The sequence below is a fragment of the Chiroxiphia lanceolata genome, chromosome 5 (assembly GCF_009829145.1).
Source record: "Chiroxiphia lanceolata isolate bChiLan1 chromosome 5, bChiLan1.pri, whole genome shotgun sequence".
NCBI classification, from domain to species: Eukaryota; Metazoa; Chordata; class Aves; order Passeriformes; family Pipridae; genus Chiroxiphia; species Chiroxiphia lanceolata.
Genome location: NC_045641.1, coordinates 20458227 through 20602405, shown reverse-complemented (window position 1 = coordinate 20602405; position 144179 = coordinate 20458227). Strand labels below are relative to the sequence as shown.

Below are 144179 nucleotides of genomic sequence, written 5' to 3'. Positions count from 1 at the left end.
ATACCTCCCATACTGTCCTGCTTAGCATAACTGGGTTGGCTCAGGACAAGGAGCTCTAGGTAAGCCTCTGCCCTCCATCTAATCCTACATGCTGGAACAATCCAAGGTGGTTTGTAAATGCCCTGGAAAGCATGCCAGTGCTTTCAGACTCCAGGATTAGGGGAACTGCTTGAAAACTTACAGCTACGTCTTATATGCAAATTTACTGCATTCAATTGTGCACAGTCTCAGTATTTGAGTTGCTTCTTCACAACATCTGAAGAGAAGGAAACTGGCCACGTATCACTTCTACAGCAGAATGCTCAAGTTAGAAGTTCAGATTGGGTTCAGCAAAGCTGGCATATCCATTTAAATCAGAAAAAGGAAAAAATGGATTTTTTAGGTCCACTCAAGAAATTAATATGTGATCATAGGTCTTATAACATAGTGTTCATTTAGTTTGGTCAGCTATAGTATTATATATTTATACAAATTCACCACTTTGCCTGAAAGTTCTGCCTGAGCTAGATAATACTAATTTAAAAAAAACATCCAATCTCTTTTTTTCTTTTAAGGCCTTTAGGTGATGGCAAATTTACTGCATGCAAATCTGAAAGTCTTCAGTGACTTAATTGCATTCATTTCTAACACTTCCCCCTCGTTTTTAGCCTGATTTTTTTCCTTAGAGTTCTGTTTTTTGACTCTCTGTCCTGTTACACCCTTTATTAAACATCTCTCACTAATGTAAGTATTTATGGACTGTGATCAAGCCATTATGAACTTTCTCTTTGTGAAAATAAATAGACTGAATTACTTCTGGTTCTTGCTTTAGGACATCGTTTCCTGACTCTGAATCCTTCTTTCAGCTCCACCCTAAATCCTTTCCAATTTGTCATCATATTTTGTGCAGTGTGGATGCCAGACACGGCCATGTATGCCTGCAATAATTTCAATCATAGGCATCTCAGCAGTGTAAGGGAAACTGAATTTTTTTACCTCTCCAGGAGTGAGGGTAGAATGAGTTCACCCCAAAGATCTGGGTTGTTAACCTAGCTGTTGAAGAGGGAAAGGAGAGAGAGCATGGCCAAGACTGGAAGGAGCTGGTTCCTCATTTCCTCCCATTGACACTTCTGCCAAAAGTAACAAGAGGACGTTCGGGTATGACATAGGCAAAGCAGGCAGCAGTCCATGACTATCACTTAGCATTGTTTTGCTTACTACCCTGTTAACCTGGATAACCTCAACTTCGTCTGTTCCTGGTAATGCTCCTCTGAAATGCTATAATGATGTTTTCTGCTTTCTGACTTCCCCTGGTTCATGTATTGAAAGATCTTATTCATTTCCTTAGCCACTGCATCCCTACCAGAGTTTTAGTTGTGGCTCACTGTGGTCCTGAAGTCATTCTTCAAGTCTCTGCTTTCTAGATTAGTTCACCACCTTACAAGTTTAACCTGTATTTGAAGAAGCATGACCTTGCATTCTGTGACTACGATAAGTAATATCATTCAAAGAGCTACATGGAGCATATTTTTCAGCTCATTTTGAACTGACCAACCCTTAGTCTGGCTGCTATACCATTAGTTACATCACCTTCACCTTGACTGCCATAGTACTATTTTCTTCCACATCACTTAAGATTATAGATTAGAGAAGGACCAAGATCTATCTATACACAAATCAACCAAATCATTTGGTTCTGGGAGACCCATTTTCTGAAGTCTCTCCTATTTAATTGCAACATTTCTATTTTGTGGAATGCATGACACTGTTTTATACTCCTCTTTGAGAGGAAGAACACAAGTAGTTCTTGTGTTCTGTGTGGGGTTCTACTACTGCAATGCAGTTGAAGATACTGCAGAGGGATATTTAAATTTAAGCCAAAAAAATCCCCTAATTAAAGTGAAGAAAAAATTATGAATGCATTTCTATTTTTAGTATTCATGAAAGTTGCCTTTGCAGAACCTTTGGGCTTAAATTAATAGACATTCCATTTTTAATTGGAGCATTTTGTGGCATGCAATGGTTTATAATAAAGAGTGAGTTAGTTAGGCATTTATTTGAAAACTAAAACATTCAGGGAAGCCAATGTGGGGTTTTGGATATAATATCGACTTCATAGATAAAAGGGACAGGGGAGGGAGGCAGATGAGCCACAGACAAATGACACTATTGGACATCTTAGTTAGCTGTGCCTTCTGGATGCTATCCTTAAGCAACCAGGGCAAGATAAAGATATCACAAAACATGCCAAAAAATGAATTCAAAATAATAATTTTTCAACCTGCAAGCTGTATGTTCATATGTGAGTCAGGAGTTACAGAATCTCTCAAGAGTTTTGCTTTCCTTACACCCACTCCCATAGATGAGCTTCAAGGTTGTTCTATTTGTGCTCTTTGCTGCTACTCACATTAGGCATGGGCTAAAATAAATAGGGATTTGCTGCCCAGGGAATAACGTCAGCTAGATGAGGGGGCTTTTTGTGGCATCCAGCAAAAATAACGAGGGAAAAGGGAAAGCCGTGGAACATGCTGTGGTAGCCAGTGCTTGATGGGCAGCCTCCTGCTGCTCGGCAGGAACACAGCTTCCTTGGGCAGTGCTGGCAGACCAAGTCCTCTTCTGAATCCAGGAGATTTCGATTCCAGAAAGCGAGTCATTTTCCCATTATGCCAGATTACCATGCTAGATTCTGTTTAAAGGAAGAGGAAAGGAACATTTGAGTTTGCAAGACTCGTCATGTGTTTTCAAGTCACTGCTGCACAGCAACCACTGTCCTTACTGCTGCTTAATCATACCACCCTAAAAACTGCTAAATCAGTTAAAAAATTCAAATATCAGGAGATTGGACTTGTGTTTTCTGTGTGAGAGTGTCTGCTTAGAAAAACTGGATTGTACATTTTTCAGAAAGCAAATGACTTGTCACAAAGCAGTGCTTTGTTCCTATGCTGGATGTTATCTTGAGCCATGAGAGCAGGGCTGTTGCTTCACATTTCATGTGCTGCATAACTTCCCTCCCAAATGCCAGAGCCATCAGAGAACTATTATTGCCTCCTGTACATGGTGGCAATCGTAATTACTGCATCAGCCTTAGAATAAATACACAGCTAATCAAATATGATGATGATAAGTAGAATAATAGGCAGACTAGTAGAACTATGGTAAAAATGTTTGCTGGGTAAAGCTTTCCTGGCATGTTGCTTGAAGCCAAAGTGAAGTCCACCTCTTCCAAACACTGTATTCAGGTCAGGTTCAGCCTTGTTTTGTTAGAGAGCATCTCCATCAGTCTGAATTACATTTTTCCTCAAATGATTCGCTGCAGATTAAATTATCCTTTCAGTTGGGATGGGGCAATAGAAGGAAATATTCCCATATTTCCCCCCCAGAGCAGGTGGTTAAAGCACACTTCTGACACTGCAGCAATGCAGAGTGATGTTGTCTTTACCAAGCACAAGCATAGATTTGAATTGGATAACTGCAAAAATTGCTTATCAAGGTTGGAGATTACAGTTACCTCAGAAAGGATAAGATGTTTTACCAAACATTGAACGTTAGCATTAAAACAGTGAATACCTGGATCGTGGCATTGTAGAGTATGAAGAAGAATGCTTTATCTTTAATCTAGTCTAAACAGAGCCTACTTCCAAGTTTTACTAACTTTCATATTTTCTTAAAAATAGACTTTTGATATAACATCAGTAGTGCTAGAGTAGCTTATGTCTGCTGACACAGACAACACTGTCCCAGCTGTTTCCAGTCTTACAAAAACGTAATTAGACCGTGTTGAGTTTGTCCGTGAAGTGGCAACAGAAACAGTTATACCACATCAGGAGCCACTTTGTTTCATTGTCCTTAATGCCAGTATTTGAAATCCAAGCAGAAGTATCCTGATGGTCCAATATGGAGAGTAATGAGGAATGAATATCTCAGGCCTAATGAGCTAATCTTCTAAATAAAAATGCTGAAGTGTTAGTTTTCATAGAGATGTAGTCCCCTACAATAGCACCAGCTTCCCTAGTTTGAGGGAGGCTCCTTGTTATGGTCAAAGATTACTTAAGTTTCCTTTTCAAAAATTTTTTTCTTCCTTTTTCATAGCCGTCCTTGTTAGTGGTATATTATAAGCATATTTTGAAAGGAGAGAATAATCTCCTTTTCCCCTTTCCTTTTTTAAAAGTTTTTTTCTTTATTTTGAACTACATGATTATTTTAGAGATACCATCAGAATGACCTTTCCTTTCCTAACAACTCTGCCAGAAGGACATCAAATTGAATGTTTCATTATTAGCCTCCTACCATTCAGACAATCGAGTGACTTTTTTTTTTTTTTTAATAATTCCAAGTTCAAGAGTTAAAACTTGGAAAATTATTAAAATCAGTCATGTTTAAAGAATGAGATAAATTTTAAATGCAAATCGATATGATAATGCTGAAACTTAGAGGTATAATTTATTCCAGAAATATACAAAAAATGAATTCTAAGTATATATTATTGAAAAGTTGAAGTAGTTCTTGCAAACTTGAAATATATTTTCTTTGTGGCATGCTCATATATATATCTCTAAAAAAAAATTATGTTGACTAAATGGTAACAAATGAGCCAGTGTTTACCATGGTAAGGAGTACATTGGGGACATAACCATTAGACAAGGGTAATTTACTTTTAGCATTATCAGTTAGAAATACTACAGCTGAGTGGAATATTTTATTACATGAAAACATCTGTAACCAATACATCCCTTGGGAGGCTTACGTGACCTGTGATCTGCTTTGAAAAAAATGTTTTGTTTTTATGAGGCTGCTCAAAAGAAGTATATGCAGCAGACTGTGTCCCAACAAATCTGGAAGGGGCTCCCTCCTCTGTGCACCTCCTGGAAATTCCTGGGAGCTGCAACAATGTGTCTGCATTCCAGACTGTAGTCTTCAAACTCACTCCATAACCTGTGACACTGGGAAATGTGTGCAGTCATGCACTCTACCTTTAGTACTGCTAAACTTATTAGCATATTATATATATATATATATATATATATAAAATATTCGATACTATTCTGTGCCACATAGTGTTTCCACACAGTAATCCTTGCTAAGAGGTATCCTAAAACTATAGCTGTCATAGTAAGGTTCGATCAAAAAACATGATGCAGACATCTGAAAGTATATTTATGTTCTATTAAAGTATACCAGTGATACAGGACAAACAGCATCCTTAGTATATTTCTCAGGACTTGCTATGTACCTTTTCATGGCTGCTTTTTTCCCCTCTCTCCTTCAGTGAAGCCAGAATATGTCATCCCAACTTAAATTTGCAAAGCGGTCGCCTGTGCTCCAGCCTTCATAATGCTTTGGCAGGAAAACAAAGTACCCAGCTGCAGAGGACTGTCAGTCAAGGCCTGGGAACTTGGGGAGCCAGGAAGATGGAGGGCTAGACAGTCTGAACTTGACAGCCCATTAGGTACCTGACCTTCTGCTTAAATGACTATTGAATTCTTGAAGATGTGGATTAATACTTTCTTTTGTTCTGGGAGTTCAGAGGTGAGATGGGCAGATAGGCGTGCCAATTAGAGAGGGCTTTGCCATGCAGTGCTGTGTGTCCTACAGTGCAAGGCTGTACTGCTAGTGGTGTTTTAGCATGCTATTTCTACAGAAAACTATGGAGGAAAAACTGCAACTTCTTTACAGAGGGGGAAAGCCATCACACCCACCTAGGATCTTATTGTACTATAACACTGTAAGTGGAGGCAAAATTACTTGTTTCTAGTTACTTGGCGACTGCCTACACCCAGAAATCAAAACTGTCCAGTTTATGGCCATAGGCATAACACAGGCATGTTCCAGACCATAATATGTTGAGAGGTTTTTTGGCATAGGGTACTAAAGTAATAGGTTTCATGCCAGTAAGACCACTGCATTGCCCTTCTGTCATCACTTTCAGTTCACGCATCCTCCATGCAGCTCTGCAGACACAGGGGCCCAAACACAGCAGAATAGAGGGAATTTCTCAGCCAAAAAAATCGTTTATCCCTTGAAATACAGTGAGCTAGTGCTGCTTTTTAAAAAGTCTGCCTTGTCTGGAGAATATTTAAGACTCAGTCTTGCCCATTGAGTACTTTACCAGTGCAAAGGTAGGAAAAAACCTTTATAGGCATGTGAAACAGATCTCTTTTGTCTGTGGTGATAATACTGTGCCTGGGATTGGGCTGACTGTGAAACAAAGTGTAATTCATCCCCAAATTTCTATCTGTTTGAAAGAATGAAAAGTATGTGCTAACAGGTTGGTGGCAGTGCGTGTTGATTGCAGGCATAGAATTGGGAAGAGTGCAAAAGTTTTGACTCAGCAAGGAGAGGTGCTGCAAGGTCTTTCCCAGAATGGAAGATCTTTCACTTTCTGTGCCCCAAGAGGTAGATGAAAATGAGTCTTATGGTATTTTTTCCATGTATGAGACAGTCCCAGGCAAGGCAAGGCAGGCTTTGTGTGACACAGTTGGGTGAGCTTTGTTTGGAGGAAGTTGCATCGTTTATCATGGAGGAAGCCACATAATTTCTCATTCGTGACCAGAAAAGTTTTAGATATTCTGAAATCAATGCACAGACAATATCTAGAAATGGGACAGCTTGTTTTGTCTAGTTTTTTGAGTCCAGTAATGTCAGAAGGTGGAAAGTTCAAGTCTAATGTTACTGGCTGCACTCTCATTTTCTGCTGATGGGATATAGAGAAGGCTATGGGGAAAAGCACAAAAAAAGGGCAACAAACCTAATGTAATGAGGAAGGAAAATGTATATTTTGTTTTGAGAGAGGCAGGTGAACCTCCTAGTTGGAGCAGAACTGTGTTGCAAAGTTAGTGTTTACACAATGTGAAAATATCCCCATTGTTGCCTCACACCAAGGAGCTGATAACATAGCACGTGGGAAGCTCTTTGATCAAACACCTAGGTAATTTCTTAGCTCTCTGCTATAATTCAACATTTAAAAGACAGTGAATGTTCTCCCCCCACAGATACTTTTTTAATCTCTGACATTTCTTTGGAGAGATACTCTGAGTAATTTTGAAAATAAAAACAAATATGTACAAATCCAGCTTTTTCCTTGAAGTGGTGTAAAGGTTTCACTGGAGAGAAATCGTTAAGTAGAACGAAAGCAGAGTAGTGTCAGACCAGTGTCATGACAGCGACTGCTTGCTGATTCCCACCCACTCCATCCCAAATAATCGAGTTAAGGAATGTTATTAAATAGCTCATGCTAAATTTTTAGTTTTGCAGCAGTTAATGATTTATGCTGTTCTTCCCTTGACATCATCTCATGTCACTGGAGTACATTTTAACAAGAGGTATGTAGTTCTGGTAATCCCCAGGAAATCTGCACACTGTTTACCAAAACCCACTGTTTTTTAAAGAAGAGTTGTGCTTTGCCAAGAGACTTGGAGCATGTCAGACTAGAAAAATGCTTCATGTGATGCCTGAGAGGAAACAGTGTGTGTGTGGACATAAAATCTTATGCCTTCATGGTAAAAACATAGAGGTAATTGGCTAAGCCATGGTGTTTTGCTTCCAGAAACAGGAGGGCAGTCAGGCCAGCTGCTTTCTTACTGAATCTTACTAGCAGGTCTGCAGACAGAGGTTTCAAAAAAGCACCTAACTTCACACAGCTGATGACAGATCTTGCTGCTTACCGACAGCAAACAAGCTGAAGAGCCAGCTTTTCTTTTCTTTTCTCTGTTTTTTCATCCAGACAGTCAAAACTGTATTTTAGTTTGTTCTGAACCTGATATTGCAGGGGTATTTTTTTGTCCTGTAGGCTTTCCACTTAAAGAGTTTAGTGACTATAAACGTGCAATGCTCTTTTTTACCTCTGCAATCCACTTGCATTAATCCACTTTTGTGCTACTTGGCACACAAGGTGAAACAAATGAAAAACTGTATTAATTATTCATCAGCTAAAGTATCTCTTTCAGTGTTTCAGGTTTATAGATACCTTTGCGTAAACTAATTGATTTTAATCATAATATTCCAAGTAATTTTAATTAATAATTTAAATATAATTGTTTTGGTAAATTCTTAACCTTATTCTGAGCAGCTGGCACTGGAAAACAGAATTTGGCAGCAATTTAACTTCAGAAATATGGAGCTAGTTTTCTGCAGCTGTTATCAAATGAAATTAGTAACTTGAAGGTGTGGAATTTTTTTTGGATGAAAGGCTAATCAAGTCCAAATTCAATTGTGTCCAAATCTAAGATAAAACATGAAAAAAAAAAAAAAGTGCGGAGTAGGGACAGAGAGTTTCCTAAGGCATTCACACCTTAATGTGGCTGAGCAGGGGAGTGAAGGAGGAGGAAGACGTTAGTGCCAAAGCAATCACATCTTTTATCTCAAGAACTATTTTCAGCAAGGTATGCTGATCTTATTTTCCATCCTCCCACGCTTTGGATAAGAGTTTCGGGAAACTTTATTCTTCCTTTGCTGGGTGTGGATCTAATAGAGATTTCAATACCAGGGCACTACCAACCTTTCAGGCAAACTAGTTGTTTGAGTCACTGCAGAAGAAATTAAGGTATGTCAGTTCAGATAGGAAGCTGATTTACTGTGATTTTTCAGAAAAATATCTACTTCCTATGCCACACTGTTTGTGTGGACAGAAATATTGTTTGCCAAATATAGTTTTCCCATGGATGAGAGAGGCTTTTAACACTGTAGCACTACGAACAAGTGGGCTTGTGGTGGCAGAGCTTTATAACCCTAAGGAGCAGAGCATGGGATGGAAAGTGGGTGAGAGCAAATGCTTCCAGATGGGTGCAGCATCCTCCCACAGAGGTCCTGCATTGGTGTGCTCAGTTTGCTGGCAGCACAGGCAGCTGCCAGCCCTGGCTGCAGCAAGCTCCTGTTTCTCTGTCCGTCTCCTGCTGCACATCTCTGTTCCTTATAATCCCTGCTGCCCTCCCAGCAAGTGGGGTCCATCCTGTCAGTAGCAACACAGCATGCCATGTTGAGGATGAAGACAAGGACAAGTATGAGGCCGAGGCGTCCTGATGTCACCACTACCCTGCCAGCCTGTACTACAGCAACTGCCCCAAGATAGGGCATGGGGCGCTTCCCAGCCTTACGTGGAGCCAGTTTCAGTGGCATTAATTACAGCTGTGGTTTGGATCACTTTGCTTGGCCATTAAAATCCATTCCACAACGAGTAGTATTGAAGCGAGCAAGGAATGTTTGTGGTGGCTGTGGATTTCCTCCAGCCCTACAGAAGGAGTAAATTAGTTACTGAAAACTTGACAGTTTGTCCTGAGTGCTTAACTCCTTCCTCTCTGGAAGCTGGCTTTTCAGAGGCAAGTGACTTTAAAAGGAAGTAATGTGCCTGATGCCTTTTTATTCCCCCACCCCCTCTTAACGGTAGGGCTGTAATTGCAAAACCAGCCAGAAGTGATTTGTTTGAAGAGGAAGTGTGGGAACTTCCTTTATAAATATTGCCTTTCCCTTCGTGTGGATCCAAACGTGGTTTCCTCTGCTGGCGGAAAAAAAAGTGCTTGAACTGAACAACAAGCACTTTTCCCCCGTAGCTCATGGCCCATGTAAGCATGAAAGAAAGCAGTTTTATTAAAAAAAAAAAAAAAAACCCAACCAAAGGAAAAAAGCAGGTTGCTGCTGCTCAGGGAAGAACTGAAGTTGGCTGAACCATCGGGTCATCTGATTTTTTGCCCAGCCGTTCCCTGTCAATGCCTGCAGACGGACGTCCACTGCTCAGGAGTGTGGGGCAAGTTACGGTGCGGTGGAGGGGGCTGGGGGGGAATCAGTGTTTACAGAGCCTGTGATTACAGAACCCGCTGTGACTTGCTCTGCAAGATACGGCAATATCAGCCCAAACCCAGCTCCTATCACCGTTTGGAATGGTTTCTTTTTTAAAAAAGCCTCAACATATGTATCTTTCCTAGTGAAATAGAAACAATAGCCTATACCCTTCCCCAGCCTAGAAATACCTTTGAATTCTTTGCAGAAGAGGGGTTCACCTGCCAGAAGAGCAGCTACATCCAGGGAATTCTCTGTGCTCAGCAGTAGCAGGTAGATTAAGCTCACAGGGAGGGAGCAAGTTTTAACCTGACAGGCTTAACCCTGCCATATTGTTACACTTTTTGAGGGTTGATTTTGTGGGGTTTTTTTGTGGGTTTTTTTGTTGGTAGAGTTTTTTTTGGGTTTTTTTAAGTACACAGTATCAGAGTGTATGGGCTCCTTGGATGTGCAGGCAGCCAACTGGCCTGGCTTGCTAACACAAATAGGTGCAGATGATGGGAGTCAAGGCAGGGGGTCCATTTCCCAGCTCTGAAGAATTCCAAATTGGGAAGACAGGTTACTGAGAAAGCAAGGGAGAGTGTGGAGGGAATCAGGCTGATTCTCTGAGAGGCACTGAAGATGAGAAGAGCCCTTCTGCCTGATTTGAAGGAGAGAAGTGTTCTTATATTGCTTATAATAAGACAGAGAGTTGTCTTGTTCATTGGATTTGATGGGCAAATGAGAGATTCCTGGTATTATAACACTGGATTGATGCAATGCTTTCTGATCTGGCCAGCGAGAGGCACAATCAGGCCACCGTTTTACTAGTGAGAGGTTTCTGATTTTTATACATTTTTCAGTGGGGAAGAAGAAATTTCACTCAAGCTTCAAACCAGGCTTTTTAGTGGTTCGTTTTTGCACTTTTAGAAACAAACAAAAGAATAAAATTTGCAAAGCAATGGGCTATCCTGGGAAAAATCAGTCACAATCAATGGACACACATGAAACTTCACTGATCTTTCTGCTTGGGCGTGGGTGAGGCTTGCCTGGCTCACCATGCTAGTAGTTCTCACAGCCTCTCATACCTTGCTTCAGAGGAATGGACATCCCAGTGCAGGATGACAAAGGAGTGGGAAGTGAACTTTGGGTGATTTTTATTTTTTAAATAAAATCAAAAATAAAGCTCTCATCTTTTCACGTCCTCCTACACTTTCTTCTCTATTCGATGTCATGCAAATGCATTTAAAGCCCTACAGCTCTCAGGATAAGCTCTCAATCCTTTTATGCCTTTCTCCTTGTTTTCTACACCATCTTTTGCTGCTATCTCCTTATGTCACTTATTCTCTCTCATTCATGCTGCATTCCCCATTTAATGATCTTTATTCCTTTTTACCTTCTTACAGTTAACATTTTTTTCCTCTCCTTTTTCACACTCCCACTGTCATGCCTGCTCCTTTTTCCAATAAAGCAGGCTGAATTCTGTAATTCAGGGAGTAAACCTTCAAATTCTTGTGCAAGTACTCCCACTGAAATGAAGAGAATGCAGGACTGGGTCGTAGCTTGGCAGATGTATGGGGAAAGGCAGTGGAGCCAATTTTAAAACAGTCTTAATTACTTTGATGGTTTGTATTGCTTTGGTTGACTATTAAGATGCGTATTTCTAAGCTGAGGTGTGCAGCAGTGGCACTGCATAAATAAAGAATTTCAAGAACTTGGTATAAAAAACTTTATAGAGGTAATATATTACTTTCAGTCAGGTGAAATGGAGGGACACCTTAAAATCAGTTTTACTAGCACCTTGTGTTTAAAAAAGCCCCTTCTTTTTCTTTTTGTTTAACTTCCTGTGCAAGCCTGGGCATGTTTGAGGCTCCTAGGATCCAATTTCATGTAGTATCCTATTTCAAATCCAGGCCAGAGCAGATCGATCGAAAATCAGTGCTGTCAGAAATAAAACTGCCTGTGGAAAGCCTTCAATGACATGAAGATGAAAGGGGGAATGTAATGTAGCAGATACTGATTTTCTTTTTTGAGGTGTGAGGCTCTGAAGCAGTGTGCCCTTGAATTTTGCACCATTTACCTTGATTGAACAGTAACGGTTGTAGGACAATTTTGGTGAATTTTTGTGTTCTTCAGTTAGTAGTTAACAGCTGTGTTTTGTGAAGGGGGAGTGGTTGGTGTTCCTGGGGCTGTTTTAAGCCAAAGCAGAAGCCGTAGAATATCTTACAGCGAGCATACAGCTACCTGTAAGTCTGCACAACACCAGAATAGCACAAGATTCCTATTAATTCTTGTCAGTGAAATGCTTACTGGTATTTTGAAATGATTGAGCAACTTCAGTACTTTGAAAACTGCTGGTGAATGCGAACTAGTCGAACTGATCTGTGTTTATACTGGTTTTTAAGGTTTTTAAGATCAAACATAGATGGCGGTCTTCTTCATTTTCCTTTATAATTCTATGACTTCTCTTCCTTGGCCCACAGAAGCCAAAGGTTCAAAGTAAAAGAGGATTATCTTAGAATTGAGAACAGAGAGAAACAGTAATATTGTTTTAGGACTTTGAAGGAGCAGGAAAGTGAAGGAAAAACTAAACATGTGAGCTTTGGTTAATTTTGAATTCTGGGTAATTTAAAAATTTGACTATACCAGTATTGTGTTGAATTCCTGGAAAACTATGAGTAAACTTTGTTCTGCTGTGTAGTGCTGGTCTGTCTCCTGTCACCTGCACTAGGTGATGCCTGTGACATGGTGAGCATCTTGCACTGGTGAGAGACCACTAGGTTGCACAAATAGGTCCCTTGCATGGAGGCAGTGTGTCATGGAGGTAGTGTGTCATGGTGGCTGGCCTTGGCCCCATTTGCTCTCAGAATAAGGGAGGAGGCTTCAGAAAAAAAAGGTGGTGTCCTCACATTCTAAAAAAGTGCTGCTTAAAACCAACCAAGAGAATAGCAGTAAGCCAAGCAGAGGAGAAAGGAAGTCAGTAAAAAAGCTCTGGAGTTCATGTGCTAGAAGTGGACTCTAGTGCCTGTGGACAAGAAGGTGGAGAGGGCAGAATGGAGATGACCAAGAACCACTTAAGCTAGAGAGTCACAGGTGAGGGAAGATACTGCGTTGATGATATTTCGGTATGTAATAGCGTGACACTGAGTTAATTAGAGATGTAAATACACTGCAGTGTTTAATGTATTAGGCTAGTATTTGGTATCACCCTAAAGTTTTTAATAGTAAATTCTACATCCTGTTTCCATATGGACATGGTCTGCATGATGTAAAATCACCTTCCCAGCACTGAAATATAAGGATCCATTCCAAAATTAAGCTCAAAACCAGTATGTAGTTTTATCTTATGTGCTCCATCCTATCAAGGGCACTGTGCTTGTTAGCTCAACAGCCGGATGAAAGTTCCTTGGGCATATAAAAGTCTATATGAAAAGTGTCTGCTCCATATGTTACATATAGCTGAAGGCTCAGGGGAATAAGGTCTGTGTCTGGGAACCGGATAGTACAACTTTCTATCCCTGACCCAGTGCCTGACCTTTCTAACAAACAAATAAAAGACTCCCTCAAAGAAATATGGTTCATGATCTGTTTTTAGCTCTAGAAACAAACATTAAAAAAAAAGCACTCAGTGTGCTCCTACTCATACTTACAGCAGCATCAGCTTTAGGTACCACAGAACAAGTGCCACACTTCGTAGTTTGCTGCTTTTAAAAGCCACTATTTCCCTGGCAGTCACAGTGCCAGGGTGACACGTTATCCACTTGCAAAATTTTGCACTTGGACACAACTGATCAGCCTGAGTTTATAATCTTTTTGAAATTGTGATATCTGAGACCTTGACCCTGAGAACAGAAGTGCAGCTACCTGATAAAGAGAGAGGGCACTTGCAGGGTGGGGAGGTTGTTCATAGTTGTCCTGTTTCTACTGGGTTATTGACCTCTTGTGATGGTCTTAACTGCATACAAAGTGGTCTTCATCCTTTCCTCCTAAAGGTGTATTTTGATCTGAAAGTCAGAAATTGTGTCATGTGGAAGGTGGGAGCAGTTAAGTGTGTTCACATTGCGACAGGGTAAGAACTAAAAGTAGTCTATTGTCAGTAATGCCCTGCTGTCCTCTGTGGGTTATGGAAGGGAGACGGAGTCCCTTCTGAAAACCAGCTTAGGGAAGATTGATTCCTTATTCAGGAGGCAATCCATGGCAGAAGTCTCTCTGTCAAGCCAATAAAGAGAGAAGAAACAGGAAGATTAGCCTTGTTAGACTGAAGGTAGCTTGTGTGAGCACCCCCCTACCCACTTGCTCTGTTTGTGCTCATGGTTTCTGTCAGCTTTATAGAACAACTCCCCTACGTCATCCAAGTACTTTTAGTTTCAGGTCAGTCTGCAACTGCCTCCAGCTGTCAGAGGACCTGTGACAGAGTTCCTTCAGTTCACACAGTCCATTTTGACTGACTGGCTGGCCAAACCCATACCATGGAAGACCAATTCCTCATGGTGTTCCAGTGTAAGATACTGAAAAAGTCATGCTATGAGCAGGAGGGAGAAGAAAAAAAAAAAAAAAGAAGCCTTGTGGCAGATGGTACCACCTATGTCCATCTAAACTCATCCAAAGCAGTGTGCCATTTGAGTGGAGAAACCTGGAAAATCTGATGATTCAGTCTGAATACATAGGAAGACAATGAGAGAGATTTCTGGCTTACATCCCAAGCCTCTTATGAAAAAGGCTTCCTATTTTATAACACAGAAAATTGAATACAGTTTGGTAGCATCGTTTTCTGGAAGAGCTGATTACCAACTACAGACTAAACTGCCCAGTGTACTCAGGTGAGAACTGGCACATAAGTAGTCCACTGACTCTCTATCAGTTCCTGGGTTATCATTGAGCCTCTTTTTCCAATAAATAAATTTCTGATGTTTTTAGCAAAGGATGCACCTTTATTATTGGGGGCATAGCTGGCTGAATACAACAGTCAGGGCTGACAACATTCAATACATTTTCCAGGCTCAGCCAAATACTAACTTCCATGCACTTCAGTTCTTGCATCTGCAAAGCTGGGAGGTGAACAAACTGTGCAAGACATGCCTAAATCAGTGTTCAGCAATGCTTGCAAAAATGCTACTAAGGAAAGAGGCAACATGGATATAAAAAGCGAACTTCTCATCGTGATCCATTGTTTCCTTGCTGACTACTTCCACCTCCTTCCTTCTTGGTTGTTGTTGACACTATTATAATGGTTCACATCCCTTTGCCACTTCCTTTTACTTCTGAATTTTCTTTTCCTTTACATGCTTAATTTACACCAGATCTGTTTTTCCTGTTGTCAGTAAGATGTCAAAAGAAATCTGCCCTTTCCCTTGGTCCTAAAGTCCAATTTTTTTGTCTGTTTGTCTCTTGGGTTGGCTGCTTTACTTACACTTCCCTCCTATGACCTTCCTCAGTTCCAGTCCAAGCCTGCACTCTTCAATTATGCTGTATCATGCAGCTGTGGTCTAAATATCTCACCCAGCTCTTCTCCCATATCCCTCATTTCACAATTTTGCTGACATCCATGTACATCCGCTACCCGGTGAGTGCTCAGGTTCTCTCAAACAGATTTTCCCTGGGAAGAGATAAATATGCGTAGTCTTAAGGAACATCTTCCCACAGAGATATAGGGTATGATCACAGGAAATGAAATCCCATGGAACATTGTCAAAATAAACTTGGTTTAGTACTGTGCAGCCTCAAGGAATGTGAAGGGAAAATAATGCTCCTGATGTTTGCGTCTTACTTCCAGGAGAAGCCAATGTTGTGCAAGTCTCAAAGTCACGTTCAGCTGAGATGACATGGCTTTGGAGAACAGGTGGTGGATTTTACCAGGTGTTTGGGTCTCTCTCCCCTGGGAACTGCCATGCAGTGATCCTTTAGTGCGTGTGTTGGCTTTTGCTGCAAACTATTTGATTGTGCATTGGATGCTTTGCTGAAAAGCAGCTGGAAAATAACTGTGTAAGGAACAGGTTGAGCCATTCAGCACTCCCTGTGTCTATTGCCTGGGATATTTTTTTTGAGGACAGTTGTCATCTTCCCATTCATGTTGGACAATCTACATGAACCTTTATTATCACTTTTTTGCATATACAATGATGTTAAAGAATGGTATTTTATTCTTCCCTAGAGGGACAGACACTGTTTCTCTTCCATTCTTAAATGTTAGATTGTGGGAGGTGCAGAGTACTCCACTGATAAGAGTATGTTCAAGCTCTATCTAAAAGAGTACCAAATCATGTAATAATCAATCTGTAATGCCAGGCATTCTTTCTGGTAATATTCTTTCTGGTAATATAGCAGTTGACTTCTCAGTTCTTCAGTAATTAGTTGTACATCTGTGAGCAACTGTCCATCTGATTTATTATCCAAGCAGCTATTGAAATGCGGAATATTGCTCCATTTAGCTTCAGGATTGAAAGTTACGGTGTGCTAAAGTTGTGTTTAAAATGTAATAAAACTGACTGTATATAAACAAATTCCAAGTTTATGGGACACTATAGATGATCTTAAATCTATATGTTAAAGCTCATAAATTTAATGTGATTGAGCATAGCTTAATGCATATGAATATATTTGTAAGTGTTGCCTTCTTTTATTTAGAAAGAAGATTAAACACTGTCCTGGAAAATAACTTGATTGTAGTGAAGAACAGTTAGTGGAAAAGCGAATGTAAGTATTTCACAGCATGTGCCTATTATTTATGTTTGTAAACCATTGACATTGGTGATATTATAAATCATTCTAAATTGGCAGCACAATTTACCAAAAAGACCACTTTTAGTATGGCAAGAATGCAGAATGTGATCACTGTGCATATGTGTGTGAAGTATAGAATATCTATTACATAGTTTTCAGTATGGGGCTGTAGGCTTATACGTACCTAAATGCTTTTAAGGGGGCCACATGATGTTAGTCACTTGCATGCTTATGAACTGTTCACAGGAAAAATGGCAACATGAAGTTGTCACTAAGTGCCCTTAAAAAGGAAAAAAAAAACATTACCCCTGTATAAATACCCACAGGGATTCTTAAATTCAGTAAGGTGGACATATTTTCCATTTCCAGAGGAATTTAGTCTAACTTGGAATAATGCAGCCAGTATATGGTATTTTTCAGTATACTTGCTCCAAAGATTTGAGATTACAGTAGAAAAAGATTGCACTGTGGATTGGCAATTCAATTTACAGTGAAATACAGCAGCTGCAAGTTCCAGGCTAAGTGCATCATTGCTCACTTGAGGTCACTTTTTCAAACCTGGAGTCAATAGTTCTCTAACAATAAGAGCTTTGGTTCATTTTCTAGAACCTTTTGAAACTGTTACTTTGCTGGTGAATACCTCATTATTTTTCTCAAAGTAATTCCTTTCCCTAGCTGTATTTCATAATAAGGTGAACTCACTAACTGTGTTCCTGCATGTGTATATGTACATACGTATTTGTGCATGAAGCAAAGCCATATCTCTGCAAGCATATCCCAGGAGGCTTTGAGTGGCTCTGGTGAGCAGGGCAGTGATAGTCATGAATTTCTAGCTGCCACAGACTCATTCCAGTGTTTTTTCATATTACATTTTTCCCACGATCTCACCTTCCTTTTCCCAGAGCCTGACTGAGGAGTTTGGAAGCAGTCAACTAAGCCTTTCCAAATGCCAAATAAAGTATAGAATTAATGACTTAGATGTCAAAATAGGACATCAATCCTGTCTTAAATATCTAAAGCTGGGGTAGTTTTAATTTTAGCCTTTCAGCTCTTATAAACTTGTCTTTAGTTATTACTGGCTGACCAATAGTACTGAAACAGTGAGATACTGCAGGAACTGCATACTGTATTGCAAAATTTTGTCTGGTTTATGCAGAGTTGTCTACTGATATAGGGTTGTATGAAATGACGATCCTCAAATTTGACAACACTGTACCTAAGTTAAAGATTTCCAGACTAGGCTGTGCGTTGATTCTTTACATTACTGTTATCTGGCCTAGTTTGAAATGTATGTAGGCTTGCAAGTTATAAAATCAAGTCCTTAAAACCTTCTGATGTGTATTGAACAAAATAATACAGAGTTTGAAGTAATTTACTGGGACCAGTCACTCTAGTTGTTTCAGGGTCCTGAAAGTACCTCTCAAATGACCTTGTTCACACCAGTGAACAAAAATTTTTTGTCAGTTCCTTTCACATTTTTCTCATCAACTTGATCTTCAACTTTTCTCCTGGGAAACTAGAGAAACTTGGGAAAGGTTATCTTCAGTTCCCATTTTTGCGAAATAAGCAGAATATTGGGAGTTTCTTGTTTGTAGTTTTTACGTGACTGTTTAGCAGGAGAGCACCATTTGAGTATGGGTTCAACTCTAGAAAAACATCTGCCCAGTTAAAATGTCATTTCTTGTATGTATGTTAAAACAAATAAAAGACATGAAGCAAAGCTACCTTTTAGGAAGCTGAGTAGTATAATATTGACAACGTAATTATCAGCTGATCTTGAAAGTGGCAGAGGAATAAACACATCATGCTGCAGAGATGGATCCTAGCACTTTGTCCTTGATGTAAAAATAAATGTGATCTCCTGTATATGTTATTTTTCTGAGATTTTAACTTTGTGCATGTGTAGATTGAGCTCCAGAATGTAACCTTCTTCTTGATCTAGCTCTTGCAGCTATCTGACATTAAAATTAGAGATTTACCCTTCTATAACTTCAATAATTTTCAAAAATTAATTGGCCTCATGTTGGCTGGAATTTTTGCAGTAATACAAAATTAGCAAGTTTATATGGACAGGAAAAAATACTTTTCCCTGTCTACTTTTAGTTTTATATCACAAAAGTGGCTATGGAGATATGCTCATATACAAAGTCAGCAGAGCCAAAGAGAGGAAACAAAGCACCTGATGGGAACCGAGAGGAGCAGTGGCTTTATCTGCAGCCGCTCACAAACTGGAGGTAGAGCCCTGAAACTGTGAAATCCAGCACCTCCTCTGACAATCATCCATTTTGATGTAGCACATCCAGAATTATTTATTAAAATTTTTTAAGTAGAAATTGAAAATTAATTTTGAAACTTGAGTTTGAATACATTATAATGGTTTGTTAGGATAGCTGGTAGGATTTTGGCTTTAGTTACCCATAAAGCCAGAAAGTGGAATAAACTTGCTCTTCCTCATTCTAACCCAATGAACTTCTGGATTGACCTTTCAAAAAGATGAAAGACAAAGCTGGGATGCTGGAGGAATCCAGTGAAATGTTGGTTTACTGTGTTTCTTTAACCTGATGAAGAGGAGAAAGGAAATGGAGAAAGTGAGGGGGTTTTCCCACTTAAAAAATAAGGAAAGGCTAGGAAACATGTAAAATGGACTGGAGGGGATGATAAACAGCCAATTGTGTTTGATTATAGTGATGATAAATCAAAACAATCTTGAGGCAGTGACTGCAAGGAGTAGAAAGGGAGTGTGTACCTTAGGGAATCGGGAGCAGACACCATCAAGTAGAGCACAGGCAGGAAAGTGCACAGGATGAGGGGAAGAACACTCAGCCCTGATTAGATACCAAAATTAGGTTCTCGCTGCACGTCTTGTAATCTGCGATCCCAGGAACAAGTTCTTAATGTACTGCTGAGTGTTTTGTTCACTGTTCTCAACAGTATTTCTTATGTAAAATGTGTGCACTGGCACCATAAATAGCCTGGCTCAGACACCCTTGTGAAGGGTGAGGACCATGTCATGTCATGTGCTGTCACTAAACTTTGCTGCCTGGTAGGCAGATTCCTTCTGGAAGGTCTAAGGAGATGCTTTTTATATTTCTAGGATTATAAAATATTTTCTATAAAACAGTGCCCATCTCAAAAATATCCACCTTATTTTCAGGTTCTAGCCAGCTATTGTAAAAATAATTGCTGTTTATAAGAATTTGGCTCCTCTATTGTGAATGCTATAAATAATTCTCAGCAGCATTTGGACAACATGGTAAATAAGGCATAGAGCCACACTTGATAATGAGGAGAAAAATAAATATTGAGAAGTTAGTAGTTCATTAAGTAATGTCTATGCTGTGCATGAAATGAGGCAGGGGAACAGGGGAAAAAATCTCCCATGACAGAGACTATCATGAAGGATTCATATAAGGAACTTTAATTCTAGATACAACAATCAATCAGACTTTAGTCCTCAGAATCACCTCTAAGACACATCTTTAGATCCACAGGACTTAAGTCACCAAAACATTGGGTAGCATTTGTTCAGTATCTTTTGCATGCCTTGGGCAGCGGGCAAGAATGTGACATTGCAGAATGTCCCCATAGAATTTCTGCTGCTGATACTCTGAGACCCTAAAGGGCATTCAAAGGCAGTACACATGGCTTGCATCTGTTTTCCTGTATGTGCTTCCTGGCATCTCTTCCAGTATCTGTGTCCCGTCTTTTTTCTTTCCCTTCGGTTCTGTCTTCCCTGTGTTTCCTGGCTAACATTAAGGAGAATACTGCAGCTCCAGAAGAGATGACATCTCTGCACTACCAGCTTGAGTAGCCTGTGACATCAGGTCAGGCTGTAACCAGCAGCAGTAGTAACCACAGGAAAGCCCTGCATAATGATCTCTGCAGGGTGTGTAGAGCAGCTTGTTTGGAGCCTTATTTATGTTGCTGTTTACTTATATGCTATCAAATACAATCTTTTATTTCCCTCTAATTTAAGTTTATATTCACTGGGTCATGTAAAGGCCAAATGTCATGCCTTTGCTGCTATATCTTCACAGTGAGAGTGCCCATGGTGAAAGTCTTGCCCTTGTCCTGCCCTTAGTATCAAGTGCAGAGTGATTGCGAGAGAACTGGCTGCACAGACAAGCCTTGGCTCTCCATCTTCCTCTGGCAGAAGCCTACATGGGTGGCAATCTAACAAAAACATTGCACAGCTTTATATGTATTTCATATCACTAGCTGCAGAAGAACTATAATAGAGTTTTGCCCATATGTTGGCACCTTTCCCTCTGTGGAGAAATGAGGCCACGTTTTATCAGTAGCTGCAGTACTTGAATACCTGCAGCATGTTATATACCTCTCATACTTCACTTTTAGACCTGCCTTGTAAAAAATACTTGTAGCTTAGTTATAAAAATGTGATCTATTGGAGGGTATGGATGTCCTTTCTCCCTAATTCAGTAACACTTGACCAAGTCTACGGGTTTGGTTACAAGACCCCCAGGAGAGAAGATTCTTGCAACAAAACTCAGATTTTTATTTAGAGGTATTCATTAATCTTTCTTGAAACACAGATCCATGTGTCAGTCTGTCTTTCTCAGGTTTCTCTGAAATTATCTCCTGGGAAATATGTAGAAAAACAAATGGTAGATTCTTTACCATTTTGGGAGAGGCATGGAGACAAATTTAACTTCAAAATACTAGCTATTTTAAATGCAAAATGATCCTTCCTTAATTAATACTTGGCAAAGCATTTTAAAGATCAAAGTGTCAATATTAGCTAATTCTCATGACACACCTGTCAGGTAAGTAAAAATTATATCCATTTATAGCCTAGGAAGCTGAAATACTGTCTAACATCAGCATTTTCACAGTTACTACCTAGTTAATTTACTGAAATAAGTAGTCTAATTCTCAAAGGTTCTTCATATTCTTAGTTGTCCAAAACTATACTTAGAACTCAAGAGTATTTACACTTTTGAAACCAAGTGCAAGTATTTTGGTATAGAAACATGAGTATTTGTGGCAGCTGAATATGAGAGATCCATACTTAAAAGACTTTTTCCAAACTTAAGCAGATCTGAAAAGCCTAGAGCTGGAACCTATATGCTGTTAATTCGCAGGCTGGACTCAGACCCCTGCACTGCCCAGCTCTCCTAGCTTAAGGCAAAGGGTTGATTCTCAGGGGAGCTGCAAAAGGTAAGAGGTATAGATAAGCTTGAGAGGATCCAGTCTTCAGAGAGTTTTTCTTGCAGGAAGGTGTGTATAGAAGGAGTGTTTAGAGGGGAAGAGAGTGCTTGAAGTTGAAAGGAAAATGATGTGTGATAGAAATTAATTTTTCTACTCCTGCTGTTGCTTCCATTAGAGATGCAGGTTACCTTGTTATTTCTGTCATGGCTCTTTCTCCTTTTGTTACAGCATCAGCAGAGTGGTATAATTGGGCTGGAGGACAAATTTTTTGCTGCTCTATTGAGCAATGACTGAAAAGGAGAGGGGATTTTGAACAAGTGCTGTCTCTCCTTCAGTATGCGGTGCAACTTGTTTCCAAATGGTGTTTTAGTTGGAGCGGTGGTGGTTGTCAAGTGCCTTGCTTTGTCTGTGCAAACAGTTTTTGTAACCTGTTTGCTCTGTTCAGTGTGGCAATACCCAGTCCTGAATGCAGCACAAAACTTAAGGATGGCGTCACTCCATCCCGGTCTGTTCTCCCTCTCACAGGAGCAGGTGGGAATGGACAAAACCCTAGCCAACGGCCGTCTATGAGTTGGCACTTAAAGGAGAGAAAAGGTTAGGCTACAAAAAGTGGTCTCAAGGGATTGAACAGCCTGGAGCAGGCGTGCATGGCTGAATTAGGAGTTGGAATTGTTTGGCTTTCAAATTCAGAGGACTTGTTTGCTGTCTTGGCCCTGCTCAAAGTGAATAAGCGCTACTGCTAACAACAAAGCCCAACAGAAGAGGAGTGAAGGATTAAAAACAAAAAATTATGACTCACCCTCCCCTCTCCCTCCTCTCCCCAGTTTCAGTCCCTACTAAACCACTTTACCTCACCAAAGCCCTGGTGGCTTTTTGCTTATAAATAATCATGTGTTTGAAATGTTAAAATGTGTCGGCAGGAATTAAAAGGATATGTGATGCTACAGCATTAAAACAGTGCAGACCTCTGCAAGGGAATTGTGAAGGAAAATTAAAACATAGTTATTTTGGCAAGAGCTGCTGCATTCTGGGGAGATCAAGAGAAAGCAAAAAGCAGTTTACCCAAGTCTAGCAAAACTGAGTAGGAAACCTGGGTGCAGTAAAGTAGGGCTTCACATCAATTCTTTGTCATACTAAAGCCAAATTTGAAGTTTTGGCCAAGTTTTGGCGTTATCTCAATTTTGTGGGGATGCAAAGAGGAGTTTCAGAAAAAAATTTCTGTTGAAGGTACTTGCCTAAACTGTCATCCTGTAAAGGTTGATGAATACAGCTGCTTGGTTATCACCCACATCATAATAGCTTTCTTCCTTCTCCTAATCCACAGTGGGAGATAACACCTGTAACACTCTCATATCAACGTGTCAGCCCACGGTATTTTACAGAATAAGCAGGTTGGGTTGTCCATTTGGGGTATTACTCTATACTCTCAAAGAAGTGAGAATATTGGCACCAAGTTTCTTATTGTTTCTGGCAACAAACATTGAGAATTGTCCCTGCTTAGAAAAGGAAATGCTTTACAGACTTAGAGGGAACTGTTGCAAATCAGTTGTCAGCAGCATTGACTCTAGAATTGATTTTGCAGTTTGAATATCATTTTTAGTGTAATTTCCAAATGCTACATTAGCTTTGTCTCCATAAACCTTTGATTCCTGATCAAAGTGAGCCCTTTCATGGAACTGCGGTTGTCGGAGTCAGTGAAATCAGCTTTCTCACCCCACTTCGTAATTTTAGGCAAGTGAACAATACCAGTATGAACAATACCAGTGTGAACAGGCACAGAAAAGGGCACTGGTCTGCTGCTTTTCTTGCTGATGATCTTGCTGCTGTTTGCTTCTCAGTACGGGGGAAGCCTCTGAATGCTATACCTGTAGCAACTGTGCAATTACTAAGAAACAAACAGTTTTAGGAGGCCCCATTTATTTCAAGTCTAACTAATTTTTGAGACACACTCCAAGCCTCCAAAACCCAGGGAGCAGGGCTTTGAGGGGTTCTCTCCATATAAGGCCTTGGTGCTGCTGATCCCCTTGGGTTTGGTGCTGGGGTAGCCTGACTGCACGTGTGTTATCGGTCTCTTCATAGCAAAGGACTTCTGCTCTGTGCTTGCTATGCATCCTCTTGCTTTGTGATAGTAATGATGTTGTTTAAGCGGTGGTCTTAGGTGAACTGGTCTCTCACTTTGCTAAATGGAAACTGTTTGATTAATGCACTGTTTTGTATGGACTACACCACCTCCACTGCTCTTAACCTTTGCTGTTACTTTTGTGCTAGTAAACATGAAAAAATGCCCCATGCATTCAGGGTGTTACTTTTAATGGTAAATTTTTAATTTATGTGAATCTATATGAATCTATTTACTAAGCCCAGCTTGTGTTCTTGTTTTGTTTTTCTCCCTGTTATAATGCATTTAAATGTACTAGTTGAGAAAAATCTTCATAATAATCTTTAGCTCAATTGATGTTATATTTAATTAAAGAATTTAACAAGGATTAAAGTAACAATTAAATACTTCTCTGCTTAATAATTTTTAGGGCTAAATTCAAGGCAAGCCTCAACCATATTTGATTCAATTAATGTAGTACAAAAGACATTGTATTTAAAAATAGCCGTTCCTCTGGACAGCTAGACAATTTTCTTGTGTACTGTTACTGCAACACTCAATTTGATCAAGCACAATGTCATGAAGTAATGTCAAAACATAAAAATTTCTAGATTTAGGTAATAAATTTCTCACTGTCAGTAACTAAACCAATGACCTTGTAAACAGAAGTCTTCCAGCGATATGTAAAATACAATCTTGTTTATCCTTGCTGATTTTCCTTAATATTGCACCACTTTAATTTGTAACTAGTTAACTGACAGACCTCAATGATCGAAGCCTAGCCATGATGAGTTAACTGAATCATATCAAGTTACAGTTGCTGGGAACTTACAAGTTTGTGAAACATTGCAACTCTTGTTTATACATAGATAGTGTTTTCTTTAAAATGTGTCTGGAAATTTCCAGGTGACTGAATGGACCTGCCATAGTTTTCAAGAAGCATGTTTTTTAGAACTTGAGGTTTGGGTTGGTTTTTTTTGCTGTTTTGTTGTTGGTGGTTGGTTGGTTGGGGTTTGGGTGGGGTTTTTTGATGTGGTTTTTTCTGTTTGTTTTTCTTTTTTGCTTTTTTTTTTTGTTTGTTTGGTTGGGTTTTTTTTAATCTTGAGGTTGCTGAATCGCAGTTTTGACCTTGGCATTCTCTGCTTAGTTTACATCCAAAAGTCTTCACCACACACTACTGGCCACTTGACTCTTCAGGGTATTCAGAGAGGAAAAAGGGTCACAATACCGTTTCCATTCTAACAATCAGAAACATACAGTACATCTCTCATCAGGAGTGGTGGAGCAGATTCCTCAAGTCCTCCTGCACTTCTCACAGTCAGCATCTTTAGCAAGTGTGAGCTGTATCATTTTGTGCAGAAAACACCGGAAGAGTTTGGTCTTTGATTTGCAGTGACATTGGTTGCCAGTGCATCATCAGAAGTATCCAGGAACTGAATGACTGTAGAGAGCTCTTCCTGGTCACAAAGCCAAGGAGATCCTGTTCAAAGGCTGGGATGGTTCTAGGAAGGGAAGGTACATGTGGTCAATAGAGCTGATTCATTGCACTGCCAGGTTTTTCATACATTTAAGCGAACTCAAATCAGGCCATCCATCTATTTTTGAATTATTCAGTTGTTTGCCTTGAAAGATAAATTGGATAGTATTTGTTTATAGTGGTCCAGTCTGCAGGATATAGATTTTATCTGGGGTGTAAATAATTGAGGTGCTACCCTGGGTTTTCTTTGCAGGAAGCGTATGCTTCCTTCTTGAGCTGCACCACATGGGAACGTTCTACCTGTTTGCATGATTACAAATTTTGCCTAAAGGAGCATTATGAAAAGAAGTTATCTTTCCTAAGGGAGGTATATGTGAGCAAAGCTTTTACAGCTGGGGGACAAGCTATGCTGAGAGAACTTGTTCTTTGAAAATATGTCTTTGAAGTATATATAGGACCAGAAGGAAAAGAACACGTAAATGATGTAGAGAGGGAATGGAAACAGAAAAAAAAACTAAATAAAGGAAAATGTTCCAAATACATCTATTTTGCACAACTTGAGCAAAATTGAATGTGCTAACCTTATTGTAAGTAAATGTAGCACCCCGAAAATAGTACTGTTATGCAAAAGCAGATGTTTATTCTCATAAAAGAAGAATGAACAATGATAACATCTCCCAGCAAGCTGTCTTTGGCAAGGTGACAGGCAGTGCTTCTTTCTCCAGTTGCAGGAAACCTACTGAAGGTTTTTACTTAAGTTGTGTCAGGACATGTTTATGCAGTCACTTTCATGGATACCAGTCTATGCTGGTCCAAGGTAGATTGGTTCTCCCATCTCCCCTGGCTGCTGGTTTCTGCCACTTCCATGGGTGCCATAAGTATGGCTGCAACCAAAACTCACACCTAAGCAAGAGCTGAAATCAAAGCTGACCAAGAGCTGAAAAATGAGTAGTTTCTGCTGGAGCAGTTCTAGGAGTGTCTTCTCATCACCTCTTGCATGCCAATACCAGAACAAAGCAGAGATTTACCTTTCAGAGCAAGGGACTACTGCACTTAGAGACAACATAGATTCTCTCTAGTGATAAACCAGCTATCAACTGTTTTGCTCAGATGTTAGGCAAAGTATAACATTTACCCAAGATCTTCCTTTGAAATGAATGGCAGGACAACTTGAGGAGAGAGGGGCAAGCCTCTTACTGTCAGATTCAGTAGATAAAACTGAAACTGTGACCTTGTGGGACAGTAGAGGCAAAAGGAGGTTTCCTGAGTGGGTTGTTCAACTTATGATCTTCCTTATGCCTCTGTCAAGCAGCTGACAGAAGCCTTGCCTGTGACTCCAATTGCTGACTAGCAGGGGAGAGGAAAGGCGAGGGGTGAAGAAGAGAACATCTGATGTTTTACAACACATGATTTTGAGGCGAGCATCTCTGCAGTGATGCTTGTCCTGCTCTGCCAACTCCTTTACTGAAGTTGGACTACATTTATCGGTTTGGCATTAATCTAATCCATCTAACGTTCTTGGGCAAGGTAAATATTTGACAGCCTCTGTGTGCTTAACTCATCTGCATGTTTTAAAGATTTGCCATATCCTTGTAAGATATTGTCATACAAGTAGTGGGTGGTATAGTGCATGCTGTTACAGTAAGTAAAGTAGAGCTTTTCAAGTAAATTCCCTAAGCGGATGCATATTACAGCATGTTTTCTGGAAGTGGTTGGAATTACACTAGGGTCTCAATTTTCCATTCACCAGCCCTGGTAAAGGGATAAGCATCTGTGAGATGGAAGTTAGTATAAATTGATCTCATAAGTGCAAATTTTATTAAAATTCTTGTCTGTCAGCGTGCGAGCAATCTTGATGATTTTGTTCACAACAAGTTTGCTTTCATTATGGGTAAAATATGCAAAATGATATCTAAATAAAGAGTATGTTAAGCTGTTAAATGCTAGTTCCATGAGTAATCAGACATTTTCTGGCTTCTGCTTTAATTTGAAGGCTGTCTGTCAATCTTCGTCTTTATTCACAGTAAATAAAACCACTTTCCTGAAGGGATCAAGGTACAAGCATGTAAGAACCATAGTATTAAGCCTACTGCAATCAGTGATTTTGCAGGGATCTTTTTAAAGTTCAAGCTCTTTCCCTGCAATTGAGTAGAAATACCTGTGCGTGGTGGAAATAAATCAGTCACTGTTAAAAGGGATCAAGAAAGCTTAAAATACAGGAAAACTGCTCAAGGTGAGTGTCAGCACCCTTTGGAAGAGGAGCTAAAGAAAAAATGATAAACACCGAAGATTGTAGCCCTTCCTGCAGCCAACAGTTGTTGATCCTGTGCTAGTTTGAAAATCAGGGATGTTATAGCCTGGGAAAGCACAGAGACTTCACTCAATGAGTGGATAGCAAAGAGAGACTAACCAAGGGACCTGAGTGAGGAGAGACACGTATTGAATAAACACTAGTGCATCATACAAATGGATACTTGGCCAATTAACGCTGCACAACCCTTTTTATGTCCATTGTTATTTGGACTGTGAGAATGTGAATATGGTGAAGAAACCAATTGCACAAATGTAATTGCCTTTTGTTGAGAGTGCAGTAAGAGAGTATAACTGCTGGAAGGACCAACAGATGATGTAAAGTAGCTGGTAAAAAATTAAATTGCTCAAATACTGAAGAAGTTTTTATTAACTCTTTTCGTGGAATAGGGAAATGTAGCATTCTAAACAATAAATGTCAGATTCTGGTTATATAGAGATCTGTTGCTGGTCTACAGTGCTACATTATTAAGGACATCTCTCTCTTTTTATCTGCTTTAGTTATCCCTTATCCTCTGTCCTTACTGTACAAATCTGGATTTTTGCAGTACAGAGATTGGAGACTTACCCTGTGCCAAATAGTGATCCATGAACAGAGATGGGGTTAGAAATTCTTGGGTTTATTCCATAGACCACCTCGGTTTAGACTTGGGACTATGAAAACTGTGCTTTTTTCCTATAGACTCCTCAGTTCTAAGAATAACTCTTTTCTGAAATCTTCCCTATGAAAGTGTGTTTCTGTGCTCATTACACATAATTTCTCTGTTGCTTTTGCTTGGGTGTCATTTCTTTGTCCTGCTTTGGTTCCCTCTGAATTTTGAGCTGAGCTCTCAGGGGATAAGCATGCTGGAGATCACCATGGCAACACCAAAAAGTGCACACTGCAGGCGCCAGACTTTGCTGCTGTTATTCCTGTGAGAGCTCTGATGATCTGTGGACTTGTGGACTTACTTAGGAGCTGTGAGAGGGAAGGAGTCAACATCTGAGAACTGGTTGTACTGTGCCTATTAGAAATGTTTCTTATGTAAATTGAGGAACTCTCGATATTTTTTGCTAATGTACAGCACTAGCATCGAGCATTTTCATGGCCTGCTGCCAGTCCCTTGGTAGACTGTAAAACCCTCTTTTTTTATTCCACACAATTCTCATATTAGTCCCTTACATCTTAGCTCTCCCCATTTTCAGTCAGGACTAATGCGGGAACCATTGCAAAGACTTTGCAAAGCCATTGCAAAGTTGTTATCCTGGTAAAAGCTTAAACATGGTTGATGATAAACATGTCATAAAGATTATAATGCAGAGTTTGGAAGAGGTGAGTGCTTATATTCCTACTATTCCCAAATCCTTTTTCAGGAGAGAAAGCAAACATTCAAGGAAGAGTTATTTTATAGATGAGTATTTCACAGCGGTGCTTAGCAGAGAGTGGGTTCTCTCCAGCCAAAGGAAATAACTGGGTAAAAGTGTATTGCCTTCCAAGACAAGACTGTAGGTTGTGTTCTGACAGGGTAAGTGTGACACTGCAGTTTTGTTTTGTATTACTGAAATAAGAAGTACAGCATATCTGAGGATATGGAAAAGGCATCTGGCAGCAAAGCATCGAGGGTTGGGTGCAGATGCGCTTAACATCCCAAACCAAGGTTTCCCAACTCCTAAAACAAATGTTCTCACTACAGAGCTACAGCGCAAACACCTCAGCATTATGCACATGCTCGTGTCCTCCACTCCTGCCAGTCAAGGGCATGTGTTTCATTTTGAATTCAGGTGGCTCTGGCATCTAAGTGCAGAGACACTGATGTGTTCAAGTGCTTGAAATCTGGATAGAGTTTCTACTGGAGATAAGTATAATAAAGTTTAGTCTGAGCATCCCAGACAGACTTGAGCATGAGAAAAAGAGCAGAGCCACTGAGTGCTGACAAGGTGAAAGTAGTTCAACTTCTGTGGAACCCACATTTTTGGGGAATTTGGGAGGGAAAAAAGAGGAACTAATGATATACAGTCAGAAGTTATGAGAATGGCATTCTGCTATGACAAATAAACCTTAGGAATGCTACTTTCATTTTTTGTCATTATAGGGCCAAGAATGACCTTTTTCAATATGTAAGTGCTAACATTAAATTGACCAATTTCTTTCTAAGGCAAATTAATTAAATAAACTCTGAAAGAAGTCGTATTTTAAGTGATGACACATATTTTAACCCATTTATAGAAAACAGAGCTTCAGCAGATCAAGAGGTGTTGAAACATTCCTGTAAATGCTAGCAAAGACTCCAGCACTCTTTAAGACTGACTAAAGAGAAAGTTCATGAGTTATTTTAATTTCCTGTTTGCCTAGTTAACATTTTAAAAACAGGACTGAAAAGCACATCTGTGCATTTTGGAAGAATCTCATGCACAAGATTTCATCAAGATAAGACTTTTTTAAACTTAATGTTAAAACATTACTTATTGGTGGTGATGTGGTTCTAGGCAGCCCCTGACCATCAAATGCAGTTGACAGGATGCTGTAAGTCAAAAAGTGTTGTACCTGAGCCCTATTTTTTAACTATAACTCTAAGAGAAGAATGTGGAGGTTATTTGGGTCACCACTGTGCCAGAATGTCTAACGTAAACAGGATAAAACAACTGGGAGCTCATGGAATCTCGGCATGAACAAAGTTTTAAGAAGTGCTGACTTACTCCTACAACTTCTAGCATCAGCATTAATTGAATCCAGTGTATTTATCTTCCTTTACCATTCTCACTAAAATTAGATTGTTTACATTTTTGAGCAAGTTAATGGCACAGTTATTTACTGTTTAATTCTGATAAGCAGGAAAAAAAGTTAGTAGAAAACCAGGCTGCTCCTTTCATGTCTGAAACACAGTTCTTAGAATAATGGTGAGACTACTGATACTTTAAAGTTTCTCCTAGATGAGAAAGTGAGAGGTTTAACTCAAAGAAACTTCTGATTCTTTTTCTACACTGAGATGTATAGCTCTCTTGACGTGTGCAATACTTGATTCTGCTAGTTTCTGAGGGCAAAAAGATGTTCAGAAACTTTCCCAGAAAACCATGTTTTCATGCTTACCAGGATTAATACTCAGTATTGCTTGTTACAAGTCTGTTTGTTCCTAGAAATGTAAATACCTTATCCTTGAGGCTCTTGCACTAATTCATGATTTGAATGTGTCTTGACTTTGATGTGGAAAAGCAATTTCTGCCATGTATAAAACATTATTGGGAAAAATATGTTTTACTACTCATATTGTGAAAGAATTCTTCAATTCAGCTCTATTTCCCTACATCAGCCCTGTTGTTTCTAATGATGCTTTCACCTAGCAAATCCAAGCCTTGAGGAGAATAATGCAGTAGATAACACTTCTAATCAGTATAGGAAATATGAAACAGCAGGGAATTAATTTCCAACTGTGCAACCAAGGAAAAAAAAAAAAGAAAAATGAAGGCTGGGGGTTTTCTTTATTTCTTTCTCCTTAGACTGGTCTTATGCATGGGGCTTTTATGGTGCCACAATTTCATACTTATCAATAGTTGTTTCCTAATTCTGCTCCGTTTCTGCAGTAGTATAAAATGTTGAGCTCCACACAGGCAGGCAGTTTTCAAGATCCCGTGTGGACAACAGAAGCCAGTGTGCTTTTAGTAACCTGCTAAAAGGATAATTTTCCTCTTGTATCAATTGAATGGAATCTCAGATCTTAATAGTGGCTTAAAACACTGTCCATATTGAGGTGTGGCAATGGATGTGGAAAGACTGCTCCTTTGAGCAGGAAGCTTCTCTGTAATTAGTCCCAACCATACCTGAGTGGGGGAAAAAGAAGTTTACCAAAATCATTTCAGAAGTCAGAACTGGATACTTTCTTGTGATAGCTGTTCATTTGTACTGGGGTGTTATTAAATAATATGTAAACTGAATCTGTGTTTGGGGAAGGTTTGTGCCGAGGGGTGTTTCAGAAGGGACAAGGGATATGGCATTTGCTTGTCAGTCATGAGCAAACTGGGTTTGCCTCCACACCTTGGGCTGTGTCTGTCTGTGTTCTGGATTGCACTGGGGCACCTGGGTCTTATCACGATATAAAAGTAGTGATTTTCTGAAGGTGCAAAGGCCAGGACTCAGCTGAAGCCGGAGCTGCAGGGAAGGCATGGCATGCTTGCAGCAGCTTCCAGCTTTTCTTTGCCTTTTTTTTTTTCTACAGCATGGGGTACAAAAATTAAAAATCTTACATATTTGTGTTCAGTGTACAAGGAGGAAGACTTTTAGAGGGGACGGGGAGAGTTAAACCCTTGGGGGCAACTGGGAGACCGAAAGCCTGGGGTCCGTGAGTGTTTTTTTGAATGGCCAGGGGCGGGAAAGGCAGATGGAGCATCTGCACTCTGGGTCAGGGAGGCTATTGGAAATGAGGAAGCATCATTCAAAATGCAGCTTACCTGGAGTTCTGTGTCTAGCTCAGTGGTCTCCAGTACAGACATGGACCCCTTAGAGCGGGTCCAGAGGAGGACCACAGAAATGGTCAGAGGACTGGAACACCTCTGCTGGAAAGATGGCTGATAGAGTTGGGATTGTTCAGCCTGAAGGAGAGAAGGCTTTGGGTAGACCTTATTTTATAGCAGCCTTCCAGTATATAAAGGGGGGTTATAAGAAAGAGAGCTAAAGATGTTTTACCAAGGCCTGTAGTGACAGGACAAGGGGAAACAATTTTAAAGTGAAAGAGGGTAGCTTTAGATTGTATATGTGAAAAAAAAATTTTCTGAGAGTGGTGAGACTGGAAGAGGTTGCCCAGAGAAGTTCTGGATGCTCCAGCCCTGGAAGTGTCCTAGGTCAGGTTGAATGGGGCTTTGAGCAGTGTAATCTATTAGTAGATGTCCCTGCCCATGGCAGGGGGGCTGAACTAGGTGGTCTTTGAAGGTCCCTTCCAACCCAGACCATTCTATGATTCTGTAAAGCTGGCATCCTGTCCAAAGAAAGAACATTAGAGATTTTTAACATTGGCTGGTTTAGTATAAAGATTTCAATGCAATTAAGCAGGCTAAAAAAGGCTTTTGAAGAACGACTTACCAGAGTAGGCTAAACTAATGCTCAGACCTCTTTCAGACGTGCTAGGAACAAAAAGCTCAGTGTAGGGCCAACTGGTGGCTGGGATTTGAAAGGACACTCAGATAGGATGAGGCCTTTACAAACATTTCATTCATTCTTGCTCCATCCTGTTCCCTCTGAAAGAAGTCAGGGATTTTTCACGGTGACATCCTTTGGATGGGTGTGATGGGGGAGCACTGGCACAGGCTCACTTGGGAACCTCAGTGGGAAATGACCATGTGATAGATCTCATATTTATATGGAAAAAAATATTAGTTTAAATACACAAAAAGAAATGTCTCTAACTGTCCAGCTTCACACAGAAGAGACAAGACCTTTTTCTTCCCTCTGCTGTCACTGGGCCCTGTCATCAAGGCTTTACCATACAGGAACATAGTTTTTCTAGTAATTGTAATGGAGCAATTAAGAAGTGACTTATTTCTAAGTTATTGCACTATTATTCGCTATCCTCTTTCTTCCCAGTCTATCTTCCATTAAAAACAGGAAGCCCTGGCAAATAAGTTAGAGGTAGTGAAAAACAGTTGAAATCCTTCCATAAGAAATGGGATTTGACAATTGCCCAGAATAAAAAAAAAAAAAAAAAAAAAAAAAAAAAAAGATGTGAAAGTAGCACAGTCCTGATTCTTATTCTTCATCCAAATAAAAAGAGGCCAACTAAGATATAGACAAATAGGGCTAGAAAGGAGCAGGTTAGAAAGCCGTTCATTTCCAGACATCTTTTTGAAAGAAGCAGTCTTGCCCAAGACCTCACAACTGTCACCCACTGTGGTATGGAGTGCCATACACTTGGATGTTTCTTAGCTGGATGTAGTAAAGTCCAAAGCTCTTGAAAGCTTCCAGTCATTAAATTTGCTAAACAACATAAAGCTTTTTTTCGAAGAATGGTACTCCTGCTTCACTGAACTGGCCAGCATCCAGTCCTTATAATTACCTTCTGCCTATCTAAATTGCTCTGTTTATTTAATTAGACAAGGTCATATGTCAAAAGATGTTTTTGGGTAGGGTTGGTGATGATAGGACAGTAAGTACTATGTCACCCAAATCATTAAACACAGACCATAGTGATTTTGTGCAAATCACTGAAGCTTCCAAAGGACTTCATAAATCAAATAGCATTTCCAGTAAGTTTAAATAAAGCATTATTAATAAAAGTGCTGATCCCTGTCAGGCTACCTACATCACTGTGGGAATTTTATATGAATATTTTTACAGTATTCCAGAATGTATGAAAGAGAGTGCCCTGGCTTTCATAGAAATTAAGTTTCTCCATATGCATCTACAACAGGTTGATGGCCATCCCATACTGATGCAGTGATGGAGCAGGTAAGGAACATTGATTCTTCTAGACAAAGGTGGTTTCCTCTCCCAAGCAGATTTTATTTTCCTGTCCCGCTTTTGCTTAAAGGCTAATATAAACCTTAATGAAATATTACATTGGTGTCATCTGTAAGATACCCAGTGCACTTCCTCAAGCTCTATGAGCTGTGCTTGCTGTGTGACAGGGACCAGGACTGCAGATGTTGCATTGAGACCTCGGTGTTTCTGGTGCCTGGTAGGGTGAAATCAACCATCTAACAAAGTATGGTAGATTGCTTTGTCAGTGGTTCTTGGACTTCCTAGACTGAAAGGAAATGAAAAAGACATTACAAGGTAAGGAACCTTTTCAAATAAGCAAACAGCAGTCCTGCTGATCAGAGCTGGTTTTGAGAGGGTAGATGTTTGTTTAATGACGTAATGGAGCCTGGTGGGTTTTTTTCCAGATGTACTCAGATGGAGCAGTGGCATCTGAAATCAGTAGTGTAGCTGTCTTGTTGATTTTTTTTTTCTTTTGTCTATGGAGGTAGGGGTCCATCCCCCTCCCCTAGCTCTTCCTTTGGCAGTGAGCATGCTGTACGTACTGGTGAGGCTGAGAACGGTGAGCTTCCTTTGCTGTTTGAATTACAACCTCCTCAGTCTGAATACTGGCAGACCTTCAATATTAAACCCCTGCTTCTCTTGCTGAAGGCACTGTGAAGTGGAAGTAGGGACAGTGTAAATCCTTTGCCAGAAAGTGAGAGGGATTTCATTAATGTCTAGAGTATTTGAATCCCACCAGTATTACTGTCTTCAGCATCAGGGATCAATTTTTTCAACATGATGCTGAAAAGTAAAAGCACCCAACACATGCAATTCTAATCCCCATTCCACTTTGTAGGCAGTTTCCCTATAGCTCTGTCTTCTGGATGGTTGTACTGGGGGGAGAGATGTCCCAGAGGTTGGCCAGCTTCTGAAGAGAGAAAAAAAAATTATACTCACCATGTTCTCATTTCATTCTTTTCTGTAAACCTTTGTGCACTGTTAATGCTTTTACTTTTCAAAGGCTTGTCTGAATTCCCAAGTTGGTTTAATGTTACTGAATGATTATATCAATTTAGCTGAATACTCTTGTTTGACACAAGCCTAACTCTGTCTAAATAAATATTTATATTCAGTCTAAACAAATCTAAATGTTAAATATTGGCTTTAAAGTATTTAAGTGCCTTATTTCAAAACCTTATTTAAAAACCAAATGAGTCAAATAAGTATATGTAAAATTGAAACTTCAGTAAGCATGCTCATCTAACTGTGTACTTTTACAGACTGCTACATATCAGATCATGGGATAAACAGTGCAAATCTATGAATGTTGAAGCAAAAAATGTGTTGTCTTTTTTTCTCAAAAGGTAATTCAGTGCTTTCTCTAAAATCAGTGGGTGAGACTATATGAGAATTTCTTGCTGTTTTGGTGACAGAGGGTGCTTTCCAACATCAAGTTAGCAGGGAGAGTAGGGTGGCTGACCATATACTGGGCAATGTGTACTAGTTTGGACAACAGTTTTCCTACTGCACAATCATAGTTCTTTCTGGAATGCATGGAAATAGTGCTCTTGCACACCATTTTTAATGGCCATGTAGGGTTAGACCTGAAGCCAAGAGGCGACTGTTATAAACCCTTTTGGTGATGGAGACCAAAACAAGAGGCAGAGTCCTGGCTCCGTCTTCCTCCCTGTAAGGTAGCAGAGCTGGAAGTGGTGATGGACTTTGGGCCTTCCTCTAGTTGCTGTGAGCAGGGACGAGCCAAAGGGGAGTGGTTGTCCTTTATAGGCACTGCAGTTTGAAAGCTAAGTGGAAAGACATATTTTTTGTCTGAAATGCTTGTGATTTTTCTGCCTGAAGATGTTTACCCCAAACTTTAAGGAAAGTGTAGTACTATGGCTGATTTAAGCAATGTACCAGAGTTCTCTGGGTGCTCGTTTTGTTTTTTTGGATCTTACCATGAGATAAGTTCTCATTTTATGTAATGTTTTTCACCTCCATGTCTCACATAGTTTGCAAACGAATAAAAACACTGGTACTGCTGCCAGGAGACTTTGAGGCTTGTAATGTCTTTGAGGCTTCAAGCCTCAAGACATCGAGGCTTCAATTTGCTCAGCTTCATAGTGCAGTAACCTCCTTGCTCGAGTCTCTTGTTGAGCATGGTTTCACCTTTTGGCACCAAGCTTTTTCTGTGCAATCTTTCTTTGAATCAATAATAGGAGATCACTTGCCAGTCATGTTAACTGTATCAAATTGCAGTGTACTCAGCATGAATGAACTCTAGTTTTTTACAGATGCTGATATAGAACCAGTCGAGACAAAGCCATGGTGGTTACTATTGACTTCTCAGAGCAAGCAAACATGGATTTCAGAGATAATCAAAGAATTATCTTCAAAATCTCAGATATCTTACATTTCAGTACTTTAGTAACTCATTTATGAATCTCTCTGTCAGTTACAGTTCATGCCTGCCCTTCTCCCATCAAACAAATGGAGAATAGTAGAGTATGAGTTTCCTACTTGCTTTTCTTTACGTCATCATTCAAGTACTACAGAAAGCTTGTGAGAGAAATCTGTGCTCAAATACCAATGTGCAACTTCTGTTGTTTCCTGTGGATGTTGCATAGTTATTTGATGGTAGTTTGTATTAAAAAATGACCTGCAAAGCATCATAGGGCATACAATTCATTTATGCCTTGGAGTAAAGATTCCTCTGATGTGACTCTACAGGTGATGTACAGATACAGCAAAAACTTGTTGGAAATTCATCTCTTGTTGAAGACTCAGTCATACTGCAATTTCCAGGTGTTGAAATGGGATTTCTGTCCTCTTGGACTGGTTTCTAGCTTTGTTTGGAAGGGCAAAGTATTCAACAGGCGAGTTTCCTGTGCTTCAAAGCTTTCCTGTGCCCAGCAGGTTCTAGCCTTGCATGTTTAATGAGCCTCCATGGTTATCCTACTGTCATGAGCTCGATTTAAAGCTTGAAGTTACAATGTTTCTAATGTCTATCATAAATGCACAAAATATTAGCTTTTGAATGTCTTTAGAAATTCACATTGAGAAGACCAGGCCAAGGGGTAGGAATTTATTCTTGTGCTAGCACTCTGTCACAGCTGCAGATTGCTGGTATATCACATCCAGGGCATGCAGCATGAACAGGCAAATATCTCTGCTGCACTGTGACTGATACTACTTTACATTATACATTTTCATTAATTGGATGCTATTACTACCTGATCCATAGGTCATTGCTGCTAGTTAAGTAAGGACCAGGAAGGTACTTCAAACTTTACAAGATGCAGATGAAGATAGATGTCCACTCGGGAAATTAAAATATACCGGTTTGAGGGTTTTATATAAGACCAGATCAACTATAAAAACCTGATATCTAGACAGATCCTAATAAACCTGATGAAAATTAGAGAAATTAGATCAGCTTAAAGCTAATAAAATGTGATAGAAATATTCTAAGTTGTCTGCAAAAATGCTTTCAGGCAGAAAGATTAGCATGAAGTATATTTTCACAAGGATTAGGGAGAATATTTTACAGGGTAAACTAGCCCGTAAAATCATTCCTTTTTACTTGAGTCCGTAGACGGACTTCTCTCATGAAATACACAGCCTGAACAAAAACTTGCAGTTTTCAGCTATTGCAATAATAGTTTGTTCTTTCCTTATGCACCATACATAAATTTAGAAGTACTCCTGGAACAATGGAGCTATGCATTCTGTTACTTGGAAATAAGACTAGACAAATAAATGCTTCAGAACATTTATTAAACACTGGAATTCTGACTGTCCTTCAGTTGTTTGGGGGGGAATGCAGGTTCTGTTTTCAATGGCGTTACACTTGGAAGCATATTTCCTATTATCCCTACACATCGGTGCAATAAATTTTATGTCTTAATGTACCCATATAAATTTTCAGCTTATTTGCTTTTAAACAGTTAAAAGTGTTTATATATGGTGATCGTGTTTGAAGACTTTCCTAGATATATATTCTCCTATAGAAAGTGTAGGCTGTGTTTGAATTTATCTACTGTACAAAATTTCTAAATACATGGACCAGCTACTGTAAATTCAGATTTTAAATATAGATATACTGAAGTATCTCATGTACAAGGCAAACATTGTAAAATATACTTGCTTAGACCTTTTAACCACATCATTGGGTGCCATAAAAGAAACATTTAGCCTAAGAGCTCAGAAGATACATATTGAAAGCTGCTCAGCAGAAGTCTTTGGAGGCTGTCTGAAGAATTAGGCCTGTGGGATGAAACTGGTCATGCAAGGAGGAGGATTTTACACTACTCTCTGTTCCCCTTCTATAGTGTAGCTGGCTCTTATTGGCTCTGCTAACTCGTATATCTAAACGTGCTTACCAGTGAGAAGAAAAATGTTCCCACCAGCTGCCAAGCAGCCTTGCAGTGACCTCTCCACCCTGGTACAAACACACAGAAGAAACTCATCTTGTTACAACCAGAATAACACTGTGCTCTGCAGCAGCAGTTTTGGTGGAGACCTATCTTCTGTTTGTTAGCGTTGGCTGTTTTGCAGGGCATACTTCTGTGTTTATTAAAACATCAGAACACAATGAGATCAGGAAGTGGGATCACCATAGCCTGGACTGTGTGTGAGGCAAGTGCTGTACCCAACTTGTCCTGCAATTCCTCTGGTAAGAAAGTAGTAACAGTTCGAATGGCTTTACTCATGGGTTTGCATCTTTTGTCATGTGTTTTTTCCTAGGGATGCCTTGGCAGCACCTATTTAAGCAATAGGTTAAAGATGCATTGTGCTGCCAGATGTGTGAGAAATGTCGCTCCTTTATTTGGAGGTGGTTAGCCCAGCTCATCAGTCAAGGGCAGAGGGTTTAGAGTTACCAGTTCTTGGGAAGAGTCAACTCTGACTGTTAGGAAACCAAAACCAGATGCTCTATTTACAGCACAAATGATGCTGTTGGTTTGGTTTGGTTTTTTTTAAAGATAGGTTTCTGAGTCTTGCAGTTGTTCTAGGTTAACATACTATTTGAGAATGGTTTGATCACAATATCGACAAGCAGATAAATAAGTCCCCCAACCAGTGGCTTGTCATTGGTAGGAGTACGCTCTACTGGGGGGTCTGCTTTCTGTTGCTATTTATTTCCATGCATCTCAAATTTCATCCTCTGATCTTTAGGAGCATGACTTGTGGTTCTTGAAAGCCTTTAAGAAGACAGGAGAAAATTGTAAAGCTGTGACCAGTAATTATAGGGACAAATTCTGGGACTTAGACCTATGGTTTTTTTGAGGGCAGAGAGGAAAGCATCATGCATGTATGTATACATACTGGACAGCAGCATTTCCAAGTAAAAATTGCACTCTGCACGGGTGGGGAGGCCTTAAAGGTTCGGTGCTTAAAGGAGACTCTAAAGAAAAATGAAGAGAGACTTTTTACCAGAGCCTGTTGTGACAGAAGGGGCAATGTTTTTAAACTGAGGGTAGGTTTAGATTGGGCATAAGAATGAAATTCTTTGTGATGAGAGCAGTGAGACACTGGAATAGGTTGCCCAGAGAAGTTGTGGATGCCCCATCTGTGGAAGTGTTCAAGGACAGGTTGAATGGGGCTTTGAGCAGCCTGCTCTAGTGGAAGTTGTCCAGGGGTGTTAGAACAAGATGATCTTTGAGGTTCCTTCCAACCCAGGATATTCTATGATTCTATGAGCAGCCTGGTCTATTGGAAGGTGTCCCTGACCACTGCAAGGGGGTTGGACTAGATGATCTTTAAGACCCCTTCTGTCTCAAACCATTCTATGATTCTTTGTAAGTTTATGCATTACCTAAATCCTCCTAGACCCCTCAAAGCAGGCCACGAACAGCTCCTGGCCCAGGTGACAAGTTCAACTGGAGCAGGTTCTGAGCCCACCTGTCACAATTGAGTGATTTTATTAATTATTATCATGTGTCTGTTAGAGCTGCTCTGTGGAGATTGTAGTGTTTGTGTTCAGCATGAATGCCTGAATGAGGGCTTGCAACTTTAAAGGAAGGACCTCTGTTTTGGAGGGATTAGGCAGCGATTGGTGAAATATCCAGCAATAGATTTTCATCACTCATTGTATCATGCTCCTTTTTTAAAATAAAGTGTTCCTGTGTTGGCCAGTTCTAAAATGAGGAAAACATATTTTATGCATCCATAGAAAGATGATTTTACAGTGCTTTTGCTGACAGGCCCTTACATAGACAGGCACAGGTAGGTGCTCCTGTCAGGTTTGTGCAAATTACTGATTAACTGGCCATATAAATTTGGAGTGAAATACAATGAATAGAAGTGCACACAGAGTCTGTCAGGCAATTTGGATCAGCGCAAGCCAACACTGTTCTGTTAGAGCCAGGGACACTCTATTCGTTCAGATGAGCATCATGTGTTTATTAAAACAAAACAGAAACCACCAGGAAAAGCTAAACACAAGTCAAAATGCTGCAATTCTTTTTTTTGCCAGCAGCAGCCAAAAGCTACAATACATAAATGAATAAGTGCAATCAAATGCAACTTGGTAACACACAGTCTGTTCTCTATTTGTTTGCATCTCCGTCCTTAACCCTTTATAGTGTGTTTTAGCACGCTCAATTTCCTGCAAGCACTCTTTCTTGTGGATTCTATTTCACTCATGTTCCCTTAAAAATACCTTACCAAATATTTACCATGTGCCCTTTCTTGCTATGCTTCTCTTCTGCTTCTCCAAGCTGTTTCTGTCCTGTTGTCATGTATATCCCCGTCTTCTCCCACCTCCATTTCCCAGCTGCAGGAGTTATCTGTCTATGAGCAGAAGCAGTCCCCCCAGTTTGTTGTTTCTTCTGGGCTACTTCACCTGCACCATATACCACTATCTCTTCTTGGCTTCCTGAGGCAGAACACCAATTCAGCCAGCACCATCTCTTCTGCACATACGTTCCCTCCTCCTCCCCAAGCTGGAGTGAAAATTGAGTGTGTAGTATCAGCAGGTGCCATAAAGTTAAACATGTTTTCCTTGTTTCTGAAAAAGCAGGAGGAAACAAAAGAGAAGGAAAAAGCAGACAAGAAACAAAAGAGGTGCTTACAGGTAAGGTTTGAAAAGAGATAGGACATCAGTGAGGTAGTGAATATGTCTGAGCTCCCCATTGAAGTCTGAAAATCACCCAAGGTTCCTGTTCCTTTTTTTCCTCCCACCTCCTGCTTTGTCATCAGAGACTTTCCACAAGAGTATTCAAGCTGTTGTAGCAGCAGCTGTAGGAGAGGAAAACTTGGAAGCTGTGCCTAAGGAAAGAAAGGGGGATGGGGGTGGGGAGGAGCTGTAAGAAGATGAGAAAAGATGTGAAAGGCAAGAAAAATAAAAGAGCTTTTTAAAAACTGTCATGAACATCAATTTGAAGGGCAGAGACAAAAAAACTTCACTTTAATCTCAGAGCAATCAAAATGAGCAACACCATCATGGACATACAAATGGTCCAAATGAAAGTTTAAAGAATTCCAAGAAAGACAAACCAGACAAACCCCAGTGATTTATCTTCAGTAGCAGAAGCCAGAAAAATTCTCTGTTTCTCATCTATGTGTTTCTTGGCTCCCGACAATCAATAAACTTTCCATTTCAAGAATTTTCCCCATCCTCCTCTGCCTCTCTCTCTTTGTGGCTTGCATTATCAGCTGCCTAAGTACAATATATATTGTAGTACTCCATTGAGTGCATTTGACAGCTTCCCATTTTCATACAGCTTCTGTCCCACCTCTCAGAAGTCTTGGATAAATCTCTGGCTCAGACAGAAAAATACATGAAAATTAAGAATGCAGGAATCTGTTAAACCCATATACAAAAACAAAATCAGGAGAAACAGAAGAATAAGAAGACAGCATGATGACGAGACAGGGAATCACACAGCAACCACTAAGTGAGAGGTAGAATTGGAAGGAAAGGATTTTGTTGCATAAGACTTTATTAATTTCTTGCCATATTTGCATTTCATTGATTTATGGGTTAAAATTGATTTACCCCACAGATTTATGGGCTAAATTTCATACAGCTTTATCACTGCAGTTTATACATGATTCTTCTATTAAGCCCTGTAACATTATAATATAACAGGAAGACAAAAATGTTGGCTCTTCCTTGTGCCAAAATTCCATTCAGCTTTAAAACTCTATGTGCTGTCCTACATGGTCGTACTATAGCAAGGAAATCCCTGGCTGTTTCCAGTTCTCTACTCGCTGTGCTCAAGTCAGCAAGGGGTACATACAGGTTCAAGCTGCTGACACAGTGGGGCTGGAGCTGCTGCAAAAGGCTGCAGCTGCACTGGACATCCAGTGTGTGGATTGGTGCTCCTGCTTTGAGGAGGAGAGTGAGACAGATTGCCTGCCTGTGACCTCCCAAGGCCTTTTTTTGCAGTTTGTAGGGAAAGTAAATCTTCACATGAGCTGAAAGTGTCCTTTTGATTTGAATATTTTTTGTACTTGTGATAAATGGTTAATTACAAGGAAGAACTGGTTCTGGCAAGGGAGGAGCTGGAATACTTTGTGTTTGTTTCTACATGGTCATGCTCAGATTCCCCCATACTGGAAGAAAATTCGCCTCCTTTCTTGCTTCTTCCAGGGGAAGTCTGAAACCAGTCCTTGAAGATGACAGCGCTGAAAACAAGTAATTCGTTGTTGTAGCATGGAGCTGGTGACACAGAGTCTCCTTTTACTATCAGTATAAATGCATTTTTTTCCTTGTGCTGTAATACCCTTATTAGTGCAAGGAAAGCCAAAGAATTAAAGCTATCCTAACTCCCTGGTTTTTTCTTCCCATGCTCCAGACTCTCATTTTCTGCAGATCTCTCAGCTAAAAGAAAATAATTTTTTTCCTGGGTTGCAGAAAGCATAAAATAACCCATGACTTGCATGGAGCTGGTTGGTGTGCATGGGCTATCCCTGCTTTCTGCTGGGCTTCTATGGCCACCTTGTACAGCAGTTGCTGCAGGAAGTCATCCCCCTTCAAAACTCAGACAGCTGTGGCAGGTGTTTACACTTGGGGCCAAATTGTATTTGGCCATTTGCAGGATCAGGTAGCATAAAAGTGTCTGTAAGTGACTTCAGGAGTGTTTAGGGTAGCCTGTGGTCCTGTCCTGACTGCAGACTGATTCAGCTGGCTGTTTGTCCATACGACATCATTGAGCTTAGTGCTCAATGAGATTGAAAATAAAATTAAAACCTAAATTTTTGTTAGTTAGGAGACCTCATGGTTTTAACAAAACCACAAAACAGGTCAAAGAGGAGATTCTGTGGGTTCAGATTCCTGACAAGTCAGCTGCTTGCTATTAAACGCGTCACTCAGCTGCTTTTCTTGCAGATCAACTACATCTTTGTAACACTGAGAAAGCAAGTCCTCATTAAAATGAGTGCTTCATTTCTACTGAGAGAATGCAAAAAGATGGAGGAATGAACGTAGAAGCCCAAACTGAAAGGGAGATGTGGTCCAGGAAGGCATAAATGCAGGTCTGCTTCTGCAGTGTTTCTCTTCCCTGTGTGTACTCCTGCTTGTATTAGTGGGACTGGATTGCAACCCCCTTATTTGGGATGATAATATGAACACCTGTCTTCATAATAAAAATTAGGATTCAAAGAGACCTTTCTTGCATGAGTTACCCTTGTCTCAGAGTGGTTTGTAATCTGTAATTGTTGATAGTGAATGCTGTCGAATGAAGTCTCTCCACAGAAGCTATCTTTATTGACTTTTTTATTTAAGCTGCTTGACACTGTGAACTCTTGAAAATATTTTCACTTTAAAGGATTTTTGTTTCAATTTCTAAGAGCAGCAAAAAAACCCTATCCTTGGACTACGGCAGAATCCGTGGTGTAAAAGATTTTCGAAACCAAAATACTGCTCGGTCTAGCTGGTATAAACCAGGGAATTCATTAGAGTTCAGCTTCGTGTAGCATGTCTCTGCTTTGAAGAGTGCATATAAACCTGCAAAGTGCTACTCTTCTTTTTTTGTTTACCTGCTGATGTTGCAGAGACAGCACATTATTGAAAGTTCTGGAGTGCAATTGCAAAATCTGTAAGTATGCATTTTCTAAGTCTCATTACCTGTTGTTAATGCTCTTTTGAGCAACTCCTAGTTGAAAAATTAAGACTCACGTGGTTCCATCTTGCTCTAAATTTGGATCTAGATCAGAATATTAAATACTTTGGAGTTCAGGTGTGCATGGATGAAAGGTTTTTATTCAGACTACTAATAGTGCTATTAATTTAGCTTGAAGCTAATAACTTAATTATTAATATGAACTCTGGATTTGATAGCTGTTTGCCTCTCTTAAACTTTTGACACAACCCTGCTGGTTTTGCACCAAGTTCATGAGAGTCCTTGGCATGGTCATGCTGGGATGCTGGTGGATACAGGACCTACTGTAAAAGGCAATTGTGCTCCTCAGCTGTTGATTCAATTCCAATGCCTGGAAAAACCTTTTCCATGTTGAGACAGGAAAACATCTCTGTTTGGGTGGGTGGCCAGTTTGTGTGTGGCAATACTGTTTTACTGTAATTGCCAGGGATACTAGAGTGTGGATGAGATACCTTGTTTAATCTCCTCCCTAACCCTTTGAAGACCGTGAGACATGACAGGTGTTGGTGATCTTTGGTAAATGATTGGTGTTACAGGTTGTCAAAACTCATCTTTTTTCTTTGTATGAAGGGATGACTTTTAAGCAAAAGTCAAAAGAAGTCGTTAAAATTCTGTTTGGCTCATGCCTTATCCTTTCAAATACATCCCCCTGCCCTTTGCCAGCTAACCTGGCTGTAGGATGCCTCGGTGTCCACTTGGGTTAATGGGCTATCTCAGTGAGTGGTTATCTGAGCTTTTTTGCTGATGATACCTCAGAACTTATGAAAGATGAAAGTCTCCAGAGTGATGAAGACATCTTGTTGCCCATGCTCGTATCCCAAGGAAGTAATCCAGGGCATGCTCTCCTCTCCCAGACTCTGCTGGCCTCTGCTGATGCTGCAGGTACAAGAGATAGGTTTATTCATCTTTGGACCAGAGTATGGTTCTTTCTTGCTAGTTGAAACCATGGTATAGGTGTATTGGGTTTGCATAACAAGGTGTTGGAAGTGGGGCACTACAGGGGTGGCATCTGTGAGAAGCTGCTAGATGCTTCCCCGATGTCCAATAAGGCCAATGCCAGCTGGCTCCAGGACAGACCTGTGACTGGCCATGGCCAAGCCCACCAGCAATGATGGTAGTGCCTCTGGGATAACAGATTTAAGAAGGGGAAAAAAACTGCTGTGCAACAGAAGCCAGGAGAGAGGAGTAAAAATATGAAGGAAACAACCCTGCAGACACCAAGGTCAGTGAAGGTGGGGGAAGAGCGCTCGAGCACTGGAGCAGAGATTCCCCTGCAGCTCATGGTGCAGACCATGATGAGGCAGCTGTGCCCCTGTAGCTCATGGAGGTCCACAGTGGAGCATAGATCCATCTGCATCCCATGGAGGAGCCCCACACCAGAGCATGTGGACACCCAGAGGAGGCTGTGACTCTGTGGGAAGCTCACACCGGAGCAGGCTCCCGGTAGGACCTGTGGGCCTGTGAAGAAAGGAGTCCACGCTGGAAGAGGTTTGCTGGCAGTACTTTTTACCCCACAGGGGACCCATGCTGGAGCAGTTCATAAAGAACTGCAGCCTGTGGGAAGGACTCACATTGGAGAAGTCCACGGAGGACAGTCTCCTGAGGGAGGGACCCCATGCTGGAGCAGGGGAAGAGTATGATGAGGAAAGAGTGGCAGAGAAAACATGTGATGAACTGACCATGCCTCCCATTCTCCATCTCCCTGCACTGCTTGTGGAGAGAAGGTAGAGAACTCAGGAGTAAAGTTGAGCCCAGGAAAAAGGGAGTGTGTGGGGAAAATATTTTTTGAAGTTGGTTTTGTTTCTCTTTATCATACTCTGATTTGACTGGCAATAAATTAAAATAATTTCCTCATGTTGCAGCTGTTTGGCCTGTCACAGTAACTGATGAGTAATCTCAGCCCTGAGCCTTTCATCATATTTTTCTCATCCTGTTTAGCCGAGGAGGGGAGTGACAGAATGGTTTGGTGGGCACTGTGGCTCATTCTTGCCAGATGAAACCATGGTATAGGAAACCCTGGTTTTCAGTAACCTAAATTGTGGTTCCGTATGTCTTCCATTTGTTTTTCCCAGGGATTGCAGAAAAACACTAACGGAATGCACAGGATCTGAGGCATAACATTCATTATTTCCTTGGCAATCCGTGATTTTCAACTAGTCCTTGTAAAAGAAGATCCATGTCAATATGACTATTACACATTTTAAAAAAAGAAATCTACATTATTAAAAATTACTCAAAAAAAAATTAAAAAACAATTGAGAATTTATCTTTTGAAAGCAAGCAAACCTTTTCTTCCACATCAGGAAAAGAGTCAGTATTAAAAGTATTTGTCCGTTTTTTTGCCACTTTACCGGCAGTTTGACCAGATGGGATTGTTTGTCCTGTGCAAAGATATCCTATATATCTTAGTAAACTGTGTTTTGAGGAGAAGTGAAAGAGAAGGAAAATGACTCCTTTTGAGCAGTACAGGCTACCACAACATCTAATGAAGTGGATATTGGTTTCTCATTCCCCACAGCCATGACCTCCTGCAGTTTACTGACGCACAGGTCCCATTTGCTACAGCAAACTGTCACAAGTAAAGAGATGGACACCATCACAGTGATCACTATTCTCAGGGTTCTACTAAACCAATTTTGGATGTATGGCATAGTGTATACCAAAGAAAGTTGGTCAAAACCTTTCTAGCATGTTGCCATGCTCTTAGAAAATGGGTTTGAATCCTGCAGAGTGTTGTTTCAGGTATTTCATTCTCTAAACTAGCAAGCTCCATTGTTCATTTGTTTTAGGAAATAGTAATAAAAGTTGGGACTGGGGAAAAGAGTGCTCACATTTACCTGCAGTTCTCACAGAAGTAGAAGCTTTGAAATCCAGACTGAAAATCTGCTCATCCACTGCTTCTCACATGTTCTCCAGTTTCTGTTCTGAATTCCTTTGAGCTTAAAAACAAAAGCTGAATTCTTTTCAACCTGTGGAAAACCTATTGGAAGCTAAAAAGTTACTCAAAATGAGAGGAAAGAGAAATTTAATTCATCTTTCCCAAAATATCTATGCCATTTGGGTGCATTCTTTGGATTTTACCTCTTTTGTGTTGCAATTTCTGAGTCTTTTGCCAATTTTTTTTCAGTTGAATTGTCTTTGGATCTTTTGGAAGATCACTGTCTCCCTGATTAGGGGAAAAGTTTCAAGGAAAACACAGTTCTCTGCATTGCTTGCTGTTAAAACATATTGTTATCTGCCTTGTTAGGCAGAAGCACTTGTCTCTAGACCAGAATTTATGGGTTAGTGAAGAAATATTCTGCGGAAAACACCACAGAAGCTAAACTGGTGAGATTATTCCTTCATTGAAAATTTTCTTGTCCATTGTTTTGAGGAATAACTCTTGTTTTAGTTCTCACTTATTCCAGTTTCAGGCAAAATTTGGTATTATTTCACTTCAGCTGAAACAAATATAAGAAATTAATTAACATGAAGCTAAAGATATATTGAAAGCTAAAGTGACTGAGGATGGCTGAAAATTGAAGGTTCCTGTATACAGATCCAACAGATGATTGTGCAGTGAAGGAGGAAAAACACGTGCCACATTCATGTCAGCACACTGCCAGGGCTAATTTTTAGGGGTGTATATAATAAAGTGAAGTCATTTTGAAGCTCACTTTGTGCTTGTAGATTGTAGATGCTCCTTTTTTCTGCATGTCTTTTGAAGAATTGGCTGTTACTTACGGTTATTGGTCTTGCTTGAGTAGAAAGATATAAAGTTATGGGTACTAATATTAAAATTGATCTAGTTGTGGGGCAGAGCTCTGGTAGCTGTGTCATTGCAACACAGTGTCACTTAATGGCAGCTCCCTGTATGAAGAGTTCTCCTGGGTGCCCTGTGTTTCCTGCACATAGCTTCTAAAATTTCATATTTCTTGTAAGCAGCAGCGTGGGGGACAAGAGACAGGATGGAGACAAGACTTTGGAGAGAGGAAAAAATTATATGGTCAAATGCTCTGTTGGTCTCTTTTATCCTGAGTCTGCCAAGGCCTTAAAACTAAGTGCAAATTGAGGGTGGAGAGTGTATGTCAGCTCTCAGGACCAAGAGTTGACTTTGAGTAATCCACCCAGACCTGTGTGTAAATACAGTATGTGATTAAGCCATTGAAAATATATTTCCTGTGCAGAACATCATGGACTCCATACTGCAGCTCACGCTTCTTACTCCTTTCTCTTGTGTTTCTGTGACTTGTTCATTAAAACAAAAGTTTTTCACAGCAGGAAACTGTTGTATGATACATCCCCATAGCACCTATTCAGTAGGGCAATCTGTGTAATGGCAGCACTGTCATTCCTACCACATCAGCTGGTCATAGCAGGATTCTTCCAGCAGCTGTTTCCCAGTTCAGTAAGATGAGGTGAAAATGGGATGTGGTTGTAGTGCATCTCATTTCATTCTGTTTGCTTTTTTCTTTCTTAAGCCTGCTATTTGAGAAGTGAATGAGAATTTAATTCTGAATCTTTCAGAGCATATTAATTTTTGTTTACTGTTGCTTTGAAGGGAGGTGGAAGTGAAACTAATAAGTACAGAGAATGAGGAACTGTTACCTTGCATAGAGATCTGAGATAACCTGATGGTTTGGCATGAGACAGGGTGGCATGGAGTAAATAACTAAAACAAACAGACAACAAAAAAGATAAGGCACAGTTAATGGAGAGTGCATGTAGTTCTGAATAATTTAAGTCCAAAATTTTAAAAGTAACAAGACAGAAATAGTCGGGAAGAAACGTTCCCCGTTTTTATGCAGAGAGATTAATTACTCTTCTAAGAGTCTAGTTTAGAGGTGTGAAACATAACTTATCCTTAAATTCTGGCTCTGACATGAACCAGCAAGACGCTTTGTCTTCACCTGTAGGACAAAGGCAGATGTATTGCAAGTTTCAGTCTTTGTGTCCTGGGTGCCAACAATGGACAAAATGGGTTTTTTCAATCCACTGAAATAAGTTAACATGGAGGTGAACTGAATATAGAAGTTTAGGGTACAATAAAATACTTCCATTGATTTGAGGGATATTGTGTAAGTAGAGCTATTTATGGGGGTTTTTGTACTGAGAGCAGAGATTATAATAATCTAAAAATAATTACTTTGTGGGAAAAACATGAACAAATTAATCTCAATTCTTCTACATTTGTTCCTTGGCAATAGATAATAGAATTATAAAACTGTTATGAACAACACTGCAGTAGTATGTCAAACTGTTTTTTATTTCATTGCAGATAACAGTAAAGATAATATTTGAAACTAGATTACGTGCATTATCACGTATCATTAGCCATGGAGATGTAAGCTGGGATCAAAGCTGTTTGGAAAATTGAAGTCCTTGGGACCATTAAGAAAAGGAGAGGAATTCTGAAGAATTCTAGGTTCCTTAGAGCAGGTCTCCTGTTGTTGTAAAGAGATACAACACTTCATTACATTGCAAAGCATCTACTGAAGTCTACACACCTGAAGAAGGGATGATAACTCTTAGCTTTTTCTGGGGTCACTGTCATAGGAGGTCAATCTATCATTACAAAGTCAGGCTTCAGCTGTTGGGGATGAACTGTCTTGTCTTTGGCGTTATTTTAGTTACCTACCCATTTTGTGACATGATAGGAGCTTCAGCAAAACAAGATTGAAGTTAGCCTTCTATTTAGTCTTCATTATTATCCTGAATTACATTTAGTAGGGTTTTGGGGTTTTCAAATCACTCTGCTTTTAGGGAAGTTGTTCTCACCATTGCACAGGAATTTCTCCATAGAGAAGCAAAACACAGTCAATGCTGGAGGTCAGGAATTGTCTTTCCACATTGCTGGCAATGCAAAGTTGGTTGGGGAGCTGACAGATGGCTTTGTGCTCAAAAGAGTCCTTCCCTCCTGTTTCGAACTTTTGCATCCAGGTTGTTGATGTTAATCTTAGTTATCCAGTATAAATGATGTTTCAAGCATTGTCTTTCATATCCCCCAGAATCTATTACTCCTGCCAAAACAGAAGTAATAGCTGACACAGGAGCGTGGTTCCTTCTTTATTAATTTTTGAAGTTTATTTATTTTTCAGTTTCTCATTTGGTATTTATGCTCTTTTCCTCTCCTACAAGACTTTTGCCTGTTAGATTGTTTGTTAAATGTTTCTCCTGTCTTTTTCTGTGTTTTTATTGTTTTCTTTCTATTCAGACTTTCAGATATTTTCAGATTTAACTTGAGATTTCATATAAATTTATAGGTTCTTCACTCATCAGATCAAGAATTCCATGGCTAGCTTGAAAATGAAAGTGCAGTGGATTGTATTTATTTTCAGTTCTTTCTCCCAAATGCTATTCATCCTTTCCCCCTAACATCAGTGTGTCCAAGCAATACCGCTTTTCATTTTCTGCTCTCAGAACTAAACACTTGGAGAAAATACTGACAAATGTTCTGTGCTTAGGAGGCCAGCTGGGACTTGCTTCCTCATGTAAATTTCAGATTAAAATTAGACCCCTGCTTACAAGTTTCAGAAGGCTTTGTCTAATTCCAAACAGCCAGGTCATCTGCTTGGGAAGTAAAATAAGGAACAAAAAAAAAAAAGGTCGCAGAATTTTAATCCTAAAAAGTTCTTAAGTGATTTTCTGAAGACAGATTTGAAACATGAAGTGGCAGTGCTCTAGTGAATGGAAGTGTTGGACTGTAGTGCATACCAGCAGTCAAAGGCAATGTTGCATGTTAAGGACTCTACCCTCTTTCTGATCTTCATTGATGAAGATCAAAGAGCATAAGCAGCCAGATCCAGATTTCTTGTTCATCAGTGGAAGGTTTTTTTTCCTTTCCTGGGGAAAGTCCTGCAACACCAAATGTTTCAAACACTTTTATGTAAATCCCCCCCACGCCTTAAGGAGGAGCTACCCGAAACACTGAGATTCTCCAGCTTATTTTTAAAATTTCGGCAGTAAGTATTGGCACAGTATGATGCTATCTGGAGAAGCACTACTACGTCTTGGCACTCTATGTTGTTTCAAATTGGCTGTTGTTCTCATTGTGCTTTAGCACAGGATTGATTATCTAATGGGTTATATGATAATCATTTAGACATATGACCTTGTTAAATGCTTCCTAACAGATTAAATTGTTAGGCAATTAAACAGGATTTGAAGCTACACCTGCACCAGGATAAGTGTATTTGTGTCTGAAGTCATGAAGGAAAAACTTCCACATTCTCAATTTTGTGTAAGTTGTATTTTCAATATGTTTCATGGTATTGCTTTTTTCCCTTTTTAGGTATTACACAGAAATGCTTTATGGATCTGGACACTGACCATCCTGAGCTGGTTTTGCATTACCTTATCCAGAAATGAGGAACTGAAATTTTTTCAGAGTGCTACAGAGCTAAATCATCTAACAGTGGATAATGACACTGGGATAATCTATTTGGGGTGGTAAATGCTTGTATCAGCTTACAGAAACCTGGAAGTAATAAGATCTGTAGAAACAGGTCCAAGAAAGGACAACAAAAAGTGCACACCTCCCATTGATGAAAATCAATGTAAAGAGGCCGTACTGACTGACAATTATAACAAACTTACTGTTGCTGAACAAGGCGGATAATACAACTGTGGTATGTGGAAGCCTTTTTAAGGGAATCTGTGCCATCAGAGATCTACAAAACATTAGCAATGAGAAGTATTATGTAGACACCAGTGGAGAAAAGTCCTTTGTAGCAGCAACGATGAGAATGTATCAACTGTGGGACTGATCACTTCCTTGAATAACGACCAAGTGCTATTTGTTGGGAAAGGGAATGGACCTAATGATAATGGGATTATATCAGCACTCGGCAGCTTTATGAAAGGAGATGGGAAAGACATTTTTGAAATGTATACAGACTCAGCAGCTGTTAAGTCAGCTTTCACTCATCAAGCACACAAACATTTGTGGCAGTCTTGAGGATAAAAATTATGTTTATTTTATTTCAATCAGAAAGAGAAACAACCTGTCAATAACCGCACACTGATTGCACGTCTGTGCAAAGATGATGCCCACTATTATTCCTACTTTGAAATGGATTTGGGTTGCAAAGATGATGATGGTGCCTATGACCACTGTCATTCTGCTTTCATCACTACCCCAGGAAAAGAGCTGGCTGAGAGCATGGCTCAACAGAGACAACCTGCGGATACTCCTCAGATGACAAAGTTCTTCTTGCACTCTTCAGCAAAGTAAACAAAGATGACGGCTCTCTGAAGTCCGCCCTGTGTGTGTTTTCCTTGCGGCAAATCAATGAAAAGATTGAAAAAAACCGAAATGATTGCTACACTAAAAGAATACCAGCTCATTTACAAACTTTTTGCAGCAGAAAACCCGTGTGCATTATCATGGACTGGTAATATGAGTAATATCAATATTAGTTTTAGAATCTGTGTTAGAGTTACTGAAAAATATACAACTACATGTTTTGGTGTGACTTTGAGCTAAGATCAGATGACTGAAAACTCAATAGCTGGACTTACTATAGGAATGGAATGTGGCTGGGGGGCTGTGGAACAGGTCAAGCAAGAAGTGGCAATACAGTCTAAATTTTGAGTCTTTTAAAAAGGATTTGATGTTTTCTGAAGATGAATGTGGCTTCCTAAATGCACTTCTTTAAAGGTTTCCTTCTGGTATGGAAGTTACTGAGTCAAGTGCAAGGATTTGTTACACCCATGGTCAGCTTCTGGATGATCACTATAGACAATTCTGGTTTCAGTTAATGTATTTATAGTACTTTTAAATGGTATTAAGAATATTTTAGATTATACTGTAATTGAATGTTGGTTTTCACTTGTATTTTTATTTTCAAATTACTGAAATACCCAGATTTCTTATATTCAGGTGTGTTCATATTTTGCTGTGGCTCAAAATACTTCCATAACACGATAGCCATCTTCTTTTTACGGCCTGTCATTATCTTGGCTATAAAGGTTTTGGAGGGTACTGTTACACCCCTCCAGATACTGTTCTTCAATTTTGACTATCAGTTTTGAGCATCTCTGTTGGCTTTATGATGGTTTTGCCCACATCACTCTATTCCCAAGCCCCACTTGTGCATGCCATTCATTACTGCAGCCAGCCCTAAATTAGGTTGAGAAATTAAGTCATTTTAAAAATAACTCAGCAAGCTTTAAGGAGGATATCTTAATTCCCCAGCTTGACCAAGGTACACACTTTCATAAGCAGCTGTTTGAGCACAACTTGAGAAGTGGTGTGCTGTAGTCCAGAGGGAGGAGTGAACAGCTGAAGAGATGGGGCATGGGAATACCTTTTGTTGGTATCGACCCGTAATCCTTCATCTTGTGAGACTACAGCCATCTCCCACACAATAGGTCACTACTGCTAATAGAAGCTAAAAGAACACTTTTTGCTTCAAACCACCAGTGTTACTCTCTGCAGTACCCTGCATATGGGGTGAGCATCAAACATACAAATCCTGAATGTGACAAGGGGAGTGGCCATGGCTTCTCACAAAAGGTGTGGATTTCAGATCAGAAAGACAGTTTTGTTACCAAATATAGCTGGAAAGGCAAAGTGTGAATGAACTTCCTTCTGGTGGCACTCTCTGCAGCTCAGTATTAAAGCATAGTGAAGAGGGAATGTGTTGAAGTTCATGAGAAGGTTACTAGGGGTTGCTTATCTATGGACAGCAGCAAATTAAGAAGCAAAATAGCAATCTTTAACACAAAACTGGTTAACCTGATCTCCATGACATGTTCATTTTAACTGAACAAACTGGTTATTTTTTAAACTGTGCTGCTATAATGAGATAGAAACAAAAAGTTTTCTCTCCCCGTACCTCTTGGAAAGTGAAAGCATTGAAGCAGTTTGCAATTAGCAGGCTGCTCTCTGATTGCTGCCTGTTGTCTGGGGGAAAATGGCCAGACAATCCGTTTCTCTCTTTGTACTCTTCAATGTCTGAAGTGTATTATACTTTCTGGTAATAGGCTGCACTTCATTCTGAGGTAGGAATTAGTGATCTGAATGTTTAACATCACTCTGTGTTGCTATTCTCTATTAGAATGCAAGCAAAAATTTCCCCTGTGGCTCCGAACACTTGCCATACCTTCTTGGGAAGTTGGAATGGTGTTATAGAGAAGCCAGTACTACAAAAAGAAGGGATGAATCTCACGGCTGTCACTGTGGCTGGGAGAACGGGCATACCGTGGCCTTTCTGGGAACTTCAGATGGTAAAATTCTTAAGGTAACGAACTGGACTTAAAAGACTGGAGGTATTTAAAAGGTTGTGAACTGTAGTGATAGCATATGGTTGCTCTAGAAGTAAACGGGATTTATAGATCACCTACCAAGAATAAATTCTCTTGGAGCTTGGTATTTTTAATCTCAGAGAAAAAACATATTATTGCTGATGTATCTCAGCTATCCAATACACAGACTGAATTAGCATTGCTTGAATGACACTTTTCCCGAAGGATTACATACATACTGAGAACTTTATACAAACAGCCTTAGGTAATCTAACAGCTGCTCTAGCCTTATCTCTATTCAAGCCCATACTAGTTTAAGAGCAACTTTTCATTTTGTCATTCTGGCCTTTCAGTGAATAGAGGTGGCAATACAAAGCCCAGGCTGAAGCTCTGATAAATTCTGATTGTGTGGTCTCAAGATTTGACATGTTTGTAGTGTTAAAATGTCAAGACTGCAACACCAAACACCTTCTTTTGCTTGAAGGAGAGTGATGGCCATGTCCAACCAAAAACCTAGCACTGCCGAGTCCCACCAATGTCAGAAGTATTCAGAAGGCATGTGGGTGTGGTGCTTAGAGACATGGTTTAGTGGTGAACATGGTGGTGCTAGGTTAGTGATTGGACTCAACGATCTTGGAGGTCTTTGCCAACCTTAGTGATTCTATGATTCTATGTCCCTAAGTGCCACATCTATAAATCTTTTAAATATCTCCAGGGATGGTGACTTTACCAGTTCCCCGGGCAACCTGTTTCAATGCTTGACAAACCTTTCTATGAAGAAATATTTCATAATATCCAATCTGAACCTCCTCTAGCATAACTCAAGGCCATTTCCTCCTTCCCTATTGCTTGCTAATTGTGAGAAGAGACCAACCCCCACCTCACTACAACCTCCTTTCAGGTAGTTGAAGAGAGCAATAAGGTCTCCCTCAGCCTGTTTTTCTCCAGACTGAAAACCTCAGCTCCCTCAGCTGCCCCTCATAAGACTTGTACTCTTTACCCTTAACCAGCTTCCTTGCCCTTCTCTGGACATGCTGCAGCACCTCAATGTCTGTCTTGTAGTGAGGGGCCCAAAACGTGACACGGTACTCAAGGTGCAGCCTCACCAGTGCTGAGTACAGGGGTACAATCACTTCCTTAGTCCTGCTGACCACACTATTTCTGATACAAACCAGGATGCCATTGGCCTTCCTGGCCACCTGGGCACACTGCTGGTTCATGGTCAACCGTTTACCAGCACCCCAGCTTCTTTTCTGCTAGGCAGTTTTTCAGACACTCTATCCAAGCTTGCAGCTTTCCATGGGGTTGTTGTGACCCATGTGCAGGATCCAGCACTTCACCTTGTTGTATCTCCTACAACTGGCCTTGGCCCATCAATCCAGTCTGTCCAAATCCCTCTGTAGAGCCTTCCTACCCTACTGCAGATCAACATTCCAACTCAGCTTGGTGTCACCTGCAAACTGACTGAAGGTGCACTCAATTCCCTCAGCCAGATCATTAATAAAAACATATAACAGGACTGGCCCAATACTGAGTCCTGGGGAACATCACTAGTGACCAACTGCCAGCTGGATTTACTCCATTCACCACCATCTCTGGATAGCCCAGCCATCCAGACAGTTTTTTACCCAGCGAACAGTGCATCTGTACAAACCATGAGCAGCCAGTTTCTCCAGGAGAATGCTGTGGGAAACAGTGTCAAAGGCTTTAGTGAAGTGTACGTAGACAACATCCACAGCCCTTTACTCATCCACTAAGTGAGTCACATGAGGAGATCAGGTTGTTGAAGCTAGACCTGCCTTTCATAAACTCATTATGGCTGGGCCTGATCCCCTTGTAGCCTTGCATATGCCACATGATGGCACTCAAAATGACCTGCTCCGTGATCTTCCCTGGTACTGAGATCAAGCTGACAGGCCTGTAGTTCCCTGGATCCTCTTTCTGACCCTTCTTGTGGATGGGTGTCACATTTCCCAACCTCCAGTCAAATGGGACCTCCCCAGTTAGCTGGGACTGCTGGTAGATGATGGAAAATGGCTCAGGGAGCTCTTCTGCCAGCTCCCTCAGTACACAGAGGCTTCTTGTGTGTAAAAGTGGTGCAGCAGGTCACTGATCAATTCCCCTTGAATTTTCGGTGCTTCATTCTGCTCCCCATCCTTGTCTTTCAGCTCAGGGAGCTGGGTACCCTTAGAACAACTGGTCTTAAAGACTGAGGCAAAGAAGGCATTAAGTACCTCTGCCATCTTGTCATTTTTTTTCCACTGTGTTGCCCCCCACAACTGACAATGTATGGAAATTCTGCTTAGTCCTGCTTTTGTTGTTAGTGTGGTTTCAGAAATATTTTATTGTCTTTTACTGCAGTAGCCAGATAAATAATTTGGGTGAAAAGAAGCAACATTAACCACCTTTCTTTCTTCCATGAAATAGGTGTTCCTGTCATCCACTGCAACTGAGTACAGCTCTCTTGCTATTGAACTAAATAAACCCATAAAGAAGGACCTGGTCCTTGACCAAACCCAAGAAAATCTGTACGTGATGACCACAGACAAGGTAACGTGTCCTGCTTGCATTAAGGACCAGGCCTACTTTCACTTTCTCTGTAGCTTGACCTGAGACTTATACATTTCTGTGTTGTTCCTGGAAGTCACCCTATTTAGTGGGACTCCTACTCTGTGTGTATAAAGACCCTTCTCAACTCTAAGCTGATGGACTTGTTTATTGTGACTTGGAGAACTGTCATATCTGTGATGCTTAGTGATTGGAAATGGGAAGTGAGTTCACCTCTGAAGCTCTCATACAGGATCTGTGAGAAGGATGAAGTGGACATGTTTGGCACCAGAAAGCCTCAGGGCCAGGCAGCCCTAGAGCTCAGTGTGGTGTGTGTGGAGCACTGGTGGATGCTCTAGCTGCCATCAGTTCTTTCAAAGAGTACTTCAGGATTCTGGTGGCTCACCTACTAGCACTGACACGAGGAGTTTTTGGGGTCTTACTGTCAAAAACTAAGAAGCAATGGAGATAATTACGTATTTGGGAAACATTTTGTTTAAGCTTCTGCTTGAGTGTAGGAAAAGTCCAATTTTTTAGGAAAGGCACAGGCAATCTCTTTTAGGTTCCCCTTCTTTGTGCTGTCAGGTGAGGGCACAGTGGAGATTTGTAAAGAAAGGGAGAAAAAAAGCAAGTTGGAGATGAGAGGGATGCCAGATTTTTCCTTCACCTCCAGCTGTAACCCTCTTCTGACACTTTTCTTTGTGGAGGCTGGAGCTGCTGGTGTCAAACGCTTGGTTCAGCAGCTCTATGGTACAAGGTGGGTAACAGGCTGTGACCATCTGCAGCCCTGACAGTGACATGGAATGCAACATGGGAGGTGCTCCGCAGCAGTAACACACAGAGAATGGGGGGGGGCGGAGGGGGGCTATGAAAGGAGAGTATTTGGAAAAACAATAAAAGAAGAATATTTTCTGACTGTTTTATAAAAGGATCAATATAAATTCGTGCTGCAAGAATGTTATAGTCTAGCTGAAGGTTTTCAGGCTAGAAACCACGTTGGAAAAAATGCCAGATAAACGACTGATAAAGCATTTAATAATATGGCAGTGTGAGACAGGTTTTCCTTTCTTTTCTTTCTTTCTTTCTTTCTTTCTTTTCTTTCTTTTCTTTTCTTTCTTTCTTCTTTTCTTTTCTTTCTTTTCTTTCTTTTTTTCTTTTCTTTTTTCTTTTCTTTCTTTTCTTTCTTTCTTTTCCTCTCCACTCTCTCTCCTTCTTCTCCCTCTTCTCCTCTCTTCTCCTCTCTTCTCCTCCAACCCTCTCCTCTCCAACCCTATCCAACCCTCTCCTCCCCGACCTTCTCTCTCTCCCTCTCCTTCCCCCTCCTTCTCCTCTCCTTTTCCAGTAGTCGATACTCATTGGATTCTGTTCAGATTTGGAACAGAACTCCAAACTTCAACATTGTCCACAAAACTCTGGGTGGCCTGGCACCACATATGACAAGCTGGCATGTTATGTAAAACCCTGAGGCCCTTATGAGGCTGCAGAATGTCCTGCTGAGTAGCGTAAGGGATAACAGCAATCTTGAAGGAAGATAAGTTTTCTGGTGGCAGTCACCTTGAAATAGTAGAATTTAAAAGGCCAAGACAATTTTTTTCAGAGGAAACCTGCAAAAAAATAATTCCACCTCTACAAAACATTTAAATTTAGAAAGCAGCAAATTTATGCCAAAGAAAGGATTTCATTTTAATCTTTTCCAAGCAGCTCTCATAGACACTGCTGTTTCTGAATAATATGAATAATAGTTTTCTTTTACAAAACCTGTTTAGCTTAAATATGAATAGCTAAAGTTGGGAGCTCTGTAATGGCATTACATTACTGTCATCTCCAGGAGTTAATTATGATGAGCAGTCCCACCCACTTTTAGTAGCAGATAGACAGGAGGAGAATAGAGGCCTTCAGAGCTGGGAGAAACGAGGCGACGTAAGCAAGGGGAGAAGAATAAATGCTGAAATATGCACTTCTGGGTTAAGTATGGCTGTGAGTTCTAGGAACAGAGATATCAGAACTCTGCTTTGTAAGTTTAAATGGTTTAGAGTTATTTAAAATAAGGTAAACAATAAAGAGCAGCTAGCTGCACTGATAGGTGTGCACGCTGCTGAGCTACCTGGCAGATGCCTGCCTCAGTGTACCATACTGTGAGAGAAAGCAGAAGACTGTGCCAGTCATTTGCCATGATCACTAGCTTGTCACTTGTTTTAGTTTTTAACACTCTTGATTTAGAGTGCCAACTAGAAAATCTCTAAAATTAGTTTATTTGCATTTTGAAACTATCTGTAAACGGAGCTGCTTTTTTGGTTTGAGTTTTGTTTTTTTTTAATCATTAAGGTCACATAAAACTTGCAGAGACAGCAATCTAGGGCTTGTTTATGCCTGCCAGAATTATGAAATAAATACTTTGTCATAAAAAAACCTCCGCTCACTGGATATTCAATTACTCATGGGTACCAGTTAGTGAAACAGAGTGCCAGTAACTCAGCTCCAGTTAGCTAAAAAGAACAGAATGCTGAAAAAGTAAACACCTGTATTAATAAATGCAAGCAAAGTGCACAATATTGGCATTTTCCCTAAGTGAGTCATTTCCTTAACTCTCCAAATGTGAGGAAAAGGCCAAACTCAAGCTAGTAAAGTAGCTTTTAATTGCCAGTTGTTTAAATGAGATGATAAGAAAGCCTACATCTCAGAGTTACTGTTGCTAGACTTTTTGAGCTCTTTAGAAGTAAAACATAGCCATCAACAGGAAGTATGTCCCATTCTTCTCTTGCATCATTTCAGCAGCATAGCGAAAAGGAATGGTGTTTGCTGGCTCCTCTTTCTGTGACAAAGTGTTTATTTCAGCACCAAAGGAAATCAAAACCAGAAGCTAAATACTTATTGGGGGAATGAGACATGAGAATTGATGATATTCTTTCCCTGCTGCTTCCTGTCATAATTAGTTCCATTTTATTTGTGAATGTATTCCATGGTGGAGTGTATGCATGGAGAAGTGCAGTAACCCAAAACGCCCTGGTTCTCTCATGCTTGCAGACTTTCTGAAATGCCTTCTGGCTAAAAGTGCATTTCCAAACAATTCATCTCTGTGCTAGTGATATGGAGGGGAGAATATTGTGTTAAAAAAATTATCTAGTCAGTTCCAAGTTAGCCTTTGAAAGGCTAACTTGCAGTAGCTGTTTCTTGAATTCAGAGCATTGTTGATGCAGTTTCTGTCCTGAGATGACTGCTGTAATGCAGATTTCCAGAAGTAACATAACTGGAGGAACTGAAAAGCTCAGTTTTTGTAAGATTTGCTCATGATTCTAACAATGTCCTACATCACTTTGAAGATCGATTAAATAAACTGGAGTGAGAAAAAATCAAGAAAAAGTGTGGGAGTTTGGACTTTGTTACGGGGGAAAAAAACAGACTCTGGTTTTATACATATTTGTTAACAACAGGCTGAGCTCTGATGATAATAATACAGGGTCAAGCCTTCTGCTGCCAGGCAATGGCGCTGTACAGCTCTGTACACAAACATTTCTGTCGTGTTGTGCCTTCTTCAGATGTTATGATTTGCCTTGCTTTTGGTTCTCCAGGTGTACCGGTTACCTGTGCAGGACTGCCACAAACATTCGGACTGTGAGAAGTGTGCCCAAGCGAGGGATCCATACTGTGGCTGGTGTGTGAGAGAGGGCAGGTGAGTGCTGCCGGTGTTTGCTCAGTGCAGGCGGTGGAATAGCTCAAGTTTCGACATGTGCTATGGGTTACTGCTCGACATAGTGATCTCAGCATTTTGTACTCAGCCTAACACTCCAAGTAGTGATTTAATTTATTCACAAAGACATTAATATCAGTATTCTATGCACAAAAAAACTCCCTGTTTACTTATGCAGATTTGATTAGTTTGGGAAAATATATACTTTTCTGCTGATGCTGAGAATGATTATACGTTTTCTAACTGTATATTTTATCTCTCTTTGAACTGTACAGTCAAATGTTCTTCCAGAAAATAAAAAAATGCTCCCTATTTCAAACTCAGAAAATATAACATGTATTTTAAGTAGAGCAGTAAAGTGTAAAAAAGAACACAAATGGAAAAAACTGTTCCATGTCTAAAATAAAGTGTGTAGCTGAAATGCTGGTTTTAGATAAACTTCATCTATCAAGACATGAGGCTACAGGGGAGCCTCACCTACCTGTAGGAGAGCAGAAAGTGGTATTTGGCTGACTATCTGCAGAGGTTCACTGAATGAATATTCAAACACATGTAAACTAGGACAGCACTGAACTGCTCTGTAATGTCTTTTTTTGCAGTCTGCATTGATTGGAATGCCGAGAGGGAAGAGCAGCGGTCCTGCAGTTCTCTTTTGACTAAGTTAATAACCCCTTGGCATGAGTGGTTGGGAATTCGTGATTCTAACTTCTTGCTGTTGGAACAAAGGGGATGTTTAATTATAATATGCAGATGAATTTCAGGCTTCTACTTTCCTGTCTGAAAATGTGAACTACTGCGTTAGGTTACCTATCAACCTGATGTAGCATATATGGAGCACTGCAGAGAAACTTATGCAGTGTGTGCAAGTTTATGTAATATACTGTAACTCCTCCAGCCTGGGTTTCAGTTGCTGTGGATAAAACCCGAGGATCTGGAATATAACCTCAAACTCCTCCTGGGCTGCTGGGAGTTGAAGGTTGTGTCATATATCATAAAAAAAGGCAATTTTCCCTATATTTCCCTTCAGATTTCTGATATGACCACTGACCTCAATATTCAAAATATTAATGGTTTCTGAGAAGAGGCAAACATGAATTTTCACATTTACTAGTATATTTTCTGTGGGGAGAAAAAAATGTTTCATTTCTAAGTTTAAAGTCTGTCTCATGCTCATACACAGCACTTAGTAGTGTGTTTAGGGATATATTGTGTAAATGTAGACTCTGTATGTAAATTATTTGTTTAAAGGAGGTTTGACAGAGCTGTGCAACAACTGCACTGTGTTAAAGCCCCTGATGATTTAGTATTACTGCAGCAACCAGAGGTTCCACAGCATTTGCTCCTAAACTTTGCACAGAATGGAAAGAATATGCATGAGACTGTCCCACACACACTTCAACAAGCTTTTGTAGCCACATATGCAGCCTATATACTGCAGCATCTTCTTCCTGTACTTGAGCTGGGAAAATCTCCCAGTGTTTTTGGTGAGGCTGCACGGCCACTCTTGTCTTCCTGTAATTCTAACAGTGCCTTGGCAGGGAGAGGCCTTAAATAGTGGCAGGAGGTAATGAAAAACACACACTGTGAAAGTAACATTTCTAGAGCTGTTTCACAACTCTCCACAAGCTTGAGTATCTCCAGCAATACTCCTCTGTTTCATCTTATGCTCGAGTGTTGTGTCTTATCACTGACAACATATAGATGTCTGCCTTTTGACTTGCAGAAAAAACAGGCTGTGCCCGCTCCTTCAGGATATTTTTATATATTACAATGAAGGTTATTCAGCTTGATTCAGATGATCAGGCAATGGTTCCTGTGCTAAATATTACTTCTCTTTATGGATTTGGTTGTCTAATTCCAGGTGGTGTCCAAAATAGTACAGGCACTGCTTTTGACACCTCAAACCATCAATAGTTATTACACCACTTAGTTAAAATTCTTAATAGCAACCCACTAGTCAATGCTAAAGAAAATTTTTGTCAGAGTCCAGCTGTAATATTACTTTGTTTTGGTTTTATTTCTTTTTTCAGGTGCACAAAGAAGGCAGACTGTGGAACAGCTGATAAGGAGAATCACTGGTGTGGAGTCCAAGTGGCACATGTGTGACTATCATTAGTGCAGACCCTCGAATATGAGTCGCAGAGCCCCTGCTAAGGTATAACAGGAAAATGCTTTCCTTAAATGTTCTTAAAGCACATTGATGGACTACCAGGAAGATGAATATCTGCATTTCTTATGCACAGTGAAGACCAGGAATAGGATAGTGTTTTCGATATCTCAGTCTCGGCATTCTCACAGTGCTCTTTCCTGCCTGCTGTTCTTGCAGGTTGCAGTTTACATTTTCTTCTAAGAAATTTTGTGAATTTGACCTTCTGTAAACCGAAGTGATGCACTAGTGGTGATGAAAGCACTTACATTTGTCTGAATATTATGGAAGTGTTGCACAGTGTTGTATAACCCATAAAAAATAATTGGTAGGGTAGATTTCATGCTACCCTTTCAGCTTACTGAGCATAAACTTAAGTAAGCAATGAAGCCATAAGCTGTTGCTTTAAAATCAGCAGTGGATTTACCTATGCAGTGGAGTCTGACTGGGTACATGGAGAAGGTAAATTCAGCATGCAAAGCAACTCATGCAACAAAACTGAGTTTTGGAGTGTGACCAGGGTGTTAAAACTTTCTCTAATTCAAATGGAGCATGCCAGTGCAGACTGAGGCCTTCCCAGGGATGCTCAGCAAGTAAAATCAGTAAATGGCTTTTAATTCCTCTTAATCAGAAATAAAGAAGCTGTCTGCCAAGTCACTTTAATTCCATTTCTAAATGATGTAAATAGCATTGTGTTAAGGCCATTCTATGTTGAATAAAGACGTTAGTAGAGTGTAACTGGTTTCAATGAGAAAGGCATGATTGTCTTTTCTACTGGCAATAAGAAATGGAAAAAGTTAAACTGTATAATGAACACATCTGAAACATTAAGTCAAGGACAGCATCCAGAATTTCATTTCAGTTGTTTCCTTTTCCTTGTTAAGTTTTCCTATCTTATTTTGCTTTTAGTTCCTCAGATACACTCTCCTGGAGGAGGTTAACATCTCACCATCACTCAGAAATCCTTTTCATCAGTAGTGATAGATCTCAACAGATTTTTTGCAGTTACATTGAGTGTGAGGAAGCCATGTTCTGTTCATCCCTTTCAACTCCATTATTTCTGGTCTATCCAGCTTTGTTCCAATTCTCTAGTAACACAGAAGGTTAATGTAATTTTAAAAGTTTGTCAGGATTTAAGAGTTAACCACTCTGTTTAGTGTTGCTAAACTGGATACTGAGGACAAGAATAAAAGGCTTTAGGCATGTCTGTACAGACATTTTGTTCTGATCTAATGGATTGAGAGGACAAGAGATTTTTGTATCAGTATAATTCAGCAGAGACCAAGCTGGAAAAACTGGTAGAGATACAAGAAGAAAAGATTACCAGATGGGAAGAAATAAAAATTGAAAAGGAGAGCCATCTTCTGTGATGCTAGCTAAAATATCACCACTGAACAAAACAAAAAAAAACAAAACAAACCAAAACAACAACAACAACAACAACAACAAAAGCAGTTGAAATACTGTGATTATAAACCTTACCAGCTCTGGATCATTTTTCCAAACATTTTACCCTTTTAAATTGTTTCCAGGTGGAACTGACTGTAAGTCCATTGCCAATTTTGACTGCAAGTGACAATGTTTGCTGTACATTTGGGGGGACAACACGTTTGCTCAGTTGAAAGAAGGGGTTATTGTCTGTGATCCACCTGATATAATTCCTCCAACACCAAAACATCAAGGTAAAGAAATACTGCTATCCCATAGATAATAAGAGAAAAGAACATAGACTGCTGTTTCTAATGTGATGCTCTTATGAGATGCATACAAGCTGGGTTTTTTTCCTCTTCCAGTCCCTTTCCCCAAAGTCTGTTGCTGAACTGTCCATTGCTCAAACTTTTTGCATTGATGTATTCATAAGCTATAGCATTCCCAGGTTTCTGCTAGGAACCTGAAACTGTAGCTTGGTAGACACATAGACATGGAGCCTGAGAGGTGCTATTGTGTGTCCCAAACAAACAAAACCCAGTTACTCTAATCAGAATTGCAGCGTCAGAAGAGATGCGTATGTGCTTCAACTGTGAGCTGTTCATGCCTGATGTGTTAGTTTTGCTCTAGTCAATAGTACTCAGTAGCTTGTTTTCTAGTCACAAGGCTGTCCTTCTATCATAAAGCCTTCTACCTTTCTACTGTGTGTCCTCCAACTTCTGCAAGAGTAAGCCCAGTGGAAAAATACTTGATCATATAATTAAAGACTGCATCGTTGTTCTGAACCACTGTACAGGCTTAAGATCTGTTGCCAGCTATAATTTATTTCCTAGATAGTGCTTGTTGGTGCTTTAATTCATTACATCTTGATGTATAAACACATGGACTGAAACTGGTTACACAGCACTGTTATTATGTATCAAGTTTTAAAAACTGAAAAGAAATAACAAACAAAAACAGGTGCTCTTACAGCTGCAGACACCCCTGAGGATAAATCTTTATATCTATCAAAGCAGTCATGAACTATCAGAGTGGTACTTGAAAGCACTTTTTAAGATAAGTTTCAATTTCTTAAGGCTGAAAGAGGTCAAAATCCAGTTGCAGTTGCAGGGAAAATAATTATATTAAAATTATTGTTGAGTTTACACTAGCTGGAGCATGTCACAGTGCTCTGTTATTTAGGGCCAACTCACATTCCCTAAATATTTTGTAAAGCGGGACATAAAGTAATAGGGTGATAAACATGACATCTCGGAGTTGTCCAGCATAAAATATGAGACTAGAAGCCTGTCAGAGAAGGCATTAGAGTAAGCAAGTCACCTAGAAATATGTCCCTCTAAGTTGGTTGCACAGGGATCCATCTGAAAGGATATTCAAAAGTAAATAAGGATGCTCAGAGGCTCAGCAGACACCAGCAGAAGGTAGGTAGCTACAAACACAGGCAGTGGTTCGCAGAACCACAGAATAGTTAGGACTGGAAGAGACCTATGGAGATCACCTAGTCCATCCCTTCTGATAAAACAAGTTCACCTAGAGCAGGTTACACTGGCTCATGTCCAAGAAGGTTTTGAATATCTCCAGAGAAGGAGACTTCACAACCTCTCTGGGCAGGTTCCAGTACTCTGTCACCCTCAAAGTAAAGATTTTTCCTTATATCCAGAGGGACTCCTGTGTCTCAGTTTTTGGCCATTACTCCTTTTCTGTCTGAACAGAGTCTGCCACCATCCTCTTGATACCTACCTTAAGATTTGTATGCATGATATTTGTATGTTCCTTGCAGCATGTGACAAAAAGTCCAGAGCCATCCAGTACTCTTAGAAACCCTACTGATATTGGAAAAGTCTGGGCTGCTTTAGTTGTGGTTGGTTCCAAAAGGAATAGGACGTTTCTAGGAAGGATGCTTTTTCACCATCCTATGTTAGGAAATCCCCTGGCATTCCTTTGAGTCTGAAATATTCAAGGGGACCCAGTGCAGGCAAAAGTAACTTCCAGCCAAGCAGTTGATGATCTTCCAAGAACCTGTTCAAGAAAGCAGAGTTTGAAATTGCTCAACAGCTTGTGAAATAACTGTCATAAGGGCTTAATGATTCTGAAAAAGGTATTTCAAAAAGTTTCATGAGGAAAGCACAACACTTAAGTTGGTTTTAATAATCCAGATGAGAAGTACATTTGCGGAGAAATCATGTACGGCAAACTGAAGCTCACAAGTACCTGTGCTAACTTAGGGTTGCAAGCACTTTTGGGCATTAATCACAAAGGTCACTTGCTTTAATTCACATGACAACAGTTTTAATTCAAAAATGAAAGAATAATTTACACACAGACATATTCATATTTAAGAAAATGTTTTATTAAAATGACTGTTCCTGTGCCAGCTTTCATCTGTGTTCTATTATCTCCTTACTCAGTTTTCCATGTTCTTCTAGGCTCTTTAAAATTCTAGCACGATAATAGCACTACTGAGAAACACTTCCATAAAACAAAGCTATTCTTTAATTTTGCTTCTTCCCTTTTTTCTACCTCTGCTTTCTTCTGAGAACATATGCTGAAAATTTTGTTAAAGCTTAAAAAGACAAAACAGAGCTTATAGTTGTGAGATCCAGAGAGTCAACAGGATAGTTAAATTTGCTTATGTCCTGTAAAATGATAAAAGTGTTATCATTGTATCATTCAGCTCAAGAGCTGAAGAATTCAACAACCACTTGGATAATTTTTTTTTCTTTTGTGATAGATCATGTTTCAGTTCCACTTCAGTTAACCTTTGAAGAGAACAAGATATTTTTGCATCACATACTTACCTTTTTATGACTGTGAAGAAGCAATGAATCTTATTGAAAATCAGCCGTAAGTATTTTTTGCATCACATACTTACCCTTTTTATGACTGTGAAGAAGCAATGAATCTTATTGAAAATCAGCCGTAAGTATTTCAGCTTTTAAGTGTTTACATTCTGTAGCTTTGTGTGTGAGGTAACTGACAGCTGAGTTACTCAATCATTTCATAATTAAGCCTTTGGCACTCTCAAAGATTGCCAATGTCCCAATCCTTTTTCTTACCTTTAAAGGCAGTTTAAAAATGGTTGAATGGCACCAGATGAGCCAGCGACACAAGGGTGTGGAATAGAAATATTCATGGCACATATAATTAAAGACCAGTTCATTGGATTACCATTTCTGTAGCTGCTGATGTATCTGCAGGTGGATATCTGGATATGTGGATATCTGCTTGCGTACTGGTTCCCTGAAATGATAGATTGGTGCTTTAGGTTGTGGTGCTTTCAAGTAGGACAGTCAGTGCTGACTCTGCCCTCAGCATCTGCCCTGCTTGAGATGTTACTGCCCCATGGCAGGCACAGCCAGCCCAAAATCTTTGTTCAGCTTTATGTATGAAGATTGATCAAAATAATTTCCAGTCCTCTCAGGCTTGATCTCAATGTCTGCGCAAGATACTATAGTTTTCTGATCCTTGCTCAAATATTTAATGGCTAAAATAGCTTTTTGGATTTCTTGAACTGTTCTTATTATAAAGTTTTCAGCTTAACATAGTAAGGATGTTATAACAGACTGATCTACTATCCATGAATAAATATGGAATTTCATTTACTTTTTCTGTCAGTGGGGGGAAAAGCCTGACAGTTTGTCATGACTACCGTGTTATATTTGTAGATGCTATTCCTGTGCAAGCAATAGATGGAATTGCCAGTGGGACTGGAAAAGACATATCTGTGAAGAGTCCTCTTCAATACAGGATGTGATTAAACAAAATATGGTAATGTTTAAAAAAAGGTTATTAGGTTTTTATTAGAACACTTCAGTGTTTTGTTTGCTTTATATCTCGTATCAGTTGGTTGAATTAGGGATTTAAAAATGATCCTAAAGTTAACTCCAGAAGTGTAAGGTGGTGGGTTTTTTTTAGTGACATTGCGGGGGTGGGAATTCAGGGTGTGATTGAGGAGGGGCAGTGAGACTGAATAACTCCTGAAAGGATATTTCTGTTCCTTTTACTATTTTACTTCAATGGGAGGAACATGATTTCAAGGCAGGGAAAGATAATCACCCACAGCTTTGACATATGCTGCAGTCATTTTTAGCATGTCTAATTTGAAAGGGTGTAATCAAATCTGTCACTGTATTTTAAGCATGAAGTTCTTCAGAACAAGCATTCTATTGTCCGAAGGCCGTTGGAGCTTATTGTGATAAGATTTTTTGTTTGCAATAATATATAAAATGTTTCTCTCCCCAGGAAGAAGAATGCCCACAGTTTCTAAACCCTGACCCTCCAATAATACCTATGGAGTACCAAACAACTGTGTATTTTGAGGGAAAGCATCTAGATTATTATCAGGTAAGCAGATTAATTCAAAGCTAGCTGTCATTTGAATGCAAGTTAAACTGCATCCACACCCCTAAACTAAAGCATTAATGTGCCTTGGAGATCCTGCTCGTACTTGTTTTTAAAGAAAGAAAAGAGCTACACATTCAAGTTCAATGCAGTGTTGGTTACTGTAGTAGAGTCATCACCAAGAGAGAATCATAGCTGGAGAAAAATATTTTAACTACTAAAATTGGAGGGGGCACTTTAAGACCTAATGAAACATCGGACAATTTTTTTTCATCTAATGAAATGAGAGGTGATGTAGAAATTGTGAATGTTTCATATCTTTTTTCTAATTAAATATTTGCTGGGTTTTGTTGTTGTTGTGCTTAATTCAGTTTTCACCTTTCAAACACAAAAATGCACTCAGAAATTAAATTTTTCTTAGCTTGGATAAAATAATCTTTTGTTTTTGTGTGTGTTTGACCATCAAACCAGAAGATCAGGCATTTTTTCAACCATAGTAAAGGCTTCTCTTTCTCTATACTTGCTTCCAGAAAATAAATTACAAATCTTCTGAGAAGTCAGAGTTTGACCTCAAGCTTTTAATTGTTTTGTAACCTAGACAATGCATAAAATGTTATTGTTAGTTGGACAAAAACGAAGCCTAAAAATCATTTCTAGGTAATAGCTCAAGTATTTTATTATTTCTATTCTTTGTTTCTGTGTTGTCTTTGTGTAAATTGATGATAGATACACTGGGGAGGAGTGCATCGATTTCTTTAGCTAGTGGCCATCTATCAAGGGAAAGAAGGCTCTTTTTTTTTGAGGGGTTTTTTTTCCTTTTCCAAATTGAAGTACTCTATAGCTTATAAATCCCTTCTATCACCTCTGCTATGTCTGCCAAGGGATGGAAAAGGGTCAACAGGTCTGAAGAGCAGCGATGTAAGAAGGGTATTCAGAGAAGGGTAAAAAGCAACCCGTAAGCACTGTAATCATAAGAGGACCCTGCTGAGTGTCACTACGATAGACATATATGAAGACCTTGCTATATAAACATATGTTCAAAGCTTTTGTTTGAAGACCTTAAAATATATACAGACGATTAAAAGAAATTGGGTGAATTTGGTCTGTTCTCCAAGGTGCTAGGACTGGTTCCTGCTAGGATGTCTGACTGTGTGCAACATGTGGCACACAACACTTCTCTTAGAGGCCACAGCTCTCTCTGCTAAAAATTGAAGAGTATTCCAGAGTTTAAACTCATATTTCTTTTGTTTAACATTGCGAAGAACTGTTTCTCTGCACAAGAGGAAAATCTTTTCCTGCTTCCTGGAAATAAGTAGAAAAGCCACTCTCAAGAATAAATTCAGGGTAGATGCATAATTTAGATGTACTGAATTTGGCTTCTAGTGGACCCTCTTCCTCCAAGGAGGAGAAGCAGCAGCAGGAATCCAAAAAGTCCTTTATCTAGTTAATCATTCTGTAATTAAGCACTTTAATCTTTCTGAACTACTAGTAGCAAAAAACCAATGGAAAAAACCTGTTGAGTTTTTTTTTTTTGTTCAGTGAGATATCAATTACATTTAACAAAGGCAGAGACACATCCTATGGATTGAGTGCTTTATCATGGGTAGCAATGTTTAACAATTTGCCTACAGAACAGACCTAGTATGTATTTATCAACTTGGAACTGGGAAGGCTTACAGGGATTTCAAGTCTCTCTAAGTCAAGGTGAATACATAGGCCCAAAGCTGGAAAGATTTTGGAGAGCAATGAGTGTCAAATGATGTCAGAGTAATTTTTCTTGGGTAAGAGCCATATGGGAATGTCATGTCTGTCATGGGATCAGCTCCATATATCCTGGTACAGATGTGCATTTTTAAGCCAAAACAATATAATTCCCTTAGTGCCAGGGCTGGAATAGGCACACGCAGTTACTACAGCTGTATACACAGACCTCTATGTGATAGCAGACAAATAAGGCATAAAATAGTTGTAATCATACAGGCACTCATGCCTGTGGGGTCATGCTATCTGAAGCAGTAACTTTGATGACTGAAAATTCATTTGAGTAAGGGCATAACTTACACTCAGCCTTTGGTAAACATCTCATGGAAATTGAGGTGGCTCAGGAGAAGCCATGGATGGATATTTTGTAGGGGTTGGCCTGCAGCCCAAATGCAATATAGCATTTGGCTTCTCATGTGGAACAATTTTTCTACAGGATATGCTGGGCATTACAGTGCGTTTAGAGCTAGCAGTCATGCAGCTATGAGCACATTTAAGGTCTTTATTGATTAGAACATTGGTATATCCACTTTCCTTGCCTAAATTCTTGCTTAGAAAAAGCAAAAATTAATGTTCTGTTGTCACTTTGAACTAATAGTTCTATTATCTCGGTTTAATCTGTGCTTTACTTAAAAGGCACAACCAGCCTCATCATGGGTGACTAAGTACACTAGCCAACATTGTGTATATAAGCATCTTCATTTCTAGGTGGAGATGAGCAATAAAGACCTACTTAGTGAGTAGGAGAGGTGAATGGCTTAAAAAACTACTATTGCAGAACTGATGGAGGAAGTATAAGCCTGCACGTTTTGTATGCACCTCCTAACTTGTGAATGCTTAAAGTACAATGAATAAGTCTCCTCGTGAGGACTTCCATTGGAGGGAAATAGATTAAAACAGAAGAGGCTTGGCTGTTTTTCTGCCACTCTTTCCTCTGAAAGAATTTCAGTAGGAAGGAGAGGTAAATGCAAGCTGTTGTCATTCATTTGGGAATACCCTCATCCAGGATAGGCAGTTGAGAGGAAAGTTTAGTACTGATCAATCATATTGCATGCAATTTCTGAGAGACACTCTCCAGCTGAGTCCTTCAAAGATTGGCAGAATAGGAGAGACAGATGTACCAGCATCAAGATAACCTTATTAGCCCACCGAAGATTCTCGTTAAAAGTAATTTCCCATTTGGATTTGTCTTTGTCATGTGTGTCTGATGTGTAACCCACTTCCTAGTGTTTGCTGCATGTATCTTGAACCCAGACTGCCAGCTGTGAGCTCTGTGGCCTTCTGCTCAAGAGCCTGGTATAGCAACTCCTGATTTCAATGCACTGCAGGTATCAGCTGTCACACACACGGAAGCCCCTCCTCTCCCAGAGCCTTCTGTTAAGCATGTGGGAAAGCCTTACACAGCAACAGAATTTGAATACTTTTGAAAAACAGATGTTATATTAAAATATGTGGAGTAGGGAAAACAAGGCAGCATTCCTCAAAAAAAAAAAAAAGGATTTGTAAGTAGGTGCTTTAAGCTTGGAGTATGTAGATGTTTTCTGTAAAGCAAGAATGAGCTGTAAAAGTTTCAAATAAATCTCAGTCAGTAGCTTTTTTCTATATGTAGCTTCTGAGAAGGAAGAAGTATAAGGTATGTTCCCCTCTATAACATAAACCTACAAAAGTCTTGAGTCAGGCCCTATAACTGGTTAGAACACATTGTCCTCCTCAGCCCCAAACCTTGGTGGGCTCATATCCACTGCCCAACCTGTCACAGTGAAGGTGCAATAGGAAAGCTCGCCACTGCACTAACTAGATAAATCTAGTGACCCATGAGTTACCTGTGATTCCAGCATCAGAGAATTAGCTACAAATAAACATGCTGTGATGCTCATGCACAAGGCATGGGTGATAGGAGACAGTGTATTTAACCCCTGGAGCAGAAAAGAGGAATTGAGTAACCATTATTTTTTTGCCATGTGCTTCAAGACTCAGACAACTCTGATCAAAAACAGGGAGTAGTTCTTTACCTCAACAGTGAAGTTCTCATGAAGTCCAGCAAGGCCACTGACAAGGTTCTGCACCTGGGTCAGGGTAATTCCCAATATCAGTACAGACTGGGGGTTAAATGGATTGAAAGTAGCCTTGTGGAGAAGGACGTGGGAATGAAACATTAGATATGAGCTGGCAATGTGCACTTGCAGCCCAAAAAAAGCAATGGTATCCTGGGCTGCATCAAAAGAAATGGGGCCAGCAGGTCGAGGGAGGTATTTATCTTCCTCCTACCCACCCTCCTGAAACTCCAGCTCTGAGGTCCCCAGTACAAGAAAGACATGGACCTGTTGCAGCAGGTCCAGAGGAGAGACATGGAAATGATCAGAGGGCTGGGTGAGAACTAGAGCACTTATCCTATGAAGAAAAGCTGATAGAGTTGAGATGGTTCAGCCTGGAGAAAAGAAGGCTCCAGAGAGACACTTGTGGACTTTCAATATATAAAGGGGGCTTATAAGAAAGATGAAGAGAGACTTTTTACCAGGGCCTTAGGAAAAGGGAAAGAGGCAACATTTTTAAACTGAAAGAGTGTAGGGTTAGATAAGATATAAGGAAGAAATCTTTTACAAGGAGGGTGATGAGTGACTGGAACAGGTTGTCCAAGAAAGTTGTGGGTACCCCACCCATAGAAGTGTTCAAGACCAGGTTGGATGGGGCTTTCAGCAACCTGGTCTAGGGAAAGATGTCCCCGCCTATGTCAGGGGTGTTGGACTAGATGATCTTTAAAGGTCCCAACCCAAATGATTCTATGATTTTGTAAAGGTGAAGGTTATCTTGTCCCCCAGTGGGATCTGATTTCATAAGTCTTTACCAACAGTACTGTCTGAAAATATCCTTGCTACTCATTTCTTTCTAAGATTCTTCTGACAAAGCTGTTTGCACAGCTATCCTGTGGGCAGGAAAATGATCCAGCACAGAAACAGTGTTGTGAGGTGATGTTTGGTTTTTAACCAGCTCGGTTCCTTGACCGAATCACAGAACAGCCAAGCTGAGAGTTTTGCTGGTGCAGTGAAGGTCGGTATGTGCTTCAGCCTTAAGACAGTAATTAATGGATTTAGGATCTAAGGACAAGAGAGGGAAAGACAGTGTCTAGGAGGCAGGAATACCCTTAAACTGGTGCTGCCATCAAAGACTTTCCTGTGAAAATGCATCGGGACTCATAGTAAGGCAGGAGAAAGCCAGAAGGAGCTGAGAGATGTTCATTCCTGTTTCCCATGCAGTTCTTGCATTGCTGCTTTGCCCAGAATCCGTACAGAGCAGAACTCACATAGCTCTGTTAATAACATATCTGATGTGTGAAACCATCCAGTGTTTACATATCCTAGCTTTTTCTTATTGCTCCCTAAAATGGAGTGCTACATATGATCTTACTTTTCTTGAACTGCATGTTGTGTCCACCCTGAATGAATGCTGGCGGAGTGCATCAAAGTACTAGATTGTTCTGACTCAGTATTTCACTAGCACTGCTTTAGATGACTGTAACTGGTTAGCCTACTGCATTTGGTCTTAATTACTTCCATAGCTGAACAGGATATTGCCTCGTGATGTTTACTATGCTTGGTGATGCTATACAAATTCTAAACTGAACTTTTCTCTTCCATAGGGTAAAAAATTTGTGGTTGGAAACAGCCAATTTGAATTCGAAGCTCCTGTTGATGAATCAGATAATGGAAATTTTTCATTCATGACTAAAGAGGTAAATGCAAAAATATGATTCACCTACCAAATATACTCAGTTCTTCTTCTAAACTGTTCCAGTAGCCACATGTGTCCAAAATTATACAAGTAATATGGGTTTCCCTTAGAAAAGAAAGCCACCTCTGATAGAGATTCTCCTTTGGCAGTAGTAGTCAACAGCAACAACTGTAGCTCATAGCTCCTGGGGTCTCCCATCAAAACCCTCAATCTTTCTCCTTCCTTCCTCTATGTATGCAACCCATGGATTTATGGAACTGTCCTTGGAGGAATTTGAGACCATTACTGTTTTATTCTTCACATTTTATGCAATCTGGTAAAATCATTGAGGCCTCACCTTGAATATTGTGTTCACTTTTGGTCACTGCAATATAAGAAAGATATTAAGCTATTAGATAGTGTCCAAAGGAGGGCAATGAAGATGGTGAAGGGCCTTGACAGGAAGCTGTATGAGGAACGGTTGAGTGCACTTGGTCTGTTCAGCCTGGAGAAGAGGAGACTGAGGGGAGACCTCATTGCAGTTACAACTTCCTCATGAGGGGAAGAGGAGGGACAGGCACTGCTCTCTTCTCTGTGGTGACCAGTGACAGGACCCAAGGGAATGGCCTGGAGTTGTGTCAGGGGAGGTTTAGGTTGGATATTAGAAAAAGGTTTTCTCCCAGAGGGTAGTTGGAAGAGGCTCCCCAGAGAAGTGGTCACAGCACCAAGCCTGGCAGAGTTCAAGAAGCATTTGGATGATACTCTCAGGCACATGTTGTGACTCTTGGGGATGATCCTGTGGATCCCTTCCAACTTAGCATATTCTGTAATTCTGTGAAAATACAAGAATTTCAGTGCTCTCCCTCTCCACATCCCAATTCATTATCTTTCCCATTTTGCATCTGTAAAAATGGGAGTGGTAATGATGGTAACAGCGTTTGGCTACTTAGTAGTGTTATGATTTGGTTATTAAAATTATTAGAGAGATGCCTCTGCCCAAATTAAGGTGCAAAGGAGACCATGTCCCAAAATCAGTAGTATGGATTTTTATTTAGTAGTAAATGTTAGGCAGAGAGATACAAAGAAATAGGGAAAAAAGAGGATTCAACAGGAGAGAAAGAGAGTGACGGAGAGACAGATTAAGTAGAAAAATTATCACCACTCTGTGGACTCCAATGGCATCCCATTCTTCTTCTTCTTGCGGTCTTTTCAGTGGTAAGAGTCTCAATCTTGTCAAAGTGGTTTGCAGTCTGAATCTGTCACAGGAAGCCCAGGGCGGTGAGGGATCCTGGGGGGGCGGTTCTTATGCTTAGGCTAGGTAGAAATGCCCCCGGTACCTCCCCTGGCATGGGAAATTTTACAGAGGATGATATAGTACTGGATCACATGACATTTCATGAGTCTTTTACACCTTGTAAGATGTTACAGTTGCCTGTAACATCAGCACAGTTGAGTCAATTATGGCCCATCAGAAGCGATGAATACCTTTAGGCTTCACGTGAATGTTTGGTACTTCCCAGAGGGGAGTTACCACAGCTGAGTCATTTGTGTAAGGACAAAGAAACACTACCTCACCTCAGAGGATTTACCTCTTTCCTTATCTTGTTCAACATCCAGCTTGTAGCCTGAGGTGGTGGGTGTGCACAGCTTCAGCACCTGGGCTTCAGCTTGCACCTTGATTGCTTGAACTATTAGCATTCCAGTCTCTCACACTTGTGGATATGATTTTTTTCCTGGGATAATTGGACAATAGTATCACCTTTATCTTATCTCAACTTCCAGTCACAGTCCGAATTAGTAGGCATATTTAGGTAGGCAGGGGCTTTGGTGAGCAGTTGCTTCTTTGCACAGTTTGCTACAGTGGACAAAAGTGTTTCAGTGATTTTAACGATGTTTAAGCCACTAATGATTTCAGTCTCTCACAACTAGTCATGTTCTTTCACTCTGGTTTATTTTACTGAGAAAGGATATAGTATTTTAAAAATAGTCTATTTTCTAACCTCAAAGTTTGACTCACAAATGTAAAGCTAACTTTAAACTTTATGTCTTACAAGCTCACTAACAGTAGTTTTGAGAACTGATGAACATTCATGTGTCATTTGTGCCTAGCACAAAGCATTTGCTTTATAAAGCCTCTGAATTTTTCTTTGCTCTTTTTCCTTCCCAGTAATTGTTACTGCTGCTGTCTTTCAACATGAGCAGAAGCTCATGTCTTGGAACACGTGAACCTTGTGATTTGGCTGTAAAATGAGGAGGTTGCACTGCAAAAGATGTGAGAGATTTCCTCTCCATGTGGTGCGAGTCTGCTGTGCCCACAAAAGTAATGGGGCCAGATGGTGTGGGAAGGGAGAACTCAGCAGGGTCAGCAGCTATACTTACTGCATCTGAACAGTACTTTTGCTGCTTTGATACTTATAACCAAGTGTAAATTAAATTAATGATGAGCGAGTATTCAGATATTGCTGTCCCTTGGTACTTGAAAATTCTGATTGTGAAGGATTAGGTTCATTAAAACATTTTTCTATAAATGTATTTGGCCAAGATGAAGAAAAGGCCATAAGGCTTGAGAGAATTTCTAAAACCTTCACAGCTCTGATTATTGAGAATCATAGAAAATGCGTGAAATCAACCTTGCCAAATGAAGGTATAAATATCTCTATTTTGTCATCTTTTCAAGTTCTCCTATAGTGCAAATGAGACTCTACAACTTAACTTATCCATAAGAACAGATAAGGTGAAGATTGACAGCAAACTGATGGGTAAGTATGAAATATGGGATTAAAGGGAGGTTAATTACAGTAAACAGAAATCTATTCCTTCATAATTTGGAGTCATGAATAAGAATGTTTGTAGTTTTTACTCATGTGGTTGAAACAATTAAATCTGACAGATCAAAAGTGATTGATACTAAAGTAATGCATCAAACATCAATGTTGTCAGCAAGTTTGCTGATGACACCAAGCTGTGTGGTGCAGTTGACACACTGGAGGGAAGGGATGCCATCCAGAGGGACCTTGACAGGCTGAAGAGGTAGGCTCTTGTGAACCTCATGAAGTTCATGAAGGCCAAGTGTAAGGTCCTGCACATGGGTTTGGAGAATCCCAGCCAAAAATACAGCTGGGATATGAAGGGATTGAGAGCAGTCCTGCAGAGAAGGACTTGGATGTGAAAAGCTGGACATGACCCAACAATATGCATTTGCAGCCCAGAAAGCAAATCGTATCCTGGGCTGGATCAAAGAAATGTGACCAGCAGGTCGAGGGAAATTATTCTCTCCTCTACTCCACTTTCATGAGATCTCACCTGGAATAGGGCATCCAGGTCTTGGCCCACAACATAAGAAGGACGAAGACATGTTGGAATTAATACAGAGGAGGGAAGGCCACAGAGATGATCAGAGGGCTGGAGCACCTTTCCCATGAGAAAAGGCTGAAAGAATTGGGGTCATTCAGCCTGGAAAAGAGAAGGCTCTGTGGAGACCCTATTGCAACCTTTCAGTACTTAAAAGGGGTTTATAAAAAGGATGGGGACTAACTCTTTGCAGGGACTGTTGCGATAGGACAAAGGGTAATGGTTTTACACTGAAAGAAGGTAGATTTAAATTAGATATAAGGAAGAAGGTTTTTACATTGAGAGTGGTGAAACACTGGCACAAGTTGCTGTGCTGGTTTCAGCTGAGATAGAGTTAGTTTTCTTCACAGTGGCTAGTATGGGACTATGTTTTGAATACCAGAGAAGTGATGGATGCCTCATACCTGGAAACACTGAAAGTTAGGCTGAACCAGGCTCTGAGTAGAATCATAGAATCACAGAATATCTTGAGTTGGAAGGGACCCACAAAGATCATCGAGTCTGGCTCCTGGCTGTACACAGGACAATCTCAAAAAAGCATTTGATCTAGTTGAAGATGTCCCTGCTCGTTGCAGGGATTTAAATAGATGACCTTTAAAGGTCTCTTCCAGCCCAAATTCTTCTATGATTCTACAATTCTATGGTTTTTGAGATTGCTTTTGCTCTGAAGGGCAGTGCTAATAACAAAGCTTCACAGTTCAAACTTACTTAAGTAGTTTGATTACTATTTTTTTCAATTACCACTTCCCTTCCTCAAGGTACTTTCCTCATAAAATAGCAGAAAGGGGATCATTCTCACTGCTGCTTATATGGACTTCACCTGAAAGTGAAAAACTGAAATCTCAACTTTTAGCTCTGTCTCAGCTTAGACAGTTTCTGCAGTCTCTGTGTCTGCTGGCAATACACAGAAACATTGTGTGCTTTCAGCTCATTGTTTTATTCATTTATTTATATGACAAAAAAAATTATAGCTTAATGACTGGATATCTGATAAAAATTTCTTTATGAATATAAATTTCTTTATTTCTTTCAACATACAACAATGAAGCAATCATTGAGTCTAGTCCTGAGCTGAAGTAAGGAAGCTCCTTCAAAATCAGTGAAAGAAATCTAGGAGCTGAGACCTACCTTACTGTCCTTTGGACTGAAGTTTAAAGCAGAATATTGCAAAAACTATAAGGCAACACAATTGTTACTTGTGTGATCAGTCAACATCAGGAAAACTAATACTAATACCCCAAGTAATTTCCTCTGCAGATTGAATCTTCAGACCCTGTCTCCAGCTGTACAATATTTAAATTTATTCCCTTTCTTGTTGGCAGTATAGAACTACGTTTTTAGAAGATTTTTCTTATGTCTCTGTGTGCAATGTTAAAAGCACTTAAAAGAGGATCTGGCATGAATGTTACAGGGAGGTCATATTACAAACTCCCACTGTCTTAATTTCCATTCCAGAGGCTGTCATTTTTAAAGCTGCAAAATTTTGACTAAATATTCCCAACATCATTTTTTAAGTCTGGGAAAAACATAAAATCCCCCAAAAAGTAGTTAAATTATTAAGGAAATATTATCATTCAGATTGAAATATAGAACCCTTGCAAGAGGGGAATTGAAAAATTATCAGTAAATGTCTCTTCTTGTTATAAAAGAGATTTTTTTAAATCCAAATTATCTCTGTCTTTTAGACTTTCTTGCAATATGAAATCCACGGTGTAATGTGTTTTTATGCATCTTGAAAAGAATTGGCTTTGGGTATATGGTTGCTGCTGAGAAGCACCTTTGAACCTGCCAGTAAAAGAACCCTTTCTTTGTACAACACTTAGTGAATACTAAGTTATGATAGCGTTTTTACATCTCAAGCCATCAGGGGTTCTGAACAGTATGAAATCCAATATATCCCTTTTATCCTTTGTCCTTTTTATCAATGATATCACAGCTGGTATCTCAAGGTGATGGATAAGAGTCTGAATCTAATGAGTGGCCTGCTGCTGGTACATTTAATGAGCTGTTCAGTGAACAGGGGGAGTGGTTAATACTTTAAGGCCATGGCTTTCTCCATTGCATTTATGCAACTGGATGTGAGGGATGTCATAACATTGCAGTGCTGACATTGTTTACTGAGGGATGTGATAAGAAATCCCTGTCCAGCCAACGAAGGATAACAAAGTAAACATATTCCTATGCTGTACCTGGTGGCCATGCGGGGTGTGGGTGAGAAGTGCTGGGTTTAGGAAGTCAAGGGGAAGATTTGTTTGACAATATTACCTTTTCAAGTGTCTGTGCAGTAGCAACATTTCAGAGAGCTGGAATAAGAAAGGAATCTGGTTCCCAAAAAAGCAATTCACAGCATAGATGTGAGGAAACTTTTCCTTGCCACTGTCCACATTGTCTCTTCTGCTTATAAAAGCAAACAGCAACACACCAGGGCTGTCATACTGGTGCTTTTCCACAGCACTACGTTTACATCCAACATACAGAGTGGATAGCTGACAAACAAACTGTTGGAAATATTGTTTGTTGTTCAGTGACATATCAATGTGCTCAGTCTGTGAAGCAAATTATGCTACTCCTGCTTTGTGCAATTCCTTGGAAATTCAAGATAGAGATTGAATCAAATGTATGCTCTTTCATTTTTCATTGTTACAAATAGCAAAGTCCTTTAGTTTTGCATACACCTCCAATGACCCTCAACTGTATTTGTGCTGGTAAAGTTACTTGAAATCAAGTGGATATGCTGATTAGAGATAGGAAGGGTTAAAACCAGGCTTTATCATTGCATCAACTCTTCAGCGTAAGGGAAAGAATAAAAACCTGTTATTATATTAAAGACTAGTTGTGAAACAGAATGCTGAGGGTTTAAAATACATAGCGTTTAGAGAAAAACTGCCCATATGAGATTACATGCTCTCCTGCAAGTGGCAGAGAGACAGTAGCCAAGATTTGGGCATCTGCAATATTGTTCATGCCTCGCAGGGGAATGAGGCCACTGCTGAAAAAATAGCATTCTCATTTTACTTTTTCATTTCAGTAGAAATCTGGCATGGTAGTCTCCTGGAATTAGATTTTAAAAGCTACTGCTGTTGCTGTTATCTAGGAAGGTATCACGTGCATTGAAAATGTTAGTGACTGGAAGGTGGTTTTGCCAGTCTCCCTTCTAGCGTCCTGCTCCTCTGAGAACAAAAGCTTTCTTTAAATAGACATTTTAATGGCCTTTACCATATGCAATCTCAAAGGGAATTACCCTTGTCCACATCTGTTTACTTTCCTTTATTTCCTGCATCTTCAAGGATGAACCTCCTTTGAAAAACAACCAGTGTCACTAAAGTTACTGTTTCGTCAGACATAATGAGCACATAAACCAGCTCATCACTACTGGAAAGGGGAGATGTTGAGTTTCTGTCTTGTACATCCCTGTGCTGTTTTCAGCTGGCGTAGTTAGTGTTCTTTACAGTGGCTAGTATGGGGCTGTTTTGGATTTGTACTGAACACAGTACATGATATGTACACATCTATGATGACATAGAGATGTTTTTGTTGTTGCTGAGCAGTGCTTACACAAATCCAAGGCCTTTTTTGCTTTTCATGCTGCCACACTGGCAAGGAAATTGGGGGGTGTGGGAGGTTGAGAGGAGACACAAGTGGAACAGGTGACCCAAACTGACCAAAGGGATATTCCATACTGTATGGCATCACGCTCAATATATCAAGCTGGGGGAAGGAGGAAGGGTGGGACATTTGAAGTGATGGTATTCGTCTTTCTTCCTAAGTGACTGTTACATGAGATGGGGCCCTGCTCTCTTGGGGATGGCTGAACGCCTACCTGTCCATGAGAAGCAGTGAATTAAAAACAAGCAGTTTTTCTTTGCGTGTGTGTGGCTTTTTCTTTGCTATTGAACTGTCTTTATCTCAACCCACAAATTTTCTACCTTTTACCTTTCCAATTCTTTCCCCAATCCCATTGTTGGGGGAGTGAGCAAGTGGCTGCATGGTACTTGTTTGCCAGCTGCAGTTAAACCACGACAGCCCCATTCCCATCTGTAAGCACATTTAACTCTTGAAAGAGCACAGGAGGAAACCTAGATATATTCTGCCGTTCTGGTAAGTTAAGTTGATTTACAAGACTCAACAAGTGCCAGAGCCTCGGTAGCAGAGGGTGAGAGGCTGTGCGGCCAGAAAAGCAGAGCAGCAAAGAGTAGAGAGAAGCAAGGAAAAAAGGAACAGAAAATCAGAAAAGAAGTTTTCCTCTTTACAGTATTCATCTCGCCTTTCCAAGGAAGCACAGCACTCACACACTGGGTAGTCTGTGCAACTTGCACACTTCCCCTAGAGAAATGTGTGGCATCTTTTCAGTCTATTTTCTTCTGCGCTAGTTCTCAAATACATCTCTGTATGTTTTTTTGCAAGCCCAGGCTCCTGTATGGTGCTGAACCACCCAGCTATGTCTCAAGGCTTTGCATCTATTTGGGAAAATTAGTTTTATTCATGACTGCTTCATGCTAGAGATTGATGGGGGCCAAAACAAGCTTGGTGTCTGGGAGAGTTGGTGAGTCGTTCAGTAAGAGAGGCTTGACTGTCAGACATGATTTCTTGGCTCAGAAAAGCTAAAACTAAACCCCACTACAGAAGGAATAAGGCATACATCAGGATGACATTTCAAGACAAAAGGGAAAACAAAAGCAAGAAAATAGAGAAGAATGGAGAAATGAAGAGGTATTAACTTGAACAAGGATAACACTACATTTAGTGTTAACATTCTGCTTAGTTCAGGCCTTAGTGATGATTATGGAAAGTCCCAAATGTCCTTGAAACAGCCTACAAAGGCAGGTCTCTTCCTTTAAATCTGCAGCTGACAGAGGTCCCATGCCACCTGATGTCTGTCCCTACTGACACCCATGCAGAGTCTAGACCCTTCCACATCTGACTAGTGGTGCTCCAGGAGGACCTGATTTTTGAACTAATCTTTGAACAGTTGTTATGAGTTATTGACATTAATCAAAGTAAGGACTTTGTACTTGAATGTTTTGACAGTGCCTGAGTGACAAAAATATATTTGGGTTCTACTTGATAGTTTATTCATAATCTGCACATGGATAGATTTCATGTTTTTCCATAGATGGAAAAATTATGTTCTCTCAACATGATTCAGGGTTAAGGACAAAATATGCATATCACTCACATGACTCCACTGAACTTTGTACACGGGGTTAGTTTTCCTTCTTAAAGCGCACTGAGTATCCTTAAAATAGTGGGAAATGTCTAAGTGCATTTATCGTTCATCTTTCAGTGACTCTGTACAACTGCTCTTATGGACGAAGCGACTGCAGCTTGTGCCTCGCTGCCCATCAGACTATAGGGTGTCTGGTGTGAAGAAGAGGGGAAGCCCAGCAAGTGCGTTTATGAAAACTCTGTCATCTCTCCCACCAACACATGTCCTCCTCCAGAAATCACTCGCGTAAGATTGCTTTTTTTTCTCTCCCTACCAGGAATATTTTCAGGAGAAAGCATCCAAGCAAGCTCATACTGAAAGGCAGGGTTTTTCTAGCCTCTGAAATAGCTGAAAGGAAATAATGTCAATAGTGATGTGTGCGAGAGATTTGTAAAGACTCAAAATAAGAGACTGAATGGAGTCTTTGAGGCTCCTTGTTTTTCAAGCCTTGTCCTCACTGTGCCAGAAGCCAGGCTAGCAGTGTACACTTAAAATGTGGCACTCGATTCTCAGGAATTAGCATAAGTTTTTTTCTCCCCCAAAGTCCTTTATACCTGCAATAAGTCTGTAAGAGAGGTTTACTGCTCCTGCAACTACAAGCACTTAACAGGCTCATTTACAGGCTTCAAACTAGACTTTAAAATAGTATTTAATAAGGGAGCAGGTTGTTTCTGCATCACAGTGTTTTCCAGGTGTCAGTGATATTTTCCAGTCCACATCAGAATCAAACCCAAGACTGTAGGATTTGAGAAGTCAGACAGGCCAAATGTGCACCCCTGACTTAATCTGCGGTTGGAGCATTCACCCAGGGTGAGGGAAGAGTGTTGTCCACCTTGGTGGACCAGCAGCCAGAGGCAGCCATGTCTCTGTGCTCAGACTCGCTTAGACCTAAGAAACTGATTTTGATGGACCAGACGTTAAAGTGCAACCTCCCTCTTCTTGATGGTATACTGGCAGCCCTCCAAAGGTGAAGACCCAAAAAGGTCCTGCTGGAGGTGCTCCAAGTATTACATATGAAAGCAGGTTAGTCTCCCAACAAACATTCTGATTTCAAGTGCCTGTTTGGGCCATATTTCAGTTTGAGAAGTCCACTGCAACTGCAGGATCATCTCTGTCCTCATTTTATTTGCAAATTACTCAATTAGCATCAGCCCATGTACTGCAGCACCCTACCATGAGATGCAGTGAGGAAGATCAGGGGACTAGACAAACTTTTGAAGACACTATTTGGGGCAGCACTGTGTGTTAGGAAGTGAACCTAAAGGGATAAAATAATGGCAAAAAAATGCTGGAAAAGCTCCATGGGAGGACTGTGAAAGGAACCCAATCCATTTGCTTTTCAAAATCATGGTGCTTTACTGGAGGAAGCAAACTTAAAACAGAATAAACCAGAGGCAAGAGTTTTGTACAAAGCAGTCTGCCACAGGAGATGTGAAATCTGCAGCTGATGAAAGGGGTTCTGAGCTAACCAGATGATTAATTAACATAAAAAAGTTACATAGCATGTTTTTGTGTGGGTCCTACAAGAAACATCTACATTTCAAGTGTGGGTAAGTTAAAGTAGCTTTAAATAATATGGAAGAGCAACATGGTCACTGCAGTATTTAATTTTGCTTTTTTTTTTAACTTTCCTTCATGCAAACACAGATTGAGCCAAAAACTGGACCACTAAGTGGTGGAATTCTTTTGACCATAATGGGATCTAATTTGGGAATAAAAGCAGAAGATGTAAAAAGTATAACAGTGGCAAACGAGGAATGTCTTTTCAAAGAGGAGTTCTACTCTGTTTCCACAAGGTAATTGATGGAAACTTTTCACAAGATTTTAGAAGAAAAAAGGAAGTTCTGGATGTTCTTCTTGTGGTTTCAAAAGGTTACAGTAGAAGAAAGAACTAGTGTGATATACCTGCAATATTTCATAGAAACATATGAGTCTTTATTTAAAAGTGTTATAGATTGTAATACAGTTAAAATTTACAATGGTGTACTACCATCCTGCTTCTGATTGATTTTTTTTCCTTACTTGATTGAAAAGCTTTCATAAAGTATTACTGCACATATATCAAGACTATTTATTTGTTTTTAAATTAAAGGCATTCTACATGTACATCTATTCATTAAAAACTTTACTAAATCTGAACCACAGTGAAGCTAAGCATACAAGATTTATGGCAAAGTAGGCAAAACAAGAGAAAACTTAAATCTTTCTGTTTAGTCCAGCCACAAAGTTTCTTTCATAGGGACAAGGAGGGAACACAGAGCTTAGGTTTAGCTGTAGATGACTAATTTTCATCTCAGTGTCAACAAGTCCATGGATGTTGAATTACCCAAGCAGGTTGGTAGATGTTTTGCAGATTGCTTGTCACACTCTTAAGCCGTGCCAAAAATTAAAAGAGTGCCTAAATTCTTCTAGGTGGGTGTCTAGGTGTTTGCTACAGATTATATCAAGCACCTAATTTCAAGAAGGAAATACCCTTTTGATATTAGCTGATGAAAAGCATAGCATGAAGGTTCAGTAGTAATATTAGGAATAATGACACACTTTAGGCAGTGGGATTTTTCTTTCATTCACTTTTGATATTTAAAGCTTCAGTTGAAACATTGGCTTTCTTTCCCTTTAATTAATTTAAAGTGTAACACAGTAACGTTTTGCTATTCTTGTGGCATGTTTTGAAAGGGATTTCGAAGATACCTAGCTGATTTTTTTTTAGCTCTTGAAAAATGGTTAACTTTAGTCAATTTGTGTATCAGTTATTTAGAAGCTTCTCAGGCCCCTAGGACTGAAGAATGTAAAGAATAGCTGTTTACTTCTTACTACTTCCCATTTTATTGCCATCAATCCCACATTTACATGTACTTCACTATCCACAGAATTACAAACTTTCTTACAGTCATCTTTTCCCTTTCCTTATTTTCAGTGTTTGCAAAAGCTGCACTGAATTGCAGCATAGTCTTACAAGAATTTCCTCAGCCTCTTGGCTTTTTCTAAAGCTTTTTGATATTTTTAAATACATGGAAAGGAGCCAAAACTGAGATGACTGGTTCCTTGTATCATAGCAACATTACTGGTTTCCTAAGTTCTGGCAGTGTAGTAATGGGTGAGAACAAATGCAACTTACATCATGTCATTTATCAATAAATTAGTGGGTTTTGAAGGATATTCTCCATTAGGGAAGCCTTAAAAAAGAAGTTATTAAAATCTTCAAGAACATATCTATAATCTGCTGTCTTTATCTTCTTTCATTCTTGTATTTTATTATTACCTTCTTTTATATAGTTAAATTAAAAAACAACTATAAGTGCCTTGTCTTGCTCCTCTATCCTTCTTCAGTAAGAAGCTAGTCTTTTTAGAAGACAGTTGCTCCCGTGGACAGCAAGATTTAAGGCACTTAAGGTTGCTTTCTGGCTCTGCGGTGACTTAATTGTTGGCCTTCGAAAAGTCTGTTCTCATTCTTTGTAGTTTTCCATTAGTAACGTGGGGGAAGGGAGGCAATGCCAGCGCTGGTGAGAGGAAGGAGCTTTTCTCAATTAAAATCCCTGCTACAGTGTTTCCCCCACACATCCCCGGCCCTGGCCCCAGACTGCTTTCCCTAGCTTGACATATGGTAAAAATTCCTCCAAAGGAACCGTTTCCTGTTTCTGCCTGACAAGAAGATAAAACTTCCAAGAATACAGTAGAGAGATGATGAGGAACAGGCTCAGGCAGCCATACACATGCCAGGACATGCAAGAATTTGGAGAATTTTGTCCATTTGCCAGTACCCACGAAAAAAGTCTGGAGTGATCTGCAGAGGGACTTGACAATCCTTTTATTATAAGTCCCAATTTAAGTACAGTATGCCCAGTAATTTGGAGTTGTTGAGGATTTTTTTCTGCTTTGAGATTTTTTTAAAGCACTGCTTAGGGAAGATTAGGGAGTGACAGAAATGAGCAGTAATACTCAGGGTGTGTCCTATATGAAACTGTCTGACTGCACAGGCTCCGAGCATTATATGCTTCCTTATCTAATTATTTTATCAGCTCTGCATTAAGCATTTGTCCCAGTTTTCAAGTGCATCAAATCCTAATTGCCTTTTATATGCTTTCATTCTGTGGGTCACCTGTTTGAAATAAAAATTAAAACATCCTAGCTGTCACTCACCAGCAGTTTTAGTTAAGGCAGTATTTTTTTGGACAGTGTTCCTTGACCTCTGATTTTGTGTGTGTTATCTGAAAATTTATTTTCAGACAACAGTAATTCTGAACAGATTTTGATCATAGGTGTGAAAAGGCAGTATCTTGAAGCTGAAAGATAGCAGGACACACAACAAAATTATCAGCAGCTAAAACACACAAAATTTTAACATGGCTGATGATCTGATGCTTGCATCAAGTGGGTGGGGGCCCCTTGGGTTTTTTAAACATCACAAAGTTCACTGTAAACCTTGTGTTGAGTTGGAGAGGTTCAGCTTTGACTTACGGGCTGAATTTGAGCCTTCTGTAGAAGGCACCTCTACTAACAGGCTGCCAAACTAGCTGCTGTGTACAGTTCTCAGGTTTCAGTTTTCTGAACCTTTAGGTAGATGAGCAAACTATTCTTGGATGGTTTTGCTGGGAATTGAGGCAATGTTCAAGAACATTGTATAGGGTAAAGCAAAGTGAGTGCTTTTGCTGGCAGTGTGTGTGGTAGCTCACATACACTGCATTGGTATCGCAGCTGTACTTCTAGCAGATAAACTTACATTCTTTCTCGATAGGATTGTGTGTCAAGTTGGACCAATGAATGAACCACAACAAGGTCAAATTGAAGTTAACATCAGTGGAAAATTAGGTAAATCACCAAGTGAAGTGCTGTTACATACCAGGTAAGTGCATTTTTTTACGGAGAGCTGTTTTATACTTTCTGTATGACTTCAGTTAGAAGTTTACCTATTAAGCACAGAATCGCTTGTGTTTCTCTCGCAAACTGTTTTAAACGCTAGTTTTAAACGATCATTCTAACGCATTGTGTGTCTTGATCAATAAATAGCACTGTCATTCAAGAATGTTAGAAAACACTAATTTCAGCATTTCTGTATACAAAAGGTGTACCAAAAATCTATGCTGATCAATAGGTCCAGAATCTCAAAACAGGATGATATCTACCATTCAAGTTAAAAAGATGTGGTAGAAAAGCAACTGTAAGAAGCTTATTTCAATAGTGACATCATATCTCTTAAGTTCACTACTGAATTGGAAAAAAGCACTGCAAAAAATTAGGTATTCTCTAGACACACGGTGCAGTATTTTAATCATGATATTTAGTCTAGCCCGTGTTCTTAATGAGAAGAATGGATGCAGGGCAGCTGAAGAATAAGTAATGAAGGTACATTAATTCTTTAATAATTTATTTAATTAAAAAATATGGCACGCAGCGCCACAGGCAGCATGATGTGTGTTCATATAACATATGTGCTTTGTTTTCCGTGTGGCTATGAAGCAGAATTTCATTTCTGTCTTAATTTCTTTGCTCTAAGTGTGGTTTCTACCTTATAGCTGATCTAACCTGTGATTTTAGCAGCAGGTATCTTGTCTGTATCTATGAAGTCTTTAAACTTATAAGACACCTATGATAGTTGACAGGTTTAAATAATCTCAGTCCTCATATTGATACTTAAGGTTACAACCTATAAACTATAAAACTATAAAACATAGGTGGTAGGTTAGGCTTTTATCTTCTCCCTATTTAAACTTGTGTCTCATTAATTCTTGATATCTCGTGAGAGGTAAGGAAAGAGTTGCAGTATGCAGTGGGAATAAGTCAAGAATGACAATTCATTGAGAAGAGGATATTGTTTTCATAAAACAGACTAGAAGAGGGTTTCGTAATTTCCAAGCAAATACCTCTTCTCTGTGGTAATACATCTGCAAACACCTCCACCCTTTTTGCTTGAATATGTCATCTGTTCCTTTGTGGAAAGGTAGGTTATGATTAAGTCTTGCTTTGTCCATCTCATTCATCTTAACTGGAGAACACTGAAATAATCTTCCATGTGTATGTTTGTGGTCTCTAGGACAGATGCTATGACAGTAAGCCCTACTTGAGATGAGATTTTGACACAAATCTGTTGTGTTGGGTATGTTTTGCACCAGTTCTCCTATGCATCTGTGTGTAAAGATTCTCCCATGGTTTACATGGGAAGCACATGAAGTTGTTCTGGAGTGTGTTGAAATGTAATCTGAAGCCCACATGTAGGCTTCAAAACCTGTCTGTGGACTTGTTCTGGTGTGATTCCCTGTTCAGCCTATCTGAGAAGCGAGATAAGCAGCCACTGCTTTTGGCTTCTTCAGGGAAAGATTCTTAATTGCACATCAGTGAGGCACTAGGAAAACCTGCTGTGCACAGGCATCCAGTTGAATGTTTTCCTGCAAACCCAAGACTCCCTGTATGCTAATCTCTGCCTGCATTGAGGTTACTGAAAAATCAAATGCCTACGCTCACTGCTGATAAAGATAATTTTTATTTTCCGTAAAACTCTTTCCTTGGGAACCCTATTACAATATGCAAACAATGACAAGTAATATAATTCACACCTTAAAACTGATGATGTGATTTCTAGTTTCATTTTTCTTTATCCCACAAAAAAGTGAAGCCAACTGTGGACTGCAGTAGGATTGAAGTCAGTGCGGGAGCATTACATTGACGTGCACTTCTACAAGTGTGACACGAATGCTTCTGGCGTGAGAACAGACGGTCAGAGCAGACAGTTGCATCAGTTAATGTTGTCTTTAAAGCTGCAATCTTGTTTCAGTGCTGTTTTCAGTCAGTTCTTGGTAATTTCTTTCAGTAGACATGCAAAATCTGGGCTTTGTTTAAAATCTCTTCTATTCAGTATATACAAAGGAAAGAAAATACTCTTCTCTCCCAGAGCCTTCCTAAAATAAAATTTCTCTTATGAATTCCCCCTTTCTTTGGCACATTGGCTGACTACCCTTTTGTTGGTAACTATCACTGTTTCTGCTGTGTTCTCTGATCTGCTGAAGCAGTATAGCTTCAACTTTAATAGTGATCGTTCTAAACACATTGTGTGGCATCACAGAGCAAAAGTGCACAAGCAGTTGCACAAGGAAACACTGCAGATGTTCAACCTGGTGTGTCTATATGCACCAGAGGTATCATCATGCTCCCCACAGTCTCAGCCTTGTATATGTGACTAGTATCTGCCACCAAAAGCCCATAGTCACTTATCAAGTATATCAGATATAAGGGAGATTTTTTTTTTATCATGAGGGTGGTGAGTCACAAAAACAAATTGTCCAGAAAAGCTGTATCTGCCCCATTATGTAAGTGTTCAAGGCCAGGTTGGGTGGGCTTTGAGCAAGCTGATCTAGGGAAAGATGTCCCTGCCCATGGTAGGGGGGTTGAACTAGACGAACTTTAAAGGTCCCTTCCAACCCAAACCATTTAATGATTCTTTAAGCAGCACTATGTTTGACTCTTGTTGATATTCAGTCTGAACAATGACATTTATTTTTAAAGGTGTACTGATGAGGATCAATAGTCAGAACAACTTGGGGTTCAGATTCATGCTTTTGCCCCATCTGCCAGCACAGAGCGTTTCGGAAACTGAGGAATGCACCAGACCTCAATTAAATGGGTCAAAATCCAGTTAAAAGGGCAGCCATAGTTTCAAGCAGAAATGCCCTGGTTCACAAGTGTCTGTGCTGTGCAGTGAGCATCTTGTCTATATTTGCTGCGTAACAGGGGAAGAAAGCTCTATTTCTACCTATCCATCAGAATTTCTCTATACAACTTGAGTGAAGTTCAAGTCCAATCATTACAGTGAAATTAAATTCTGATAACCCAGTCATCCTCTGCTGGCATTTCTATTGTTTCACTATAAGCAGGATCAGGAAATAACCATTCTCCTGTTAGTGAAATAGAAATGAAGTTATGCTAAATTTTAATATCCAGCTATGCAGCACATCTGGAGCACTGACAGCTTGGCTGATCTCTAAGCAAGTGAAGCAGTAACATGGCTAAAGGCCAGTCCTGCGTTTTCATTTGTTGTTAACTTTTTCTAATTTGCTTGTTACTATGGCAGTGAGAAGCAGTCTCAAAGGAAGTTAAGCTTCTCCAAAATATATGGCCCAGATTTGCTGATTCCACACAAGCATTGATTCCTTCTCAGAACACCTCTTCTTCACACTCAAGCCACCAGGATGAGGTTCTGGCATCTCCAGCATTTGTTTTTCAGAGCAATTCTATGAGTTTAAGGCTGTACAGGTTAAAAAGACTACATGGTTTCAGGAAGCTCAAATAAATCTAATATGGTGAAATTAGAGGTAGAACTTTGCAAAAGTGTAATACATTTCTGAGGTGTTGAAGGTAGTTTAGGAACTGGCTTGGAAATAATAACTTTTTGTAAATCAGGATGTCCGTTTACCTAAACAAGATGAGATGAATAGCAAAAAGAGGAAGAAGGAAGGATAAATTAAGAGTCTGATCTGAAAACAAACATGAACATGACTATTCACCATACTGGAAGTTTGAATGTGAAATGAACAGCACAGGTACATTTAACAAGGTGCACTCTTGCACCTTAATCTACTGCCAGCTTGGCAGTTTCCTCTTACCTGCATCTATCCTCTGCTTTGCTTCTTGATGTTTGAAGTAATTGTTCTGGGAGCTCTCACCAGGGCAGCGCCTCAAGGCTTTTGTAGAGTGTTTTAGCTCATTCCTCGATTTTTCTCCATGAGTCTTTACCTCATCACATTAATTTTACACTTTAGCTGGGGACCTTGGGTGGTTTTTTGTGGGGGATTATTACATGCTTGTTGCCATTATGATTGATGCTGATAAACCACATATTTGCAGAAGTCTGGAATTGCTTCCAGAGGATCTTATTTTGTTCTTGAGTCCTGTAGTACATCTTGTTTGTGTGTCAGCCTGCATAGCGGACGGGAGAACTCCTGGCTAGCTGAGAATTCTAGCAGAGTTGGCCCTTATTCATGTGAATATTATTAGTCTTCACTCTCTATCATCTGAGCTATGCACTTTAAGGCATATCCCACCAACCAGTTCTCATGATTCTTCCTGAAAGCTGCCAGTAAACACTGGCTGTGTGATAATGCAGACTTTCGAGTCATGCATGCTTCCATTTCTCCGTCAAACCTGTCAGCAAAGCTCTATGGTCTTTTCAGAAAATCATGTGGTGTCTGCCTCATGATAAAAAGATGCTATCTTCAATCCAAAAAATTAGTTGTTTAAAATATCAACCCTTTGCATAAGTGACCCATCCACAGCAGCCAATACAAAATGTGCATTGCCAGGCAAATGCTCTGCCTGGACGCCTGGAGTGCCTGGAAGCATTTGATCAGCTTACATGGTGTGAGGTTTGGACAAAGCAGCCCCAGAAACGCAAGGACTCAGCTCACCCCTCTGCTGTTGTAGAAATAACCCAGGAACTGACTTATGTTATGGATGCTGTGATGAGGCAAGCTGGTGGGTCAGGTCAGCCACTGTGGTAAACCCCAGATTGCCAAGAATGTGCAATGGAAATTCTCTGGTTGAATCCTGTGAGGGGTGGCTTGTCTGAAGAAACAAGAAACAGGCTCCCTTGAGTCTGAGAAAGGAGGAAAGTGGAGGGGGAAAGAGCAGTTCCTAGTGACTCGAGTTCCCCATTCAGAGGCTTAATTTAGCTCCTGTGGTTACCTTTATACTCCATGAAATAACATTTTGACCTCCAAGAAGGTGGCTGGTATCTACAGGACTTCATGGGCAATACCTTTAATTTTTGTGCACATAATATACAAGAGTTGGCAGAATAATTTGGCTTTCAGTGTGAGCCAGGTAATCTTGGTAACAAATTATTTGTTTTACAAACCTCCTTCAAGAGCCAGAACTTACTGCATCTGGAACTAGGATGAGGAGAGGGAAGAGTTACTTGTGAAGGAAAGGATGGATGAGATAACATGGTCTGCACATTTGTGAAATCTTATCCACATCTGGGTGCACTGTCCTTGAAACAGCATCCCTGTTCTCTGCTTGTGTGGAAGCACAAGGGCCCATTTCTTCTTGTGAAGATGTGCACTTGCATCAAAGGCAAACCCCCAACTGGAGGTCACTGTCTACAGCAGCTGACAGAAGGGAGCTTAGGTGGTTTCACCATTTGCTGCCCATCATGTCCATTTGAACACTTCCATCTGTTGCTGACTTCCCCTTGTGCTGCAGCTGGCACCTCTCACACAGCATCACGGGGACATGCTCTGACACCATCCTCTTTTCCCTTCCCAGTTGTGTCTCTGCTTGTGATCTGGCACAGTTTGTTTTCTCCAGCATCCCCCTCTGAAGCACAGACTTCATTCCTTGCAACTCTGTTAGGCTTCACTCCTCTGTTGCCTTCCAACTGTTTTTGAATTTCTGGCCCTACTTGTTTTCTGGTCTTTCTCTCTTTGATTTTCTGCATTATTGAAGGATAAAGAGCAACTAATTTTATGTCAGTGGTATAATTCTTGGGCTAGAAACTGCTTACCACAGATGGATACTAGGGTAGATAGTATCCTTATTTACAGAATCATGCCCAGGAATTCTTTGGGGAAAATGAAACTTCTTATAGGTGAGGTTGTTCTTTGTGACAGATAAGGGGAAAAGTAGAGAAATGGAAAAAGAAAATATGCAAAACTTAGATGATGCTCCATAAGGCCCCACTCCTCTTGTTCTTGGATACTGTGCAAGGAAACAGAAGTGAGTTGGCTGGACATGACAGTGCAAACAAGTGAAAAAGAACATGAATCAGCCTGGAAAATCAGATCCCAGATACAAGATGGGTGAGCAAAAAAGAGGCTGGGGGAATGGTTCTCTTTTACACCTGCATATCTTTAATTGCAAAGAAAATTGCAAAGAACCAGGAAAAACAAGGAAAAAAATAGAAGAGTAGGAATAATCCCACTGCTAGCCATCTAAAAGTTGGACCTTGATTTGGGACCAGCAGATCACAGAGATCTAAAACACTGGGAGCTCTCTGAAAGCATTTTCGGACTATAAAAGGTATTTTTTTATTAAAATTGTAATAAAAAAAACCTAAAGAAATAAGAGATCACCTTCCTAACTCTGCAAAAACAGAAATTGCTACTCATAAAACATTAAAAATGAAAAAGTTCATTCTAGATTAATAAACAGGATGAAAAATGTAAGAGCTAAATGTGAATGCTCAGAGCATCTACAGTAGCTGTGTAAGAGCAGCAGTCATGTGCACTGCTAATAAGCAAGTTCACTTTTAAATGTGATTATAAGTGGAACAGACGTGGAGATAATTTACCCTCTAGCACGCAGAAAGCATGAAACTACAATGAAAAATATATCTGCATTTCTGTGAACAGATTTTTAAGTAGGGGGCAAAGTATACAAACAAAGCAAGCAAATATGAGATTTCTGGCTGTGATAAAGAAAACAGGACACTGGAAAACGGCCTGAGTGGGAAGTCTTATACATACTTGGGTCAGCTGAAGCTCTTTTATCAGTATTTTTCTTTAGATTTTTTTTCCAGTACCTCTGAGCTGATGAAGCAAAGACAGTGGCATATAGGAATGTAAATGCCACATAAGGGAATTCATTGGTATTACAAAGAGAATAAATGAATTTTCTACTAAACATACTAGCATTTTTTGAATGTTATGTACCATAAGCAATGTACAAGGACTCAGAAAGTGTCATTGTCTCACTGCTTGGAGCAGATAGCCACTGCTTTCAGGTAAACCATATCAACAAGGAGGGCACCAACCACAGGCCTAAAAACACTAGAAATAACCTATTTGTAGCATTATTTTCCTTCCAACAAAGCTGCCTTGTGGTTATCAAAGCATTGGGAAAACTGCTTATCAGTTTGGGAATATTTCCCTAGGAGTCCAGTACAACACGGGAAAGTTGGGTTGCAGGTGGACTTTGAGATCTCTAGCTCAACATTATTTCACCTGAGTAGGATTCAAGGAATGTTTATATATAAAATACATAAACTGCTCAGATTTCCCATGACTAACAAGCTACAATCTGCTCAGACCTACAAGCAAGAAATCCTGTCCAGATCAAATTATTTCTTCAGGATAAACCATGCAGTAGGGAGCAAGTTACATCAGTTAACAAGTTGAACTAAATAATGATTGTAGGTCACTCCCAGCTGAACTATTCTATTGAATTTTATTCTGAATAGCATAGCTGTGGATGTGCATACATTTTATCAAAACTGCAAATCCACTTCCTACAAATACAGGACATGATCGTGAGAGCGTAAGGCAGTGGGGAATCCTGGTGGCACAAAGTCCCTCTGCTGGGATATGGCTTACCAGACTCATCAAAAAACAGGCCACTGAACAGCTGACAGACATTGGAACAGGCTTTTTAAACTAGACTATCAAAAAGCCCACATAACAAGGTAGCCTGTTATTGCAGAAAATATTTATGCTCAAGCATTAAACTACCTGGAAGGCGTAAACAATATTTTCCTGGTGACAAAAGTATTGACCTGAAAGAACATCCCTCCATTACAAACAAAATAAGAAAAAAATGAAATATGTTTGAATTATTTTCTGCACTTTAAGGAGTTATAGAAGAATGGGTAAATTAGTGCTTGCAGGGTTGTTTAAATTTTACTGTAACCATGAGAAATGAAGTATTGCCAAGTCCTCACAAGGGCTGATGTTTTCCAAAAGAATTATTACAAGACTGCTACAAATTCCATACAGTACACATAATCAAATGTTCTGTTTAACATAATAATTGCACTGAACATTACAGTGTGATGTTATAGTGATGTTATAGAACGTGTGACTCCCCTGGTGTCTTCTGACAGAACCAACAAAGATCTCAAAGTGTGGAGGGCTGAAATAGCAAGTGGGGTATTTATCATGAGAGCAGGTGTACTTCTGATTCAGAGACTGAAATGACAAAAGGGCAGAAACAAGGAGAAAAGAAATCCTTGAGGGGATTTGGAAAAGGTGGCATCACTGATCTCGCAGTACTGAGATCAGGAGCTTATCAGTGCCATTTGTAATGATTGAACATTTGGTACTGCTCAGGGTTGATTTAAAACAAAGGGGTTTACCTCTTGGTACAAGCAGCGTTTTTGTTATCCCTCAAACAAGGTTTGAAGCAAAGAATTTACCCTTTGTCCCTCATTTTTTTCTGCAAGGAGAAGGAATCTCATGTCGGGTTGTGGTAAGAAACACAGAGCTGTGGATTAGGTGCAACTTTGCCAGCTTGCATAAGACTGTGTAAGACAAGACTAGACCTGGCACCTTCCAAGGGTCTGAACCTGTCTGTCCCACTGGTGAGTGCCATGGGAAGGGATTACCTTCTCCTTAGGTAACACAATTCTTGTTGAAGGCTTGTACCGCCACTGATGGCACTTTTTCAATTTATCTTGTCATTCAGTGAAATATCATTCTTCTCCTGATCCTGTCTACCTAGTTGCATTTTTGAAAAATGCTTCCTGGTTGAGCATTTGTATGACCTAATTTTTTTTTTTATTGATACTCTTAAGAAGACTGCCAGGTGGGCCAATAGAACTTTGTTCCTTGAGGCATCCATCAATATTTTAGAAGATTATTAAAACTTGCTCATAGCATGTTGGTTTTGCAATAAATTATTATTAAAATTGTTAAAATTCTTGATAATTTATTTTAGCTGCTTATTTTTTCTGGCAGATCCTTAAGAGGAAAGGAAAGGGAGAAAATGTGAAACAGAAAATAGCAAGTTAAAATTAATCAAATAATATTCCTGCCAAGTTTATGGTAATAAAGTGTTACGATATAATGCTTTGTCTTATCAGTCATACAGAAGAATTCCTCTGCACACAAACCATCATTCAGTTTCTCCTTATTAGATCATCTTTGTAAGGCATCCACAGTATTTGTTCTCTGGAGAGCTCCTGATATTTGCAAAATTACTTTAAATGCGTTAAATATGAATATTTCAAATTAAACTCTTTTAAAATAGTCCTTTGAGGGACTGCTGCAAGATCAGCAATTAAAGACAAAATAAGGGTTAACCGTAGCTATTCCACCTCCTCTTTGACTGCTGCCTGAGTTAGTTCTCAGAGTGATTCTTGGTCCCAGTTTTCCATTCAGACTGAAGTGCAACCAAAACGTGTCTGCATCTTGGATTCATGAGCGGTGGGTGGTGAGTTCTCCTCCTGTTTGGTATATCTGGGCTTTAAATTACAGCATAGTCTTTCTAAGGGGGGGAAAATAAAACAAAACAAAAACCAAAAAACAAACAAAACAAAACAATAAAAAAACCAAACAACAACAACAAAAAAAAAAAGTTTCTGGTGAAAATGGAACAGATACTTGTTTCACTTCCCACTTACTGCTATGTTATTGAGAGATAACTTTGCTAGTTGGTTACTGATGCATCCCTGTTCCTAGGGAAGCAAATGTAGACCACCCCTTACAGATCCCCCACAGAAAATTATACTGAATGGTTCATCTTCAAGTTTGTGACTCCCTCTGTATTTACTGGTTATTGGCAACAGAGAGAGCTGATGCCTGGCCAAAGGGACCCATCAGATAACCCAGCAGAGCTTTAACAGGGCAATTATTTCACATTTTTGCTGGAAGAAAGGACTATGGCTGTCTAGATGAAGTTCTTAGCAAGCTTCCTTTCATTTGTTATGTAAGATTACAGAGATTAGGGGTGCAGGACGCTTCAGAAACCTTTTCTTGTTCCTTTGTTTCCTAAGTCTGTGTTTAAAGGCTTCCTTTAAGTAGTTTTTAGTTCCTTTCCTTCCTAAGTCTGTCCTTGTAGGCTATTCTTTCAGTGAAGGTAGTATTTAGGGAAAGACTACAAGTTTTAAATATTTTTTTCAGAGGTTCAGGGAGAATAAATTTGTCCATACTGATTCTTTAGTGGTTCTTGAGCAATACTTTCATCTGAAAGCTATCCTAGACATGTTATGCAGCTAATCATTGCTGTGGATTTTTACTGTGGATAATACAAAGGCCCATCATGCTTAAAAATTTTAGCAATTAAGATTTAATTTTAATTTAATAAAAGGTATGGGTTTCTGTTCATGTGGTAAGGTTACGCTTAAAGTATTTGATATATTTTTATAAACTATTGTTTGATTGTGTGTTTTATATACAGTTGTGATTGTGATCTTTTTAGCAACAAAATTGTTATAAAAATGAGTTTTTCTATGAATTGCATATCTAGACTTATGTTAATTTAAACTTCAAATGTGATTTTTAAAACTGACCCCCTAAAACTCTTTATTTACCCTGGCTTGACTTGTTTCAATTTAGCTGAAATCAGCAAGGCATTAAATCCGAATACGAGGGTGCACAGAAAGGGTTATATAGGCCAAATGAGCTTTTAAAATGCTTTAAAATTACTTTGAGTGACTTCCCTATATAAAATCTTGTAACCTGAGTGATGTATTAAATTAATGCCAAATCAAAGGTTAGTGCATGAGAGCAGTCATATGCTCACTCTTGAGAAGTGAAGGGTTTACAAACAGATTTCTCTCAGGGAAGAAAAGCAATTGACACCCAATTAGTTAAAGCATATTCCTAAAGCTCAATGACTCGGGAGCAAATTACAGTTATCATTGTGGATTTGTGAAGTGTGTTGAACCATGATGCATTCCTTCAGAGGGAAGTTGCTCAGACATGAAAGTATAAAACAAGCAGAGCACGTATGAGTTCTCCATGTTTCTATAATATCTGAGCTTCAATAAAATAAATTTTTAAAGTAACCATGAGGTCAATTGGATGTGTTTTTATGGATTCCTGCTGCTTGTTAAAAACCTGTCGATGACTCACCAAGCTTTGAACCAAAGTGCAGTATATCAGTCCCCTTCCTCCCTGCCATTGGTGAGCCCTTGGTTTTGTAGCTGTAAGTTGTCACAGAGGCGGCAGTCTGTGCTTGAGCAAAACCACATGAGAGAATGGGTTTTGCTGCATGACTAGTAAGAGGTGGGCATGTAGCTTTCTGTTTCTCAGCAGGGCCTTTCCTCCTTGGAGTGGGATTATTGGTGCTATGTGATGGTGATCAGGGAAACCCTCAAGAGCAAGGGAAGTTTTCAAACTTCTCTGTTCTTTCTTTATTTGCCAATGCTTGCTATGGAATAACCCCAAGCCAGGACTTTATTATCAGTCAATCACTTTAGCAAGATTAAGCAAGAGGAGGAGGAAAACAGCTGTCCTTTACAAATATACATGAGACTGGGAAATAAGTTTATTGCTTATTTGACTCATTCAAGAAAAGACTGTGTTTTAGTATGGGTGAAGCAGCACAGTTATACATCAGAAAAGGCACTACCTACTCACAGCCTCCCTAAGCTCCTGAACTGGTACACTTCAGCAAGAGCAGGATCAGGATACCTCATAGCAGTGCCCCAGCCTAATGCACCAGCCACACGCCTGGACCTGGCACCCTCTCTGTGTGTGCAGCACCCATGGCAGCTGGGTGCCCTGGACCACCGTGCTGCCTGCAGGCACAGCAGCTGTGGCCTGGCGGGCGCAAGGGCTGCGGCACGTCTGCAGGCCTGGTGAGGCGTGGGGCCGGCGGGCAGCGCTCGCCCGGGGCCGGCTGGTAACCCCTGTCACGCGGCTTGCTTGGCTTCAGTCGTCCTCTTGATTCAGCAGCTTCAGTGTGGTCCTGAATAAGGATGCTTTTCTCAACTGGAAGCAGAAACTACTTAGCGATGAAGTAATTAAATCATGCTGTTCATGAAAAGCCCCTCATTGTTAATTTACGGTATTTGTCATAGCTCCCAGAATACAATCATGGAAACAAAGACTGAATTGAGAACAAAAGGAGGAAACTTATTTGAGAAATTTAAATATCAAACAAATCTCATAACAATTTGAAGTGTGTTTGCTTGTTTTAATTGTTTTTAAGGAATCCACTCCAAGGTTCTAAGTGCATAAAAAAAAGTTGAGTGTTCTCTGATTTTCTTTCTTTGCAAGCTCATTGCTCAAGAATAGTATAACAGTTAAGAGCCTTATGAGATAAGCAGAATCTTCATATTCTTTCTGTTTGGTACAAGCTTTGAAAACCATGCTCTTTGTCTCCTGTAGCTGACACTCAATATAGGAAACCGGAAGAAAAGATGTAGGTAGACTCAGCCATAAGAAAAAGAAAAATCTTAAGTATGAAACCAGGAAATCCAACAGGAAGCTCTCACAAACATAATGATAGCTAATCCTACATTTTGTGAAAAGGGAATTGAAACTTGGATAAAGCTTCATAAAATACAGTAAAGATAAAAAGTGCGTTCACATCATCTGTTACTTCTTCATTCAGCATAAACAATAAAAGATTTTGTTTTATTTTAGAAAAATTGTCTCTCGTTACCTTAATTTTACTATTTTTCAGATAGTAATAGTAAACTTCTATTAGTTTTTAAACCAAATAGTATTGGTGTAAATTTTATTTTATTTTTCTCAATTAATTTGAACATCTTCTCTTTGCAGGAACCTTATCCTTCTCAAATAAGACCTGAAAGTGGTCCACAAGCGGGTGGAACCACACTTACCATCTCTGGTAAAAACCTCGCCACTGGTTCCAAGAAGGATGTTCAAGTTTCAGTCGGTAGCCAGCCTTGCAATGTGTATGTAGCCTGAGTAATTAACAATACAGAGCTGTATTCTAATGAAACACCAACCTTTTCTGGCCTTAAACAAATCCGTTGTCTGTCTCTCCATTACTCATCCCATGCAATGGAGTTCTGCAGGTAACATGCAGACAGAAGGTCACTCAGAGGCTCCAGCTGGAAGAAGGAGCTGTAAAAACACCCAAAGTGGGAGAATTTAGTTATCCAAAGATTTCTGCAGTTTTGGCTTTCTCTGCTTGACTGGCTGCTTCAAACTCACTCATGCTTTCATTCAGCATCTCCTCAATGGTTCTGTATAAATCTTAATCTTCTAGTGCCCCTTGGCTTGTTCTTCTCACTTCTTTTTCCTTTTATTATTTGCTGCCCTTTTCTTTTCTCAAAAAAGGGAAGGACACCAGGTGTGTTGACATTGCATTGTTCCTGTGTTTTTGCATGATTCATTGTCATATCCTACATCTTTTTTAAAAAACCTAAGTGATCTGAAGAAAGTGATGTCTCCTCTGGTAACTAGTTGGTGCCTGGCAAAATTAGAGCCCTGGTTTTGTTGCTTTGGGGGTACTGCAGTGAAGGAATACAAACCTCCATAATATCGCTAACAGAAGGTGTTTCCTCTTCTTTTTCTTCTCCAATCTAGCACCAAATTTGGAGACGAGATCATTTGCATTACAGGACCTAATAACAAGGTTGAAACTGTTCCAGTCACAATGAACTATGGGGGCATGACAATTACTGTACCACAGCTGTTTACATACAGTGGGAATCCTACTGTCACCAAATTCCTGCCGGTAAATAGCTTCAGCAGGTAATGAAATGTTTGTCATAACTTCATTTAAAATTGGGTTAAAATATGTATAATATGTAATAAACCTATTATGTACGGAAGTGTTGGAAATAAACTTCTGTACTCCGGCCATGCACACATTTAAGTACGTAGCGTTTGTGCAACTGATATTTGAAAGTATTCTGTTTACCTCCAAATTTTCATCCTGTTTCAAAGGTCAATCCTGAAACCAGAAAAGGCAATGAGCTTCTTATAAATGATGATGTCCCAAAGAAAGAGGTTTGAAGTATTTCAGCATGTCAGACAAATCTTTCTCCTACTAGGATAACCTATAGAAAAAGTTTCTAATGGAGAGGTTTCTAACAGTTCTTCTATTTAGCTTTCAATAAGTGTGCTAGAAACAGAGGAAAGTTATGGTGTGTCATCTCTTTCTTTGTCTCATGAGGAAAAAGAAGTATCTTCTTCAGAAATCTAGACCAGGGTTCAGTAATGTTTTTAGAAAGTATGCGCTGTTCTATGGTGGTACTCAGTAACACCCATCTGGTAACTGTTCCTCCTGGGGAAAAGCTCACCTAGGACTAATGGGGAAACCAAGAAACGTATGGCATTCTTGTACTTGTAGCAATACAGCAAATCATCTGTATAAAACCCCTTGTAGCATGCCTCTGGCTTTGAAAGTCATTCTGTGACCTATACAGGGACAAAAAGGAGCCTGATTCATGTTGGTCTCTGCTGTTCCTCAATATTCTGATCTTTCTGCTTAGTGGGGTAAAGTTGGCAGAGTGGGATCGTGATGTTTCCACTTGCTTTCAGTAAAAAGAATTGTAACAACATGACTCAACAAACAGAACATTAAAAATAAATTTGGCCATGACTTCTCTTGGAGATATTAATACCTGTCTCCTTTAATATTGAGTACTCATTTGTATAAAATAGGATTTGGTTTTAACATTTGCTTTTTATTTTTGGTTTGGGTGATTTTGGGGCCCGGATTGTTTCTTTGATAGATTGATAGTGATTTACTCCATGGAATTTAAATGACTTTTTTTTTCCTCTATATAAATTGAAGCCTATTTTTATGGATCGCTTTGAGGTTTGCTATCCCTCTAAATCCATGTTACTTCAATGACTTTAATTCCTACTGGCAACTTGCATGCATTCTTCTTCTTATGTGAATGTATTATTTTTTAAACAATGTGCTGCAAATGAAAGGGAGTAGAGAAGCCAGGTCCCTACAGACCTCTGGAAAATACACTCTCACCTTTGTCTCTTTGTGTGTATGGTAGGCAGAATGATTTTAATAATAATATTAAAGATGTAAAGCACACAAGATTGGCATCAATGAAAAGCCAAAAATACTGGCAAAGCACTTTGTACTTTTTAAAATTCTGCTGTTTTCAAGTGATTTTTAAGTTGACATTGCTGGTTTTAAATGCTGTAGTGATTGATAGCTTTAACAAAAGTCCTTTTTGTGGCATATCTAATTGTCGTGTAGGCATTATATATAGGGGTTTTATCAGTGGAAGTAGTAGCAATGCAGGATGAAGCCGTGTATAGCTGTGACAGTGTACCAATGACTTGACTTCTTTTTTAATTCTACCTTTCAGTGGAGGGAGAAATATTACAGTAACTGGAACCAGTTTTGAGCTCATCCAGAGTTTCTCATTGGTGGTATATGCAGAACGTCCAGAAGCAGGGAAGATAAATCAAAAAAAGGTAATTTTCATTCTTTCCTCACAAAGGCACTGCATTGGATGAAAAGCATATAATCTGTTCAAAAACTGCATTGAAGTTTGCCCACTGGACTTCACTGGGCTTGGGATGAAATAAGGTTTGAACAGATTTCTTGGTCTGTTCAGGGTTTCCATGGGAGAAGATCTTGACTTTCCTACATAGCATCTTGACTTACATTCACTTGTACCTTTCCATCTTCTGCTTTACAATTAGTTTCATTCAGTATGAATAAGGATAGAAAAATTAAGCTTTGAGTGATAAAGTGGATGTATTTCAGAATTTCAAAGTGTTTGGTTTTTCTTTATCTTTCTCCTTCTTCTTCTTCTCCCCCTGCAAGCTTTAGAGATTTGCCTGAAACAGGACCCAAATGTAAACAATGCAGAGCATTCAGCTTTGCACAGTCAGTGCCTTTTATTTTTCTCATATCTCAATGAACCAAGTGTTCTTTTCTTTCTTGCTTCATGCATATTCCACCTGTAGCAGGTTCACAAAAAGTTGTGAAAAATAATGTTAAAAACCCTTCTTGCATCTCATGTTAAGAGGTACTGACATTACCAATAGTCTCAATTTCCCACTCTTCTAATGAAGATATCACAATTTAATTACATGATTTGGGACTTAAAAGTGATCTTCTAGAAGGAATGTTATAAGACTTTTTCTAAGGCTGGCACTTCAGTTTAAGACTGTCTTGTGATCCATAAAGAGTTGTTAATATGCATGTTTTGTAATATATACATGATTCAACTTTTAGAGTAAGCCAAACCCAGCTGGATTTGGAGCCATTAGAACCCTAACCCTAAAGATTTTTAAAAGGAAAACTGCCTATATTTGTTAGGCCAAATACTGCAAGATGTAATTATCTTGATAACCTTGACTCCTAGGACAACCTAAAAGTCTATTTAGCATTCTTGACAGTGTTTATTAACATTTCTTACCCCTCTTATTACATATATTCAGCCTGTCAGCTTAAGGCAGCATCACTTATAGCAAATATTCTTGGTTAAGAGTAAAAGCTTTGCTAATCTTTTGGTTTTCTTCCACTTACATGGCAATATCAGAAATGTTGGAGAGAAGCTATCAAATTACATTGAGTCACAAAGTGAGAAACAGAGGTGGTGATAGACAAATGTTGAGGACTCCTATTAGTGTTTTTGACTATGGTTGATGTTACTTGAAAGAGTGTCAGGGTAAAAACATTTGTGTAATTGGGAATGGAGGATGTTACTGAGTTGTTACCTTGAGTAGTCGACTGATAACTGTGAGATTTTATCCCAAAATTTCACTTAGTAATTGCATTGAATTTCAGTGAGATATTATGCAGTGTGAGTAGAAAAGAATCTACCTGAGATACTTAATGGTACAGAAGATGATAGGATTGAAGGTGACATGTTAACTTCCTAATCTGAGAGGAACTTAATGATAGCAGTTCAGTGTGGTAAAGAGCCACAGAATTTGGAAGCAATGGAAACTGCTCTGTAGCCTAAGCATTTTCTGCAGGCAGCTGCTAGAACACAATGAATCAATGATTTATTCTCATCAACAAATTTATTTCATTTTCTTTTTGGAAAATACCTTATACTATGTTATTTCTGCTGTTTGGCAAGGATATAAATCCAGTGCTTTTATTTCTACAGTCTGAAGTTACCAACAGTTATGTACAGGAACAAGTCAGACTCTAAAATATGTATATTCTTCTTGTCTTATTTCTTGCAGTTTTATGGAAATCTTGTTACAAGACTCAATGAAACCACGGTGGTTTTTAGTTCCCCACCAATACTGGAAGACCCAGAAAACTACAACATTACCACTGTTATTCTAATGGATCGTTATGAGTTGGTTGTAAAAAATGAGAGCCATTCCTTTGCCTATGTTGCAGACCCAACCTTTGAAAACTTCACAGATGGCATCAAAAAACAAGTTAACAAACTTATTAATGCAAAGGTAAACTTGTAGAGAGTTGGTCGCTCATTTTGTCCTTGAAGCATGTATGGAATTTTTCTTTCCTTTCTCAAAGCCTTAACAGTTGTTTGGTGCCATACCCCAAATGCTTGGTAGAGTCCCTTACCTCTGCTAGATGAAGAACATTAACAGCTCCCCTTTCCTCTCCCTGCCCCTTCTCAGAGAGAGTTGCTATCTTTTTAGCCATACTTCAGGGGCACCAGGGATGCACTCTCCTGCTGAGCCTGGCGTTTGGAAATGTCCTCTCCCAGTAGAGCTCCCAGGAACTGGAAAGGACATCTTATCTCACACAAGGCAAGGGGAGAAATCGCGTAATTCCCAATTGTTCTGCTGTTCTGTAGGCTGCAGTGTGAATCACATCTGCTGCTAAAAGTGATCCAAATGGAAGGTTGCAACTCAGGATTTCTCCCAAGACTTTGGGATGATGACTTAGCTTTTTATTTTCTGTCTAGGGCAGTAACCTGAACAAAGCCATGACAATAGACGAGGCCCAGGCTTTTGTGGGTGATGAGCCTTGCAACATAAAAACTCTTACTGAAACGGACTTATACTGTGAGCCACCAGAAGTACAGCCTCAACCAAAGAAACGGCAGAAGAGAGATACCATCAATAACCTTCCTGAATTCATTGTAGGTTACCTTTTCTATAGAATTTACTATCGTGTAAATGAAATTGATACAGTGCTTCTTAACTGAAGTGATTTGTTCTCCAAAGTTGTTGTAGTACCATGAAGAAACTCCTCAGAGTTCTTTCTTTCTTCAGCGTCTGCCTGCTGCATAAAAGACGTAACAGGCAAGAGTAGTTCCAAGCTACCATGTCTTCTACCTTCATTACGTAGGAATGTAATGCTGTAGCTAGACAGACTGGGGATTTTTTCTTCCTCTGCTAAGCAAAATTAAATGACTTCATGAAATAAAGTGCTAGTGACCCAAATTCAGTATAAAATATTCAGAAATGCTTCCTTTGTCTGGCAGTTTGAGCTAGAAATTCACTTGTGGGAATTGCTAAACTGAGAAATGAACCACCATCCATTTGCACTTTTTGAGACAAATGTCTGTGCTTATCCAATTAGGTGAAATTTGGACTCCGGGAATGGATCCTTGGAAGGGTGGAATATGATACACGTGTGACTGATATCCCACTGAATCTTATTTTGCCACTGGTACTTATTCCTATGATAGCAATAATTGGTATTTCTATCATCTGTTACAGGTAAGTTCCTTTAATTAGGTGCTTTTGTTGTCCTAAAGCTTTCAGGATACTACCCGATTGTTTTCAGCTCAGTCTACAGAAATTATCTTCATCTTTTTTATGATCTGTAGAGTTAAGAAAAATGCTGAAAATATGTATGAGCACCGATTTATTCCTCTCACGCACACCAAATTCCTTGGTGTCAGTCAGCCCAGTCCGTCCTTTGTACATAAACACAGCAATTGGTCCCAGGCTTCCCAACTACACAATTGCAGACTGAGTTGCACACATAGCTCTTTGAAATGGCAGCTAAAGTGCCACTTGTGAAAAAGATAACTTATTCTGTATACATACCCATCAGCATTTATGCTGCCTCAGTCAGCACTGTAGGTCTGAGCTGGATGGATTTTACTAAGGGGTCATTTTGGCCTTTCCAGCTGAGATAAGTGCTACCCACACACAAACTGCATGATTAACAGCGAAATTCATGCTTCATAAAGGACCAGAACAATGTCTGTATTTCGTTTAAGACCTACTTAGTCCAATTCTAAGGTTAATAATGAGGGCCTCATACTGTCCCTCAGAAGGAGGTGGATTTCACTCTTGTGGTACATATCAATATAGTTGAAGCATGTGCTGTACAGCCCTGATGTTCTCTTGGATGTCTGTCAGCCTTCTCAGTTCAATCCCAGACACTCTCCTGAGTGGCTTAGAGCCAGTTCAGGACATGTTGCAAGCAATCTTTGTTCAGTGCATACAAATTGAGTTTCTGTACTTGATATGTGATTGAAAGCATTTTAGCTACTTCTCATTGGATTTTAAATCGTTGGCCCGAGTGTGCTTTGAAGCAGCCAGCCATGATGGTGCCAAGTGGATTTACGTGGAATGAAGACTTCGGCCACTGTTGCTGTTTTCCTCCTCTATTCTCTTTCTGCTGTACTTAAAAAAATCAAAGTCAGGAAAATTTCCTCCAGTCCTTTAGCTTCCCTCTCAGAGCTGTTCCAAATTGTTTACTTTTGTAATTCATAACTTTTTTAAAATCTTACTTCTATTTCATAAAGACGCAAGAGCCAACAAGCAGAACGAGAGTATGAAAAAATTAAATCACAGCTTGAAGGCCTGGAGGAGAGTGTCAGAGACCGATGCAAGAAGGAATTCACAGGTATGACAGAAATTTTCACTGCTGTGCATCTCCTTCAGCAATCAGAAGACAGGCTGAAGGAATGGTACTTGCTTACTAAAACTGTCTTTTGGGAACAAATAATTAATAGATCTTTGTAGTCTTCATTAATGACATTGACATAGAGGAGATATTTTGCTATTGTATATGAAAGAAGTAAAATAAAATAGGTAGCCAAGGTTATTAAAATAAATGGACAGTTTTAGTCTAAAGGAAGCACAGTTAGAAACTGGGACTAGAAACCAGTTGAGCTAGAGGTTACTATAGCCATTAATGTGAGTGGTCATTAACATGAAGATAAGAATGTTTTGTAGTGATTAACCGTGCACTTAGTGTTTAGCACAGTGACTGTATGTGCTAAGTATGCATATTGGGAGATGTTTGAGAACTGCAAAATTTATTTGCAGCAATCAGCATACAAAGGCATAACTTGCTAAGCTCACAGGAAAGAAATAGCATTTTTCCCTGTCTATCGTGGGAAAAACCTTAGCTTGATTTGAGGAGTTAGCTAATTGTTCTGTGTAAATGTAGAGGCATCATCCCAGGGAAGGCAGCAGGAGGTGAGAAGGCTCAGCATTTTTACATGTTGAACTACTGATTGCAACGCTTAAATTAGGCATCTCAGTGTAAACATAGCAAATATTGGCCTAAATGATTACCATGAAATGTCACCTCATTATCTGAATTATACTTGCTGTTGGGTCATGTTGAAATAATCTCTATTAAAAAAATTACCCACATGTTTTGTTTCTAAAGAGAAAACATTATTTCATATTGACAATAGCTGAAAAGCAGGATTGAATAAAACAGCAATTTCAGGTTAGACTTGGAAATTAATTTAAGAAGCTCAGGGTATCTCAAATATTTCAGCCATGCTGAAAGCCTCGGCCTCAGCCCCAGTCATGTTTTTTCTGGAATTTCTGGGACAAGATGTTCTTTACTTGTATCAGGTTGCTAGGTTGCTTTTTCTGGAAAACCAACTCCTTCCAGGTTCTGGACACAAACTAGAAGCAAATGTTTGAATCAAGAATTATTCCCAAATGGGCTTAATTTCAAACTGCATTTTGAACTGTAAGAGGATCTATCAAGGTCCTCCATTCCTCTCTCCACTTCTCCCATGGCACTTCATACTTGTTTCTGAAGGAAGGTGCTTTTCTCTTGCTGGGGCAAGAGTAGGAGGCTACAGATTTCTGCTGCCTGTTGGGTTGAAGATACAGAAAGTACAAACACTGGGGAAGTAGAATACACATCCAAGGAGTAATCCAGTTCCTAAACTACACCCACCTTGACTGAGTTACATGAAACACCGAAGTCAAAACACATTCTAGTACCATACTGTGAAACAGTAATGTCAACAGCACAAAGTGCAGACTATCTAAATACATGGGACCAAAGATAGCCAAAAATGCTAATGCCACAAAGAGGGAAACCAGAAGATGCTTTCTCCCTCAGCTTTGCTGAATGCTATAAAATAAAGTGGTAAATGAATGAATAAGAGCAATAAAACTCCTGAGAAAATAGGTCACTAGATTAATTAACATGGTATTCTAGTCAATCAGCAATATTGGGTAATTGGAAAGCCTTCAGGTAGAATAGCTGCTCCAAAGGATAATTCCCTAATTTTTGTCCCTTTTAAGAATTTCAGAGCTTTTGAGTCCCACAGAAATGTTTCCATCAATTTCAATGAACCATTTAACCTTCTTCCTTCCTGCCATTCCTTTCCTTTCAATTAAATTAAATTAGCATGCTTTACACTTTAAACCTTTCTTTCCTTGATTGTTTTTAAAGGAACTTTCATTACTACCTAGACTCAGAGGGTATGGATTGGGAAAAAACCAAACCAAACCAAAACAATTAAACAAACAAACAAAAATATCATAGTGTCTTTTTTTTTGTTCTGTACTACAATCTTACATTCATATATATAAAATCACACAGATGCCCATTAAGGGCCTTTTTTGGATAGTCAACAACAAGGAAGTCATCAGTGCTAAAGGCAGTTATCCTCATGTCACCATAGGATTAACTGTGGTCATAGTTAACAGGATAATTGGTAAAAATAGCAAGAGAAAATGTGAGATGAAATAAGAGTTTTTAAAGCTGAGTTGCTTTTTCTCTATTATAAGGCTCCCAAAGAGATTGTGTTGCCTAAAAAACCTGCAGGCTTTTTTAAATGAACCTTTAAACTGCATTGCATATTGCAGATCTAATGATAGAGATGGAGGATCAGACAAATGATATCAATGAAGCTGGAATTCCAGTACTGGACTACAAAACCTACACAGACAGAGTCTTCTTCTTGCCCTCCAAAGATGGAGAGAAAGATGTGATGATTACGGGGAAGCTGGATATTCCTGAGGCTAGGCGCCAGACTGTGGAGCAGGCTTTGTACCAGTTTTCCAATCTCCTCAACAGCAAATCATTTCTCATTAATGTGAGTACTGAAGTAGATTCACCTTGTCTCTTAGCTAGGCATAACTGTGTATGAAAGACAGGAGGTTTGTAAACACAACTGAACCAGAATTATTAAAAATAAGTGATGTTGTTATGGTTCTGATTCCACAGTAACCACTGCACATATATGGTATCACAGCCAGAGCTTCCTGGTGGGACAAAGAGGCAAGGTCCTATTCATGCACCAGGTCATGTAGTATGGAGCTAGTCAACATTGCAGTGGCCGTAGGAAAACAGATATTACCCAATCTGGCATAAAAACCGATGTTACAAGTTTGTTTTAGCCTTTTAAGACGTGATCAGAGTGCTGATTCCAATCGTGGCTTCTTACAGGAGTCACCTGTGGGCAGCCATCTACTGAATCTCTGCCCCCAGAGAGGCAGAGGCTCCTCAAGTGACCTATTCATCAAGACTGATGTTCTCACAGCAGTTCTGAAGAGACTTCTAATTGCTCACTTTCAAAAACTGGAGGCTCATTGTCAGACACCTAAATATAGATTTAGGCTTCTAACTTTTTCTCTCTTTTTTCTGTTTTTTTAATGAGGCTCTAGTGCTGAGCTAGTTAATGGTAGTATTAGAGTTTCTGGCAGATGAAAGCACATTCCCAGGTGTAGTTGTATTAGTGTCTTTGTAATTTGATGTAAAAGGACTGGGAATTTGGAGGAGAGAAGAGTTGATTTTCTCTTTAAAAAATTGTCACAGAACACTGTTCTTCCTTAAAGCATTCTTTTTAGATAAGGTTTTAGTTAAGTATATAAACATTCCTTGGGTCAGTCCAGTGCACTCTGTGCATATCTAGAAACACATTCTGGGCAACATTTTCTTATAAGTAGTTTTTTTGAACTTCTGAAAACTTTTCCATTCTGCACTTAGGAGATTAATATTAAAATAATATTTCTTGTCTTCTTAGTGCAGACAAGTGTTGAGGTTCTTCCGAAACCTGCCATCTGCCTTGATTCTGCATTTGTTTTCTGTTTCAGTTTATTCACACGCTGGAAAACCAAAGGGAGTTCTCTGCTCGAGCTAAAGTGTATTTTGCATCTTTGCTGACAGTCGCTTTACATGGAAAGCTAGAATACTATACTGACATCATGAGGACGCTATTCTTAGAACTTATGGAGCAGTATGTTGTGGCCAAAAACCCAAAGCTGATGCTAAGAAGGTTTGAATGATTGATTGTCATATTTTCTGTGGGTCTCTGGTTTTCTGTAAATGTGTTTCTTTTGCAATGTGACTGTATTAAAATGCCAGCTATCCGTGAAAGTCAGAAATAACTTGGCCCAAGCATATTATGAAGACAAGCCCACAGGAGCAGCTGCTGAAGGCACAGGCAGGACTGCTGGCCACAGATTTCCTTAGACAAATACTGTAGTGCAGGAACACCTACCTTAGTTCAAAATATCATATTGAACATTTCATTTACTTTTTAATCTAACCTTATTTCAAATGATCTAGCATTTATACCAGGCATCATGTCTGTAATGAGCACATACAATCAGCTTGCATTGTGCTTTCAATGAGGGCTTGCTCTAGTGTTTTAACCCCTTTTTTATCCTAAATAAATTGCAATACACTTTGCTGTGTTTATGTTGTAGCTTTGTAATCTGTAGGTTATTTCCCAGTAACTGCACGACTAGGTTAATTTTTTAGCTCTTACAGCGCAGACCCAGTTTAAGGTTTTGCATAAAGGATGTGTGATTTTCAGCAATGAGCTGAAGGTACATGGGAATGATGAGCAATACAAAGCACTTATCCTAGAGCAAGTATATGCTTTCAAAGCTCTGTAGGGAAATCATTACATTAGGAGAGTGCATGCAGTTAAGCATGTAAGAATGTAATATTTCAAGCAAGCAATGTACCCTTACCATACTCAGGTTTGGTTGGGTTTTTTTTTCAGGTCTGAAACGGTTGTTGAGAGAATGTTGTCTAACTGGATGTCTATTTGTTTATATCAGTACCTCAAGGTAAGAGTAAAAGTCTATTGCCTGTGGTTTTTTTTTTTTTTTAATCAGTAATGCTTAAACATGCTGCATTGAGTATATCTTTTGGTTTTGCTTTATTTCATGTTCTCTCCTTTAAACAGGACAATGCTGGGGAGCCTCTTTATAGGTTGTTCAAGGCTATCAAACACCAGGTAGAAAAAGGCCCAGTGGATGCTGTACTAAAGAAAGCCAAGTATACACTGAATGACACAGGCTTACTGGGAGATGATGTAGAGTATACACAATTGGTAAGCAAAGCATGGTTAATAGATTACAAAATCTTTTTCTATTTTAAGATTAATTTCTGTAATGTTAAGTCTGTACATAGTTTTCTAGACTACTGTGAACTGCATAGAAAATCTTATCATGGGCAGGACTGTCAATAGTTTGACCAAAGCAAGAATCCAAGCAGGAAAACACAATTATAAAGTATCTTCTAAGATAAAATCCAAACCCTGCCACTGTGGAATCCATTTCAATAAACCCCTTTCATAATTTTCAGTCAGTCTAAACAGTGGTTAGGGCATTTGGCTCCTCCCTTTTTTGCATCTAAATTCACTGCTAATTGATTTTAGCAGAATTCTTGCACTACCATTATTCTTGAAATTCAGGTTATCTTTCTCCCTTGTGATTGCTGCTGGTCAGCATATCAAACATCATTCTGTTACTATACCAGGATGAGCTCCTCTGCAATCCTGTGAGATGGCTCTGCAATCTCCAGTATACTTTATGAACTTTTTTCTGCATTTGTTCCTATGTAAGTCAAACTCTCCTGAACATGGGTGTTATCATTTACCTTGGCTGAATGCCCCGTGTCCACCGAGACTCCGCCTAACCCCCCCCTCCCCCCGAAGGAAAAGGAGGAGGGAAGGGGGGAAAGAAAAAAGCTTGCAAAACCAAGACTGCTAAGAAGGCAGTTTTATATGTAGACAGAGTAGAAAAAGAGAACTATAAGCACTATGCACTGACAATAAAGACTACTTCCCCACAAAAGGTGTTTTCCTCTTCCGAAGAACAGCATCTATCCCACACAACTGCCCTGGAAGAGAAGGAAGGAGTTGTTTCCTTCTCATCTCTTTATAGCTGGGCTGACGTAACATCGTATGGAATAGCTCATTGGTGAAATATACATCAGGTGACCTATCCTAGTTCCATTTCCCTCCCAGGGAGGGTTAAAACCCCACTACAATGGGCGGCCAAACTGGTATTGAAAGGTGTTTATTTCCACTTGGGGAAATAATTCTCTACAGTGCTGAGGGGAAGCTGCATCTACAGAGAGTTTTGGAGACCTGTGTTACATCCTCCAAGTGGGATAAGTGGACACTGCTGCCAAGGAAACTCCCCCTGTGAGCTCTATCACCCCCTGAATCTGATCACCAGTGCCATGGTCCAGTTCTCTTCAATTATGTATTCTACTTTGACTTAATTTTGTTCACTGACAGAAATTTTCACCACTTTTTCAACCATACTCCAGAAAACAAATTCACTGTCCTTTTAAAAAAACTGAAGCAGCCCACTCTTTAGCTTTTCAGGGAGTGTAAAATCTAGTTTTGCTCTTTCTGATAGTCTTGCTGGTTTTCTTCAGGATACAGTATAGTAAATATCAAAGATGCACAGACTGTCCTTCAGAGACCAACACAGAATATTTTTTTTTTCGTTTTTACTGACATGTTAGGAATCATTTGTAGTTGTCTCCAACTGAGACATATATGCAGTGTGGAAAGAAAAACTTAAAAAAAACTTTATTAAGTCCCATTTTGAAAAACAAAATTACCATTTTATGTATTCTGAAGGGATGCTGAGGGGAGGGCTGATGTGAGGAGATTGCTATGGAACTTTCACTTACAGAGTCATCGGACTGTGACCTAGACTGCCTGCAGGAAGAGTGTCATGGGCAATAAAAAATATTTTAACCAATATTTTGGCAACTAGTTGAGTTATCATCTTTATATCTGAGCTGAAATTGGCACCCACAGAAAACACGCTGACTGGCAATGCTGGCTATAATTTCTGTTGTGTTAAAAATTGTGAGAAAATAATTTATTTACACGGTACATCATGTAAGACTTAATGGCAGTAATTCTTTATTCAGTCTGTTTCTTTTCACAAAAAAACCCAATGCCTGCAACTAAGCTAAATGAATCAGTGTAAAAGCAGAAAATTTGTGTATGCAATCAGATATGGGCACAACAAGCATATTAGCCAGATATTAAACATTATAACATTGTACAGTAGCAGTATTTGGTCCAGACCAACAGATTTCCCAACAAATAAGTATTTTATCTGTGTGCATGTGTGGAAGATGATGAGATATATGCATATATATTTGTGACAAAATATTATGAAGGGAGGTACTATTGCCATAAGTTATTGGGATCTCAGGCACAATGATGATGATATGGTAACTGAACAGTTAGGGAGCATTTGTGCACCAGTGTAGGTTAAAGCATGAGTTAATTCCTTCACTTCTGCCTGAAAGTGAGACAAGGTGGGAAAGTACAGCACAGAGCAGTTGTCTGCTCTCTAATTGTTCTTATTTAAAAGATGAATCTGTTTTGCATCACTGGTTACACTGACATGCTGCATACTGAACCAGCAGCAAAATCATGTCTAATTACCATAAAGCTAATAGGAAAAGGAAGGTGAAATCTCATGATTAGTTTGAGAGTTCTGTCAAGGGACAGTGCAATCATGTTTAATTTGACTGCCGTATGGCGTAGCTTTTCTACTGATTAAAAATACCAGCTACGCAAGTTTATTTTTGAGGCCTGATATGATAAATTCAGGCATTATGGTTGGCAGGACCGTATGTATCTGAGAGCTGCCGTGCTTTGGATGTGCCTGGCCTTCTAAGCTACTTGACTGGCAAAAGATTCACAACAGCACTGAACTGTTGTACTGACTCAGCTAGTGAAAGAAAGAGGACTTTCATAACATGTACATGGTTTTGTTGATTTTTTTTTTCTTCTGTGGAGGTTTCCTGGCCATGGTTTTCTTGTTTGCTTTTGTCTATATTGAAACTGACACTTATATAGCAAAGCTACTTTCAAAAAAATCACTCTAGATTTAGCAAATTATAGGCTTTCAAGAAATTCTCCTTAACATAAAAAACCATGTCAATACTATAAGAAAACAGTAATATTTTAGAACTAGCATAAGCTACATAGGTGTATTTTTTCTGGGAGCTATTAGTGCTATTGTGATAATAATAAGCAGTAAATGAGGTTTTCAAACACCAAAGATGATAGAAATGGCTTTTACATGTACATATATGTGTGTGTGTGTGTGTATATTTAATGAACATTGGTCACAGGAGGCAAAGTAAGGGAAGCTGAACAGCTCACTCCTCATCAGTTGAGCCATGTTAAATCACCAGATGTACAGAAGTAGCCTCAACTTTAAAACCACAGCTGCGAAGACAGCATAAAGAAAGGCAAAAGCACACGATATTCTAGGAGTTCAGCAAAGTGCAGTTCAAATGATTATTGAGAACTCAAAAAGTTTGAACACTGCATTACATGGGCTTTTTTATGTTTTTATGTTTGTGATTATCAGTCATTGGTCCAGGTTTTTTGTTCTCATGTCCTTCTTTATTAAACTCCCAAGACTCAATAATATTAGCATATTATACATGACTAAATCTATTCTGTATCTTTTATGTTTTGTCATAGTGGTAGGAATTTCTGATAGCTGGTTGGCTACACAATAGCAAAGGTTCCTTCAAATAATCCCTCAAATAATCCATACTCCTATTGCAAATATGTGTTGCTGTGCAATAATCATTGCACGGTGAATTTCAGATACTGTTAGCATTTAAATCACCCAGAAAAACAGATGCAGAGGTAATTCAGCACTGAATTGTCTTAATAATCATGTACATTCTTTTCTTTACAGACAGTTAATGTATATGTGCAAGATGGTGGAAACGAATCCATACCTGTGAAAGTGCTGAACTGTGATACTATATCACAAGTAAAGGAAAAGATAATAGACCAAGTCTATCGAAATCTGCCATGTTCTCAGTGGCCAAAAGCTGAGAGTGTAGTTATTGGTAGGTAGCTCCTTGTGGTACCATATTGAACAGGTGAGACGTGTGATTTTATAGTTTCTCAAAAAATGCCTATAAGAGCATTTATTGCTTGGATTTGGTTTGGTTTGGTTTGTATTTTCTTTAAAAAAAAAATTAATTGTATTCATGTTCAGCTGAATGCAAAAATACAGCATGTTGCAGCAATCTTAATATGCCTTAAAAATGAATGCCTTCTTACAGAGTTATTTTTCCTGACTTAGAATTTCAGTATACTGTCATTAGTGTGCAAAGAGCCTGTTAATGACTGTTAGCACAAATGTATTCATGTCTGACAGAGTCAGTATCTCAGGTACTAATTAATGTGATAATGACAGCATGGATAATTAACTGATGGAGAAATAATGATGCAATTTCAGAAACTGGTACCGATTTTTAGTTGCCTTTATGATGGTTATTCAAAAGAATTATAACTTACAGGAACTGCACTTTTAGTAGATGATGAACCATCTAGCTTCTGAAAATCATCCTCCTTGAAGGCTTTCAAAATAGCTGTTCTCTTCTTGAGAAAAAAAAAAAAGAAATGGTGTTACTTAAAAAGGCCTAATTATCTCATAATAAAAGCTCCAATTAATAGTTTTTTTCAATATCTTCATTACTTCATTAATCTGAAAGTAGAAGATGGAATTCTTGCTCTTCAGGAAATCCTAGTAAAACCCCTAAAAATGTCTTTTCTATTCCATGAAGTCCTACTCTATTCATGGACTGATAGCAGATCTTATATATTTATAGTATTCTATACAAAGGAATTTAGCTTTTTGTGGAAGATAATCAGAAGTCATATGCATGGTTAGGAATAGTTCATGCAAACTTCTGTAATAAAGACCAAAGGATTAAGCTATAAAAACCACACATTTGGGCATATGCTAAATTACTTCTCTTAATATTCCACAATGTGTCAATGGGTCTGTAAAACATTCTTTGAGTAGTTATTTTTGCATTGTTAAAAACTGTTTTTTCTCACTTTAATTAACCCTTAGAGTGGCGTCCAGGTTCTACTGCACAGATCCTCTCAGACCTGGATTTAACATCCCAAAGAGATGGCAGATGGAAACGTATCAACACATTAATGCATTATAACGTAAGGTGTTTCAAAACAGTTATTTGCACCTGTTAACCGTTCTCTAGTAATAAATAAAATCTTTATTTGTTTTTAGAGAAACTTCAGTGCTACATATAGGTTGCCCAGATAAGTTGTGGATGCCCCATCCCTAGAATTGTTCAATGCTGGGCTGGATGGGGCTTTAAGCAACCAGATCTAGTGGATGGTGTCCCTGCCTGTGGCAAGGGAGTTGGAACTAGATGACCTTTAAGGTCCCTTCCAACCCAAACCATTCTATGATTTCTGTGATAAAGAATCAAAAGAAAAACACAGGGCTTGGGTCTAGGCAGTAAAAGCTTCGGAGTGTGAAAGGCTGGGTCTAGACATATTGCCTAAACATCTTACAGAAAAACACATCACCTAAATGCCACCACTTTGGTTCCCTCATCATTGCAGTATCCAAATCTATACTCCCCTTTGAGCATTCAAAAGCTCCTTTTGCTATATCTCATATTCATCTTTTCTCTCCTCTACCACTTCCTACCCCTGAGAATTGTCCTTGTCATTGCTGTGCTGCTGAATAGATTTTGGATTGGTCTGGTTTGTTCAACAGCCCAGTCAGGAGAGCAGATGTTGACGGTTTTGTACCGTCTGTTTTAGGTTTCATACTGTGCACTCTACCACACACTTGCAATCCACTTATCTTTCCTTTGTATGCTATTTATTGCCTTCCAGCAACAGATACCCTGATTAGAAAAGGTTGGTTTTCCCTCAGAAAACAGACAGGTCTGATTCTTCATGATAAACCCCATTTTTGTACAAAGGGCACCCACACCAGATTGAGGAGTCACTTAAGCCACTTAAGGAGGTGCTCCTAATATTTCAGTAATCTCAGAGGAGGTGTTGATGGGATCTCTTATTAAAGGAGGGGGGGCAGTCTGTTCTGAATTGCAGTCAGTTTCCCAAGAAGCCTTTGAAGGGCAGCGTTCATCATAGGTCTAGATTCCCTGGAACAGACTACAGAAACCACAGTTTATGATTTAAAAAAGACGTTCAGTAGGGCATGTTTCTTCTGAAGAACATCTCTGTGTTTGTATTTTCAAAGGTCCGAGATGGTGCCACACTCATCTTATCGAAAATGGGAATTTCCCAGCAGCCAGAGGATAATCAACAAGATGTCCCAGGGGAAAGTAAGTATGGTGGCTTCCCTACCTCTCAAGATGACTAGAAGTCAAAACCCACATAGAGAGAGCAATGCTGCTGTCTTGATTGTGATTATCACGCACTTCTATGGAGCTACATATTCCCCACCAGACTATACAGGTTTATTTGTTTTTTGTTACCCACTGTACACTTGCGATAGTTGTCTTTGCCCTCATTATAGAAGTCTTAAATACTGAGACTTTAACCATAATTTCTGTGAGTCTATACCCCAACTTAATAGAAAGCAATCTTATTAAACATTTCCTTACATATTTTGTTTTTTAATCACACTACATTTATAGTCAAACTATATGTTTCATCTTCCCAGAGCTTAATCTCTTTTTGTCCTTTCTGCATCCTTTACTCACTTTCCTCTTCAAATTTCTTCCACTTCTTATTAGACTGAGAATTAAATGCAGTGTTCTTGATGAACCACAGTATAGACTAGGTCCCCTCTCTGTGATATAATGGATCTGATGCAATTTTTTTATCGCATTTCTTACAACTATGTTGCCGTGCCTCTATACACTCATATTTTTTGTCTCTCTCCCTTTGAGTGATGTTTCATAAGCTATGTTTTTTTCAGGGCTTTTTGATTGACTTCATTCATTCCATGCATTTTATCTCCTTAGGTGCAGTATTTTTACAATTCCTTTGTTCTTTTTGAGGTTTGCAGTCCACTGTAAGTTAGTGTCAGGAATTTCCTCATAATGTTTCTTCTCTTTCACATCACTAATGCAGCTCTCGTATAGTTCTTGTATTGCTGTCTGCTACAGTATGCTGGACTTCTCAACACAGAAGACAACCTGTTAGCTTGCAACCAATCTTTTAAAGCTTTTACTTTTACATGTTAGTGTTCTGTCTAGACCAATTTTCTATATCTCAAAATCTCTTGAGACACAATATCCGTTACAGCCTCGAATACACTCAGATTTTTATGGAAATATTTACTTGTGAATTTATGTTCTTTGTTACATGTATTTCCTTTACAGATTTCAGATGTTCAGTTTCTCTGGTGTTCTTTTATCTTTATATTCAGTTATTTTACAGAAAGTAGAGGTTAGATTTATGGAACAAAAATTGTTGAGATCATTCTTCCTCCTATGAACTTATTTGATGACCTTTTCTGTGTAGCACTGATTGTAAAAGCCATTGCTTTACATAGTAGTTTCATTCCTTTAAACAGATTTATTGATCTTAGATTTAGTATGTTTCAAGGGCTAAGCAGTCAAACATGTTGGAAATAATATGCCAGAAATGTACATTTTTCAAGAAGATTGGTCTCAGCTGATAGCTCTGACACATATCACTATTCAGCAGCAATGTGCAGACTTTCATTTCATTTGTTTTGAGTGTTGGACAGGAAATTAAAACAGGCAGAATTACTTGGTGTTTACTTGTTACTCTGTCCTTCTGGGTTCTTTCTATTGAGACTTTTTCCAGCAGAAAGAAGAGTCTTCTAATGGTCATGTCTACACCTCTGCTGCTATCTCTCACTCCTTTACTGCAAGTACCTGGCACAGCTGGCCAAGCAGTGACTGTTCTGTCACAGCAGGTGCCAACCCAGCATGTTAACTTAAAAATCTATCCAGTTTAATACAGAGGGTGGTGGAGTGCAGCCAGGCAAGGAGCTGATTCCTAGTCCCTGTTCAGTTTGGTTGCACTGATTGCTGAGGCCATAGTCACCTCCCCTCTGAAAAGAAAGGGGTGGACCATGAATGGAGTCTGGTGGTGCCCCTAATTGCTTTGCTTTCTTAACAGAGAACAGTGGTCAGTCTTCTGTTCTGGACTCTCAGTCTTCATCCTCCTCACTCTTGTGGCAGGCGGTAGAGGACCAGACCACATGTTTTTCTTTTTTTGTTGGATTAGGTTTTTTTCTTTCCTCCTTCTCTACAATTATATCATTGGATATGATTCAGTATGATGAAGCTCTTTGAACAAACATGATCTGTACTCCAAGGTGAATTCCTTAGTTATATATATGGCATACCAAGTTGTAAAAGAAAAGCAGAGTTCTGGGGACAGTGCTGTCACACAAGGTCTCTTGTACACAAGAGAAAAGTCTGCAGAAAATTCAGATCCCCAAGTATCAACACTTTCCACCATGTTTCTTCTCCACATCCCATCTTGCACTATGGTACTGTACAAATTTGGAATGACAGCGTTTCGTGCCAGTCTACCCCATTTTCTTTAGCACCAAAGGGTCCCCAGAGCTATCTGGTGCCAACTTGTTCTGTTGAAAAGCTATAAAATGTTACAAAGATAGTGCAAAGTGAGAGCCTCCCGTGACAGTGATTTGTGCATAAAAGGGAGAGGAGAGGATCAGAGGCTTCCTCTCCCACACATACATTTCTGTATGACACAGGGATTTACAGGGTTGGAATAAACAGAAATCCTATCCTGACTCTGTGAATGAGGCTTGTGATGAAATGGATTTCCTTTTCTTCAGAGTCTCACTAACTTGCACCTTTTTCTTTGAGAAGTGTCAGCTGAAGCCATTGACTGTCGGCCAAAGTATGAGGTTTTGCACAGAAAGAAAATGTTAAACCATGTTCAGAGATATTGCTCTAAAAGCTGGCATTGCTTCCATGCTGCTTTTAATTCACAGATTATAACAGGAAGACACTAGAAGCTGGAGGTTGTGACAAATTAAATGCAGCATCTTTTACTTCTGGAGACAATAAATGCAATTACTAATTTGCATCAAGATGGAGAATGGTTTCAGTGGTTTTGTACTAGTATTTCTTTACTGAACTATAAACAAATACAACACATTTTGTTATTCTGGGTGTTTTCTCTAGGTTTTGGGTTGGTTTCTTTTATTTTTACTTTTCTAATTCTGAATAAAAATAGACACAGGGTTGCAGATCAGAAATACTGCGTAGCAGATCCAGGAGTGCAGCCCTTCCTTCACCTCCATGAAGCAGTATTCATGGGGTGGAGGAGACTGGAAGGAAGATAATTTGCTTCAGGTCACACAAGGGGAAAGGGGCAGCATTGCCTGTCACGATCTCATTTGCCTTCACCATGTTTACATCATGGTTCATACCACTATAATTAGTCATCATAGTCTATATTTGCCATTAACTCTTCCCTGTCCCCCCACAAATTATTTTATGTTGGCCAAAGAATGCCCAAGGGCCAAGACAAATTGTTCAGGGGGGAGCATTGGACCCAGCAGCACAACCTTCTCCCTGCTTAGAGCTTGATCCATAGTATGGCGACAAAAAAGGAGGTGTTTTCCCTATCTTTTATTTTCTTTACTTCTTAGTTTTCCATTGGGGAAAATATTATCTCACAGAAATGTTATTTTCTCTTAGCAACCATACTTCTGACATGTTTTGTTGCCCCATGTTCTGAATTTCTCTTCCTCTGTCTTCGTACTATTTATAGCAATGAAGTGGGACCTTTGTGTTGCAGAAGTTCATCTGTTTGAGCTGTAGTCTCTTAATCGTTACTTTCCAAAGAAAATACTGCTATTCCACTAGTAGCCAATTCTGCTGTTGCTAAACAAACACAGGACAAATTAAACTGCTTGTAAGAGCCAGTAATCCCAGTGGAAACCCCTCTAGTTGTTTCCTCTTCTCTCCAAAGTTAAGCTGGGCCATATACCATCAGGAGAACAAAAAGAGGATAAATTCCTTTGAATCAGAGGAAGACGAAGTGTACCAAATGACTGACATAAGACTGGAAAATAGTTTCTGCTCTAACCGTGTGATTTGATCTGTTAATTTATAAAAGTAAATAGCAGGGATTGCAAAAGAAATTCCAGACTTCAGGCCCAGCAGCAGTTCTTACTGTACTGGCAGGTGATTGCCATGAATGGTATCGATGGCAAAATCACAGCTGTTCCAAAATAAAGTGATTGCTTTTATTTATTTCTGGCTTCATTCACAAGAACTTCCAAGTTGAATTAGGGACCCTCAAAGGACAATGTGATTTAATATGGGATTTATACTTTTTTCCTACCTTGTTAAAAAGAAGTAGTGGTCCCAGAAGACTGCATAGCTAATGCTTTTGATGAGGATATATGGAGTAGATTCGGGCAAAAGTGTCAGCTTAGCCAGATTACATAAAAATGTTACTTTCCCCTGCAATGTAAAATATTGAGTACTCATGAAAACTTGGAAATTCAATGTAGCTGTTGAGGAACTTAGTTAATAAACTACTATGGTCAAAATTAATGCAATTAGAAACTGATATTTTGCGCTGTAACTGGGATTCAGTTATGTTAGAGATGTATATTAAGGCATAAAACTTAGCAATAATGCAAAATAATTTGTGCAGTGGGGCTGAATCACAATTTTTATGGGAAAAATGACTTTCATATTTTTAAGATGTCAATGATTTTAAATGGTTCAATAACTCCCACTGGAAAAGTGCCATTGATTTTTGGGATTATGCCAAATAGATAAAAAAGTTTGAGATTTAAAGGAAGAACAGGCAAAACCAGGAAATTCAAAAGTAAGTTTGTGACACAGAAACTCTTTTCAAGGAATATTAATTGCAAGTTAAAACAATTGTATCATCTCTTTTTGAACTCTTTATAACAAAATATTCTCAAGTATAGAGTTTCTCTGAATAATAATGTTGATGCTGAAGTGCAAAACTCCCTTTATCTGCTCTGTGATCACTGAAGTAAACTCAGAGACCAGATGCGTGGCTAAGCTACAGATAGCATAGTGAGGCACTGTAATCAGAGGAGTGTCATTAGCATCCAAGTGCTTACCCCTGATTCTGCTACATGGTAACAGAATGATGTGAATCTCTCTCTCTGGTTTCAACAATGAATACTGACCCAAAAAAAATTAAAAATCTTATAATGGATATGAATTTGCTGCATTCATTACCTCTGGCTGCTGGAGTTCATGTCATCTCAGTGAAGGGATGCATTTTTCCTCCTCTCTGCTACAAAGTCAAGTGGTGCTGGTCAAATGCTGATAACAGAAGGTTTGAACTGAACTACCATACCTTGACCTCAGCAGTTAGGATAAAGGTGTGAATTGTAATGGTACTACCTAGAAAAAAAGGCTGTACCTGAAGCAGTATGGTATTTCTGTGGTGGCTGTGGGGTCAGACCTAGCTGAGTTTCTATAACTTGGTTATGTCTCCAAGAATTCACAAGGAGTAGAGTACTTCGGTGTGTGGACCTCAAAGAATACACATACTATGCTTACATGACCAAACAGAAGTTTCATTATCTTGATTCCTTCCTCTTCCTTCAGTCTTGACAAAAGCAAACTTTTTCAGCTATGTATTGTTGAACATTTAGCACTTGAGTTGTTTATGTTGGACAGGAACAGAGTAATCTAGATCCTTTTGGCAAGAGAACAGGTATGTTAAGGCTAGGGAACAATTACCTGACATATACATGTGTAAAGGATTATTTTTGTATTGCTGTTTTGGGTGCAGGGTGGTTTTTCTAGTTATTGCAATTACTGTTTCTAGGGCACGCACTCCTGGAAGATGAAAATAAGGTCTGGCATCTAGTCCGGCCAGTAGATGAAATGGATGAAGGTAAATCAAAGCGGGGCAGTGTGAAAGAAAAAGAGAGGACCAAAGCTATTACAGAAATCTACCTGACAAGACTTCTTTCTGTGAAGGTAGGGCTCAGATGTGCTATGGCTACACCTTATTTCTATACATTTTGAGGTACAACTGAAGAAAATGATACAACTATTAGTCATTTATTTGGCTGCATTTTGAATATGTGTCATGTACATACAAGCTGATGTTCAAGGTTTCAAGTGATTAATATGCCCTGAGGAACATTACTGGGAAAGCGATAAAGTACAATTCCTGATCAAAGCTGAGAACCGTTATTATGTGATTGTTAAATAAGGATTTTCCTTGTTAAATGAAGATGGATATTCTACTCTGTGTCACCTGTTTAGATAATGTTTTGTTGGGTTTTCTTTTGAACTGAATGCTTTATAAACTCCTCCTGAGCCTTATATTTCTCTGTTCTTGTGTGTGATCAACACTGCAGTACAACCTAGAAAAATGAAGTTTCCAAATAATAATAGTCCTTTCAGTGTATTTTTAGTGCCTATACTGCAGGATGGATCATGAGCAAAATAATTTTGTGAAGCATTCCTCTATGGAGAAGAATTTAAAATAATGTGTATAATGACACTAAAGCCAGGATCATCATGCAAATGGTGTGGTCTGGCTCCAGCTAAGGCCGCTTGACTAAGTATGAAAACGGATGTGAAGGAAAGTCTGTATATAGGTGACATAGACTCAAGACAAAGAGCTAGCGAGATGTTTACATACCCCTTTTCTTTTTAATAATTCCTATGCAGCCACTGCTTTTCTATTCCCAATAGCCAATTCATAGATTATTACCAGTCTGGAACTTTACTGACTCATACAGAGCTGGTGAGGTGTTATGGCTGGAATCACAACTACATCTACAGCCTAAGGGCTGTCAATGTGTCCTTACTGACAGCAGAATAGCTTAGGGCTCCTTGCCATCTGAGTCCCTCCCCTATTTGGAGACTGGCAGCTGGAGTGATGGTGGTAAAGAGGATGCAGCCCTTCAAAAGTGTCAGCCAATCAGCTGAGCTGGGATTAACTGTATGTGCTCTCATCAGGTCTCATCTCTAAAACAAATGGATTGTCTCTCAGGTCACAGTCTCTAAGGTCCAGGCAGATACAGGAATCTAACAAAGCACACAACCCTCCTGGGATTCTTCACTCCTTGGGCTTGGTGGAGTTCATGGAGCTGAGTCTGACTGGGTGTCTGATAAGACCCAAGTGCTTGCCCTCAAACAAAAAATCAAATGTTCACTGGCACTTCTTCCTCTCAGTCTCTTTCTAAAAATTGCCAGAGAAACTGGAGGTAAGAAGCTGCAAAACTGTTAAAAAGTGGCTAAATATTATTTGATATGCACAATGATCCTGAAGTGAAAATGTAACAACCAGTTTCTGCTGCTTCTGTCAAGCAGAAGGCACACCTTTCTGTGCAAACCACAGGATATTTGGTGAAGTCACAACCTTTCAGTGTAGAACATAAAATTGTGCTCTAGAAGGTCTTTACTGCGTTGGCAGTTTACAAGGTCACTTCACTAAGAAGTTGCTTGCTTTTTGTCACTCTTAGCGCTCAGGATGAAGGCCATCAGTGACTGCAACTGGATAGTGGGCTCTTAGGGTCAACAGGAATAAAAGATGGCACTGAGTTCAGCTTGTAACACAAATGTAATTGATTTTTTTTTATTTGGTTTTAGGGGACACTTCAGCAGTTTGTAGATGACTTCTTTCATAGTGTGCTCAACTCGAACCATGTGGTCCCACCAGCTGTGAAGTACTTCTTTGACTTTCTTGATGAGCAAGCAGAAAAACATGACATCAAGGATGAAGATACCATTCATATCTGGAAAACAAACAGGTACCAGTATGAACCAGTATGAACTGAGTCATACTTGTATTGCAGAGAAGTGAGAGTGTAATTTCTAGGTAGATACTAGCACTCTTATCATAAATCAAAGTAAATTTCATTTACAATCCTCAGAATCATTTTAATTGAGATAATATGTTTGTGTGATCAAAAGGATTCCCTGTAAGCCTAGAAGCTGTAAAAAATGAAACCAGATTACCTATGGGATTGTCACTGGCAGATTTACTGCTTTTTACTTTTTGTCTTTCCTCAGATAAGAGGAAAGCAAGAGGCAAGTGAGCCTGCCAAATCACAAAATCTAATACATACTTGGTAGTTTCTCTGACCACAGAGACATCTTCTCTTGATATTTTGAGGCACTCAAGATTCTTCTCACATGAGTTTTTCTGTGAGAGATATAAAGACTTGGTTTTCAGATATGGAAAACATACAAGCTTGTATAAATGTTGAAATACAAATTTAAGCATCACTGTTGTGAGGAGAATAAAATGCAAAGCCCATACTTAATTTCATGTAATTTGCTTGTTGTAAACCATTTATTGTGTAAAAAGGATTATTTATCTTTTCCTTGCTTTGCAGCCTGCCTCTTAGATTCTGGGTAAACATACTGAAAAATCCCCACTTCATCTTTGATGTACATGTTCACGAAGTAGTGGATGCTTCCTTGTCAGTCATTGCACAGACTTTCATGGATGCTTGCACAAGAACAGAGCACAAATTAAGCAGAGTAAGTGATTTGCATTCTACGTCCTGACTATGCTCATGCCTGACAAGACAAAGGGCATCCTCATAGACAATACCCATTCTCTGAGGAGATACAGCCTTGATCATTTCTTTTTAGTTCTGTATAAAGTTAGCATTTCACCACTTAACAGGTTGGTGAACATGTCAGTGTTGCTGTGTAGTCTGCAAATTGATATTTAGAAAAAGGGGAAAATAGCAACTGCTTTTTTAAAAAGCAAGTTTAGGAATTGATTATTTCAGGTCCACTAATAATTTAGCATCATCTCGCATTGATACATGTATAAAATTCAGCAGTAATGCCATGTGTAAACTTCATCCTTTTACGACAAATAACCTCACCAGTGTTAATAAGTATCCAAATGTTAATATCTATAAAGCTTAAGTGTATGTGAATATAAAGGTTTGGTTTAAGTTCTTGACTTTCTTTTACTTCCTAGAAATGTTCATAAATTAACCAAGTTTCTCTGTATTATAATTTTTTCAGGATTCTCCGAGTAATAAATTACTTTACGCAAAAGAAATCTCTAACTATAAGAAAATGGTGGAAGAGTAAGTATAGACTCATTTCATGCTTATTCAGTTGTTAGGATTTTAAGGCTGCGTACGAGGAAAAGGGAATGCTGAGGTAGTCAAAGTCAGATGTCAAATATTAAAAATTTTACACCCAAATGTTAAAACATTCCCTTGGTGGTGGCATTGGCAGGGTTGAAATGGAGCTCCGCTATGACCCAGTGCATGTTCTTGTCTGTATAGACATATGAGTAGATTTATTCAGGAGAAAATATGATGCTGTATTCCACAGTGGTAGTTGTTACCCATACAATCTGTCTAAAAACGTTGCACTTCCATAACTCAGCAGACATCAAATCCTGAAAACATTTTCACAAACACATTTTTTCTATTCTGTCTCTGACTTTATTCATTTACTAATTGGCAATTCTGTTAATATCATGGAAGATCTGCCACAGAACAAAACTCTTGCCAGTTTTAAGACTAAAATAATTATCATCTGCAATTATAGATTTCTTTCCTGTGGTATGTCCTTGTACAATTAGATATGATTTGCCTCTGCTGCAAAGGTAGTAATGATTATTGGAAGGCAAGATTACTAAAGGAATCATTGGTCTGTTGTGGTAGAGCCTCTCCTACATTATTAGGAAGCATGTTTAAAATATTTGCAAAATTGGAAAACAGAATTACCAGAAAACCACAGTGTGTTTCACCTAATTTAAAGTCTTTTTTCACCTCTTGCAGTTACTACAAAGGTATTCGTCAGATGGTGCCAGTGAGTGACCAAGACATGAATACCCATCTAGCAGAGATTTCTAGGGTAAGAATAAATTCCATTTACTTGTACTGAAATTGAAGCCAAGTGTAACTGTTTTTTGTTGTCTTCTCTTTCTATCTCAACAAGTAGGTGTTTTGTATGTGCAAAAATCAAATGAGTTATTTTGTAAATCTCTGAAATACTTCTGTTTGGTGCAGTTATGCCTGTTAGCCATTTGAAATGTTGATTTTTGAATGGAACCAAGAATGGTTTTCATCACTAACCTATCTGAGTGATGCATGGACCAGAGCAAAGTGTTTGGATTTTCACATCCACTGTGGGAAAATTATAGCACTCTAGAACTGTGTTTTCTCTCCACAGCATATAGAGGATTTTTAGCATGGATTGTCTTAATAATGAGTAGTGACTGAATTCACAGTGCTACCACAGCAAAAATTAGATTCCAGAAATGAAAGAAGGGGCATTAAATATAGCATATTTTAGGGCTGTCTGTACAGGGACAATACTTCTGCTTTATGCTACATGTGAGAAGCTCAGCATGTGCTTGCTCAGTGACACTTTTTCTTTTTGCATTATAGGTTATTTGGGTTGCCTCTCATGGAGAAGAGCAGAGGGGGGTGGTTGCTCTCTGGGGCTCCACTTGGAAAGTGGTGGAGGAAAGACATTACAAAATCTGCTTCGGTCTTGCCTTGAAAGAGCCTGTCTGCTCTGCAGCTCAGCTTAGCTAGAGCAGGCTCTTGCCTTCAAAGCACTCTATTTAACTTGGAGAAGCAGGAGTCCCCCACCAGTTTGAAAGATGTGGTTTAGCCTGAGCAGGGAGACAGTGTACTTACTGACTGGTTTGCTCATTTGCTTAATTTAGTTGAAGAGTTCTAGCGTAAAGAGGATGTTTGGGGAATTTTTTGCAGTTTGTTTATTTCAGTGTCCTTAGGACCTAACATTTTGCAGATCAACATCCTCATGAGAGCATTTCTATTTTCAGTCATTCACTACAAAACTCATCTTCAGTGACATTTCATTTTCCAGTTCACTTTATTTATTACATAAATTGAGATGTGTATAAAATTAAAACATTTGGTGATTAAAAATAAATTCAATGTAATGTTTCAACATTGCCAAATATGTTGTTCCTTCCTCTTTTCATTATAAATTGTGAGAAAAATTGATATAGAAGGAGTGATTGAACATTGCAAATTTTGACCAGCTCTAAAAGTGACTTTTATAGAGCAAGGAAAGATGGATATTTCTCTGCTGCTTTATCCCTTGGGTAATCATTTATGCCAGTAGCAATATTTTGCAATTCTTCATTTTCTTAACTAACTTAATAGACTAAAGGCATAGCTAGAGACTTGAACCTTACATGTTTGAATGAAGAACATCTGTTTAGACAGGTAGAGCACATTCACTAAATAAGTTAAATGTGTGGGGGGAAGTGGAAAGACAAGGTAATGGAAGTGTTATTTCCTACTTCATTTAAATTCCTTACTCCCTCTTTCTCTCTCCAATATCTCACCACCACCACCCCTACCCTTTCCATCTTCATGATTCAGGTGGCTTCTTCCAAACATACATGCACTCATGATCTTGATGAGTTATACCTTTGCTATAGTGAGGTGCGAATAATTTCCAGGATATAAAAACAGCTGGAGAAAGAATTTCAAACAACCATGACTGTGTCAGAACCAATGCTTAATATCTCAACAATATGTAGACTGTACTGAGTAAATGCTTTAGCTATACATACCCATGCTGCTAACAGATGTTTGAGCTGTAATCTGTGGTTTGACATTCAGAGTTCAAAATATTTTCCACCTCCAATTGTGGGCAGGCTCGAAAATACCAGCGGGAAAGTCTTAATCAGAAAATCATAAAAAAATTTTTTTCTCATTCCTTTTTTTGGCCCCAAGTGTTATTTAACAAAAGTTACAGGATGCAGAGCTTGCATTTGGAAATCTTGTCAGTCATATCCAACAGTTGTGCATGTGCATAGCTTTCAGCTGTCTGTGATCTATTTTGACATGTTTGCTGCCTGCTTGTGTCGTTTAACAGGCACATACAGATTCCTTAAATACACTTGTGGCTCTGCACCAACTCTACCAGTACACTAATAAATACTATGATGAGGTAAGTTACGGTTTTTGTTTTCCTATTTTATTATCAATGGGAAAATGTTATGAAAGCTAAAATTAGTCTGAAGGAGAAACTTCTGGAGTACCCTGTGTAGTCAAGTAAAAGCAATGCTGAACAGAAAGCTCTAACCTTGCAGTTATATGCCTTGCTTGGCAATTATGCTGGTCAAGGGAATGTCCTTATAAATGAGCAATTTCATTATGGGCTATCTGGTTTTGCTAGGGATAGTTTAATGGATAGTTTAAAAAGGTCTGAAAGAGAAATAGATTTAAAAATCATTTTTCTTCAGATTTACCATCCTAATTAGGACATAAGAATGTCACTGAGCAAAAAGTAGTCATCAGAGTTTATATTATGTTTCAAGCCAGTGTGCTTTTTTATTAAGAACAATCTATTAAACGTGTTTTGCTTGTAAGAATGGGGGCCATGCCCTTTTTATTAGTTAAAATGTCCTTAAAACTTCCATGTATGCTACCAATCCCTGTTTTGCCATGCCAAATGAAGTGCCCGCCTAAGGTGGATCAAAGTAGAGTAACTGTTGAATATAGTCTGGTTCAAAATCAGGCTCTCAGATTCAGTTCAAAAAGTTTCTTAGGTTTTTCACGCCCTGTGGAAAGGGGGACAAAGAATATCCTAGTGTAGCTGGGCTGTGGCTATGGTTCTCCAAACTTAATCTGAAAACAAAAAGAGAGAAGGAAACTTTTATTCAAAGGTTTCCATGGAAATGAATGCCTCCAGTAAACTCTCAGAATTAAATCAAAGCAAGTAAGAACAGATGCCGAACCAAAAAGGAGTACAGCACATGTGAGCTCTATTCAGTTAGTCTTGCACTTTAGCACAGTTCATGTTTTTCTTACATTTAGCACTCCAGACAGTGACTCTCCTCCATCACTGCAGCTGCTTTAGACAGGAGCAGCCAGCCTGCCGCAACTTTTAAACGGATGTAAGCAGGGAAAATCAAACCACCCTGAGAAGTCTTGCAATGTCAGTCAGTGGGGGAAGTGGACAGAGCAATGTGGGCCAACCCAATGGCATTGGTTCCCTGGTCACTCACCCTCAGTGCTAACGAAGCTCACTTTCAACACCTTCCCGAGTGTGTCTGTAGCCTGGCCTCTTACAGAAATACTCAGGGACAGATGAACCATAAATCCCTGATTCATCCACTCTTCTATGTCCCTGCTTCCACTCGTGGTTTCCCTTTGGTGGCAGGCACAGGTGGAGTCACCAGTCTGGGGGACTCCATCATTTGCAGGTTAGCACAACCCAGTGCGTAGCTGCAGCTTTCCCTTCCATGTACACCACTGTGTAACAACAAGGTGCATTTGATGAAAAGGCTGCTAATGCAGAGTTATGGAGATAATCTGTCAAGAACCATTCAGTAAAATTAATTGAGCTTATTTATTTTCCATGAAAATGTTTTAATTTGCATAAATTGGAACGTTTTGCAGCTGCCCTTGTCTTATTACTGACGCAGTGGTTCCCAGCATGTGCTGTACCTTCTGCATCTCTGCAGGGCTTGACAATGACTAAGTGGGTACATTCTAATTGTCCACATTTTTATGAAGGATATATTCACCAGCAGAGATAATCGTCAATTATTTAGTCTAGATTTCAGGAGTTACAGCTAGATGCAATTGTTTAAATTAAGGGAACAATATGAAATTAAATTAGGCCTAGTTTAAATACTGCAATGTCTTTATTAACTCTGTCTTGTAAAAATATTTTCACACTTTAAAAACAAATCCATTAAAATAATTATTTCTAAACAAATTTGCTCCTGTGTTTGAAGTGCAGATGCTATACCAGCCCTTCAAAGTGAAATTATTGGCTAGATTGATACTGACTGCATTAATCTCCATTGTCAGTGATGTTCAAGAATTAATAAGAACCACAGGTGACAGGCAAACTGTACGTCTCCAGTCCATGTACTTGCAAATTTATATGGTATTTAAATAGTGCTAAAGGTTTCTGCTTGATTACACCATCTGACTTACGTTAATAAAGCCAGTTCTAGAAAAGGAATGGTTTTGTCATGTAACACATTCTTCTAGTGGAAAAATCTAATAGTTGGTGGGAAAGTTTTCCTAAAGGATGGTGGAAATTAAAACCTTTCGAAACCTTTTGAATTTGATCTTGGGAAGCCCTAAAAAACTGTATTTGAAGAAAAGCCTTCTCATAACAGCTGACCTTTACTAGCTTTTGTTTTCAAATCCCTTGTGTCTTAAGAGTCATATTCTCTTATATATATTCTGTACAGCAGAGACTGTAGGAGCTGGGGGCTCCTCAGATGAGCTCTTTGCTTTCCTGAACTACATGGTGCTGGGTCAGAGCCTCGGCATTTCTTGGTGAGAGCCAAAGGGGAGCTGCCAACAGCTGCCTGATGCTCTGGTCAGGCAGTTTTATTCCTCATATTGCCAACAGACACAAGAGACCTTGTGTTGCCCTGCCGTAGGCCTGTGTGTGGACACCCAGGAGCTTCTCATAACTAAAGCTCTTGGGGACGGGGTTTAATTACTGCTGGTAAATGACCCTTAAGCCTTGTAGGGTGCACTGTAAGTAAAAGCACTGTTTCTTAAATAGCTCTAAGGAAATTTTCCACCCTGCCTGCTCCATCTTTGAATGTAATATTTCACAAGATAAAGTACTACCTATTAATTTGGTTGTATCCCAACATACTGGAAAACATTACAACAACTTAGATAAAGTTACAGAGACAGTCATTTTTACTGCCTTTGTTTAAATTTGAACATGGGGTCTACTGATGCACTTTGGTACAGAGAGAATGCAAAAGACTCTTTACAACCAAAATAGTAAACACTTAGTCTGGGAACCATGTCATATATTTTCAGCTAAATTATTCTAAACATTCTATGTTTATATCTTCCAGATTATAAATGCACTTGAAGAGGATCCAGCTGCACAAAAAATGCAGCTTGCCTTCCGTTTACAGCAAATAGCAGCTGCGCTAGAGAATAAAGTGACTGACCTTTGACTCAAAAGCCGCAATAAAGAAATCTGATCTGAAGATGTTCAAATTCATTCTTCCTGTTAAGGAAATAGTGTTCTATTTTTTAATGTATAATTACAACTTTAAATGAAAAATTTCATGGTTTTTTGATAGCAGAGGTGTAATGTAAAGAATTTTTACTGTAAATTATGCTTCTAATTAAAAGCTGTGTTGTGTGTAAATGAATCTTCTGTGGGAAAGAGAGTCCTTTGGCTGGGGGCAGGGTGGGGGGTGGAAGAAGGAAAACCTATAGTTCATTTGATTTAGTAGAATCTGAGACATCAGCATTTAGGATTCATTATGCAAGTAAATTCAATACTATAGCATCCTTTCTACCTTAAGCAATATTTGTACTAGGAAAACAATAACATACTCAGAGACACATGCAATATCCCCTTTTATTTTGATAACTGGAAACTGACTTCCATAGAGCTCTAAAACTTAGGCTGTGTGCATAACAAACATCATGAACAACATGTCTGATTTCTCTGCGAGATCTAAAAATGGGATTTGCTACCACACATGGTTCTAAATTTAATTATGTCCATGGTGATGCACAGTATTGCACCCACCACAGTTGGTTGTGACGGAAATAAGAGTAACGTCAGTGTAGGAGGGTTCTACTGATGAAGTCTCATTCAATTCAGAAATCACTGCAAAGAAGGAATTAGTCCTTAAAACTTTAAAACTCTCTGTTATTATTGTGAGTTTTATGATATATGCTAATGTGCCTTACTTGTACTAATTCTGTGAATCTGATGAATGGTTTTGTAAAAAGAAGCAGATCAGAAAAAGAAGTATTTATGTGCTATTGAATGACTTTTGTGTGAAAAACATGACCAGCAGAATGCTTGTAATTAGCTGCTTGCCGAGAGTGTGCTGTTTAACATGATTTGATTATGTATAATATCCTATTTTAGAATGGTTCTGACGATTTTTTATTTGAATCCTGGAACTGTCCTAGAAATACCATCACTTGTTTTTATTGTATCTGTGATGTAAAATACTAGTATGATATTGGAAAAATCGTATACCCATCTATTGAAAACCACTCGGTCAGTTTTGAGCCTTGGAATGCTGCATTTGATTGAATACACACTATAACCCATAGCCAAGAAAATTGAAATAACTTGTCAGAAAGTGTGTGTTTACAATATAGGTAAGCTTCGTACAAATCCAAAAGTTAGGTACGTCTTCTTAAATTGCTGTATTGCACATCAGAGAACTTTATTTCTCTTGGTCTCGCAAGTTTTTGGCAGTAAAGTAGCATTTTAATGAAGTGCTGCCGTCTGTACTCCTTCGTTCATTGTCCTGCCAAGCACCCGGACTCTGCTGACTCTCAGCAAGCCAATGCAGTGTCTGCTGCCCGCTCTCCCTGCCTGGTAGGTTGTCACACACTGACTTTTACTGTCTGTTGATATTTTATTTTTTTTTCTCCCATTTTGAAAATTTCCTATTATTTGTCAGTGGGCCTTTCCTTCAGTTTCCGAAAATCAAAAGCCTCACCAGAACTGGTTTCCTGCCCGGAAGGCTGGGAGCATTTGTTCATTTGTTTTGTACGCGACTTCTTGCATCTGTCTATAATCATTCCTGAACCTGCCTAGGCTGTAAGTTATTTTACACTGTTTAGGACTGAGGTACATGGTTTCTACAGAAAGATGCTTTGCCAGCTACTCTCATCAACAAAAGCATCCTAATTTCATGGCTAATCTGTTTCTTTGTCATTATTTGTAAATCCTGTTAATTGTAAATCAAATACAATGTTGTTTTTTCCACCAAGTGTCACTGCATCTTTACTGAAATTGGGGGGATGGGTTTTGAAAGGGGTTTGTAATGCTTCCTCCGGGGGTGATGGAGCAGCAGCATCCATCCGTCTGTGGTTGGTAATGGAGGAGCACAGCACTTGCTGCAGATGGTGTGCCTGACATCATGCCCTTTTTATCGGCATTTGCTCTGAAAAATGAGAGTACTCTGGAGAAGCAAGGATGTAGTGCAACATCCCGTAGTGAGGTCTTCTTGCCTGATGAAAATCCATCTTGGGACCTGAAAGCCAATTAAAACACCAGGCTCAGCAGCATCTCTCCAGAGAGATCAGAAAGCCCTGCTTTGACCAAGTAGAGCTTTCAGAGAGAACATTATGTGTCCCCCACCACTGGTGACTTGATGCAGAGCAGCTTTAGGCAGTTACAAGCTGCTGTGGGCTGCAGCAGTGCTGTGGCTGGATCTTTCTTACCTGTTAGACAAGCATGTGTGTCTGTTGGCATGTCAGAGTTCATGATGGATCCATTAGTCACTCTTGGTCTTTTCTCATATCTTGGGAAATTTGGAGGCTATCAATGCTGCAGTGTTGTCTGTCAGGGAACACAGAGGCATATAAGTGTGAGCAGCTGCAGTTGCAAAGGAGATTTAACGCCAGTCCTTCAGTTTCTCCCAAGTCTCCTCTCCTGAAAGCACAAAGTTGGAATTTGAGTTGACAAACTGAGATGGTTTATTTTATTATTTCCCATTTTTGCTAAGCTTCTCCAGTGCTTGTTTTTCCATTCTGGTGCTCTGTTTTGCTCAGGCCTAGTTTTCGGCTCCAGTTTTCCTTACATTTTAGCAATCTGATTTTTAAAGCTGTCATGCTCCTTTGGTTTCTGCTGCTCCTGCCATCTTGTTCATCTGCAAGGTAAAAGGAAAATGCTCACTGGGGGTCTCCCTCCTTTTCATCTTGACTGCAACCCCTCTAAGGGGCACTTCTTGAAGTACAAGAACCTTCTCTCCGCATAATAGGAGCCACTCTACTCCATAGTGGCAGCTGTGAACAAGGCTCCCTTGCTTGGACATCTTGCAGATATAGTTCAGAGATTGATACAGGTGTTCAACCACCACCAGCATGTCTGAATCTCATTGCTGGCAGCAGCTTCTCCAAAGGGTTTTCTTGCCTCCTCACCAGCAAACAAGCAAGTACAGATCTCAGATGATAGGACAAGGTCCCTGTCCCTGCTTGCTTAATGTGAAGTAACTCACCCATCTGAACAGGAATGTGGGTTTTTTTATTCTGGACAGGAATTTACTCTCTATTCCTGAGTTCCAAGTTTGCCTCTGACACCTTACTAGATCTTTGTGCTGCTCTCTCTATGTTATAGATTTACAAGCAAGTTGGTTGTGGGTGGAGGGGACCTGGCCTACCTCACATATGTGAGGCATACACATACTGCTTCCTCAAGATGGTTTCTCTAATCAGTCTGTTACAGCCATACTTGAGCCTCCCTCTTCTGCAGGCTGCTGTGGTTGACACGTGTTTCTCAGCCTGCTGAGTCCGAGCTGTGTTTACATACACTCTTTAAAGCTGGCCTTTCCAGTAACCTTCTGAAAACAAACCCACTATAAACAAAAACATACAGGGAATTCTGAAACTCAAACTGGAATGCACAAATTCACAAACTTGTAACACAGAAGGATTTTTAGCCAGCTGCGTAAAGACTTAAAATGACTCTAAGCTTGAAATTCAGCTGTCCTGGACTTACCATCATGGATGAGATTTTGTGGCCAGTCCTTTATTATTCCAGATTCTCAAACATTATTAGCGAAACCACCATTTTCAGCCATAGTAGGCCCTGATGATATGTACCTACATGGCCCCCCAAAAAATAGATCTCTGAATCTGATAGGGAAACCCCTCTTTCACATGCTTCCTAGGGCTCCAACACCTCTATTTATCCTGATAAGGTTCTAGTCAGGTTTCCCATTTGCTCCTAAGCATGTAGTGTTAAGTTCTCTGAGGACTTCCTCTCTAGAGAATTTGATCTTGGGAAAAGACTGACTTCTCTTAAGACTTCTTCCATGTCTGTGGTCTTCTCTAATGAAAAGCCTACAGGGAAGTTGAAGTTGTTTGGTTTGGTTTTTTTTCTTTCCACCTCTGTCAAGAGATACCCTGTCAGAGCAATGAGACAGTCAACTTCAGAAGTTTAAAGGAGGATGTCTGGCTGCCATTTTTCTACCAACCACAGACCTTGAGTGCTGTACTATTCTGCTTTACACTTAGAGGGGTTGAAATTTGCACTTCAAGTCACTGGAGTTGTTGCACTGGAATGTAAGCGCCGTTGTCCTTGTGACTTGCTTTTATCCCTCTTTCCAAGCTCGATGAAGTCAAGCTCAGAGCCTGAAGCTTTCCAGGTTCTCCATCACACAAGCTTGTCTCTTAGTGGTCTGTTCTGCCAGATCTGCCTGGAGCACAGGATTCCCTGGAGAATGAATGACAGCAGCACACAAGCTAAAATGATCAGCAATTTTGTTTTCTCAGACTGTGCTTACCTAGTCTGTCTTTCTGGGGGGTTTTTTCAGTATAAGAATCCATCCTTCAGTTGATGAATGATGAATTTGAAAGGTAGAATTGTAAACTAGAGTTGGTCTTTTAGCCTTCCTCTTTTGTTAGCCTTTCTCTTGATGGGGCCCAAAACTGATGGTGGAATTCTTGGTGTTTGACAGTTTCTGCAGAACAGAAGGAAAACAGACTTTCCAGACCCACAGTTACGAGGAAATTTTCAAAGGTTTTGTTTTTTTGAAATCAAATCCCCTTTTGCCTCAGTAGCAAGGAGTATTTCTCCACCCATTAGAGAAGAAAGTGGCTTCTCCTGCGCAGGCTTGTAATAGCCATCTATGCCATGTAAGATCACTGCTGCCGTACCAGACATTCAGGGCTGACTTTTGTCTTGCCAGTGGATACCGCTTGCTGCTGCATGTCATTACCAAAGAGGATAAATCCTACCATCATTTATAGCCAGGCAATCAAAAGCTATTTCATTTACCCATGTATTCCTGTTTCTTTGCTGCTTCTCAGATAATTGCCAGTTGAACCAGAAGAGAGTTTGAGTGCTTTCCTTCTTTTTTAAGCTTTTAAAGCACCTATGTGTCTTAACAGATTGGATGCTTCAGAAAGAAACTATTTCTTCACTGGATCAGAGAACAATAGTTCTCGTACAGCTGTATATGGCTCATCTTAAAAGGAAATAAAAATCCCACCATGAACCCCACACTGTGTTTTTGAAATCCTTTATTCAGTGCTCTAATTCTGAACAATGTTTTTGGCTTATTTAATTGTCCTCAAAATTGAATGTTGAACAAAAATCACTTTTTTTTTCTTTTAATCTACTGTAATAAGAAAGGAGTGAAATGAAAAAATGTATTCCTTTGATACGCTTAATCTTTCCTCTCCTGTGGCTATGCTCCTATTCAGTAAGAGATCATGCTTGGTAGTTGCAGAGCCTGGACACCAATCCATGGGATATAAAACAAACCCAAATCTGTGTTTCCTGCAGCTACATCTGGGTCCATGGAAATGCTCACAATTGTAAAACTGCCTCCAGGACATAATTTGAAATTTCATTATTGTGGGTCTGGCTGGTTTCATCATCTTCCTTCATGTGATCCTTCTTCGTGTGAGTTTTCACCTTGTGTATCAGTGGCACTTTCTGAACCACAATGCTACATTCCTCTGAAAGCCCAAGGAAGGAAACAATCACTGTCTGGATTAGTTGTGCACTTTTCATCCCCAAAGCACCCTGTGGGCACTCAGGCCCTCCCAGGCTTAGCTCACTGGAAAATGATAGAAGTGGATTTTTTGTGCTAGAGCAGACAGCCTTACTGAAACATAAAACATTTCCATCTGTCTAAACTAAGCCACATTTGTTTTTGTTAATAAACACCCACTGGTAATGTACATTAGTATTCATATCTGATGTACTTACATTCATATTTGATGCACAAACAGCCCTTCTTAGTTGATCTGAACTCCACCTAAAGTCTTCAGCACTCTACCCTGGACTATTGTGGCTGCACTATGCTAGCCACAAATCAGAAAGCAATACAGATGTTAACATCATTTAGCCTTTAGATGAGGCTCAATATCCACAGCTCTCTTGCTTGGTGTGAGTGTTTTGCCTCACTGCTTCTTTTAATGGACTAAAGTTTGTCTTGTGATGCTGCTGTATGGTTATGATATCCAGAAGTCCCATAATGAGACCTTAAAGTCCAGCAAAGGGAACAGAAAGACCACCATCAGTTTCAGCAGTGGCAGGTCCAGCATCCTTCATTCTACTCAGCTGTCGATGTATATTCCATCCTTTATTTTAACATGGTGTTATTTTGTGCACTTGAAGCAGTGGCAATCCTCCATTTGTATTATGTCACATTACTGCTAGAGATGAGATCATTTGTTTTGATCATCTAGGTTTTGTGCTATTTTGGAGCTATAGGTTTGGTATTTAATAAGGTCATATCCTGGTGTGCTTACTCCTCTTACAACAGTATTCAATACAGAGCCGTGTCAAGTTATGGTTTTGCTCGCTGTGTGTGAAGATTCATATGCTGATTGCTTTGACCTGTCTATCTAAAATAAGAGCCTGTAACTGCCCAAGTACTGTTAGAGCTTTTGATTTAAGTTATGGTTGTGATTTTATCTTTCTTTTCAGTGAAAGGAAGATTAGAAATGTTTTGTTTGCCATTTAACTGGAAAATGTTAATGGTTTAGCTGCATCTCTGAAAGAAAACAGAGGAAAAGGGGAAGTGACATCTTTTCTCTGTGAGGTGGTTTTGGACTATTCTTTTCTGAAGCTAACCAAGACAGTGACGACAAAGAACACTTCAGCACTGCTGTCACTGACAGACATAAGTTTCTTTGTGGCTCATCATTCATACGAATTAGCAGGGCAAGTTTTTTAATGCAGAGCTTGAATTTAATTTCAATATATGCTGTCCATTATTGTCTCTCTTTAGCAGGTTTTTGAAATGACAGCACATACAATGTATCTAAGATTAGATTCTGGCTTTAAATATTTAGAGTCTGAATCACATCTATTTGTACTTCATTCCGAGGTTGAAGTAATGTGGCAGGACACGCATTCTGCACTAGTTAAAACCCACAAATCAAAGGAGTGCTGAATTATTCATTTTAAACTTTTAAGCAATTTCTCTTTGTGGGTCTGCACCCATATGCTGCTCAAGGTAAGCTGGGAATTGCCAGCTGGGCTGTGAGGCTCTGCCCTGCACACAGTGCCCTGGTGCTGCCACTGGCCCATTTGCTGGGCCAGCTAAGAGTTGGGGGCTGTTTGTGCTAATGGCTCTTGTGATCATCTAGGCGACTGACTGAGCCTAACAAATTCCAGACTGGGCTTTGGTTAGCCCCTACTTCACTCAAATTTCTCTCTGACAGGTGATTTCAGAGTCTCATCAGAAAATTTGTTCCACTTCTGATTACCCAACTGGTACGTCTGCAGCCAAAATCTTTCTGTTAACCATCTGCTGGGAAAGGATGCTAGTTTTAGCCTCTCTCCAGCAAGTGGCAAACCCAAAGACTGGGTTGACTCTAAGGCCTGAGCCATGGGGCCAGGGAGTGGTTCAGACCTCTGAGTTTTGCCAAGCTTGGAGGAGATGGTTGGCTCAACAGGCACGTAGCCCTCAAAGACCAGGAGGTACTCTGAGCAATGGCTGCTCCAAGAGTAGCCCCAGGATGGCCCTCCTCATTTGGGATCACTGCGAATGCACCGTTTCTGCCTTGCTGACATTCAAGGAACCCAAAAGGCAGGCTGACTCGCAGGTGGGACAGTCATTAGATGCCTCCAAGATCTCCATCTTCTTTTGATTGCCAAGGATCTGAAGCTGATATGAACTGCACCAGGGCATGGTGTGGGCAGCATTGCTCACCCGAGTCTGCTGCAGCACTGAAACATCAAAACTGCTTCTCTATGGCTGGCCACGCACATGGCACAATAAGGGGACCTTAGACAAGCATGGTCCACCTGTCTATGTCCAGTGCTGCGCAGTAGAGCTGGCATCAAAAGTCCCTGCTGTGCCCAGACACCCCTCACGGTGCTGTCAGCTCCTGGGTACGGGTGTAGAGATACCAGTGGCTTACAGGGCTAGCACCTAGGTGAAAAATAGCTTGTTGAAATACTAGTTTGGAGTATAGACAGTCAGAACAATGCTAAGAGGAATAAAAAACCTCAAAGGTCAGAATCAGCTCTGAACTCTGGAGGTATAAAGAGAACCTAATCTAAGAAGCCCATTAGAAACATAACCCAGTTCACAGCTACTCTTTGCAGTTACCAGTATCTCCGAGAAACACTAGTCTGTATGTCAACAGTTGTGTTAGAAAGTCTCTGGTGCATAAGTGGTTCATCCATGAAGGATCTGCACTTTGAAAACTCTCACCATTGTGGTGCTCCAGCAGAAATGTTGAGCAGGTACACATTAAAATTTTAAGGAAATATGTTTCCTGCCACCTTTCTCTTTTTTTTGCTAAAGCTGTGAGACCTTATTAACTCCATTGATGAATGGCTGCACCACAGAAGTATATTACGTTCACAGTCATACTACGCTCCACAAAAGCTGAATTTTATAGTTATTTTTCCCAAACTTCACAGTTGCTGTCCTCTCTGTTTACGAGTTTCTCCACAAAGACTGATGTAGGCAGATATGTTATTGCAGCAGCGTATAGCTGGGGTCCATCATGGGCTATTTATATACACCTGAAAAAATTGCATCTGCAGTGCTTGATAACAAGCACACATACTTTAATTTTTTTGTGTCACTTCTCCGTGATTTTTTTTGCTTGTTTTTTCTTTGTTTTAATGAGGATCTATTTTTCTTAAACTAAAGGAAATTCCTTTACTAAGGACATTCTAGCCTTATAATCCTGCATATTTTGTTTCTGCAAATGGAGTTAATTCTGTTCTCATTAAAACTACTGGGTGTTTTGCTTGGAACTAAGATCCAAGAATGTGACACAACACAGTTATCATATCACAGAACATAGCTATCAGCCATATCACCCATGCCTGTAATGAGAAAATAAATACACCCAAGCTGCTAAGCAATAAAGAAGCTGATGAATGGATAGGATCAGGTCCACCTGCATTCCCTTATCTTTTCCACATGGTCTTATATATTAACATACTTGGAGCTGTGATCTGGCTATTACCTTGCCAGATGTTGCCCCTGCTCACCCAGCATCTCCTGAAGTGTACTAGATGTCCCTAATGATTTAAATAGATTCTGAATCTCTCCTGCAACCTCTAGGTGATTTACTCTAAAATCAATTATATTTGCTCTAAAATCAATACAGCTAGTTCTTTAACATGATCAGCACAAGAGAGGAAACTGGAGGTTGATGCAGGTGGCTGAGTTAGGAAAAAAAGGAACCAAGCAGACCATTCATCAGGTTGATACCCTTATGATTATCATATGGAATCACTCCTGTCTTCATCCAAATATCTTGAAATGTTTTACAAATGCTAATTAAGCCCTACAAGGTGGTATCCTGTTTCTATTGATGCAATTTAAAAAAAAAAATAAATTTGAAAACAAACACAAAACCAGCTTGCCTGGGGTTACAGAACAAGTCAGTCGCATGGCTCAGAATAAAAGTATAAAATTCCATATCCTTGGCCCCCAAATCTAACCTGACGGCCATGCTACATACAGAAAAATGAAGATTGATCCAGCTAAATTGCTATCTCCATGCTGACAATTTCCCACAGCTTTGTAGGGACAAAAAGTTCAGTTGCAAGGTTGGGACAAGAAAAACTTGACTGGCAAGGGTGATCTGTGCTCAAAATCTATCATTCAAAGAAAGATTCCTGTCTAGGCTTAAATATATACAGCTATTTGTTGAAAAGAAGTTTGCCCAAGTTGCAGTCTGCAAACTATGGATAATCAGCATGTCTAAAGAGGATACGTGAGACCTGGTTTTAGTGTTTCTCCTCCTGTAAACATGGTTAGAATATAACTCTGCTAGCCTGTAACAGGTTTAAGAGTGTAACTTTGGCACCATTTACACTTGCCTAAAATGCCATCGTAGATGTGGACATACACCTGTAGGTGATGTGTGTATTCCCAGAGGACAGCCAGCTGGGCATGGCCACCTGTGGTGCAGAATTTGGTCCTGTCTGAGGATGATGGCAGCTTGTCTCTGGCCACATCTGCAGCCCCACTGCGGTTCCCAGGGCTGTGGCTGTTCTCCTCGGTAAGATGATGTTTAACCTGACCACCCCTGCCTGAACTGCAGAAGTCACACTTCTCATCCTTGCCATAGGGCTCACTCTACCTACCTCACCAAGCACACAGTGGTTCATAAACATATCCTCGATCTTTTCCATGCCCCAACTGTGAGCAAAGCCCTGCAGGACACATGGTGCCACCTCAGGAAGAGAGCAGAGGGCTGTGCTGTCCCCCTATCCCAGACTCATTTACAGGATTCAGGCATGCTGGGCTGGTGTCAGCTCCAGCTTGCACTGCGCTGACAAAACCCATCATCACACACCACAGTCCAGCCTAAGCATTGCCATGCCTCAGAACGTAGCAGCAGGGAAACCTGTGCTCCAGCTCCCAGCATGGTCCCCGTCTCACAGGCGAACCAAGTGCACCATGATAAAGATACCTAGGCAGCAAGGGCAGACTCAACCCAGCTCACAGGACCAAACTGGTGTTTAATAACAAACTGGTTTTCTCAAGTTGAGCTAAATATTGCCATGGTACAAAACTGGCTGTGATTGGATAAATGCTTCCATACAGACACAATGACAGGAATGAGACATCCCAGTGAAGCTGAGTGGTCCTTCTGGATTTGGTTTGGGGATTTTTTGGGAGGAGAAACCATTTGGTTAAGCTGAAGGAAATACAATATATTAGGAAAAAGCAATACAATTGATACAAAGAATTAGATGGTACTTTAAAAATTTTACCCTTTTCAAATAATCTAAAATCATAGAGAATGTCATTTAACGTGACCAAGGAAATTTGATTTTACAGATACATAAATATACATGTTACTATATATGTGGATAGGGAGTGCTGTTCAACTACATTTAACTACACTGCATGCTTTTAATAAAACTTTCCTGTGGAAGACTCTCAGGGAAATCCAAGCAGCTAACCATAAAGTTTTCCCCATAACAGTAAATTATGACAATTTTGCCCAAGGCTTTAACATCCCTGAGTTTTGCTCTCTGCTTTGAATTAGATTGTGATGATCAGTATTAAGTCTCTGCTCAGATATGGTCACTGCAAAACCAAGATGAAACACTCTTTGTGTCTGAATTTTACTGCAAATGTGAACATTTATCAACACTTACTCAAGACATAAATGAGAAAGAGAACAGCCATATGATGAAAGAAAGAGCTTAGTTAAAATTTAACTTCCTTGCCATGCATCTAGAATATTTTCCTGAAGCAAATGTAGACAAATTATATATACAAATAGCTGTATATATAATGCAGGAAAGACAGTAAAATCTCTGAATATTTGTGATCCACTCCTAACTCCTAACTGTTCTGGGGAGTAATGAGGTATAAAGTTTTCTTTGTGTGATCATAGCTTTTTCACACTAGCTCTCAGACATACACACGACAGTCTTTCTGTCTCCAGCTGTAATTGTTTAGAATAGAAAAATTGCCTTAATGTCTACTTTCCGCAACAATATAGCTCTAAACTGTCAAAATACCCCATCCCTCCAGTGCCATCAGCTGTACTGTTTCAGCACATCTTTTCTTCAGCTGGTTGGCTTTGCTGCACACTAGCATGAAGAAACAGCTGTGCCATGCCTGGGCTGGCCCAGGACAGATCACTCTCTGCACACCTGGGCTTTCACCTCCTGGCCTGACTTTCATGTCAAGCTAGCATTTGCCTCTACTGCTTGACAAGAATTATCTCAAAACCTTTTGCTTGGGCTCCTTGATGGGACACATAAATGCATTTCAAAGCAAGGTAGAAAAGGTTTTGGCCCAATAAAGCTGGCAAAGCCAGAGGGAATCTTTCAACAAATCATTGGTTAAAAGCCGTAGTTTAGCTCTTTGAATATCAAGTGTCTGAGAGAGAGGTGAGTCATTTTTCAAAGAGTACACTGAGCTACCAGGAGCAGGAGGCAAAAGGAAATATGAATTTTTAAAGCAGATTTTGTACGACTCAAATCTAACACGTTCATCATTGAAATCAGTACAAGGAGGTTGCTGCACTA

General features: G+C 39.6%; 1 protein-coding gene across 1 annotated transcript; it reads left to right on the top strand.

The window, feature by feature from the left end:
- The first annotated feature begins 33874 nt into the window (after positions 1-33874).
- Positions 33875-133961, top strand: PLXNB2 (plexin B2). Its single transcript, XM_032687924.1, is given in 52 exon segments — positions 33875-33912; positions 51301-51600; positions 51602-51737; positions 51740-51925; positions 51928-51960; positions 51963-51986; positions 51989-52198; positions 52201-52351; positions 52353-52389; positions 52391-52402; positions 54071-54118; positions 54120-54195; positions 54198-54253; positions 56685-56807; positions 60374-60474; positions 62523-62569; positions 62572-62616; positions 62619-62647; positions 64171-64243; positions 64246-64320; positions 66798-66842; positions 66916-66985; positions 67732-67834; positions 68309-68410; positions 73806-73898; positions 76554-76635; positions 82512-82584; positions 82586-82679; positions 84081-84229; positions 87169-87259; positions 89625-89642; positions 99866-100002; positions 100640-100807; positions 102394-102502; positions 104234-104461; positions 104932-105108; positions 105552-105691; positions 106732-106832; positions 109055-109284; positions 110285-110466; positions 111202-111268; positions 111388-111534; positions 115181-115337; positions 116354-116454; positions 117521-117605; positions 123067-123221; positions 124848-125008; positions 125597-125744; positions 126246-126310; positions 127016-127091; positions 129099-129173; positions 132067-133961. Coding segments are annotated over 52 exon segments (5505 nt in total). The 5' UTR covers positions 33875-33903; the 3' UTR covers positions 132172-133961.
- Positions 133962-144179: the final 10218 nt, after the last annotated feature.